General features: G+C 40.3%; 6 protein-coding genes across 10 annotated transcripts; 1 reads left to right on the top strand and 5 right to left on the bottom strand.

The window, feature by feature from the left end:
• Positions 1 to 28,067: 28,067 nt before the first annotated feature.
• micall2a (mical-like 2a) lies at positions 28,068 to 44,523 on the bottom strand. Of its 3 annotated transcripts, XM_086077942.1 has the most exons (18): positions 44,333 to 44,523; positions 42,883 to 42,931; positions 41,707 to 41,848; positions 40,498 to 40,658; positions 40,308 to 40,426; positions 39,820 to 40,209; positions 39,587 to 39,738; positions 38,798 to 38,843; positions 38,370 to 38,530; positions 37,543 to 37,641; positions 37,342 to 37,406; positions 37,049 to 37,172; positions 34,240 to 34,342; positions 31,910 to 31,983; positions 31,729 to 31,843; positions 31,435 to 31,481; positions 31,282 to 31,341; positions 28,068 to 31,026 (listed from the first exon to the last, which is right to left on the bottom strand). In XM_086077942.1, exons 1-18 carry the CDS (start codon positions 44,473 to 44,475, stop codon positions 31,016 to 31,018), a joined length of 2,061 nt encoding a protein of 686 aa, XP_085934068.1. In that variant the 5' UTR covers positions 44,476 to 44,523; the 3' UTR covers positions 28,068 to 31,015. The 3 variants fall into 3 exon arrangements, with proteins under 3 accessions (XP_085934068.1, XP_085934049.1, XP_085934058.1); XM_086077923.1 differs by lacking the exon at positions 28,068 to 31,026 and having other exon boundaries at positions 31,153 to 31,341; XM_086077932.1 differs by lacking the exon at positions 28,068 to 31,026 and having other exon boundaries at positions 31,153 to 31,341; positions 39,587 to 39,735; positions 44,333 to 44,522.
• A 2,099-nt stretch (positions 44,524 to 46,622) lies between these two features.
• On the bottom strand, positions 46,623 to 53,048 carry LOC147181396 (uncharacterized). The gene is made up of 3 exons (XM_086080670.1): positions 52,414 to 53,048; positions 50,413 to 50,570; positions 46,623 to 48,557 (listed from the first exon to the last, which is right to left on the bottom strand). Exons 1-3 carry the CDS (start codon positions 52,634 to 52,636, stop codon positions 48,183 to 48,185), a joined length of 756 nt encoding a protein of 251 aa, XP_085936796.1. The 5' UTR covers positions 52,637 to 53,048; the 3' UTR covers positions 46,623 to 48,182.
• Positions 53,049 to 61,873: 8,825 nt separating this feature from the next.
• ints1 (integrator complex subunit 1) lies at positions 61,874 to 82,481 on the bottom strand. Of its 2 annotated transcripts, none has more exons than XM_086087176.1 (48): positions 82,303 to 82,481; positions 81,986 to 82,105; positions 81,446 to 81,736; positions 80,937 to 81,133; positions 80,691 to 80,828; positions 80,348 to 80,507; positions 80,169 to 80,274; positions 79,896 to 80,082; positions 78,861 to 79,006; positions 78,299 to 78,440; positions 78,044 to 78,220; positions 77,855 to 77,963; positions 77,287 to 77,407; positions 77,136 to 77,213; positions 76,912 to 77,069; positions 76,130 to 76,226; positions 75,964 to 76,055; positions 75,657 to 75,717; positions 75,384 to 75,581; positions 75,171 to 75,300; positions 74,778 to 74,957; positions 74,547 to 74,696; positions 74,288 to 74,467; positions 74,093 to 74,197; positions 73,814 to 73,981; positions 73,601 to 73,712; positions 73,097 to 73,255; positions 72,855 to 73,001; positions 72,677 to 72,775; positions 72,437 to 72,561; positions 71,736 to 71,990; positions 71,499 to 71,658; positions 71,122 to 71,253; positions 70,867 to 71,038; positions 69,698 to 69,824; positions 69,512 to 69,627; positions 69,349 to 69,436; positions 69,018 to 69,259; positions 66,816 to 66,945; positions 65,605 to 65,738; positions 65,334 to 65,526; positions 65,134 to 65,258; positions 64,877 to 64,986; positions 64,678 to 64,791; positions 64,511 to 64,581; positions 62,460 to 62,551; positions 62,252 to 62,361; positions 61,874 to 62,150 (listed from the first exon to the last, which is right to left on the bottom strand). In XM_086087176.1, exons 2-48 carry the CDS (start codon positions 82,038 to 82,040, stop codon positions 62,038 to 62,040), a joined length of 6,552 nt encoding a protein of 2,183 aa, XP_085943302.1. In that variant the 5' UTR covers positions 82,041 to 82,105; positions 82,303 to 82,481; the 3' UTR covers positions 61,874 to 62,037. The 2 variants fall into 2 exon arrangements, with proteins under 2 accessions (XP_085943302.1, XP_085943310.1); XM_086087184.1 differs by having other exon boundaries at positions 69,698 to 69,821.
• Positions 82,482 to 86,274: 3,793 nt separating this feature from the next.
• Positions 86,275 to 99,136, top strand: mafk (MAF bZIP transcription factor K). Its single transcript, XM_086087163.1, has 3 exons — positions 86,275 to 86,497; positions 96,515 to 96,593; positions 96,666 to 99,136. Exons 2-3 carry the CDS (start codon positions 96,549 to 96,551, stop codon positions 97,104 to 97,106), a joined length of 486 nt encoding a protein of 161 aa, XP_085943289.1. The 5' UTR covers positions 86,275 to 86,497; positions 96,515 to 96,548; the 3' UTR covers positions 97,107 to 99,136.
• Positions 99,137 to 101,402: 2,266 nt separating this feature from the next.
• tmem184a (transmembrane protein 184a) lies at positions 101,403 to 113,978 on the bottom strand. Of its 2 annotated transcripts, XM_086087150.1 has the most exons (10): positions 113,533 to 113,978; positions 112,904 to 113,125; positions 109,591 to 109,756; positions 107,344 to 107,434; positions 107,014 to 107,089; positions 105,423 to 105,514; positions 104,591 to 104,760; positions 104,325 to 104,522; positions 102,516 to 102,762; positions 101,403 to 102,305 (listed from the first exon to the last, which is right to left on the bottom strand). In XM_086087150.1, exons 2-9 carry the CDS (start codon positions 113,123 to 113,125, stop codon positions 102,530 to 102,532), a joined length of 1,248 nt encoding a protein of 415 aa, XP_085943276.1. In that variant the 5' UTR covers positions 113,533 to 113,978; the 3' UTR covers positions 101,403 to 102,305; positions 102,516 to 102,529. The 2 variants fall into 2 exon arrangements, with proteins under 2 accessions (XP_085943276.1, XP_085943266.1); XM_086087140.1 differs by having other exon boundaries at positions 101,403 to 102,762; positions 113,533 to 113,977.
• Positions 113,979 to 114,439: 461 nt separating this feature from the next.
• On the bottom strand, positions 114,440 to 116,465 carry psmg3 (proteasome (prosome, macropain) assembly chaperone 3). Its single transcript, XM_086082253.1, has 3 exons — positions 116,323 to 116,465; positions 115,363 to 115,590; positions 114,440 to 115,284 (listed from the first exon to the last, which is right to left on the bottom strand). Exons 2-3 carry the CDS (start codon positions 115,579 to 115,581, stop codon positions 115,132 to 115,134), a joined length of 372 nt encoding a protein of 123 aa, XP_085938379.1. The 5' UTR covers positions 115,582 to 115,590; positions 116,323 to 116,465; the 3' UTR covers positions 114,440 to 115,131.
• Between the last annotated feature and the right edge of the window lie 27,714 nt (positions 116,466 to 144,179).

Below are 144,179 nucleotides of genomic sequence, written 5' to 3'. Positions count from 1 at the left end.
AATTGTAATGTAAATCTTTGGGCATGACTCGATGTATAATGTGAGTTGGTGAGTTTGTTAGTTTCGAAAAATGGATATATTGCGGATTTCATGTATGATAGAGGCGGGATTGCTGTAGAGTTTTAGGAATAAAATCCCTTTTTGTTATTTTGGCCTTTTTTGGATTCTGCTGATCAATAAAATACATTTTTGTTCAGTCTGTTTGCGCGGGTCGGTAAACAATGTCCCACAGACTGGTACTAGCTCACATCCCGGTGGTTGGGCACTGCACATTGAAAAGTCATCAGTGTACAGCAGCCAGGTAATTAGGGGCCTCTCACACTCCGGCAAAAAGGGGGTGTTTCCCTTGATTAGGTTCATAACGGAGGGTCTCAGCTGCCGCCGACAGGCCATGAATTGCGACTTGCGAGAAGGTGTTGACAGCAGCAGCTGGACATCACCAAGTGATGAAAAAGGAAAGGAAGAGGAGAATACTCTACTGGGGAAGAGATGGGCGGGGGTGGTGAGTGGTGGGGGGTCATCTACTGGCTGGGAGCAGAATTGCAGCCTATCTGCCTTGACCTCCACAAGCATGTGTTTAAATGAGTCCATTCACAGTAAATAAGTCACCGTCACTCAATCCTGACAAAATGCAACAACAACAAAGAGTACATTATAAACAGTCAGAGAGGTTTTCATTTTTTTCTTGTCAATTGTCATAAAAATTATGACTTTTTCCTCATTATATTACAACTTTATTTTCCAGTATTATATATACTATTCCGGTATTCCACTATTTTCTAATATTTTTTTAATCTTGTAAAACATTTGTTTTTCTTATAATAGTTCTACTTTTATCTTGTAAAGTTGCTCCATATAAACATGTTTTAAAATGTATATTTTTGTACTTACACTAAAAACCTTGCTTGCTTTTGTGGTTGTAGTTTGCAGTGGTTCAAGTCAAGGCAACTCGCACGTTTCCTACACAATGTAACTCAATGTGCTTCACATAATTAAAAATAGGACATTTGAAGGTACTTACAAACAACAGAATTTAAGTGAAGAAATAAAAAATAGTTTACAAAAATGAAATGAAAGAATGTACAGTGAAAAAAAAAACAAGATTTTGGAAAACAATTTAAATCTGGTTTTGAATGCACTTACATTTGGGGCTGACTATAGTTCTGTTGGCAGCGTATTCCATTTTTGATGCATCATAACAGCTAAATGTCGCTTCACCATGTTTGCTTTGAACACTGGGCTCCACTAATTGAGTTGAGTCTGCTGACCTCAGAACCCTACTGGCCTTATATTTGGTTAGCATTTCTTTAATGTATTATGTTTTTTTTTGTAAAACTGTACTCTGTTACACTGAGCTTTTTTTTCTTAAAACCTCTAGTAAAAAAGTATGAATTATTTCCTCACAATATGACAAATTGATTATAGCAATGGCATGATTTTGCTTCTTTTTTTCTTTTTCTTTTTTACACAATATCACAGACTCGAAAAGGTGAATATTTTTGTAAAATGATGACTAATTATGGTCAATTCTAATATTACTGTAATAAATGACAACTTTTTCTAAAATGAAGAAACTTTTTTTTCAACTAGCATTTTTCCCACACAAAACATATTCTGCAAATGTACTGTCATACAATGACACATTTACTTTCACTATATTCAAAATTAATTTACATAATGTTCTGACTTTATTCTTGAAAAAGTACAACTTTTTCACACATTACAGATTTATTTGAGATTTTTTTTTTTTGACGCGACTGTTTTTGTACGAAAATCTTCCTCTTGTTAAAAGAAAAAGTGACAGCTGCATTTTCTTTTCAACGCCAATGCTGCGGACTCTCAGAATGAGCTTGGAGCAAAACATCTGTTCCACGTAACACGACATGAGCAGTATGTTGACGCGACATGACGTTTATTGTTGCCGTGTCCTCATATTTCAAATGTGAGTGTGTGCTGGCTGCAATTTATGGTGACCACTTGACTGGCGAGGACACGGCTAACCTTGTTTAGCATCCAAATGATGAAGAATGACTCGGGCGCAGGCCTTTTACGCCGCCACTCTGACCCCCAACACAAACACGCACACGTCCATTGTCCCTTCAGCTGCACGATGGTGACTGATGTGATTGGAAATGAGAGGTGCGTGCGAGTGTGTGCGAGCATGTTTGATGAATAGAGATGGTGCCCTAAGGTGAGGACAGACTATATTGGTGTGATTCTTCTATTCACTATTAATGAACTGCCTAAAGGTGCAAATTAGCTTTTAATGGGTGTTACTTTACTAGCCGTGCTTCTACCACACACAAAGACATTTCGCCTTTTTTTTTTCCTTTTTTGAAGAGAAGGAAGATGTGAAAGGGGGTGGGCAAAGCAATTACAATGTGTATTGTCTGCAGTTATGGTGAAATAAAACACAAATATTAGCAATCAGATGATTCTGGGGGGGAGAGGAAGGCGGTCGGCGTTGTCGCTTGCTGTGGACTGAGGTGAACTACTGCATTGTGTGTGTTAGCTGCACACATTTGTACTCTTTTTATTTGGGAGAATGACAATGTGGAGTTAGGCGCTATAAAATGATTTTAAGAAGGTATTAAAAGCAAGACCAAAAAAAAAAAGAATTAAAAAGATACATCAAAGTATTTCAGGCTTTGTTTTAGCAGCCTAGTAATCATTTTAAAAAGGTAAGCAACCACCGGCTAATGAGCAAACTGAACATCGCATGTCATCGCAACAGAGGCAGTCCAAACATTCATGATGGGAGAGGAAAACAAACACACAACAGGGTAACATTGTAGGTTCTCTAACTCGAGGAAATAAATAAATGCGAGAGCAGAGCGTTTTTGTTGTACGATTGATATTTCATTCTAGTTGTATATTTAATTTTGTATTTATTTCAACATAAATTTTTTTAATCTCATTTTTTTATTTTTACTTTTATTTTTTTATTCAAGGATATATTTATATTTTGTTGTTTTTATTTCCATGTATATTTATTTTTTGTACTTAATTTTCCAATTATATTTTTTATATCCGTTTTTATTTTCACTTTTTACTTTTCATTTATTTATTGTTAATTTTGGTCCTCCATAGAGAACTGACCCCCTGATCCTGCTCCGGATTATATACTCAAAAATTGTGTCGTGGTTCGTGGTTGTTTGGTGCTCATTTTTTGCTGACCTCATGGAAGAACTTCAAGACTTTGGGCACATCTGGCAAAGGCCTGTTGACATGTTTTTTTGTGTGTGTGAATGCTAATTAAATTGTGATTTATAATATGTGTAGATATGTCCATTTAATGTAACTGAATACACTTTTTTTTTTAGTTTGTTAGTTTTGATTTCTTAATTACAACAACCTATGCCAGGGCTACACAGTTTCCTAAAAAAAAGAGATCTGAACACCTTGCACCTTGCGAAAACTTGCTTGCCCACCCCTGACTTGCAGTATGGAACCCTTTGATCAGCTAGCTTACTTAGCCGGCGTGCTATTTTCGTGCTCTAACAGCACGCGTCCGAGGGCAGGCCGCAAAATCAATTGGCTTATTGATTGCCAACTAATTAGGCAAAGATAAATGGTTGAACTAAATAAATACAGCCGACAGTAACGAGCCGATAGAGAGCACGACATCCTAATTGACTTGTGCATGATACGGGGGCCACCTTTCTATTGGAGGTCGCTTCGGGTTTAACTGACCATCCGTCAACATTTTATTTACTTTGTAATTTCCCCAACATGTCTCAGAGTGAGTTTTTACGTCACGGGACCCCGAGTGTGTGTGCGTGCATGTGTGATCAAAAGCTAATTAGTGCGAGTTGATACAAGGGCTGGCCCATGGGTCAAAGATCAGGACTGATGAGAGGGCAGGAGGTTGCTCATTAAAAAGGATCACATCTGAACAGAGCATTTTCTTCTTTTAATCACTTTTTTTAAACGCAAAATCAGATATTCAAGCTGGAAGTTGACAACCAGGGATATGTCAAGTCACTTTTTACAAACAAGGCTTAGAAAAAATGCTCGCTTTGGCAAAGTGGGGGCCACATCCATTTGATGGAATATATGGCCCTGTTATCAGCCCCTACATGAGTGGAGTGGAACTGCATCTTCCGGTACTGAATTGCCAATCAATGGTGTCACATGTGATTGCTTCACCTTGGGGGAGGTAGGCACTCCATTGAGTGACATTTTATGTTTTTGTGTGTCTTCATTGTTTAGCGCGCTCATAACACCACTGTCAGGCAGGATCCTTGTATGTCCAAATATTGGCAATTTCATATTTCTCACTAATTGATAGTATTGTTACGACATCATCTGTTTTTACACATTATTAACACATTTTCTAGTGTTGAAATAGCTTGAGAACAAATCTGTTAACTCTAATGAGCACTTGAATTGTAGTGTTATAAATCTCCGCCTATGCTGTGCACCATTATGTCGCTCAAAAATAGAAAGTCTGGATGTTGTTTTTTTTAGACAATACAGAATGTGTTTTTTTTTTTTTTTTAGGTCAGAAACATTTGAGTAAGCCTGTTTTGCATCCAGATTCAGTTCATACATTTTCGCTTATTCAACTGCTCAGTTAGGTCATCGTTGTATTTACTTTGGAAAAGAGTTTGGCATGATGATGTTGCCCCAGTCATTTGCTTATTCTCTTTTACTGCCAAAAACGTCAATTGACGTTAAGGACACGCCCGCCGAGTACCGCCAATAACGTCAATTGGCGTCAACTACGTGTTTTTTTTCCCCCTCAATGGGCAGTGCAACATCTTGTGCAGTAAATGGCTTGTGAATGGGGTGGAAAAACAAGCAAACCACTTACTATGGCCAGCAGATGGCAGCATTGTATCTCTTTTTAATATGATCCCCTGTATCAAATTACATGAAAACATGGCGGATCTTAGGAAATAAGTTTTGATCAAAGCGTTTGTCACATTAAATCTAATTCAAAGAGCGTCACTAAACAAAAAATATTAGTGTCAAAGTCACTGTTGTGTAGAAAAATTTTCTTTTTACGAAAAAAAATGTCCTTATTTTTTCAATTTTTGCTTAGTGTTACTCAAATTATCTATTTGCAAATGGTGGTTACTAAAGAACGGAATAAGGTAGAAACATACTTTTTTTTCTAATGAAAGAATTAACGTATAGAGATGCAGACTCTGCCAGACAGCGATGATATGTAAGATGTCCGTTTTTGTGAAGTCTTTGTTTTTGTGCCTTGCTCTGAATTGAATCTCTTCATGCTTCTGAGTGGCTAAAATGGCATGTCTTTTTTTTTCTTTTCTTTTTTATATACCCTCATTTTCACAAGCTATAAAGTGGATTACACCCGAATTAAGCACATTTCCCTCCATTAATCACTTTAAAAAATATTTACATTGGCATAGCTGAAATCCAGGTAGCGCCCTCTACGGGCCCAACAATGACAAGCCTCATTCGTCATGCAACATTTTTCCCTAGAAAGCTTAGAAAAAAAGAAGTTGCGCTGAAGTAAATGAATATGTTCTCCCCTCCTATTTAGCGTCCCCCACACTCAGTAGTAGTTCGTCTCCCGCATCAAGTGCCCTTGTTGACTCAATTGGATTAGTGCTAATATGTAAACACAGGAGGTAATCCTCTAATGAGAGCAACTAAATAAGTTAAAATAGCCTAAATGTCAGCAGGTGTCTGCCAGGTGATCTGTACACAGCCGAAAAGCAGCATTAGGACGGCGAGGATGTTTGGCGGTGTTGTGACCCGCCAGGTGACAGCGTAATTACTCGCTTGTAACGTAGCGGGATAATAGCAAGAGCGCCTCCGGGGGATAAGACAAAGACCTGTTAATTATTAAAGCTCGCATCAGGCCCACACCAGAGAGTTGCAATTATTAACGTTGCTGTTCTTGTTTGTGCTTAAACGCCAAGCACCGCCGTTAATATGCTCATTAGGCAAAATGAGTGATTTTATTACTCTTGATTTGGTTTGGGGTTTGTCGAACATATCGGCTCAGCTGTCGCCACTCGGTGAGGGAGAACAAACACGTTATGTGCTAGCACCTTCACTTCCTCAAAAGTAGACTTCTTTCATTTGTCAGAAAAGAAAATACTGGAACAAGGCATAAAACCATTAGGGTGGCAGGAAATGCTTAGATATAGAGGAGTTATCGGGCCACAGGGAAGAGAAAATACATGCTTCAAGAGGTATGTTGAAATTTTCCACAAATAAAATCCGATTTTTGTGAAGAAAATAAAGTTTCATTTCTCGCAGTCTTACGAGAATAAAATTGTGGTTACTTCTAGGGAAAATTTCATAATTTAATGATACTTATGTCAGACATTTTGAGGAGCAAAAAAATATATATATATATTCCCAAAAAATTTGCACAATATTTTAAGTTGTCATTTTGATAAGTGGACGTCAAAATACCTATCCAAAAATACTACCTAAAATGAATGAAATTAAGACTTTTCCTCACAAAAATACTTTGTTCTTAAACACACACACACATACACACACACATAAAAAAAAAAGAAGAAGCTTTTTCCTCAAAATAATTAACCTAGCAATAGCCATATTGATAATTGCGATTTCACATTTTCAATCTGGAACTTCACTCGGCAGATCCGTTCGGGAAAGGCGGGACTTGCTGTACTGTACAATACTTCGAGCTGATTGTACGATGCGGCATCTCGTGTACGTTTCTTTTGACCAATCACGACAACAGATGAAAATGTCGTCTTTGGTCTTAGGGAAAAAAATAACAAAAAAATCTTTACCAGATAAAAATGCACGAAGCGCCTCTCACTGTTCAACATTCAACAAGGAAACGGTGAGTAATCCTGCGAGAACAGAATTTATTGCAGTGTCCATTCGTCTATGTTTGTTTGTTTCCTACAGTGTCTGTGCTTCCTAGTTTTGTCATAGCTGCATGTCCCGCCCTAAACAACGCCTGATTGGTATGACCTAAAAAAGGTCAGTTGCGATTGTATCAGCGGGAGCAGTACAAGATGGATTCTTGTAGTATTTGTAAACAAATACCGCGAGAATTCAGCTTTCTGGCAAAGTTACAAAATAAAAACATTTTCCCCAATTAAATGTAAACTTTTATCAGGAAAATACGACTCGTGTGAATGCACAACTTTTTTGAAAAATAAATCATATTTGTAAAAAAAATAATAATAATACACACATATATATATATTTTTTTTTCTTGTAAAAATACAACATTCTCTTTAAAAACTAAATATCCCCACTAAAAAATGCTCCTATTTCTGGTAGGATTGGAATTTTTTGTTGAAAATAAAAAATTTTTTACAGCTTGTACAAAAAATTTAAAATCAAAATCAAAAAATCCTCATAAAAAATTTACTCAATCTCGAAAATAAGAAGCAAGTGTAAAAAAAAAAAAAAAAACACGTTTATAATAGTCTGCAGTGCTTATTTCAAAACAAAAGTGTTTACGGTGTGGTAGCATTTGTTTTCTACACAGTCAGCCATAATTTAAAGATAATATGGGAGAGAATTCCAATTGAGTAAATGTGGTCTAATTGCACAGTGTTGCTTTAAAAGCGAATGTGTGAAGCGCTTTAATGAAACGTCGCTGAATCAATAGCAGACAATATTACAGCTGACAATGGAATTGTTAGCAGCCACAAAAGTCATTCAGCGGCACCACAATTACGTCCTACTTGTACGCCTTTATTGGCTCAAACAGACTTTTAAACACAGATTGCCGATTTAGATGTCGCCAGATGATCTCGTCGGACTTGTTTGTTCATCTCCAAGCAGTCGAAAGGGAATTAAATATCACGGGCGGCGACTCGCAGAGTTGTGATTAAAGTTTGATCTGGCGTTAAATCCCTCATTTCTCCTTATTTCCTTTGGAAGTGCTGCTCCGAGGCTTTTACATCCAATTTGGCGTTTGACGAACAAAAACAACAAACAGGCAATTAGATGGCTTCTATTGTGACGCCGCCATGTGCAGCTTTCGGAGAAGGCACTTCCTTCGTCTTTCTCCTCCCTAATGGGCCCCGTGGGGACGAAGGGGTTAATTGATGCAGATGTTGATGGCTTTTACACATGACGCAGGGAGCATCTCCCCAGTGGCTCCTATTAGAGGCACTTTTAATGAAGTGCTAAACACGAGGCTTTCCATGCACTGCGCTCCGTCCTCAGGAAAACTCTGCAAGGGAAGAGGAAAAACACCCACACGCACACACACAGATACAGGAAGCCCCCCTTTAAGCGCCCACCCGCTCTCCAATCAATGCTCCTTTCTCAGGCAGCGCAAGAGGAAGTCAATCAGGGAAGTGTTAACGTTGTCATAGTAAGGGGGAGAAGAGATTTAAAAAAAAAAATGTACAGCGAGACCTTAGATTTGTCAGGAAACACCCTGCTTTCAAGGTCGCTCCAACATTCAGGACTGGACTGGCCATCTGGTATCCAGGGCAGATGCCTGGTAGGCCGGCGTCTGTGATTTTTAAGTTATTACTCTCCTCCTCCAAGAGACTGGCCCACGATTTAGAGGGACTAGCCCATTCATCTATTTTGAATATAGACAGCAAAGTGAACCAACATCAACATGAACAACGTGTTAAACGGGTATGGTCAGGAGACGGGCCAGGCCGGGCCGGTGGGCATAAGTCAAAATGCCAGGGTTGATTTCTTTGTGCCAGCATTTATTTCAGGAATCTGCGCAGCCAAAAAAGTGTGCCTTTTCTGATTAAACACATGAGAAAATATGCCTCTAATTCCATGAAAATAACTGTGTATAAATAAACTATTTGTTTACCCTCCTAAATTCCTCTATTCACTATAATGAACCAATTGAGAGAGTCTGCCATTTTCATAAGACAGTAATTGTGCTACAAACTGTGCAAATATAGACAAAATTAGGGGGGAAAATAACAGCAAGACTCATTTCCCTCCCACTAATTTTGCACATGGGGAAAAAAAAAATCCCCAAAACAAATAAACTAGCAAGCGGCTAAAAGTATTCATCGGCGTTGGGCCCGAGTGATGCTAATGCTAATGGCGCTTCTCACGCAGCGTTAGCAGCCCGCACTCACTAAATTGTGCTCATTAAAATGACAAACCCAAACATACACACGCGCATTCGCACGCGCACACAGTCAGTCAGGCGTGGTCTTCAGCTGTGTATGGCATCTGGCCCTGACACCCCACCACCCGCCCTCATCACCCAGCTCCCCCGAGGCCGTCACGTGAACGCACCAATGCGAGCGCACCCAATCACATTTGAAAACAATCAGCATCCCTTTCATATCCAATTTAGCCACCTGCCACAGCAGCCCATTAGTGTCGGCCATGATGTACTATTAAAGCTTTATATACGTGAATCTATGGATATAAATATATAATGCAAAGAGTGTGAGTGTCGTCTTCCTGCTCCTTCTCCGTCCTGATCCATCAGGAGACGGCAATTTCAAAGCGACGTCTTAATGGCGGTGTCAGCGTATTAATTAGAAGTGTTAATGAGCTAAAAAAAAGCAAGCCAAATTAAATTAATGCAGACGAGCGAGAGAGACGGAGAGAGCGAAATTAGCTCCAATTTCTGTAAATGACTCTGAAGTGTGTGCAACATATCAGGCGGCCGCGTACGCTCCCATCCCCCCTAAGCTAATCAAGAGCTACATTGCAATTAGCTGCTTAATTAAGGCAACACTCAGGCCTCGCGCAATCCGCCACAATTAAGTAATGGCTGTTACAGCATCCAGGCAGGCCTGTATTTCTTCTCGTGGAGAGCAAGGTATTCGAGCGCTTTACAGGCCTGCGGGGGATTTGCGGGGCGGCCCCGAGTTGTTGCCAAGATGGAGAGCCTTCTATCTCACGCTTCGCTGGGGATCTCTTGCTCCAGCTGGAAGCGATTGGGGGGGACGAGATGTGGCAATTGGCACCAAACGGCGGCGGCGGCGGCAGCGGCGGCAGCGGCGGCCGCCTAATCACTGGTTTTGTCGCTGTGGCTCAAAGGCTTCCACTTGGATGCTGGAGCGGCACACTATTGACACTCGGCACATATTTTGGCCCGTGGACGTGTTAGCGGTGGCGAGACTGTGCACTCTGTTGTCCCACAGTGCCTGCTGGTGTGTAAACAGTGACACAGTCAGAGCAAAGGTCCAGTCGACTCAGTGTTCATCCATTTTCAATAGAGCTTGTCCTCATTAGGGTCACAGGTCAGCTGGGTTAGGGTCCTGTCCAGTCAATCACTGGACACATATGGACAAACAACCATTCATAACTGTGGACTATTCAGAGCAGGGGTGTCAAACATACAGCCCGTGGAGATACAACATATTAACAGCAACTTTTCAATATAAGTAGTTGCCAATTGTGTCCACCGGAGGGCGCACTGACAACCTGATATCAATGCACTTGTGAGGGCTAAAAGATTGCGGGTCCAGAAAGGTGGACCTAAGGCCCCGTCCAGACGGAAGCAAAGCCGGCTTCGTTCCTTAAACATATCTCGTACACACAGAAGCATTTCAAGACTTGCCGTGTGTCCAAAAGAAGACGCTGAGGACGTTTAACGGCTGTAATGTATATGCCAAGTCTGGAGTGGCGCTGTAGCGCAGCCACAGGGAGTTAACGGAAAGCGTAGAAGAAGAATCAGCAAAGAAGACGAACACTTTTAAAAAAAACTTTATTGCAATTTACAGAACAAACATGTGCTAAAGGGAGGAAACTGGAGAATGTCAGTGTCAGTTGCGTAGGACGATGTTTTGAGGGGGAGAAAAAAAAACTTTACTTCTGGATGAGGTCGGCTCTTTTCCTCGTCTTTTTCAGCCATCGAACACTCAAGCCATCTCTTCAATTGAACATTAGTATGTTCTTCGACGTCTATACCAGTAAATTTGGCACCAGGGATATCATTCTCGGACAGAATTAGTAGATTTAGCGCAGTAGACATCTCGCTAGTAGACTGTTGACATACATGACTGGCCGGCCGAATTTGACCTCGCTCGACTCATGAATATTAATTAAGTGAGGTGACGCATATCTTGCGGTACCCCATTGCCGCTTATCAAAAGGTAACTAATCTGCATATCCCACGAAACTAAGTGCAGCTCTTTTGACCTTTTAGCTTCGATGCATTTTTTCACCCATCCATGCCGACGGCCACACTGCAATTGAATGGTGCTTGAGCAAAACCACCACTGGCTAATTAAACCATACACATTCAGGAATAGGCAAACAAAACATTGACTTGGCTGGGTAATTTTACACCGGATGGGTGGTCTGGCTCTCCGGAGACCCAACTATTTGTGTACAACATATCAAAAGTCTATTTTCCACAATATGTCCCCTTTAAAGGCCGAGACTAAGCCCCCCTCTATGGGGCTGCTTTTCATGACATAGCGAGGGTAAATATTCAATATGCGTCTTACAAATCAATTTGCAATGTCACGACATCCGCTGCGGAATATGCAGAGCGCAGATAAGTAGCAGCTTGTCACCCAGCCAGCGTTGCTCCTCTTTCAAAAATAAAACCGCCACCTGGCTGCCGCGTGAAACTATCTCGTTGAAATCCTCTCAAAGGTTAGCGCAGTTATCTGTCACTTAGCGCACACGCAACATGCCTTTGCCTTCGTTCTTCCATTCTTGTTTTGTGTTTTACGCCCTTTCCCGCGTTAGGGTTTTCTGTGGCTGCCGGGCAAGATTCTATAATTAGAAGGCATTTGAGTTGGTTAGCAGGTAATTTACCTGCAGGCGACGCAAGTCTAATTATTGCCTTTGAAAAGCTCATTTGGCTTCAAACACTTCAGGTGTCTTTTCTCCTCTCTCGCCTCGTCGTCGTCGTCGGCAAAGGTAAAAGTGTCCCGGAGCTCTGCGGATTCCCCATCCATGTCACGTTCACCTCACTTCTTGTGCCGTGGGTACGATATTACCCTTCCAAACACATACAATGAAAGAATGGCAAACAAAAACGTTTTTTTTTTTCTGTAGGTCTCCTCACACAACGTTTTTCGGCAAAAAAAAAAAAAGGGAGGCAGAAGGGAACTCGGTTCAATATTATAATTGTGAAGAAAAGGCACAAAAACTTTCTAGAAGATTCTGATTGGCTAATAATTAGAGACTACTGTGTGAATGCTGGAACTCAAGTTATTCTATGCCATTACTTTATTTTAGTTTATTCTCCTCATTTATCTCAGTGTTTTTCCCCCTCCACATTTCTTGACTGATTTTCCTTTTCCACCAATACATAAATAAATAAATAAAATTAAAACATCCATGGCCGTTATTTTTCACATCCCAACAATTCACTCTTTTCAGAATTACACATTAATTTTCACAAAAAATCTAATAAAAAATCCCATTCATTCCCAATAAAATATTCAACAGCAGATTCACAAATTTCCCATTCTAAATTCTGAAGGTTCAGCCCATTCAATTCACCTTCAGAATGATTTTCAACACAAAGCACACAATTCACCAACATTTTGCATTTTTCACCAAAATCATTCCACATTATTCCATAACTTTCAGTATCATTCAAGATATATCAAGAGTTCACGACATAATGCATTTTTCACCACTTTCAATATTGTTTCGTATCTTACAATATTTATTTATTTTTCAATCATTTCATTCCATATACTGTATTCCACGAACATATTGCATTTTTTCACCAAAATAATTGCACATCATTTCATAACTATAGCACTTTAATCCTGCAGCACTTTTGCACAAGTCACTTCGGAGAATGCTAATTTGCACAAGAAAGAGTCATTGCATATAGCTGTTAAATATTTATTGTACTGGTTGCCCACGGGTCCGGTCGTGATGGCATCCGGGGAGGGCACCAGCCTGTGGAATAGATTTAATTGAGCAATGCGCAATATTTGTTCTACTGTGTTTTAAATTGCTTATTCTTTTGAATGTCGAGTGTATTGCATGTTTTACTTACATGCTCTTCTTGTGTCCAGGGTGGTGTCACTCAAAAGAGTTCTGAGTCGATCAGTCACTTCTAAAAGTTTGTGGGCCGGACCAAGTGGAGGAGTGTGTAGGGGGTGGTCACATGGTTTTACTAAACTTTTGGTATTCAGTTGGGGAAATATGTGTTAGTATTTCTTTAGTTTTGGGTTATAGTTTTGCATTGAAGGATTTGAAGTTGGGCTAACGAGCTGACATTTTAATACCTGTGGAGTTTATTGGTTTGTTCCAATTGTATTGTCCCCTATTTAAGGCGCCTGTTACATTATTGTAAGAGAGAGTGCTGCTGGAGAAGCCATGCTCCTGTTCAAATCTGCAAATGCACTTTTTGTATTTTTGCACCTTTGAATAACAAAAAGAACAAAAAGAAGTGCCACCTGAAGCCAACTGCCTCTGCTCGTGCCCGGTCTTGATCACAATAACTTTCAATATCATTCCACATCATTAAATATCTTTCTATATCACAGACATAGTGCATTTCTCACCAAAATAATTCCATATCATTCTTTCACTATCATTCCACTTTATATCTTCCAATATCATTCCACATATTTCACCAACATAATGCATTTTTCACCAGATCATTCCATGTTTTCCCCATGTTTTTCAGTATCCTTCCTCAATATTCGATATTTCACGTCATTACATAGCTTTCAATATTGTTCCATATCATTCAACGCCCATCTTTTAACTTTCAATATCATTTCATATAATTCCACATATTTCACCAACATATGGCATTTTTCACCAAAATCATTCCACATTTTTCCATAACTTTCAATATTATTCCTCAACATTCCATATCATTACATACTGTATCGTTCAATTTAATTCCATATCATTCATTAAAATCATTCCTTAACTTTCAATCTCATTCCATGTCATTCCACATATTTCACCAAAATATTGCATTTTTCATCAAAATATTCCACATCCTTCCATAACTTTCAATATCATTTCATACAATTCCATGTTTGTAATTCAGCATTCACACAGAATTCCTCCTGAAATTTCAGTTTCAAGTTTTATTTTTGCTAAAATATGTTAGACACTAAAACACCATTAACGGTATGATATAACATACTGTATAGCCTGGAAAGGGCAGCGCCCCCCCCCCCCCCCCCCCCATGGTGACTTTGAGTTTAAACAGGCCGAGCTGGTCTGCTGCCAGTTGGTGGTTTGTGTTTGACGGCAAAATGTCAAATGTAAACGTTCACATTGTTTGTTTTTGTGGATGACGTGAGGAAATTCCGTGCCGATTGACGCTTTGCTGACGTGCACCCCCCGACCGGGCTGTAATGTAATATTTCATTTCAAAGCACATGAGAGACAGTCATGTGATAATTTATTAAGGCACACTAATTGAGAATCCCATCAAAATATGTAATTAAACACTTAAGCGTAATTACCCAGAGCAGCAGGAACCCAGTGAATTAATTAAGGAGAAAAAAATACATTCATTTATTTAAATTCATTTGTCCCCTTTCCACTTGTAATAATTAACATTTTAATTGCCTTAATCTGAGCGAAACAAAGTCACACTTTACTTGTCAGGAAAGCAAGGAATCCACACTCATTAGGAAAAAACATAACAGCTACTTTTGAGTGTGTATACATTCTCGTTTGTGTGTGTTGTTTTGCACATTTACACTGCGGCGAGTCGTATCTCCATGGAAACATAATTGAGATTTTTTTTTGACCTGTTTTAAAAGTAAAGGATTGGCCTCAGACTAATCTCTGGAACGTGAATGCCACACAAGGAACACAATTGTCGTCTGATGAGAAACAAACACCACCGTGTGCGTGCGTGTGCGTGCGTGTGTGTGTGTGTGTGTGTGTGTGTGTGTGTGTGTGTGTGTGTTTGTGTGTGCGTGCGCGCGCGCGCGTGTTATCAGCAACCTGGCTGCGTTTGATGTATACCTGGAGATCAATTTAATATCCTCAGGCCACGACTGCATGTCAGGACCATGAGAATGACACGCGCGCACGCGCGCACACACAGAAAAGGGGAATATATGTGGCCCCGCCGGAGCCATTTACCTTTCTCTGAGTAGGTTCAAGATATTAATTAAGATAAATCTACCTCAATTCTCACATTCTACCATCTGCTTATTTATCAGAATTATGTTAATCGTTTCTGTAGGGGCCCTGAGAATTATTGCCCATTTTGAGTGCGTAATTCCTTTTAACGTTGCTGCACCGTCTGGCTTTGCATACGGACGGCGTGACATCTCCCCGGCATGCGGGGAGCAGGAAAAGTATACACAAAATCAGACCACGCGACCGTCCGTGCCTTTGGTCCTCCCACAAACAATAGGGACTTGCATATGAATGGTTCTAATCATGCGCAGCCTGGGTTTTGAGGGGCAGGGCTTGTTTAGGGAGTATGATCATAGGCAAAGAGGGCGTAGGTTACAGGTTACCTTTGGGAGCATCCCCTATGCCTGTAAAAAAAAATATATATATATATATATATATATATATTGGAGAAGGGTTGGGTTTTCAGGTAAATAGTTTGGTGTTATTGGTTTTAGTTTGGCGGAAAGTTGGTTTAAATTATGGAGCGAGCGATTCAGAAGAGCTACATTTTAACTCATTCACTGCCATTGACGGCTATAAATGTCAAAAATTTATTTGATTAGTTTAACTTTTTTTTCACTTTTGTTAACAAGAGAAAATGAAAATGTACATCTAGAACAGACTTAAAATTTGTGATTAATCGTGAGTTAACTAGTGAAGTCATGTGATTAATTACAATTTAAAAAATTTATCGCCTGACGAGATGATCATTAAAAATTAGGGGCGCCAGGCGATACATTTTTTTACTCGTAATTAATCGCATGACTTTAATAGTCACGATTAATCACAAATTTTATATCTGTTCTAAATGTACAATAAAATTTTGTTTAGGTTTTCATACTTTTGTTAACAAAAGTAGGGGGTGGTCAACACACCCAACGAGGCATAAATAGAGGGACTCAACAGCTAAATTTTAACTCATTCACTGCCATTGACGACTATAAACGTCAAAAATTAATTTGAACTATTTCAGTTTAAAAAAAATTTGCACTTTTGTGAAGAGTATGAAAATGTACATTTAGAACAGATATAAAATTTGTGATTAATTGTGAGTTAACTAGTGAAGTCATGTGATTAATTACAATTAACAATTTTCATTGCCTGACGAGATGATTATTAAAAATTAGGGACGCCAGGCGATTAAAATTCTTACTCATAATTAATCGCATGACTTTAATAGTCACGATTTATCACACATTTTATATCTGTTCTAAATGTACAATAAAAAAATCTAGGTTTTCATACTCTTGTTAACAAAAGTAGAAAAAAAATGTTTAGCTAATAAAAATAGTTTAAATGATTTTTTGACGTCTATAACCGTCAATGGCAGTGAATGAGTTAAGAACTGATGAAGCCTTTTGGACCAGATCTAGTTGGAATAGGGTTTGGCAATGGACTATATGGTTTACAATATGTTAAGCTCTAAAAGGTCACAGGCTTATTTTTCTCTGGAGTTGTGCGGTTAGGAGGTAAAAGCGGCAAAAGCGGGACAGATCGGACTCCCGCTCAAGTCGGGGAGGACTAATGAGGGCGAGGAGATGCGGCGTGATTAAATTTAGATCTGGAGGGAGATCTTGACCCGCTCTGGCCCGCGTCTAAGTGACATTTGCTCAAGAGAAACACACTGCAGCTGAGGCTTATTAACCTTTTATAGATCCCAGCACTGCCGCCCCACTTAATTGGCCACTGGATTATTCAATAGAGCCAAATCACAGGGATTTCCCCCAACACGGCGCAGGCGAGGTCCGGTCTGTGACAACGTGCTGCAGTTAAACTGAAATCGACCTTTTGAACACAAAAACAACAAATGATTCCATGCAAGCCAAAATCGCACACATTCAATTCAAAGTCGGATACAACAACTGGGCAAATCAGTCAAAGAGTAAGAAATGCATATACGGACAAAATAGTTGGTTAATGATTTGAAAAAAATAATAAATCATAAAAGAAAGAAAACATGGCAATACATTTAAAAAGAAGTACAATTAACCAAAACAGGCCTGAACAAAAATGACGTTACCCTAAATATTTTTGTTGCGCCACCTTTTGAGGCTGTTACTACAATCAAATGATTTTTGTTGTTGTAACTTTCAATAATCCCTGCACACCTCTCAGCAGGTATTTTGTCCCACTCTTAATGAGCAAACCGCTCCAGTTGTCTCCGATTTGAAGGGTGCTTTCTCCAGACAGCATGTTTCAGTTCCGCCCACAGATATCTATTAGGATTTCGACCACTTGAGAATAGCCCAAACGTTTTTGCTCTGGCCACTCTTGGGTTTTTCTAGCTGTGTTTTGTCCTGTGGGAAGACCCGTGACCTGCGATGGAGGCCAAGCTTTTTGATAGTCTTGACATTTCATTGAACCATGCACAGATTTAAGAGCAAAGCAGCCCCAGAACCCAACATAGCCTTCTCTATATTTTTTGTGCATTTGTGGACCTACATTTCCTCAAATTGCCATTTTGGAGTCAACGTTTGTATAATATTGCGTTTGGGCTCAAACCAACACTGATGCTTAACTGTAAAAATAAATGCATGTACTTGAAGTCTGATGCAAACAATACAATGTGTCCCCTGTGACACGCAGGATATTGTTAGATGGCGGATTATTCAATCTCCGGTTTGTAATGGTGATAAATGCCACGTGCGGCAAAGGCTGAGGGAAGTAATCCTAAAGTGCAAGCAGAAGGATCCTGACACAACTTGAAAAGTGATCTGAAATCTCGATGCAGAGATCATCATCAGGCTGTGCGAGTGTTGATGCAAATATGAATTGGGGCCCACTTTGATGGTCTGCACAGATGACCGACAAGGAGCGGGAACATTGCTTGTCAAGTGTCTGGTGGCGAGCAAAAGGAGAAAAAGGGAAGGGGATCAACATATTCCAAATGAGCAGACATAATCCCAGTGAATGTGAAGTTAAGCCATTTCATAATTAGCAGATTTTCTAATGTATGCCAGGCTTTAATGACCTTTGCAAATGAGAATGCTTGTTTGAATTCTCGCCGTCACTCACATGCTTTTTATCCCTGCCATATCGGCCCGATGATATGCGTAAGCTTAATGAGCAAGTTGAATGGGAAGCGACGAACGGGCTCGGGATGAGGCAGATTGCAAATATGCATTTCCACACCTCGCATATCATCAGCGTGCCTGTAAAGTGGCGTCCTCCTGACCCGCTAACAATGCATTTGAAGCCTTTACCTTCAATTACGTATTCTTCGTCTGGCTCGCATCGCTCTCATTAAAGCGCTATTAGCATATTATAGCACACCTCCATCACATTTCAACACGGGAAACATATTACCATTCCCTGGCGTGGATGGCAGATGATTGCATCAACTGAGTCCAGCTTGGTCACATACAACTGGGTTGGCACTTCAAGTTGTACTTTGGTGACTTTGATGGTTTTTCTTGTTCATTTTTTATGCATTATTAAATTGGTTGTAATTAAAAATGAATGAATGAATAAATAAATCCATAAATAAATACATAAAAATAAAAGGGGGAAATGGTTGAAAGTACATATGAAAATCAGATTTTTTTAATCCAACAAATATTCAGTTAGTAATCAGAAATGTTTCCCAAATTTGTGATTTTAATATTTTCTAATGATTGCAAGAGAAGTTTTTAAATCTGAAAAATGTTTTTGAAATGACTTAATTTTTTACCTGAAACAAAATGGAAAAAAAAGTTTTTAAATCTGAAAAAAGGCACAGCAAAATCATGACTTAATTTTATTTAAAATTTTGTGACACAACAAATTGTTTTATTTTCAATAAAAAATGAAACAAATATATAAGTTTTATGCAGTACGTTATAATGCTTTACATGTGACACAGAAAGAAAAAATTATTTTTGTTTTTAATCCAAACTAATTGCATGTTGTGACTTTTATACTTATATTGTACAGTATTTTAAAAACAATATATACACATACACACATATATATATATATATATATATATATATATATATATATATATATATATATATATATATACACACACATATACACACACATATATACAGGAGTGACTACAGCGCCACCCTTAACATGCTACCAAATGCTTGTTGAAATTTTCTTTGGTCTTCATGAGCAAAATGTTGACAAAATGATTCTAATTGCTGAATTATAGCATACTTTACATATTAGCATACATCAAACACACAACATGTCACATAATGTGGACAACAGAACAAATTAACAGTCACCAATCAGCCAAGGAAAGTATTTAGCGAAGTGGCGCTGACGGCGAGGAAAACACGCGTCACTTACGTGTGTCGGCTTTGACGCTCGCTCATAATCTGTCTGGGATTTCATGTGTGTTAACACAGCTCCTGACGCAGAGTGCAAAACACTTGAGCGGCGCTACATAAATGTCTCCGTGTAGCAAGTTGACAATAAACAAGCGATTCACTGGCGGGGATTTGCATGGGAAATGGGCGCATTAGGCGTGCGGATGGGGAAAGATGGCTTCTGAAGAGACGCGGCGCTTTGTCAGGGCGGCAGAGGAAACTCTCGGCAGATTAGCGGCGGCCCTGACCACGGAGCCGGAATAAGCTAATTGCTTAATTAGCTGACCCAATTCCGTAAGCTTCTTTGGGCATATTAACAACAGCTAGGCCGTAAATACTTCACAGAGGCTTGTGTTTGTTTTTATGGAATTACAGTAATGAGGATCAAACACAAGTCAGCGGTGACGATGAGGTGCACTCGTATTTACTGTATTCATCCTCATGAAGGCAGATTTACACGGGAAAAGGAAGTTAATTTGTCGTCGCTGTTTACGCGCCGCCGTCCCTCGGTGTTTGTCGAAACAATTACGCCGCTCTGGGGAGTTTTCCCGCCCCCTTTTTAGGCATCGTTTTTGAGCGATGAGGAAATAACGAGGGGGAAAGTATTCGCATTAGACGGCTTGATGACTGAAATTGATTAATGTACATTTTTTGGGGTGGCCTACGCACACTTTACAGACGTGATCTCAGCTGAGCACACGGGAGGCAAAAGAACGCTATTTGTGTGAGAGGAACTCATCTATATGCTAATTCATCGGCTTCATTTCGTCCATACAGGACTGTTTACCTATTAGCTCACGTGCATGTAAAGGGAATTGGAACATTACAAGCACACAAAAAAAGAAAAGCTGAAGAATTGTGAGCATTAGCATTAGCTTATGTTCCTGTTCTTTGTCTAAACTGGAAACAGGAATCAACTTCTGCATTTGTTTCCATTTATTCATGAGGGCAGAGCCAAGACCAGAGTGTCTTTATAAAGCGATAACTTAAACGACACATTACATTTATAAAACTTACCCAAATGAAAATGTCCTTGATTTTCATCTTTGTCAATTTATTTCATACATGAACTTTTGAGGTTGATTTTAAAAGTATTTATTTCAGTATTATTGTTTGGCCATCTGGTAGAAGGACCGTCGGACAGTCATTTGGGAATTGTAGTTTACTTTGTTTTACAATACTAATTGTGGCCTTGCACTCAATAAAATACTCCTATAATTTAAAAACAAACAAACACTAAAACGAATAAAAACGCTAAAATGAAGCTTCTAAAAAAATATAAAAAATATATTTAAAAAACTAGGAAATGTGCTCTAAAAAAAGTATTAGAATTAATTGAATAAAAATAAATAAATAATAAACTAACTATTGTGAAAAATACAGAACTATTATAAGCAGGATGGCGCTGACGCTGGCAATTTAGTTTTCACTTTCATGCAAATTAGTAATTATTTACACGTTCACAAAAAGTACAATTATTGCTTTATTGATCAATGAACATTCCATTGTAGAGGTGGTATTGTAATAGGTCGATGCATACAAAATGTCATGACGCCAACCCGAGAGCCACGATCGAGGAAGGACGTTGATCAAGTGGCGATGACGCCCGACAATTGTATGAACGTGCATCCGGATTTTCACAACTCAAGAAACAACACAGCAAATTTCATAAAGTACATTTTACTCTAAAAATAATATATTTGGTCACTTCTTTTTACATTACTATTTGACTCACTTCCAAGTGTAAACGTGACTCCATTTCAATGGTTGATTGCCATTCTTGTTGTACATGAGCTGAGATGTCATTTGTGAAAATAAACAATGCGTTAAGTAAACATGTTGATTTCCTCTTTCCCACAGCTAAGCTAACATATCCTGCGTGTTGGAAGAAATCCACGCCCGAGCTGAGATCCATTACGCAACTGCACTGCCCAATAAGATCGATCCATCCATGCATTTTCTTACTTGTCCTTTTAAGATTCACGGACATTCCCAATTGGAAATGAATCATCATTTCATGACGGACATTCTTATATGGACCAGCAGCACCACTGATTGTGAAGGCCCTGGCTAGACTACATTGACATGGCAACACATTGATGCTGAAACCTCACTGGACAAAATCAATCAATTAATAAAAGCTAACATCCACATACAGTACATGTACTGGAATGGAAGCAGTGCAGCCAAGAGAAATGCTACAAAATGAAGAGAATAGACTGTTGTGACTAAATCAGCATCGGTCAGTGCTGCTGATACAGAAGGCCTGGCTGACCCTGACCGCTCGCCACTGTGAAAAAGCCTGTGCGGCTTTCCCCAAATCTTTGCAAGGACTTCCACTCTTAGCTGCTTTACATCAGTCGACTTCTTGTTTAAGTCGTGGCATCATAATGTTCTTTATTTTTTTGCTTATGATCCTCGGCGCGAACACAATCGGGAACACGTCAGAGCACAAAAACGGGATTAAATGCGTGACGGGAAACAGTCTTATGAGGACTTGCTTGACAGCTCAATTTACAATGTTAATGTCATCCCTCATGAGGCGCGCTGAAAGAGATGCAATCAACCCGTCCGTGTTGAGACGTCTGTTGTGTTTAAGAGGATGACGCCCCCCCCCCCAACTGCCCCCCACTTCCCAGCCAAGACCCCCTTTTGCCTTTCTTATTGTGAGTGGCGAAGACAGCAGAATTGCCACTTACAGCCGCTAAGGGCCGGACGTTTCATCTCCAAGCTTCCTCTGGTCTTTTCGCGACTCATCCCATTTCCACTTCCTCCAAAAGTGCCAGCACTTCATTAACCTTGCCGTCCGTGAGATAAAGAGGCAGTGCATCAAAGCGCGCACACACATGGAACACAAACGCTGCATGTCGCGCACGCACATGCGCGAAGGGGCCTTTGTGTAAAAAAAACTGTCACCCATGTGCAGCGACCAGTACAAATCTACATGGAAGGGAAAACAAGAGTTACTTGACTGCTTTAAAGAAGCAGAAATTAATAATTGTTTTGTTTTTTTGGCTCAAGGGCAAGGGCTCCCCCTGGAGATTTCGGGAAAATCACACTGCATTGTACGCGTCAACAAATACTAGCAACAACAATGGAGTGACAAACAAGATCCTGTTATTTGTGTCTCTTCATGTGGCATGTTAAAGTTTTCTGAACGGAGAGCTGCAGCAAAGTGGAGACTCTGGAGTATAACGCCGCAGCATTCAGGCCGACTTTACGAATGATGAATAGGCCACACGCAGTAATTCATACCGAATCCATAGCTTTTCCGAATGTGAAAACAAAATGTGAATTTAAAACCAAGGTGCGTTCCAAACCCTCATTTTCTGCATATTGTTACACCCTATTCAAGTCTAAAAACTATTGGTTTTTCAGTGTCCTAAAAATGAAATATTTGAGCCGTTTTATTATGAAATTCTGTATAACAGGGGTCACCAACCTTTTTGAAGCTGAGAGCTACTTCTTGGCTACTGATTAGAGCACAGGCCTACCAGTTTGATACACACTTCTGCATTTATACATTTGTTCAAATGACATTCAATCATGTTGTTTTTTTATATATATTGTTAGGGCAGGGAAAGATAGAATTGGCGACCTTGGCTAAAACAAAAATTTTACCGACACAAAAAATGTATTTCAAATTCAAAATAAAGTGGGGGAATATTCGACAGGATAATCGATTCTGAGAAGATAACTTAGTGAGGGCAGTAGTTATTAATATTAATAAATGGCATTCATTAATGTGAAGGTACTGCTCAATGATTTGTCACAACAATTATGAAATATATAAATACCAATATGCAAAACTTGAAATGATCCCAATTCCTAGAAAATCACAATCTCCCATCACCGATGATGCCACGACACCACATTGGTGATCCCCATCAGTGTAGTATCATAATTGTGTTTATTTGAAAATCTCAAATGGATCGCTAGAAAAATGTGAAATAACCTGGCTGGTCCGCTACCGCTACTATTATAGACAGCTACAATAGGTAGGCGATTACAATAAGTCATTGGTTACCATGGCAACAACAGACAAGCTATACTTCTTATTAGAAGCCAGCGTGCCATCCAAGTGATTCCGGAGCTGTTATTTGGAGCTAAAATTACGACATATTGTAGCTTTAAGGAAGATTGATTGGGAGGTGATGCAAGTAATTGGTGCTGTCACGAGTGTGACCCGCACATTTCAGACTCACAGGCTCCAAAGCCAGCCTCAGACCGATGAGTAACGACTCCCATTTAAAAAAAGAAAAAAGAAAAAAAACATGAAAGTGGATGAGAGCAAATGTATTAACTGAGTCACAACATTGTTTTACTTGCACCACATACAAATCTCTGTGCTGCATTTAATCCCTCTACCCACAGTTTCTGCGAAATGGAGGATATAAATTATTTTCCTTTGGTGGAAACGGCAAATCCCCGTCTGGATTCTGTTAAAAGGCTTAAAATGTCACTAAATGCCAAGGCTGAGACTCCCGCTTGTGCGCCCGGGTCTTTAAGACAAGATGTTCAAGCGTTGAAAGTTACCTGAAACCGATGAGGTTAATATTCTTATCGGCGTGCGGGAGGGCGGGAGGCTTGTGTGAAAGTGGATATTGAAAAATAGCCAGGTAACCCCGCGCATTAGCAGCTATCACGCGGATTAGCCTCGTAAATATAAATTACGCATTTAATTGTTTATTGTCGGGAGTATTTGCTTAACGCGATATGGCGGGTGAATGGGAATGAGGGGGATGAAGGTGGGAGAAGCCCGCAACAATGGTGAAAAAAATAAAAAAAGTCACACTCCTCCAAAACTCCAATTCCCTTATTTCGCTGTAACCTAAAAATATTTGGTCTTGACATTGGAATAAAACATTTTCAGCTGTTATTCGCAAATATTTTCATCTGGATCAGATACAGAACTTGGAAAATCACACCCTTTGTTTTAAACCACACATTTTTGATGTGAGCAAAAATAGTGACAGACAAGTGATTCTTCAAACAATACATAATAAAGCATGTCTGGTTTGGATTTAACAGTGATATAACTAACTTCGAAACCAGAAGAATGAGCAAATGAGTAAAAACAGCCGTAGGCATAAAATGCTGGATTGAAGAGGACCTGACATTCAACAAGCTTCAGCAGAAACTACACTGATCTGAATATATATATGACTGGATAGCCGATTGGCCAAGACTTTTGAAGCCGCGAGGCCGCCATATTATTCCTCCCAAGATATGTTTCTCGGCATACGATCCTATACATTTACTGTATCGAAATTTTAGAACATTTGAGACAGTACTTAGTAGAAACAGCATGATTTATTATGTTTTAAATTTGGTAAACATAAACAAGAGGACTTTCAACATTTTACAACTTGCCTTATTTACATGTATAAATGATGTGCTTAATGATGTTTACAGGAGGAAACTTGTATATATTTTTTATTAAAGAATTATAACGGTAAATCAACAAAAGATGCCTCTGCCAAATCTAATATAAGGGTCTAAGGAACTGGGCAATAAAAGAAAAAGGGGTCTTCAAAGAAGCACATACGGTCGGTCCTCTTGTTAAAAATTTTTTTTTTTTACTTTAAAAATAGTGACCACACCGCCACAAATCCTCCACCCCGCCCCCGGCCCTATGCTAACTGCCTACGAGCTGTATATGTCTAATCTGTACGTATACCGTATTAATACAGTAGTCTTCTCGCGAGATGGGAGGAGCAAGATGGCCGCCCAGGTCCTTCAACAGCTTGCACGGGCGTGTATCGGCTATCCAGTCATACAGTATATTGTAATTTCATAAATAAAAAAAGTATATTCAGGTCAGAGAGAAACTAGCGTGAGCTTGAAACACTTCCTGTTTTTACTCTTCTTCTTTTAAATTTACAGTATCAAAAAAATAGTGTTTTACCATCTAGTGGCCGGAAGTGGAACTACACACTTGGCTCACTTAGCTCAGCTTGCAAAATAGAGAGCTCTGATTTAGCTGGCAGTGAACGAGTTCATACAACACGGTGGCCCGAAAGGGTAAAAAAAAAGGCTTTCAATTGGACTAGTAAAAGTTATCCTAGCCTAGCCACACTAGGCCGTTGCTTAACGTTACAGCCAGTGAGCACATTAGCGTAGCATATTAGCAGAGTTGAACCCTGAAATAGAGGACAAAGAGTTACGGGGGCGAAAAAGAAGTCTAACCCCGCATCCCCGTGAACAAGCTGCCAGGGTGAATCGCGGGTAAAACGTGACCATTTAGGAAGACGCGGCTCTATCTATTCGCGCCCGGCATCACATGCGCATATTGTGTTGCGAGGGAATTTCACTGATCCCAGCACGCAGCGGGAGAGGATAAAAAGTGAGTGGCTCAGACCACGAGTGTGGCTCGCGTGAATCTGCGGCGTCGAGTCGAAAGTTGCGGCGCCGTTCCGCCGGGGAAAAAAAAAAAAGTCTGTCAGAATCCTGTGCGCCCGCTGATAACATGCTTGGATTAGGGATGTTTAAGGCAAGTGAAAATTATTCATTTGAGATGGATGAAAGCTGCACTTGTCAAGTCTACCAGTCATGCACTTTAGATATTTCATTTCCCACTCGCCCGCCATGCATAATTTCCCGTCAATGCAAATTTTGATGCGCCCCGCTTTCACCGCTAGTGCCGCGTGACACAGAAAATGGATCTTTGCCAGTCAATAGGTAACAAAACAATGCAATTTTTTGTTTGCTGGAGGTGTGAGAATCTCATTTCGGGTGGCAGAATGTAAACAAACAAGCTTTTTAAAGCATGTGAGGCCGCAAGAGAGAGAGAGAAAGAAAATGATCGAAGTGAGAAGCAGCAGCGGAGCCGATCTGTCGGGCGTAGATCTAAGGCACTAAGCTCGCTATTCAAATATTATGACGGCGCTGATGAGAAGCCTCGTCTCAGGCGCGGACGGGCCCGATAAATTAGAGGCGCCCTTCTCGTTTACTCATCAGAGCTAATGAGCCTGATCAAATTACCTGGAGGATCGTAATTACAGGCCAGTGGCAGCCATTCGCCAGGGGGGCGGAGCTTAAAGATGATGCAATTGGGCTTGTGTGTGCCATGGGTCATAACATTGGGTACCATCTATGGCAGGGATGGGCATTATTTATTTATTCATTTATTTTAAACAGAAAAATGGGCCAAGTCATTCAAACATAAAATTGTGAATGTAAAATATGTTAAATACCTCATTTTAATAACCAAATTATTATGAAATATTTCAAATAAATAAATTAAAAATTCTGATTTTTTTTTGTTGATTATTTGCAATAAGCTTAATGAGATACGTGGTATAGCTGGTTAAAAAGTTATTTCACAGGAAGGGTACAATACGTTAAAATGGGTCAGTATACATCAGAAGAACTTGACATTGTTTGTGGTGTACCCCAGGGCCCTGTGTTAGGTCCAAAGCATTTCAATGTATATATATAAATGATATTTTTAATGTATTACAATCACTAAAGCTTATACTATTTGCAGATGATGCAAACATATTTTATATAAATATATAAATATTTATATATTTTATTGGTAATGTTAAGTGTAATTATGAATTGCATATAACTATTGATGGTGTTCAGATTGAGAATGTAAATGAGATAAAAATTTTAGGAGTTATAATCAACGAGAAGTTGACATGGAAGACCCACGTCAGACAAATAAAAACAAAAATCTCCAAAAGCTTCCAAAAGTAAAACATTCATTGGAAGGAAATGTACTTCGTTATACTTTATTGCACCTTGATACAACCATATTACTACGTGTTGTCTTAGAATTATTGATATGTGCTGTTTGTGCTTTTTGCTTTTGTTTTGTTTCTGGTTTGTCTCTTACCCAAGCTGGTATTGTTGTTTTTCATTTTCATTGCTGGTATGAGCTTTTGGTGTCATCTTAGTTAATTAACACATTGTTTTAGTTCTGTTTGTAAACACACTTGTTTTTCAGTGTTCATGGAAACCCCTGTTGGTTACTGCAAGCTTGCAGGAAAATAGCTAAATTAGTTTTCTAAATTTGCTATTCATTAGATTGGGGGTGGGACTTAATACGTTTTTCTTCCTCCCACTCACTTTTGTTTGGAGAAATTGATATATTGTTAATGTTGATTGCTGCTTGAAATAAATGAACATTGAAATGAAATGAATAGAAACAAAATCAATGCATTCGAATCAATTTTAGCCAATCAATAAACAGCTAATTAACATGTGCCTTATTGCATCACCAAAAGCTGTTTCTAATATTTCAGTTAAAGCTTGTTTCGCCACATGCAGGGTTCAAACAAATATTTTGGGTCTTTCTTTTGTTTTTTTATACTGGATTTAATTATATTAGGCACATTGAAAAAGATGCGATCAAGCTATAAATCAGAAGAGTGGACATGTGAGACATGTTGAAGCATTTAGTTGGAAAATGACAAAAGAGTATGAAGTTGTGTCAAGTTGTTTTTTTATTTATTTTTATTTTTACAATGGTTCATTTAGATTTAAACAAAAAGCAGCCTTTTCCCATTAAATACATAATTTGATCAACTGTAAATGTAGAGCATCAACAGAATGTTGTGGACCAATGCAAAAACTAAACAAAAACTAAACTAGTAATAATAATAGTATTTTGCCACAAAAAAGAAGAAAATAACTATTTTGGTCAAAATAGCAAGTCTAAATTTACTTAAATTAGCAAGTTCAGATTAACTTAAATTTACGTGCAGTTAACAAAATATATTCCCCCCCCCCAATGACTATGGTCTAGGTCTTTTTAAAATCCAATTAATTTATTTTTTTCTAGCACTGTGTTTTTTTATTACCGTAATTTTCGCAAGCTGTAATATATTTCTGTACTGTGTTTTAAACGGTTTTGCTTTTTAAATGCTTTTAAATGTACTTTTAGTTCTGCAAAGCACATTAAGTTAGCCTGTGTGTGAAACGTGTAAATAAATAAAGCAGTCTTGCCTTGCCCTCATCTGAAAATCGGAACCATTTTAGGCTTAACTACGTTTAATTTGTGGCATACACAAATGAACCAACATTTTACAAACACCTTTCAGTGTAATCCAGTGCACTTGTAAACCAACCCGTCAGTAAATTAATTACAAATAGCTTTACTATGCATGCGAAAGCATCATTTTTGGATACAGTTAGCGTGGGTGTACCTATTGTTGCGTCCGGGTGAGTGTATTTCCATGCCAAAGTTTCCCCCAACAAGATTACAAATTCAGCTCAAAAGAGACTTTTCATACAGATGAAGCACTTGACGGCTAATGGCAAATTCTAATGAGCAGCCTGGACACAAGGGCTCACCTCAGAGGATTCCATTTCATCACACGCACGCACACACAAATTGTTTTACTTATGAATATTAATATCCCTCTAATTTGAGGCTGTTGTTAATGCTTGTCGCTCGGCGCTAGCTGGGCGAATCGGGTCCCATTCCTGTTTGCAACCATGTATTCCACACCCCAGACACCCGCTGACACTAAGCCCTCGCCTTTGAGTCTTAATTGCACCAGTGCAAGCATTTGCAGGAGACGGGGCACAAAGCTTTAATTAACTCTAATATCACACATTCAAGTCTCGACTGTCAGACGCATCACACGCGTGCCACCTTCCTTTTTTTTTCTTTTTACACACCAAACATCATCTCAGAACTCAGTTTCGACTTTGTGATCACCATTTCATGCATCGCAGAGTGAGCTGCGTGTCATATCTGCTGCAGTTCATCTACATTTCACATTTGAGTTGCTTGTTGCAAAAACAAAAAAAGAGGGGGTGGGGGGGCTTAAAAACAAAAATGGGAATTTATTCCAATTGAATCAGAGTGAATGTCTTACATTTTGAAAGGTTTAGATTGAGGATTGGGGAAGCAGTGGAATCGCAGCAAAAGTGGGCAGAATGATACAAACTGGGCACAGAATAACTTCTCCCCATGTATGTGCTTTATGTACGAATACTCTTCAGCTTTCGCACAATAATTCCACCTCATGCACACGCACACACGCGCTAATCTTCAAAGGATTTGTTGGACGGCAGAGTTGAAAGTTGCTACAAGCGCGCCTTCCTTTCCAAGCTAAAATGCTAAAAGCGAGCAGGCCGCACATTCAGGTGCGGCACATTCGCCGTGCAGATATTAGTAAAGAGTAATGTTTAATTAAAGCACGTCAGACGTGTGATAAGGCCGCACTATAGTTTATAAGCCTTGGCCGCCATAAGCTAGCGCCAGAGCTAATCCTCTTTCACGTAGCATAACTGCGTCGGCACGGCTCAAACTTTCTCTTTTTTTTTTTAGACAGCATTTATAAAATTAGCAAAGAAATTAACTGTCTGCAAGTGTGGCAAATTGGATTTTGCAAGTGGTGGCTGTGTGTGCGTGTAAGAGAGTGTGTGTGATAGAGCATAGCCAGGCTGCCACCTACAGTACAAAATGGAGGCTGCTCAACACGTGTGGCTTAATTAACAAGCCCGCCGCGTCCTCCTCCGCCCCTCTGTCTTCTTCTCCTGCTAATGTCGTTACAGGAAATTTGTTAAAATCCATTATTGTAATTATTAATGAAATAATTTCAATTTGGCTGGGAGACTGTGGAAGGATTACACGTGTGTCTAATATGCACATAATGTAGCAGAAATTATTTCAACCGCCAACGACCTACTTTTGACCTCGCGCCATCTGATTGGATGATTTTTTTTTGGGGGGGGGGTGAAATATTAATGACTAATTAAAGTAACACACAGGGACAAGTTATTATTACAAAGTAAAAAAGGAATAAATACAGGATGGTAGGTAGGTGACATGGTATGTGTGTGACAGTGGGAAATGCGATATGCAGGTAATACTGAATAATAAATACGACAATTGGGCCTCCAAAATTGGATGTCTTTTACATTGCTATCAAAAAGAATACAAACAAACGCACCAAGGGAGACCAGACCTCATACAAGGCCAAAGTTTTTATAAAATTGTTTATGCTGCATTCTGGCAGTAATCCTGCCAAAGTGGCATACACACATGCCGATAATCAGGGATCATTTTAGAATTTTTTCAACGCTTACAATCAAAGCCAGAAAAGGCCCGATTACGGAATGTCTGAATAATTACCCTGAGCAATTATCCTGTGCAGTGTTAGAGACAGTGTGTAGAATTTAGTGTCATCTAGTGGTGAACTAATAGGATGCAATGACCTCGGTTCGAAGCACGTGCATTTGCACTACAGTGCCTCAGAGTGACCACACTTTGCAAGCCTACCACAAATTACTATTCACTATGTTCATCTCTTTCGGGCATCCGTAGCAGAAAGATGGCGGCAAAACATGTCAGCCTCCTGTAATGTGCGGCGTGTTCTATGTAATATAATTAGCTATTATTGGACCTACACCTATAAATAGATATATTAAAAAAATATGTTGATATAATTTTATTTTTCTATTTTGCATATTATTGAAATGAATAGCGTGTTTTTAAAATGTAATGCATATTGAAAAATCTAAAAATTTGCCACACTGTCCCTTTAAGGGTGACTTAAATGCTAAAGTGGAACTAAATAGCAACATTTTGCAAGAATACTTGGCATGATCATTTTTGACATGAAAGCATCGACCCATAGTTGCTACTTGCTAGCATAACTATCTGTGATAACTAGCGTAACTATGGGTTGAAGACATGATAGTTTTGTGTCATCACCCCGTAGATATTATGGCAGCAACTTGTTTTCTGGGTTTGGTCACATGACACCTGCGAGCACAAATGTTGTGACGTTAATTCCGGTCAACATCCTGGGCAGGGGATATATGTATTGCTGCAAAAATTTGGTTCCTCTTTTAACATATTTAATATCTACGATCACACATCTTAACCAAATTCAGGGTTGACTAGTTTTATTAAGATGTTGAAATCGGTACTTTATTCACACGATGACCTCAAAATGTCTCAAAGTTGTAAGGCAATGATTTAGCAAATAATTGGAAAATTATTCCACTCGCCGCTTACTTCTTCGACCAAACAGTTTTGAGATGGCGGATTTCCTTTTAGGTTTGCCTTTCTTTAATCCTAATGATAACAAAAGGAAACAAAAAACACAAACAAATTGTCCATCAAACTTAACATAAAAACTAAGGATTAAAGATTATACACTGTCCTTACCCAAATTTTTCATCATTGCATTCAGCTGCTCATCCTCTGCTAATTCCCTGAAAATGAGTTTAAAAAAAGCTGCATTAGTGATTGGAATAAAAGTGACTCTGCATGCAAGGAACTAAGCCAGCAGAGGGTACTGTTTTCCCCCTTTTTTTCAATCAATGACATCATTGATGATGCCAAGCCTTGACTGCAAAAAGTCTAAAGTCGCTAAATCCCTTCCTAAGGAATTATTTGATAGAAAAAAAAGAAAAAATGATTGACTTGTTGTTCCTTCATAATAACATTATTTCCGCTCACCTGAGGCGGTCGTCATCCAGGACTTCCACGATAGCGTTCCTGCCATCCACGATCTCCATTAAATTGTGCATCAGCATTTTCTCGCGCCTTCGCTCCTCAGGAGACTTGATGCCATCTGTTGCACCCAATGGGAAAGTCAGCTCCAGAAGCAGAAGCATTGCAGCGTGATGTCAACTTTTACCCGGCTTGTCCAGCAGCCTGCGGAGTTCGTGCTCGACACGCGGCTGCTGCCGCTCCAGCTCCTGAGTCCTCGCTCTGAAACATCACAAATAATCTCTGTCACAACATCTGGATGTTGTTTGGAAGTCCGTGCAAAGCATCATCTAGAATTTTTTGTATCTATCTATCTATATAATTAGGGGTGTCAAAATTAGTGAGTTAATTTTGAGTTAATTTAAAGTTCCTTTAACGCCACCATTTTTTTTAATGCGCGAGTAATGACCACCCCTTTACTTGGACACTTATTTAATGATAATCATGCATATATTTGTGGAGACAAAATGAAGGAAAATATGCAGAGTTTCACAAGTCACTTAATGTTAAAGATTAGATAGCTCTTACAGTTTTTCTCCATAAGTTTGGCACATTAACAGAGATGACATTTTTTAAACTGCAGGTTTATTTGGTCAAACAGACCTACATTTATGCACAACCTATTAGTTAATTAGCAAAAGCACATATCTATCCCAAAACTGCTCACACATGCTTCAAGTTATTTTCCCAAACAAAGAGTCGGTTCAGTCACAACTGCAAAGATCCTTCTCAATTGCGTTGACTCATCTGCATTCACTTAGTGTTTTTGCCAAAAGTAACTTGGACGATTTTGCACAACACCACGGATCATCTGCAAAAGCTCATATCTCTCCTAAAACAGCTTACCTACGTATCAAAGTCCCCCAAAAAAAATTTTATGGGATTTTTAATAGGTTTTATGTGAATTAATGAGTACACGCTCACACAAAATATTTTTTTTTTAAATAAAATAAATAAATAAAAAAGAGAGAGCAATGATGATGACATGTCGAATCGGTAAAATTACCGAATGAACAATACTGAGCTCTCTCTCAGAAAAATGTATTGTCCCTTTGGCATTCTGTAAGCACTGCAAGTCAAAATCATCAGATGTATACAATTAAATATAAAATAGATTTTACAAGAGCAGTTTTCAAAGTTTGCGGTTTGACATACTCCACTCACAGTCAAGGAAACTGCAACACTTTTTATTCACACAGTTACTTACACATTAGAGTACAATAAAGTGTAAGCCGAATTCTGTATATTTATGAAAAACTAATAACTAAAATTATATCTAGCGCACAGCGTAAATGAAGAACCAACTACTGTAACACTTTCACTACACAGTAAATTCTGTCGAGTAAATTTGACTCTACTTAGCGTGGGACCAAATAGACTCAGTTTTAGAGTTACACTTAGAAGAGTTTAAGATAAAAAAGTGAAAATAAATAAAAATCACTCAAGGGTTGAGGAACGAACTCACGACTTTCGGCTTGGGAGACAGCCGATCGACGCCCTGAGCTAAAGAGCTCCTGCTGTGTGATAGTATATCGCTCGTGTCAGCTGGAATCTTCATAACTCTGAGACCAAGAACATCTTGGAGCTAAGCAAACAGTAGAAGTGACGTAGCTCAGGTGGTACTGCGGCCGTTTCCCAACCTAAAGGTTCCTCAACCCTTGAGTGACTTGTATTGTATTTTTTTCAATTTTTTTATTATACTCTTGTCCACGTGTAAATATTACTCTAAAACTGAGTCTATTTGGTCCCACTCAAAATAGAGTCAAATTTACTCTAAATAGAGTCAAACTTACTCTACAGAATTTCTTGTGCCGTCACTATCGTCACCTTCCCTCTCTTAGCCATCCTTACGCTGCTCTCTGTATGGCCAAAGGTTTTCATCCACGTCACAGCGGAAAAAAACGGCGTGAATGTCTCAACCATCCTCTACATTGATCTCCTGTGTTTTACTGGACTAATTTTGACAATTGAACAGATGATTTTGCATTTTATGACTTGCACACTGAAATCCTGCCGACAAGTTTTGGAGAAGACATCCATTAAAATGAAAAACAACTAATCCAGTTTGATCAGCAAAATCTGTTTGTTTGGAAAATGTGCTAAATGTGGCCACGTTGTGCACAGATCCACTGAGGCAATTGAGACATTGGCAATTTGATGAAAGCAATAAAAAATGCTATTTAGTTGAGACCAATTGTAGGGTGGTTTAGGGATTTGTCCATGGTATTTTAAAAATGTCAAATCGTTTCAAGAAATGTGCCAAACCCTGTGGAGAAAAACTGTCATATAAAAAAAAAATGCACTGAGCTGTCACTGTCTTACATATGCAATTATGCCCTCCAGTGGCAGAAAAATGACACACAAATCAATATCTCACTCATTTTTTACAGTACAGTACATATTTTTCATTGTAACTGAAATTTTTTTTAACACAAAGGAAAAAATGAAAAATTAACTGAGCAAGTGCCAGCTACTCACGTGTAGACAAGTTCGGACTCCTTCCTGATGAACATTTGCTTCTTTCGAATGAGATTGAACCAGTCGACCATAAGCGGGTCCATCAGCAGGTCGCCCTTGCCCTCTGGAAAGCACCAAAACAACATGTTGCTACACAACCCTCTGCGTGATTACTATTAGTGATGGAAAACATTGAGATTTGTTTGAGACTTTGAACAACGCACAGGTTTTATTTACTCGTGAATTTTTTTCACATCACGTAGCCATTGTTGACCTTGAGCAATGCAATCAGGCCACCGACTGGCGACACGATCAGGAAGCATCCCCGAAGACCGTCTGCGCCACTCACCTCATTCGGCCACAGACATGTCGAGTAAACCTCCCGCTCACACGTGCACACTCCAGCTTAATGTGTGTATTCACATGATGATGTCATCACACATCAACTTATTGATTGATCTAATGTGGCTACAACTTAACAGTGTATCAGACCGCGTGGAACCACACTGCCCCTAAGTGGCCAAATCGGTTACAACATGAACAGCGCTCCAAATAAAGGCACACACAAACAAAGGGAAGACGGTATAAAATAATTTAAATAAAATCGATTTTGGGACATTTTAAATTGATTCTGAATCGTACTAAATGAGAATCGCAATTCTTATGAGAATCAATTTTTTGGCACACCCCTAATATCTATCTCACCAAATACGTCTCCTTGGAGACAAAACACAGGACGCGGTTACAATGCACGTATATTGTGTACAACGTGTAGCAATGCAACACAATACAACAATAAGTGTGTCCAAATTCACAAGGCTGGGTCCTCTGAGAGCCGAATTTGATGGCTGCATGACGGCACGGACTTACAAATGAAGGCAGCATTGACAATCCATTCATATATAAGCCGACAAATTCCACATTCGGATGGATGACATGACAAACTACGTGAACGGGGAGATGGCTTGGAGGAAATAAGCGTGGAGGTTGGCTTATCTGGTGAGTTTTTTTTCGTTTTTTGTTTGATTGTTGAAGTGTGAAGCAAGCTAGCAATGACACAATACAATTAGCATGTGGCGATTGTTTAGATAGAGGATGCAGAAGCCTCTTTTTTTTTCTTCCGTTGTGGTGCGGCGCGACGGGAAACAAATCAGAATCAAAAAATTTCCGCGGCATTGAGTAGCAGCGAGCCGGACTCGAGGGAAAAGAAAAGATCTCGTAATAAGATGTCAAAAGCATGGAAGTAGCACAACCGCGATGAACCAGCACTTAAGAGCAAGCTCCCGGGAGGGAGCTGCTTGTGTGGAGGAGAAGACACCGTAAGTTTTCAACTTTTTTCCCTTCCTTGTTTGCAATGATTAACCCGGTCATTCAACTTGTGCATTTATTCATTCAAACTGCAACATGGAACTTGTGCTTCAACCTCGCACAAACAGAACTTGTGCCCACTGCCCACTTAAACACACACACACCCCTCACACACTCGCCTCTTGCTGACACAGACACACACTTCTCAAATACATGCAAACGTTTATTGTTCTTAATTTCTTAATGTCTTTATATAAAGACACACACACACACACACACACACACACACATATATATATATACATACACTTTTGGAGGACTACTATCAGACAAATCCCCCCCATGTTGATAACATTTTGGTTCAGATTGTGGTTTTTGCGGTTTTATTTATTGAAAGAAAGTTTTTATTTTATTATTTTTGTATTATAAGATTCCATTGCACTACAACTATGTGCACTTTATCGTTGTATTGTTCAATACAAATAATTTTTTAACTTGAATTAAAATATATCGGAAGCAAGAATTTTTTTGTTTTATTCATGGAGATAAATTAGCATTAATTGCTATATAGGTCAAATTATGGAGAGAAAATCAATAATCGAATTGAAATCGAATCAAATCGGATTTAAAAATGAATCGTTAGATTCCTCTATGCATCAAAAAACTATTTTCTAGATTAATCGATTAAAAAAATAATCATTTAACCCAGCCCTAATTCACATACGTGTTGTGCAGTTTTCATGACATGCTGGAGATCCTGCGTTTTCTGTAAGGGACAGTTCTCATGCTAGATTGTGATATAGTCCTCTACTTTAGGTAATGAAAAGGTCACTCATTTGCTTTCAAAAATGTATAAATATGTTCTATTTTAAATATTACCATGCTCCCAATGACTCATTTATACGTGTTTTTTTGTGTGTTTTTTATGCCAGGGCATAATGCAGCCTCTGAACTGAAGAGAATGGTTGAAGCAATGGTAGTTATTACAAAAACGGCCAGCAGGTGGCAGCAGAGTATAAGCGATCAACCAGGGCCATGTTGTTATCTTCCCCACTGTTTTAAACAAATTTGTGAATAATGATGAAACTTAGCTATATATATATATATATATATATATATATATATATATATATATATATATATACTATGCTGCAAAACAGAAACTGAAAGAAATAATTTTTTTTTTAATGAAAGAAGAGACTAATCTTTCTTTTGATAGGTTCTATTAAAGCAATAGAACACAATATTCTGTGGGCCTTGCAAAATCAGTCAAAATCCAGTAAATCAGCTGGGAGCAAAGGGGGTTGCTTCAGTGAAAATGGCTGGCAGTGAATGGGTTAAAGGTTGTTTTTCTAAACACCCAATGCTGCATTAAACAAACAGCAATGATAAGTACCAGTTACTTAACTCATATTTTAAATGCCAAAATGTAATTACTATTCTTATCCATGACATGTATCCCTTTTTTGGAGCGTCGCCATCCAAACAGGAGGAAGGGGGAGGGAGGAAGACGAGGGCATACCTTCCTCACAGCAGCGGAGCTTCCTCTCCAGCTCGACACCTTCCCTCTCCATCAGCGCCAGGTTCGTCTCGATGTCGTCCAACTCGCGCTCTATCCGCTCCGCCGGGATGTGATAAGACATGCGCTGATATAAAACAAAAGCGCTTTAAAGGGGTCCATTCAAGTCCTTTCATAATTTAGAAAAAAAATAAAGTCGGACTTGATAAGTTAAATGAAAAATTTTCCATTTTTTGGACAGCGTACATGTCACGCTGTTAATTAGTCTCTTAAGAGATTTAATGGAGGGAACTTACGGAGGGTGAGCTCATTTCAGCGCTGGAGGCGTTGGTGGGTGACAAATACTTTCCCTTTTTAGCGTCTAAGAGGTAGATGAAATAGGATTAGATGGCAGCTTTTGTCACATCTGACTCTACCTTATGTGTTTTCTGTCAAAAGCCATATTTCATCAGCAATGATGGCCGTTAAAGCATGTGTGTGTTGAGGTGACGGCGTGCCTGATGGGACGTCTCCCTTGGAGGTCGGCGAGCTAATGGACTCCACAGCTGGCCATCTTGCGGGGGCTTTGACAGGCGAGCGCCTCCTGGGAGGATCGGCTGGAATAAGGACAGCAAGCTTTAATGTCTCACTTCAATTTGCATGAGATTTTCAGCACAAACAAATAAAGGCCTGAAATGTGCGAAAAATTCTAATGTCATCTTTTTTTTTTTTATTGTCAGTAACAATTCTAGCCATCAAGAACTTTATTGATTTTCAATGATTTTTATTTTAAAGCCATGTTTAATACAAAGCTACTACTTTGGCATCATCTGGTGGCATCTTGATAGTAATTACAACATTTATTGTAGAGGTGTTGGTTACTTGCGGCAGGCGGCGTTCGCTTTAATTCCAAGTCATAACAAGAAGACTATTAATTTTTCAATTACAGTCCTCTAATGCTAAAGAAAGCACCCTGTTGGTTTTGACATGTATTTTCAATTTACCATAGCGCTTGTCCTCCTGAGCTGGAGCCCTGGATTGGTCAGCTGCCAATCACAGAGCATTCACACTCGCGTTCACGATCAACAATTTAGAATCTTGAATGGCGTGCACCTATCAAATATTTTTTAGAACATTATATTCTAATTATTATTTTTTAAATGGTATTTTGCATTATTTAATAATAACAAAGGGTTTGTATGGTTTCAGGTTTTAATTTTGTCCAATTGGAGTTGCAATCCTCACGTTCTACTGGAGTATCTGTGATTTTTGAGTGTGTGTGGCTACAGGTGGCTGTGTCTTTCTTTTTTTGCAACGTCATTATTTTTTATTAGAATCAACTCACCCCGATGCACGTAGACAGCTGGTGAAAGAGTGACAGGATGAGGAGGCGGTACAGTCACTGGAGTCGGGGGAGGCGTCTTTGCGGTGCTGCTGGAGACGCTGGAGAGAGCTGTAGATGTCAAGTCATTCTGATGTTCTTTTCCAGCACTTTCTACACCTCTCCTGCACAACACAAAGAAACGCATGGCGGGACATTACAAGAGCAAAAAAGAGAGGCATCGTCTTCTAATTTGAAAGTGCTGAGAAGCAACAGTAGAGATGAAAGACACACCGGAGTCATTAGTGGAGGATAGGAATGGGAAGAGTTGCTGTTAAGAGGACGATAAGGTTGGGGGAAAGCGCTAGTGTAGTTTAGAGATGCGAGCGAGATTAGACAAGATCAGGACTGACGGGTCTAATAAGCCAGTTAGTGATACTGATAGGCTTTACCTTGGCGCCTCGGCTATGGTTTCCGCAGGGTTAGGCTTTGGAGGATCTGTCGGCAAAATAGAATAGTGGCTGAGGGGATGCCTTTATTTGGGCATTTTAAAATATCATTTATAAGCGATAAAATTATGAATGGTTTTTTACATAGTACTACTGTAATACTATTATTTTTTTCTACAAATATATCAGTAGAATGATTTATGCATTTTAAAATATGATTCTGCTTTATTAAATTATATACCATTTTATATTGAGCAAAGCATTTACATTATGTATTACTGTATATAATTCACACAAATGTACTATAAAGTTAAGAGTCAAAATGTGTTTTAAATCTGTACTATTAAATAAAAATATATATTTTATCTACTTTTTACCAGTATTTATATACAAAAAAATTATTAGCTAACCAAAATTATATGATATGTAATTAAAATAAACAACTTCAGCTTTACAGATGCCACGTTCACTGCAACACGTCATAATAAAGGTAATTACAGCCCCCTAGTGGCACCACCAGATATTTCCGTTCTTGACAAAGTGGGGAAGGGTCTTTTTGTGCGGTGTTTATTTGTTCGAGTGGACCAGTAAGTGATTAAGGCCCGATATCTATTAATGCGGAGCCCACCATTTGAGGAAGTAGAATATTTTGTCATGTAGTTTTGATTTTGGGAATGCATATTGGTAAGTAACTCAAAAAAAAGCACAGGCATTTGTCCCACATGACAAAGGGCTTTGTTTTGTATGAATAAGGGGCAGGCAAGGGGTCAGGGTGGAGTCTGTTGGGTGCACCTGTGGCAGTCGTCGACCTTATGGTGCTACATTTGATCGCCTCAGGGTGTGCGGATTCTTCACTGCTGGTGTGAAAATTCCTCGCTATACTTTTGTTGTACTTGGCTTTTGGCAGAGTGGAGTGGAGTGGACTGGACTCTCCCCCAAAGCTGCTGAGTGAAATTCACAAATCATAATCTTAATCATTTGAAAAAATTAGAAATGGGACAAATAGGGTAAGAAATAACTGTTACCGTTTCTCTGCCGAACGAACGGTAAATAGACGTTTGTTGTTATTGTTGCAATTTTCCTGGGCCAGTTTCTTTCCTGCTCTGCCCGCGTCGATGTGCGGCCATTGCGGGAATGCCGGAGGCGGCGCTGCTTGGAAAAAGTTCTGCCGGGCCGCTTGAGTTTTCTGCGCCGAGGTGGTCCAGCACTGAGTCTGGGACACTGGATGGACGTGCTTGGAAGAAGGTGCAGGCTGGATGGCGACGGAGCTTTCTAACCATCCGGATGCTGCCTTAAGCCGAGCCTCGGCCGAAGGTTTGGAAATCTTCTCGGGGTGCACGTGGCAAATAAAAGTGTCCGGATTCTTCCCGGGTTTGTAGCCTCCCGCGTGGAGCGTGCTCGAACACTCGCAGCATCTGGAATAGCATCATGAAAAAACTATCAGAACATCTGTTCGGACAGGGACTCCTTACACTTTCTTTGAACTTAGTACTTAGTTGAAAATGTTTCTTACACGAAACAGCTTCTGTGAAAGAGTTTGCCGTCCACAAAGTGTCGTTGGACCAGATGAACGTGACTGTTGCAAGCCACACATTTGCTGTTGAGTGTTGCACTTTTGTTGGTGGTCGGCTTCTGGAAAACAAGCTTGACAAGTGGATCTCATTGGAGCAGATGTGCGGGCGTGGCCAATGAAGTGACCCCACCTGAACAGCAGCTTTTGCCAATTTAGGAGACGTCCAGCCAGCAACAGGGGAAGGAGCCAGATTCTTGACGGTGGTCTTGGTTGGCGAGGCTTTGGGGGCTACCGGTGGATTTTTCTTCTCTGACGGGGCTTCCTTGGAGCGCTGCACCAGACGTTTTACTTCTACCGAAGAGGAAAACAAAAGTTTTATATATATATTTATATATATATATATATATATATATATATATATATATATATATATATATATATATATATATATATATATATATATATATATATATATATATATATATATATATATATATATATATATATATATATATATATATATATATATATATATATATATATATATATATTACATAAATAGCAATTAGTAAATATTGTAATTTTGTTTGAACAACATTCATACACTTTCAAAAACATTTTAAATATTTTAAATAACAACTTTAAATATTATTACAAATTAACATGATTAATAATTTTATTAATAAAAAAACATTTAAAAAATATATATTTAAATTTTTATTTATTTTGTTAAAACTCAATAAAAAATAAAATAAGCAATAATAATTAACAAATCCTAAAAAATTGTTTTAAAATATTTTAACATATTTAATTTTTTAAAGAGAAAAACCTAACTTTATAAAAAATCATTTGTAAAAAATTGCAAAAATTTTAAAGAATGATTAACAAATATTGTATTCCATTTATTATTTATATAACATTATTATAAATATTTTATTTGCTATTTAATTATTTTAAGCTCTATCGTTAACCAACATTGTAAACCATATATGAAAATATTAAGTCTTTAAATATATATTTTTTGTTATAGATAAAAACAAATTAAATAATAATCCCAATAACAAACATCATAATAACAACAACAAAATTTATACCGCTTTTCAAAAAACAGCTTTCTTGTTTTAGGATTTCATGTCCAGCTAAGAAAAACACAATCATCCAACTGACACACATTTGAAGTAGAAGCCAAAGCAACAATAATGCTGTCATTTCCCCACACATATACTGTATTATATTGAATGAATGTGTACAACGTCAGCTTTACAGATGCCATGTCTGTTGTACCCCCCAAAAAAAAATCATATTGCGCCTACACAGCGCAAGCATGCATCCCCAAACAGCTAAAATAGGTAATTTTGAATAAAAGCCTGAAAATGAGGACGAAATGAAAGGTCCTCACTTTGTGGTCGTGCTTTGAAGTAGTTGTAGTACTGAGAAACGTAGGTGAGAATGCTGAGTCTGTCAGGGATCCTTAAGGCCACCATATCCTCTGCGTCCAACAAAGCCGGAATGCCCAACTCCTCCTCTGCCACCTGAAAAGCCTTCAGAAGCAAAACACTGACATTCGGGAGGCCTGCGTCACAAGTCGGACAATACAATCAGCTTTAAATAGACCTAGATAGCTCACTTCCTGTGCATTCATCGGGATAGAACAGGGAGCAACTTGGACATGATTTTTAAATGTAAACTCTGAATGTGACAAGAGGTGCTTTTGTCCAAATTGTTTCTTATCTAACAACAGTGCAGGAAACGTGACACGTCATGAAATATACAAGAGAGTCTGTTACCAAACTCATGTTTCCTTTACCACGAGCCTCCATGGGAGTCGTGTAAATGCTCTAAGAGGTGCTTCAGCTTTGTAGCAGGAAGTCAACTTCCGCAAAGTCGTCATTCATTGACAAGAGCGCACAGTGACATGCTGTCCTCGCTCGGGAGGAAGCGGCGCAGGAAAAAAATGGGAAAATGACTCATATGACAGAGGACTCCTGGCTGTGGGACTTCAAAGGTTAACATAAGCAAAAAATAAGTGGACAAAAGAAGAACAAGGAAGATGTGTGCTACATAGACAGAAGTATTGAGTAGAGTAGACAAAAATCGGATTCAAGTAAGAGAAAATATAACTCAATTAAAAGTATAAAATAGGAATGTGCAAATTCAAACACTGCCCAACAACATCACGACACTTTAAGAGTGATTTTCCCTCCCCTATTTACATGAATACCAGTTGGGGGCAACAATCCTAAATGTTAAAGCGGAACTAAACAGCAACATTTTACAAGAATAGTTGGCATGATCATTTTTAATAAAAAAACATCAACACATAGTTGCTGGCATAACTAGCTGTGATAACTAGCATAACTGTTAGCATAACGATTTGCGATAACTACCTTAACTATGGGTGGAAAACAACAAACAACAACAAATTCTACACACTGTAAAAAGTACAATAAGCTTTAAAAACGCCCCCTGATAGGAAAGAAGTTCCCTCCAGCTGCCCTTATCTCGCCGGTGCACATTGCTGGAGGTGTGACATCACACGTCAAGTTTTAAAGGGACAAACAAGACGACGTCTCACCAGCTTGTTGTTGTCAAACACGTCCTCCATGCGCAGTGAGTCGTAATTTCTAAACACACACACACAGACAGAAGTATTTTTCCCCCCCTAGTGCAACTTTTTTTAATTGTCATAATCAGAGCCAAGGCAACAAACTAAGCACCAGCATAGTGACTACAATTAAATGCTCTTTGGCAGAATGTCTATAATAACCTAGGAACACATCAATAGAATACCAGTATAGCCTGGTATCAGTGTTGATGCTCATTCGAGTAAAATGCCCCAATACCACTTTGCCGACCTGGCATTTAGCCTGCCCGTCCTAAGTGCCATCTGGCAAATGTGCCATTGATAAGCTAACGAGCTAGCATTACTGTACTGTTGGTGTTTAGATATCTGCCACACACATGCTAATTGTTAGCTCATGCGCCTATTGTGTTTCCATTGTATGCTAGGGGAAGCTAAGTGATTGATTCAAATGCACGTGTAATTCTCTTTGTTTTATGTTTAGTTTGACAGCAACCTTCAGCTGAGAGTGGCAATAACCACTATGTACATGAAGCACTTTTTTTCTTTCTTTTTTTAAGATTATTGACAATTCCAAAATGACGTCACAAGTCAAAATGGTGGTCTTATGCTGAAGTCGGATTTATCCCACTCGGAGTGTCCAAGTCATTCCAAATCATGTTGTGTCACGTGAACACGTGTCTTTTATTATTATTATTATTATTATTATTATTATTATTATTATTATTATTATTATTATTATGTCTTGTGTTTACATTTGCCTTGAACGCTTTGAGGGCGAAACTGACACAATCCAAGTGGGATAACTCTGATTTCCCACTTTCAACCAATGCAACATTTTTTTTTTTCAGCTATGCTCTCCACTCATTAAAAAGCATTGGACTTTGGATCGTTGTAATTTGATTTGTGAGTATTATTTTTGATTTGAAAATGTGATGAAAAAATAATGTGATAAAATGTTGTTTGACTATATAACAACATGCCTGATTTGTATGCTAGTCAGTAGTCACAGGCAAGTAACACCATTGAAATGAAGCGTTGCATTGTGGAAATAGCAGAAATGCCCGGATGTTCTGAATTGTCATCAGGCCCATCTACTACATGGGATTTCATTATTTTTTTTAATTTTTTTTTAAACACCAGGTGGTACTTCTGCATTGAATGCATAGTATTTATGCATAGGCCTACGTTTGTTTATGTTGCTTTTAGTAGGCCTATATTATTATTTCGTACTACATATTCAATGTAGTTCTACTTAATGCTTTATTACTTTGGAAAGCATGTTGTGTCAATCAATCAGAGTCCTCTAGCATATGAACACTGCTTCAGCAAGTTAAGTAGGTTGATATGTTACTGTAAGAACCAGAGGTCCCCAATAAGTAATTTTGTTCAGTGTTCCATGAAGGAGTGGGCCACGTCTGGTAATAAAGTGTCCAGTACTTACATGAGGTCGGGTCTGTGTTTGTGGATGAGCGCGCAGAAGGCCAGTCCGCTGCGGAACGACGTGGTCATGTTGGTGATGTTCACATCTCGGTAACCGTCACACTGACACCGGCACCACTGCTCCAGAGCCTGGATAGCATACATGCTGCCAAAGTGCTCGCGCGAATGTTAGTGGGCGAAGGAGGAGGAAGGTGTTGAAGTAAGGTGGCGGGGGTGGGGGTGGGGGTGGGGGGCTGGGTCAGCCGCGTCCTGTTTGTTGGCGAGTGAGCGATTGGCTTGGGTGTCTGCGCCAAATGGTGCGCAACCGCCGAAGTTGACACTGACGATGACTACACGAACGAACGTAGAAAAAATAGAAGGTCCTCATAGAAGTCCTCACACATTTGTTCAACTCACTGTGAGTATCAAAATCAAAAATATACAATGAATATAGGCGAATCTAAAGTTTATAGAGAGCGCATAAATAAATAACTTTAAAATATTTGAGTGGAGGCTGGGGTTTTTGCACAAATGATGCGCAACCGCTCATTTGTCGCAACATTCGTCATTTAAATTAGCATGGTGACAGATTTAACACAAATACAGTCAAGAACAAATAAATACCGTAGTTTGATGGAAACGTTTATTATTTACAGTTGGTTTTTAAGAGGCACAAAGGCTCGGCTATGTTAATTAATGTAGCTACTATCTGTCTGCACAAGATGGCCGCTCTTTTTTATCATCTTAGTTGTGCACATGCAGTTCTTAATCGTGTGTACAACTGTTTTTATCGCGTATGCTCATGATTACACTGTGGATTAGGATTGAGGCATTAAAAAAAAAAAGAAGACAATTATCTCATGCATGTTTGTTTTTTTGTTTTTTTTTCAATCCATCACACTTTGTGAAATGACTAACTAACATTTTCAAATAATTCATATTTGTTCCACTTGGTTTGGAGAATTTGACCTACAAACCTTGATGCTGTGTAACATAAGGGGAAGTGTAGTGTGACCTGAACTTGAACCTTGCGAAGCCCTCAAACTGCCGTGAATACTGTCAGGTGAACTAAGGCGTTCATTTTATGGGCTGCGTACAGTGTTTTAAAGGCTTGCCGACAAGGACCATGTAAACTGACATACACAAAAATACAGTCAAAACTATAGTGGGGTATAAATGACTTGCTCAGTTACCACCATATATTTTTTTTTGTTTAATCCTTTTATGGCCGAGAAGTGTTTTACACACACATATTTACTGTATGTTGTGTTGTGTATAGAGTATGTTTTTGCTTTTACTAACAATACCCGTACATACAAATTCTCTGTGGGAACCGAGGACCCCACTGCATTGGACGGTCTGCCTATGAGGTTGCCCAGTAGGGTGCAGTGTTTTACTACAGTCCATGAGTTCATGACGCTAAGGTGTACTGTAGTCGACATAAGTAATTTACAACATACAAAACATGACTTCCCCCAAGGTATTTCAAATTGACAAGGTATGTCATGAAAGTTTCAGGACTGGTGTCACAAAAGCGATATTTCAAATCCATACTGCACGTTTTCCCCTTTGAAGTAATCCTTCAAAGTTGTTTGCACTTTCCCAGCCGTCTCTGCCAAACATCCATGCACTCTTGAAAGGATTTTTGCGGGATCCTCCAAAACGAAGTCGTCCGGCCGGCCATCTTGGTGGAGTATACTTCTTCAAAACGTGCCCATTTGATGATCACCACAAGTTTGGAAGGAGGGAAACAAAACAAACAAACTAATGACACGGAGCTGAGTGATGTTATTCTATGCCAGGAGGTGTCGGATGCTCCCGGCACGGTGAAGCAGCTATGTGTTCACCAACCCTCGCCTCTTATCTCATTCACTGCCATTGACGACTATAGACGTCAAAAATTCATTTGAACTCTTTCTATTAGTTTAACTTTTTTTTCACTTTTGTAAACAAGAGTATGAAAACCTAGATTTTTTTTACTGTACATTTAGAACAGATATAAAATGTATGATTAATCGTGAGTTAACTAGTGAAATCATGCAAATAATTGCGATGAAAAGTTTTAATCGCCTAACGCCCCTAATTTTTAATAATCTTTTCTCTCTCTTTTTTAGCGCGTCAGTCGATTTTTTTTTTATTGTAATTAATTGTATGACTTCAATAGTTAACTCACGATTAATCACAAATTTTATATCTGTTCTTAATGTACAAAAACAAAAATTCTAGGTTTTCATACTCTTGTTAACAAAAGTGGAGACAACAAATTAAACTAATATAAATAGTTCAAATGAATTTTTGACGTCTATAGCTGTCAATGGCAGTGAATGAGTTAATTGGCGCAGGAAAACAAAAAACACAAAAAAGGGTAATTGAAATCATGAGCATTCTCTTGCATTGAACGAAGCTTGTAGCTGTGCTGGTTGACCATTTGGCACGCATTGAAGGCAAAAATGTGTAGTTTGCTTCCAAAAAATATTCATTGTGACACCAGTGCATATGATGTTCAAACTGTCAATTATAGTGAATCTTGAACCAGCGCTTTAGATTGCTCAAAACAACAGCCCGCACACACTGACGTGATTTCATTCTTCAGCTATTTCCAGTGTATATAATATGCATTTTAACTCATTCAACGCCTATAAACGTCAAAAAATCATTTGAACTATTTCTATCAGTTTAACATTTTTTTCCCACTTTTGTTAACAAGGGTATGAAAACCTAGCAAAAATATTTTAACAGAAAAAAAAGAAAAGTGTTAAAAATTAGGGGCAGCAGGCGATTACAATTTTTAATTGTAATTAATCGCATGACTTTAATAGTTAACTCATGATTAATCACAAATTTAATATCTGTTCTAAATGTACAATATTTTTTAATAGGTTTTCATACTCTTGTTAAAAAAAGTAGAAAAAAAAGTTAAACTAATATAAATAGTTCAAATGAATTTTTGACGCCTATAGCCGTTAATGGCAGCGAATGAGTTAATTGGCGCAGGAAAACAAAAAACACAAAAAAGGGTAATTGAAATCATGAGCATTCTCTTGCATTGAACGAAGCTTGTAGCTGTGCTGGTTGACCATTTGGCACGCATTGAAGGCAAAAATGTGTAGTTTGCTTCCAAAAAATATTCATTGTGACACCAGTGCATATGATGTTCAAACTGTCAATTATAGTGAATCTTGAACCAGCGCTTTAGATTGCTCAAAACAACAGCCCGCACACACTGACGTGATTTCATTCTTCAGCTATTTCCAGTGTATATAATATGCATTTTAACTCATTCAACGCCTATAAACGTCAAAAAATCATTTGAACTATTTCTATCAGTTTAACATTTTTTTCCCACTTTTGTTAACAAGGGTATGAAAACCTAGCAAAAATATTTTAACAGAAAAAAAAGAAAAGTGTTAAAAATTAGGGGCAGCAGGCGATTACAATTTTTAATTGTAATTAATCGCATGACTTTAATAGTTAACTCATGATTAATCACAAATTTAATATCTGTTCTAAATGTACAATATTTTTTAATAGGTTTTCATACTCTTGTTAAAAAAAGTAGAAAAAAAAGTTAAACTAATATAAATAGTTCAAATGAATTTTTGACGCCTATAGCCGTTAATGGCAGCGAATGAGTTAATTGGCGCAGGAAAACAAAAAACACAAAAAAGGGTAATTGAAATCATGAGCATTCTCTTCTTAAAGGCAAAAAGGTTTTGACACAGCTCTTGTTTGCAGGCCCACCTAAAAAAATGCAAATGTCCAAAAAGTGAGACAAGTTCCTGCAGTAGTCTTTTTTTTTTTTTTTTCGCACCTTGACAGCTGACGTTTATCTCCGTAATGGTGATATAGAAAAACAGGAAGCAGGAAAGCGATCAATCACCATACACGGCATCCACTTCCTGTGTTTGGGACGTGGCGAGGCTCGCCGCCACGTTGACGGCGCCGTTGATCTCGGCCTCGTGTTCTCTGGCTTTGGCCCTCAGCTTGGCTATGCTGCTGGAACGCAGCTCCTCTGACCTCTGACCGCTCGCCGCAGCGCCGGCGGCTTTTGTCCACGGGTAGTTGTCGTCGTGGTCTTCCTGAGCTGGAGGCCAGGGGTCGCCGTCTGAAGCGTCTATGTGACCTTTTAAACGATGAATTGCTTTATCCGGGACGTTTGCGCATTCTGCTTTGGGGTGAGGTCTGGCACGCTGGCCTTGAAGCTTCAGCTGACGCCTCATCTTGGCACGCCGGTTTTGGAACCAAACCTGGAGTCACATTCGCAACATAAAAATGTATCTCAATAAGTTAGAATGCAGAGTAATAGAAACATCGGCAAGTAAGTAAAGATATATTTCAGTAGTTTCATTCGCATGACTTCAATAGTAAACTCACAATTAATCGCACATTTTATAGCTGTATAATAAAATATTTTTCAGTTTTCATACTCTTGCTAGCATAAAAGTGGGGGGGGGATGTTAAATTAAGAAATGGCTGCCATTGATACAGCAATTTCATATTAATTCATAAAATGGAGTTCAAATTGTAAAAATGTTCTATACTGTATTAATTTGTGTTGAGGTCATTTTTTCTGCCACTAGATGGCATAATTGCATTTGTAAGATGTTGGTGACAGCTCAGTGCATTTTTATTTTTCATATTAAGATTGATCTAATCTAAACGCAAATTGGAGTGTTAAAAGAGCTATATTTCACCCACACATGTTTTAAGAATTGTATAATGGACAGGAGGCACTCGTGTGGCACAATGGCCTATTTTCCTGTAGATCAAAATATTGATCAGGGTTTCGGGACCGAAACTTGAAGCGCTGGGAAGGCGGAAGTGTTTGGGAGTGTGTGGACGAGTCCGTGGCAAAAGGCAAGCGTGTGCCACAGAGGATATAAAAGTGCGTCAAAATAATAATAAACCAATACTGTAGGGCGATCCTCCGTCTCCCGGTGGCTCCTTTTGTTCGACCATCGGGCCAGAGGGGTCGCAAATCTGAAAAAACTCGGTAACTTGCGTACGGCACCTTTAACATGAAGTAACTTCTGCGCATTTTTAAAATGTTAAAATACCAGCCTCCACAAATATATGCATTATTATTACATTTAATTATTGCAAAATGTTGACGTTTGCGACTGGAATTTCCCCATTGCAGGCTTTCCAAGTAAGGGGCGGTCATTAATCGTGCGTTAAAAAAAATGGTGGCGTTAAAGGAACTTTAAATAAACTCAAAATGAACGCACACATTTTTCCACCCCTATTAAAAAACATTTTGTTAGTTTCTTATGTATGTATCTCTTGAGATGGAGAATTATATATTTTTTAGACATTTTGTTAGCTGAAAGCTACAGCAAATCCTTATTCATCACGCTATTAAAGTTGACCATAATAATCTAATTGGGAGTGGCAGGAAAAAAATAAAAGTACTTTGAACCCTTATGTTCCATTCTCAGGAACAGAAATAATATTCCTCAGTCAATTTGCGCCGCAGCATGTTCAATGATTCAAAAAGTGTCCAAAAGCACACAAATACCATTGTTCATATCATCATATTGTTTACCATGACTTTTACGCTCTGTTTTTCATTGCATTCCATTACCTTTGAGAAAGACATGTCGTGAAGATGTATAGTAGCTATCAATCCAAGCACACTAAACAAACAAAAAGCTCAGCATAGCTTTAAATGAATCATACTGCAGCTGCTTCAGCCACATATTAGTCTTGGCCAGCGCGAGTTAGCAGGTGTGTAATCTTACACATCCATCTTGACGAGCGTCACACTGTCAATATGTCAACACAAACGTTGGGGAAAATCTGGATAAAAACACAATTATTGGTACGTCCTGTTTTTTGCCGCTTGCGCTTGGTAATATAAAACCGATTAAATCAGCCCCAGAACAAAGATGGCAGTCGCGTACAATTTTCCGCCATTTTTATCCAGTTTTGTTACAGACATAGTTGTTTGAGTCACGATGGCAGCTTTACTACTACTTTAAAAGAGAAGAGGACCGGAAAAAAATCATCGCGTATTATATCGTAATCGTGATATTCCGAGAAAAATCAAATTGCGATTAATCAGTTGCCATGTCACACATCAAAGAGCCAACGTCGTCTCACCTGCACTCTGGCTTCAATCAGGTCCAGTCTGAGGGCCAAGGCCTCCCTCATGAACACGTCGGGGTAGTGGGTGCTCTCGAAGGCCTTTTCCAGCTGCTCCAGCTGCCAGCTGCTGTAGTTGGCGCGGGCGCGACGCTGCTTCACCGGCCTCTGCTCGTCTGGGGAGGGGGGGGAAAAATGGCACAGTGGCAAATTAACGGAATCGCCAAAGGGTGACAGGGAGCTAATGGTTCTAGACTGGCTAATTAGCATAGCGATCATTAGGCCTGCTTCAGCACGCCTTGATAATTGATTGTTCGTCACGAGCTGTTAGTCGGTCTTTTGTAAACATTTACACTCGAAGCTCACGTCTTACTGACACTTGAGCACAATTTGACATTCACTGGAGCACGGGTTCTCAAACTTTTTGGGTCGCGGGACCCCTACGCAAAAGTCACCTCAGGACCGCCTCATGGTTCTCACATCAGGTAAACATAACTACCGTGTGTAGGAATTAAAAAGTAGGACCCAACAGGTATGGATTTGATGATAATGGATTTGGCAGAATAAAATTCCGATAACTGATTCATTGTCCGATTAATCTTTTGTTCCTTTAATTCATACAATAAATATATGAACATTTGACAGTTTTACAGGACAATAGCTTGTCCTACAGTAATTGTTGAAATTTGCAACATAGGAGTATAGCCAAAAATAGGACTTTTTCTTGGGGGGGGGCTTAAATGTTTAATATTTTTGTCTTATTTTTTATGTACTGCTAATGTGTATTTAAAGAAATGGGGACAAAATCACCCAAAATCAGCTAACAGAGAGCTAATACCGGACGATTAAATCAATGTATCTGTCAGGGCCAATTATAATGTTGCATATTTTTGCAAAAAAAAAGAAAAAACAATTCTTGATTTTATTATAAAATCATGCAGTTTTTTTTTTAAGAGAAAAAATAGGAATGTTATCATAAGAAAAGGAAGTCATAATCGTTACAAGAACTAATTCGTATTTTGTCAGGATAAAAAGATGTAATGTTATGAACGAAGCTGTATTTTCCCACGATCAAGACAGAATAGGATATTAAAGTCACACGTATACTAAGAGCTGAAAGTCCTATTTAATTATTTTTTTTGGAAGTATAAAATTACTGTCTTAGTATTCCGCCTTTTCTTCGTTGATCGTTCTTGAATAAAATGTGACTTTATTCCTGTTATAAACTGCATTAACTTTATACAGGCAAGGATGTCAGATTTATGTGAAATGTCACAATCATATCAGAACTTTTAATAGGCCCAAAGCAAAGTGAGTAATTTATTTTTGTTGTCGTTGTTGTTTTTTGGGCACACCAGTCCTTATATCACTTTTTTAAATGGTATGACATAATTTTGTGGGCCCCAGGTGGAGAACCAGTGCACAAGAGCATTCTAGGAATACACCAACATGGAGCATTTTGACGGATATCGGTATCAGCCTGTTTTTCAAAATTTGACGGCCGACATAAAGTAAATCTAAAACCATTTTAATCTCGGGGAACTATTTATTTAAAATGTTGTAATTTATACGAGATGCTGCTGACCCTGGGAACCTTCGGAACATTTTGTTTTGGTTCGACATTAAAACAAAGAAATGCTTAAAATTTCAGGTATTTTTAAATTTTGGAAAAATAAATATTCACTGTAGAAAACTATAAAGAGATGTGGTATTTACTTGTTTAAGTTTCCATTTCACTTTTTAAGACTTACTGATAACCTTGGGAGCTCGCTGAACATAAAAGCATGTCTATTGTGTTAAGGTTAAAAATAAATAAATAACAAACTTCTACATTTTGAAAAGTTTGAAAACCTGTTCAATAAACATGCTTTAAGACATTACAACAAAGAATAGTAAAAAAGGAATATCAGTTATCGGCCTCCTTGACTACTAATAATCGGCATCGGTATCGGAACATATCGAGAGCATTGCGCTCGATTCCATGAAGCATATACGTGGTTTAGGTTGAACTCGACTCACCCACTGCGTCCACCAGCGGACCCATGCCAATGGCCTGCGTGGCCAGCAGCAGCGCCTCCTTGCATGGCTCGGGTCGCAGGTAACTCCTCAGGGACTCGTAGCGGATGTAGGGCACCGCCGGGATGAGGATCTGCCGGGCCGGGAAGGCGGGGAAAAACGGGGCTGCGGGTGAATGGAAAACCGCAGGCAGGAGAGCGGAGACCAGTTGCCCGGGCCCGAACATAGCCGAGGGGATCCAGTCCTGGGTGCGAGTCCTACACGGAACGCATCTGGTTCTTTTGTGTTAAAGGCTCAGAGACGAGATGAGGTAAAAGGTAAGAGTGGTTCAGGTGGTCCCGCCCTCTCTCATCCAATACCCTTCCTGGTCACATGACCTCCTCTCACATCTAACCCGTCTCTCATCAGATCGTCAGGGTGGGAAGAGACGCTCTTCTTTAGCCAACGTGTCGCAACATCTTCTGCCGTCTGAGGTTTCAATCGGCCCCGTGGACAGAAACCCAATCGAGAGGCCGTCTGTTCAGGCACGCACGCACGCACGCACGCACGCACGCGGCTCGTCTCGAGAAACACTCGCGGTTCTTATCTCAGTCAGAAGAGTCGTCAAACGAGATCCGAAAGGCGGCGGCTTCCAGAATAAACACGCGCCGGCTCTCCGACAGCTCGGGAGTGACGACGCTTTATGAAGAACACCTTTGGTGTTGATGTGGAACCGCTCGTCACATTGAAGACTGATGTCGTCATCTTTTTTTAGGACAAGTGAGTTCACAGCAGTTCATATTCTGAAGCGATACAACGCGATTCACGTAAACATGGACACCAGCTATCATGTTCATCATTCGATTCCTCTCACGCACGCGTGACGACAGCGACGACGACATGCTGTCATTATCCCCGAGTGTCACCCAACACCATTCAAGCCCCTCAACACATTTCATACTGATTATTAACACTGTGCTTGCGCGAGCGCGCCAGCTGTAGGGTCGGCGTTGACGGTTCGCTGACGACTCGATAGTCGTCGCCAATTAAAACGCAGGTGCGCGTCGATTAATCTCATCGTCTGGAAACAACGAAAACACTGGCCTGTCAGCGTCGTCGACAGCGACGCTCGGGCGACTTTGATCAGCCCGCCGAGCCGGCGAGCGGGGCGACCAGTCAGAGCGCGGGGATGAGTCACAAGGTGGTCATTCCTTCGCTCTCACCTGTGGCCCTTTCATCTGCACCTGTTCAAACACTGATTTAACGCCTTGGCAGCGGCGGATTAGGCTTTCCGCCAACATCTCATTCCACTTTCAAGGATTACTGGACCGTATCTATGGAAGAAGTCGTTTTATTTTGAATGGTAACTTGACACAAGATGGGCAAGTTAGCGAGTTTTAAGTTACTAGCCACAGATTCCGCATTCAGGAATTGTTAGATTTAGAAATCCTATTCCTGCTGATCAAGGCAATTCAATGTAAAGTTAACTCATTCACTCGCAGCCATTTTCACTGAAGCAACCCCCTTCGCTCACAGCAGTTTTACTGGATTTTGACTGATTTTGCAAGGCCCACAGAATATTGTGTTCTATTGCTATAAAAACATGAAATCTACCAAAGAAACATTAGAGTCTCTTCTTTCATCAGGAAAAAAGTTGATATGTATCAGTTTGCAGCAATTAGCATTAGAATATAGCTAAGTTTCATATATTCACATTCCTGTTGAAAACACAGGGAAAAAGAGCTTGTTGCAACATGACCCTGGCTGATCTCTTATACTCTGCTGCTATATTATGGCCATTTTTTGTAATACCTACCATTGCTTTAAGCGACCTCTTCATGTCAGAAGCCACATCAAAGCCTACTGTATGCTCAAGCATAAAAAAAACATATACAAAAAAACATGTAAATACGTTTTTGGGCGTGAAGGACAAAATATTCAAAAACGTGTTTATCCATTTTTGGGTTTGAATGAGTTAAAAACACAGTTGACACTTCAAAGAGCTCCATTCTAGTGCATTTTTTTCCCTGATGAACATCATTTGCAATTGGTTTCAAACAGATAAACTAAACAAACAATTCATTTAGGATGTTTTTTTCAGACCAATACTGATACCAATTACTGATACAAATAGGACATAAAATTCCCACAAAAAATTGGGCTGTTGCCGTGGTGATGCAATATTTGCAAAGAAAAAAATAATGCTGTTTTTGAGGGTTGAAACATGGACAAAAATTCATGAAACTTTGTACACACATAAGGCCTGGCTTAGCAGTTATTTTTAAGGGTTTTGCCTTATATGTGTCACAACCCCAATATGTGTCGTTTAATTGGAATCTTATTGATTCAATAACATTTTCATGGCACATACCTATTTAATGACTTGATTACTGAATTGCGTTTTATTTAAATGAAGAAGCAATGTTGAAATTGGGGCATTAAAAAAAAACGTCTTTAAATCCAAGATAAATGACTGTCAAAGAGGCGGAGGGTGATCACGATGTGATTGGTTCAACTGCAATGCGCATATTATATATATACATATTACAAAGATGCCAGATTAAAAAAACAAAAAAACAGTTGAACAGCAACAATTCATAAACAAATCATTACATGAACATGAAGAGGGTTTTTAGTATCTATAGTACAGATGTCGTCGTTTCTTTTTGTGATTAAAATGTATGCAAACAGCAGTGAGTATGTAGCGTGTGACGTGTGGTGTTTGCACAGTGCTGCAGTGATTGAACGTTTGTCTGATGAACTCCAGGCAAAATGATGCCAGTCAGCTTCAGTCCGATGAGTATGAAAACGTGACATGTCATTAACAGCGCAGGCTTCACTTAGGCTCTCATTAGACGTTGATCTTATCCATCCTGCAAATTACATCACATTGGCGAATCATAATTGATGATTACCATCCGCCGACGTACGACATTAAGCAAAACTCTCGCTTTTTTAACGGGCTCAAGTGGTAGATAGAGCGAATCGTAATATTGGCCAAGTCCATTATGTCGGATTGTATCTCGTCACACTGAGGTTGGTGTGTGATTTTTAATCCACGTCACCGCTGCAAAGTGGCAAAAACTTGCTATCATCTTTAGGCATTCATTTTGTGCTACACAATGTCCAAATGTGTGGACGTTTTCACAATATATTAAGTTAACGTAGCTTTACTTTAAAAAAAATCATAGAACTGTTTTTTTTTTTTTTTTTACTGCATTAACGTTCCACCATCTTCTCACTTTTTCAGACACTTCATGCAAATGATACATGATCTGTAAAAGCAAAGCCTGGATAAAAATGAATGCAAAAATGTACTACAATTTCACGTCCTGCATGTCTTGACCGACGCTTAAATGACTACTTATAACTTGCAACCAAAAATGAGCATCAGCTTCATTTTCTAATGCAGAATTGAACATGTTTTCAATATTCAATGAATTTATTATTATTATTTTATATAGTGATAAAAAGAGGGAGAAGGGAATGAATGTTTTTTTTATTGAACAATGAGTTAGAAAAAAATCAAACCACAATAAATGCATTTTGCAATATTGAAACCCCAACAAATAGAAGATAATAACAATTCTATCAATAATGAATATGTAAATTAGTACTACATTTAGCCTTAATAATGGTTGACCTTTTTTTTTTTGTGTATATTTGTTTTAGTATCTATCTTGTCATCATGAGCTCTCACAACACAACTGATCAAGGTCTATAATAGCCAGTGGTGGTCCTAGCTTGAATGGCGTCCTGTGCAAGAGACCACTTTGGCCCCTATCCTTTACTATAAAATAACAAAATGAAGCCAGCTGTCTTTATACCTGAATCACAGGCTCTTTCTCCTCCTCTTACAATTGTTTTCAAAATTTAGCACCTGATGGCTTAGATTTTTTTCCAAATGCCCCCCACACACACACCTCACATCTCTTCAACAGTGGATGACTCCACAAGAAGGCACAAACTCCCCATACATACGCCAATTAATTAAATGTGATGATGCCAGTAGAAAGCCATTTCACGAAAATATTTTTGGGGCGGGGCGAACAGAAATGACATCCCGAGTAGCCGCACATGTTGCACATACCAGAAACCGCCACTGCTGAAAGCCGCCCATTTTGAGAATGATGAATTTAAAAAAAAAAAAAACTGCTGTCAGTTGGCCCTAGCGAATGACCAGTAACCATTGACAGATTGCTAAATGTCTTTCCCAGAGACAAGTTAAGCTCTAGAGTTTGGTTCCCAATAAACGAGCGCAAGCTCCAACAAGTCAATTCCAAGTTTCCCCCGAAGGATGTCCCACCTGTGGCTGTTTAAACCCACAGAAAACACTCATTGTCTCGCTGCTAATAACAAAACAAGATCTGTGCGGTTAGCATGTCATCCGGGCGAGCTTCGAACCACCAGAGAGGCGCGCGAGGCCCGACGCGTGAAGCCTGACGTGAGCCGTCACCATTGTGGCCTTAAGGCCTCCCTCAATTATCCACCAGCGTCTTCTTTAGAAGCGTCTGTCACAATTCTGTCCCTGATTATGTGGATCAATAGGCTTTCAAAGGACAGAGGCAAAGCAAGTTTGACGGGGGTGGGGGGGACTGAGGGTCTACAATTAGACCCTAAATCCCCGTAGCAAACTGTGTGCCCGGGACAAACGCAGGTGTCTATTCAGTCAGTCGACAGCCCCGCCACACACGGTGTTTGTTCAGCCTCGACTCAGAGTAGACACTTGAACTATTTGGCTTTTACGCACACAAATTGAACACTTGAGAAAACATTTGAAGACAGAAAGTTTCACTGCGAAAAATAAATACAATTACTTTTCTCATGTGGATTTAGCACAATATTTTCAACTAATGTGCTTTCAAATTTCTAAAAAATAGAAGAAAAAAAAACAAGGTAACATTTGAAGGCTATGTTATTCAATTGAGCAAGGGGACATCTCCCAAAAGCTTTATATTTGCCTATAGATACCACAAGATGGCGGCAAAGCACAGATTTTGTCAATGTGAATCTCCTCAACATACTTCAACAAAGTTCCTTGGCACCAAGAGGGCAGCAAAGCAATACTTATTTATTGCTTTAACCTTGGCATAAGAACAGCGACAGGTGGATTTTCCTATATATATATATATATATATAAAAAACGTGTTGTCTTTACAGGCACTCACTTTCTCCCCCAACATCGCAAGTGGAAGCCATTTCTCGCTAACCTCTTCCTCCACCCTGTGTCGTCATGGTAACAAAAGCCAGACTCCCGATTGTCACCTAAAAATCAACTATTTTCAGCAGGACAACACAATTGTTGATACTTAGGGTACTTTGACAAAAAAGGGTACGTCAACCTTACATTTCTTGACAATAATATGTTATTTAACCTCACTCGTCTAAACATGACTTTCTGATTGATATTACATTTGTGGAATATGAGTTATGCAGCAAAATCCAACCGTTTTATCCATCTCAGTGGGCGGCCATTTTGCCACTTGCTGTCGACCAAAGATGACATCACAGTTGCTCAGATCTCAGGTAACAGCTCACTTGTTTTCTGAAGCTGAGCTGTGATTGGTTGTTACCTGAGACCTGGGCAACTGTGATGTCATATTAAGTCGACAGCAAACAAAATGGCTGCTCCTGAGATGGATAAAAAGGGCTGGGTTTTGCTGCTTAACTTATATTGCACTAATGCAATATTAACCGGAATACCATATTTAGACTAGTGGGGCTGCACAGAACATATTATTGTCAAATTTTTTGGGGGGTTGACTTCCCCTTTAATTCATTCACTGCCGTTGACGGCTATAGACGTCAAAAACTCATTTGAATTATTTCTATTAGTTTAACTTTTTTTTTTCCAACTTTTGTCAACTAATGTATGAAAACCTATAATTTTTTATTGTAAATTTAGAACACATATAACATTTGTAATTAATCGTGAGTTAACTACTGAAGTCATGCAATTAATTACGATTACAAATTTTAATCGCCTGATGGCCCCAAAAAATATATATACATATTTTGTTTTTTTTAAATTGCGTCAGGCAATTAAAATTTTTAATATTAATTAATTGTTTGACTTCAAGAGCTAACTCACGATTAATCACAAATGTTATATCTGTTCTAAATGTACAATAAAAAAATTCTAGGTTTTCATTCTCTTGTTAACAAAAGTGTGTGTGGGGGGGGGGGGGAACTAATAGAAATAGTTCAAATAAATTTTTAACGTTTATAGTCGTCAATGGCAGTGAATGAGTTAAAGTGTAAAAAAAATAATCATTGTAACTACTGCCTCATTCTTGTCAGTGCACGCTGCTAATTGCACAAACTGCCACTGGCTAGAACGTAGTCGGCCTTTTGTTAACAGCTCAACCTTGGCGGAGGCCTTTTCTTTTTCTAAATGGTTTCAAGGCATAATTCAATCAACGCCCGTTAAAAGTCTTGTGTAAGTTGCAGGAAAAGTGGATGTCACGCCTGAAGAGGCCTCAATGTCTCGTGCCTCCCTCTTCCCGGGTAATCGTATCGCGCAGAGCGTCGGGGCCGACTGTTTTAGTCGTGGATCAGCGGTCGTGGGACGAACCCGAGAAGCCCCCCGCCCACTTTTCATGTCAGCGGCATCAAGGGAAAGCGGACGCGATCCAAGAGCGAATCACACTTGAGACATCAAAGTGGCAGCGTGAAAGGCCGGCGAGAGACTTGTTTTTTGTTTTTTTCCCAGGCAAGCGCAAGTCAAGCGTGGCCGAGGAGGAGATGATCTAAGGCCGCCGTGTCACGGAGAGGAAGAAGGAGAGCAGACAGATGTACGACGAGGCAGGTCACAGCACATTGCGGGGGGGAAGACACTGACGAGTGTTTACATTCCTGCCAAACTGATCACTGAGATCAATACGTGCATCACGCGCTCAAGTGGGCGCGGTTGCGGGCAACCGAGGGCATGCAGCCTGGCAACATCCCGATGATGATGATGATGATGATGATGATGATGATGATGACGACGGCGGCAGTTAACTTCTCAGCCTGCCCTTCTGCTCACCGTCACTCATCGCCGTTCCGCCTGGCTGCTGCCCGGCCGATCGGATGCTGGCGCCGGACCAAGAGCCCAGGCTGTCGGGACTTGTGCAGAAAGGTGATAGATCACCATAAACAGCTCTCAGCGAGTTATAGGACACCATACAGGTGCAATTAAGGCATCGGGGAGAGTCGCATGTCAGCGGGGGCACTGTATTTGTACACACTGTCTACCCACTGCAACATATTTTTTTTAATGAAGAATTTTTTGATGGGTTTTTACAGTAAACTTACTGTAATGCCCTCATATGAGGGGAAAGGAGAGCCATAGTCACATATGTACTTGACTCAGTCTTAACAGTAATGCTTTTTCCACTATAGTACTGTTGTATGAAATTTCCGTACACATGGATGGCCTACAATTGATATATATATATATATATATATATATATTTTTTTTTTTTTATAAAACCTGTATTTTTTATTTATTTTTACATTTAGGCCTACTACAACCTGGTGATACCTAGAGAACCAAGTATTTGAGAACCACTGGGTTAGAAGCCCCACAGTACCACTTTGTTTCAATTGAAGGACACTGAATGTTAGAAACTGAGTTCAAGTAATGGCTTGGGACCTGTGAGCTTTGTTAACTCATTCACTGCCATTGATGGCTATAAACGTCAAAAATTCAGTTTAACATTTTTTTCCACTTTTGTTAACAAAAGTATGAAAATGTACATTAAGAACAGATATAAAATTTTTGATTAATTGTGAATTAACTAGTGAAGTCATGCGATTAATTACAATTAAAAAAAATTATTGCCTGACGAGATGATTATTAAAAAAATTAGGGGCGTCAGGCGATTCAATTTTGTACTCGTAATTAATCGCATGACTTCAATAGTTAACTCACAATTAATCACAAATTTTATAATAAAAAAATCTAGGTTTTCATACTCTAGTTAACAAAAGTAGATTTTTTTTGTTTAAACTAATAGAAAAAGTTACATTATTTTTTTGACGTCTATAACCGTCAATGGCAGTGAATGAGTTAAAAAAAAAATCAAGCAAATGACCCGCAAACTTTGTTCCTGTACTACAGTGTAATACAAAGCGGTAGAGTAGTGCTAAAAGCTGCTCTCATCCATCCAGTCCAAGTATGTTTTTGGACTTCCGATTTGTGAGCGACAGCTTCCACTGACCGACAAGTGTGGGCACGCCTCAGCCTCACTGAGGATCTCCAAGTTCCACGTAACGCAACACCAGCGGCAAAGGGTCCGCATGGTGTCATCAAAGCAGACCCCTAGCTCGAAATGATTGAACAATTAGCTCCACGGTTAATTTGGCACCAATGGGGAAGTCCACTTTCCTCCTTGGGCCCGCATGCCGGCACTGTTTGCCTTGGCTCTTGTGACGCCGCAGAGGGGCTTTCACGTCAAGTCGACAGAGAGGCTAAACAAGATGCACTTTTCATGGCAAAATGGTTTCCATCGCGGCATGCTCATCGCCGCCTTTAATCTGCCTGCCGCGCGCCGGCGAGGAGCGAGCCGCCACGCAGCGTGACAGCCGCTTCCCGCTTTTGTCTGCGACCGATTGAAAGGCGCCCGCTTAGCATCGCTTTTTTTTTCTTCTTTTAAATCTTACATGAAAGTTAATAATTGGCTTTGGTGCCGTGTTTTATTTACAATTGCAGCTCATCATTCTGGACGAAACGAGCGGCTGCAGAAATTTGTTCCACTACTCACTGAAAATACAGGCAAATTTATCTTCTTCTTTTTTTAATTCCCCAGGGGGGCTCTGTAAATGCTTTTTAGGTGACAGGAAAACAGGGAGGCATGGAGACAAAGACTTGAATCCATCATACAGAAGCTTTGTGGTCCCTCGTTTAAAAGTCAAGTAATGGCGTTTCAAATTCAGACATTCAAATGACAAGAGATAATTTTACATACAGGTCTCAATAAAATAAGTCAACTAGTTATAAAATAATTTTCAGTGGTTCAATTAAAAAAAACTGAAATTCATAAATTTACTACATGGTGAGAAATATTTCTTCTTTTTTTTTTTTTTAAGTAATTTTGCTGCCTATTGCTTAAAGCTGACAAAATATTCTAATTGACCATTTAGGGCTATAGTAGCACTATTACGAATAAGTCATGCTACCAACATAGCAGCCATCGCTAACGTTGCCTTGGTTACAAAGCTAATACTAGTTTAGTATTGCAAGCACTACTATTTTGTTGAAGTTGTAACGTGTTCTGTTAATATTTATCACAGCTTTGCACTTTAATACAGTAACTGCATAAGATGAATCATTAAGAATGGCAATTTTTGAGAATTGCGCTTATTCACATGTGTGAGGGGCACGGCCTTGGTCAGACTCAAGGGGATTAGTGAAGTGAGGCTACATTTAAATTTTGCTTAATGGCTCTGTATAATACGAAACGAGTTACACTTTTTGAATCAAACAACTGAAAAAAATGAATCTTTCTACAATATTCAAATTTATTGAGCTACACCTGCACAACCAAAAATGTAGGTGACCCACTAAGAAAGCCTGAATCCCAAAAAATTGCATGACAGAACTAAAAACTGCCTATTAAAATGCTGAGGCATCATTTCAGATGACGAGAGTGCAACGATATTAAGTTAAATGGCTTCCATGTGAAGGACCTTCATGGATTCTGATATCATTGAACTGGTGTCGATTTGTCCGTAGACACCCACTAAGAACGCCTTGTGGAGCAAGATGTCTGCATGTTCTGGAGAGAAGAAGAAAAGAAAAGAAAAGGCACATGGATGGCGTGCTTGGCGCCGTCCCGAGGAGAGGAGCCCCCGCGCTTGCGAGGAGGCGTCGTCTTACCTTGACAGAGCAGCACGTATTCCGGAAGATTCCTCAAAGCCGTCTGCACCACGTCAAAGTCGCTGCTGCCCATGCAGTACATGAACGTCGGCAGGAAATCGGTTGTTAGGCTGCAGGCCAGAAGTGCAGGTGAGGTCAAATGTCACCATTATTTGTACATTTGGATAAAAATTCCTTTCATGTCAAATTTGGTTGAATGTGACATTACCGGGGATTATTCTGAATGCAGCGCAGCGCCAGGCTGAATGCAATGTTCCGACACAGCTCCTCCGAGGACGTCATGAGTCTCTGCAGGTCATTCTGTGAAAAGACCAGTGGTGAGATTCTATATTTTAGACAGCTCCTATTGTTTATTAGGGGTATTTTTATTTTTCATCTACATTATCTACATAAACACTTATGGTCTGTTAAATCATATACTATATAGTTTACAAATTCACGTCAATGTAAAGTATTACTTAGAAGGATTTGTTTTATCTTTTTAAAATATGTTCTTATCTTAATTTTAATGTTTATATTATGTCATTTTAAGGTTACTCGTTTATGTCTTATGTCTGCACTAGTCACCGAGACAAATTCCTAGTAATGTGAAATGTATTCACTTACATGGCAATAAAATCGATTCTGATTCTGATTCTGATTCTAATTCAGATTACAGTCAAGAGGTTCTGGGTTCTGTGGCATTTACAGACATTTTAAAATACATAATATAGAAAAAATTAAATACAGGGTTAAGTGGTAGAGGAACTTTTTCAGAGTTGATGCCTCTTCTAAACCCGCAATTATCCACTATTGGCAGCCCAAAAACAAAAAGGTGGTCGCATCTTCCAGTCAAATGATTTGAAAATGGCAGCACCGGGCAAATATGTTACTCTTCTGGCGTTGATCCGTTATTAAATCATTTACTGCCAATGACGGCTATAAACGTCAAAAATGTATTTCAACTATTTCTATTAGTTGATTTTTTTTCTTCCATTTTTGTAAACAAGAATATGAAAACCTAGAATTTTTTTATTGTACGTTTAGAACAGATGAAATTTGTGATTAATGATTAGTGAAGTCATGTGATTAATTATTTTTTTTTTTTAAATAAGCGCCTCTAATTTTTAACAATCTTTTTTTTAAATGAATTTATGGCAGTGAATGAGTTAAAATAAAAAGATCTGACGTTCAAGTCATTAACTTGTATAATCTTACTTTTCCTACACATTAGCACGTAACTGGTAAGCTTGAATTTTTTTTATACATGTATGTTTTATTTATTAATCGTTGTACATTATAAGTTGAGTGATTAAGAAGTGCAGTCCACATTTACCTATCATGTTTCACCAAAGTAATTGATATGTAGGAATCCACAGATTTGTACACCTGTGTGGCAGAATTATGTTGTCATGGTAAAGGTTTACAAAACTGCACATCAAAGTATTTAGTACATTTATATGTAATAAACTGCCTTCCATATGAATTAATGCTTCATTTCCCTTTACTTTAATATCCTTTAATGCATAATAGATCTGATATTATTTGTTGTAATAAAGAGTGTTTGCTGAAAAGTAAATTAAAAAAGGACCATGAAAAAAAATTATCGCAAATGAAATTGCAATTGTTGTTTTTGTTGGAGGGGGGGGGGGGTGTGAATCACAATTTGTTTATTTTCCAAAATTGTATAACTTTGTACCAAAGTATGAAAATGGTGGATTCCTTATAAAAAACAACAACAACCTGCTCCTTCCTTCTTCACCATCTTTCATTATGCCATCATTAATCTTCAAGAAAGGTACAAGTTTATTTATGCATTTCAATACCTTTTTATGCTTATTTCACACAGTTTTCAGTATGTTATTCATTTATATATGTACTATAGTTATTCCCTGTGAACTGCATTTTTGTTAATATTTTGAGCGTCTGGAATGGATTTATTGCGGCTACATTTCCTATTATTATTATTATTTCCTATTATTGCTATTGCTTTAATCACTTATAGTCTGACTGAAAAGGATTACTCATGAAAACCAAGGTTCCACTGTACTATAAAATGCATTGATACAACGCCTCCCCCCAATTATTCACACTAACTAAGAGAAGCCTGGCTGGTACTGCCTACCACTACTCTACGGATGTAGGTCTTAATGGTTAATGGTAAATGCAATTGCATATTTTAGGTGCATCTATGATTTGTCAGGTGAAAATGTTGAAGCCAGAGGCCTGTTCTCTGTTCTCTTCTCTTCTCTGTCCTGTTATATTTGCTTGGTGACTCACAATGAAGTATTGGATGATCTCCGGGCTCCTCCTTGACTTCTCATCCACCTCCGTCAACACTTCCAACACGTCTGATGAGGAGGAAAAAGCAAAAACAGCCGCATGAGTCACCGCCAACCAGCCTCATGTGGCGCTGTCTCTGGCCAAAGCTGCCGAGTCAGCCTCACCCTCCATGGCCTCGCCTCTCGAAATCTTCCTCAGATACGTCGTCATGTCGGCGCCACTCAGAGGAACCGACGCGGATATGTTGACCAGAGGGAGGGAACCGGCCGCCATCTCATCTGGAGAAGATGAATAATGAAAACTGTCATCTACAGGGTCATGGATTACATTATAAATATGATGAAAGAATCTTTCAAATCTTACCATCTCCATCTTCTGTCGAGACCTCTGTGGAGGAGCTTTTTACAGGAAGAGTGAGTCCGGCTAGTAGAGACTTCAGCTGAACCAAGTCTGGGTTTTCGGCACTCATGCTCCTGGATGAGAAGATTGGAAAAAAAAAAGTAGTAACTACTGTAATACAGAGTAGTACAGACATGTTCAGAAGTCTAAATACTCTGGCAGAAGTTATGAAATGTTGAACATATTTTGTTAATGTGAGAAATCGGTGGAAGATGACTTACTGTAATATATCAGAGTGCCTCTGCAGGTACGGGATGGCGGCTGCTGCATCATGGGTAATGTACTTTTGTGTGAACTGGAGGAACTTGTTGATGAAGACCAGAGGGGAACGACTCCTCTGAAAGTTCTACAGGTCAGAAGGAAGAATCATTGAATAACTGCCTAAAGCCAAAATATTTCACATTAACAGTGTTTTACCAACCTTAAGGACCTTCATGAAGGACAGGAGGCAGTCTTGAAGCGCCCTCTGGTGGTTAACGTGGAACACGAGTGGCTGCAGGAGTTCCAGAATAGCCAGTACGTTGCTAAAGAACATCATGTGATTCTGCTGCCGAAATTCGCGAAAGTTGAGGTGAATGCGGCCGTGAAGTAGGCCTGCGATCATGGACAGGTGCCTGAATGGGAAGAAAGAATAATTGTCAATATACATCATATAAACTAAACAAGTGATGAAAGTTGGTGGGGTTTCTTACCTGAGCAAGAGGACAGGATGTGACACGGCCAGTTTGCGACAAGCGAGGTTGGCGTCAGAAACGCGTCCCTCAGCAGATTTGGATTCCGCCACATCGGCAAGCAGCGTAACCAAACGGTGGACCAGCATGTCAAGCTGACAAAATGATACAATCATATTTTGTTATTAATTTGCTTAAAAGCCCCCCATCCCCCAAAAATTAAATAATTCTTGACAATATGTTCTATGCAGCCCTACTAGTCTAAATACTGTATTTTGGTTAATATTGCGTAAGTGGAATATGAGTTAAGCAGGAAAATGCAGCAGTTATCAGAAGGCGGCCATTTTGCCACTTGCTGCCGAGTGAAAATGACATCACAGTTGCTCAGGTAACAACCAAACACAGCTCAGCTTCAGAAAACAGGTGAGCTGTGATTGGTCGTTGCCTGAGCCCTGACACTATGATGTCATCTTCAGTCGACAGCAAGTGGCGAAATTGCCGCTCTATGAAATGGATAAAAACAGCTGGATTTTACTGCATGACTCATATTCCACAATAGTAATATTATTTAGAAAGTCGTGTTTGGACTAGTGAGGTCACATATAAGATAATATTGTCAAGAAATAACGTTGACTTCCACTTTAAACACAGGTCAGGTATACACCCGATGAAAACATGCTACATTAGAGGTATGTCCACCATTAAATAATAATAAAAATAATAAATTTTATTCATATTGCACCTTTAAAAATATTTAAAAAAATATATATATATAGAATAGTAGAACATAAATCCCAGACAATAAAATGTGAACAAACTAATCAAAAATATCAATAGAACAATAGTAAAAATAACAAATATAATAGAAAAATATATAATATATACATTATACTAAAGCCAGATATTGTAATATGCCAGTCGAGTAATGTGGAGGTTACCCTCATTTAAATCAATGGGGGAAGGAATCAGCTTAGGCCAAATTTCATATTTATGTATCATTTATTTTCCATGTCACTATTGGAGCTTGTGTCTGACTCATGTAAACAGATTCATAACAGATATGAGTCATTTGTACATACACAGTAGCAGTCCCCACAATAGATGAAAATCTGTTAAGTAGTGACTATATATTTACTAGCTATATAGACACATTAAGGAATCATGACCAGCCCCATTCTCTTATTAACCTTTCCCATAATCCCAAAATAGGGCTGTTAACGAAGCCACTTCACCTTACAGCTGCTGCCGTCTGCTGTCCCCCCACTGCTGAGCGTGCCCTCGGGCAAGGCGACGTGCTGGATGACCTCGGGGAAGTGGAGGTAGATCTGCAGTAGCAAGTTCTGGCAACGCTTACTCATGGCACTGAGGCGAAAAAACAACAACTGTTAATCCTTCAAAAAAAGAGATGGGTTGAATATTGGTATTAATGTTGTACACTTGACAACTTTTCCAGCTTCACTGATCACACGGCACGTTCCGTTTTTGTGTCAATCGACAAGTGACAACAATTGGTACGCATTAACACAAAGTGAGTGCATGAAAAGCAACAATAATGTTTGCCTTCATGTCTGCTGCAGTTTCATGGAAATCCTCTTAAGGCCAGCTGCTCACAGGGCGAGAGCTCAACTCCGCTAACGAGACAGTTTATTGCAGCCAGAGCAACCTTGAGAGCCAGCAAAGAAGCGCTTGTTTGGTGGTGTGTAATTGGAATCAACAGCAGCTTATCTAATATAACATACACTCAAAACAAGGCCAAGTGTTTTGTGTGTGTGTGTGTGCGTGTGTGTGTGTGTGAGAGAGAGTCTGCATGTTTATCTTACTGTGTTTTCACCAGCGACATCTCAGCTGCACTTAAGGAAAAATACTGTAATTCGCCAGCTAATTTTATTTGACCTTGGCCAAAGTTTCCTCATTAAAGTGCTTTTAATAAGTAGAAGACACATTTGTGAAAAGGAGGGTTGGGTTCCACAAAGAGTTGCACCCTGATCTCTGACAGCGGCTCACAACACAGGCGAGTTGAGCGCTTGAGCCTTAATCCTCTCGGCTTCATTATAACAGTACTGAGCTTTTAAAGAGATCACCGTGCCGACGACTTCTGCCGGTTTTAATTTCACACCAATAGACCTAATTATCAGGGTTTTTCCTGGTCCGCAGCATTGCGGCTTGACAGAGGAAAGGCTGCAAAGTTCATCGGCAACGGGGAAGGAACATCGGCCACGATTTGGCCCAAGTTAATCAGCAGCAAGATAATAAAAAACACACTCACTGGCTGGGCTAATTGGGGAGAACAACAAAAGACGTCCAACACAATTCAATGCAAGAGCTGTATTATCAGTTTTCAATGACATTGGCTGCTGCTTTCAACCATTTGCTTAATTTATTGTGAATTTGGGGGGCAAACTATTTGAAAGCGCTTTGTAAAACAAGAGCACAATCTTATGCCACCACCACCATGAAAATAAATACAGGTACATCTCAGAAAAGTTCATTTATTTCATTAGTTTAATAAAAATAAATAAAAAAGAAACGCATATCACTAGCATCGGTCGGATGGAATAGAATAAAAATGCTGTTTACATGTAACAGGATTGATTCCGATATGCCTTCCACATGCTCCCCTAAATTAATCAAAAAAGCCATTTTACAGCCGTGTGTCATGCGGAGATCGATGTAAACATAACGTTATTTATCAAGATGGAGTTAATTTGTCTATTTAGCACAATAGTTGTTGATTGTTTTAACACTTTTATTAAAGTAACAAATTTGCTAAGAACAAGCTACAAGTAGTTTAAAACAAGTTACTCTGTTGCAGACGAGCTCTGGAAGGACGCTGTCATTTTCAGGTGCGTAAAGGACGACGTCACCACGCAAAACAGGGCATGCACAGACCGGACACAGTGATCAATTACTTTTGAGGGAGGATACTGTGTAACTAACTGCATTGGGCACTGTTAAGAGATTGAAAAAAACCAAAAGACAATTACCGGTGTTTAAGGTAATCACGTTTTAAAATCCATCTGTGTGATGCCTTTCTTTGCAAATATCCCATTTTATAAAGTGGCCAATATATGTACTGGTGTTTTTTTTTTTTATGGCTTAATTTAGCAGTTTTAAGTCAGGTGCACTTTGTAGTCCTGAAATGACAGTAATTTTTTACATTAAAAATCAGTTTGACTGTTTCTAATTCCTTGAGATAAAGGATTTTGGGAGGTGGGGCGCTGTTTGCTGTAAGATACAGCATAATCGCCAAAATCATGAAAAAAAAAAAATGAAATACTGAAATAAATTATCTTATCCCACAAACTGTAACTTGACGTACACCCATATTATTTTTAAAATTCATTTTTACAAAATAATTTACATTTACAAGGGAATCAATTCACCCAAAGGTTTTAAAAGATGCGACGACTTAATGTATACCAGATGCTACCAACCTGTCCTCCCACTTCTTGGTGCAGCTGATGAGGTATTCGGACACCTTTTTAATGTTGTCCAGGTGGCCGTTGCAGTAGGAGTGGAGCAGCGGCAGCCGGGCCTGGATCAGAGAGCAGGATGCCTCCTCCTCCTCTGCACTATTTTCGCTGCGGCAGTTGAGCTCCAACTCGGCCAGAATCAGATCTACCATGCTGATGAGCTCCTTGGAACTCAGCCGCAACACAAACTTCTCTGTTTTCTTCTGCACAGACATCAAGAAAGAAAGAAAACGTCAGATGTTTTTTTTTTCCCCAGAGTTGGCAAGTGGATTCCTCTGATTTTAGAACAGACTTGAGCGATCTTCTGGTCGCGTCCTTGCCAGATGCGTGGGATGTGGCTGCACGCCCACAAGAAATCCAGAGCTGACGTCGGGTCCAGTCTGAAATGCATTTCACAGCATGTTCAACATACAACATACACTGAACATTATGTCATGTTACTACTTGTACTGTACTTGTATTCTTTTCGCTTGCTGAGCAGAGCGCTGATACACTGCAGCAGCATGGACCAGTTGGACTGATGCGTGAGCAGGGCCAGAAGGTAAGGTCTATAGGCCGGAGTGCCTCGCGCCTGAGACACAGGAAGATGTATCAGGGAATATAACCCCTGTGGTGGGATGCGCAAAAGGTAAGGCTCTCACCTTGTTGAGGGCAAACAAAAGTTTCTGCTGAAGGTCAGGACATACGGATGTGACCTCGGGGTCCAGATACTCTAACCAATCCACCAGAAGACCCGAGCTCAGACCGGACTTTGTCACCTCAGAGCTACTGGCAAAAGAGACAGATACATTAAAGTTGGTGTGGCCTCCAATAAAATATAAATCCACCACAATATTAACAGATTCAAAAGGGAAACACAAAATTAAATTCTTACTTTTCAATTACTTGTATACATATAAATTGGTCTCTAGAGTGCCAGCCCACCCGTGAATTGTGAAATTAAATAAGCAAGCAGTAATTATATCATTAGTTTCTATATTATGCTATATCGGAAAATGTGTTTGTAGACATGCCATGCCACATACACAGTGTACAAGTGCTGCCTCAATGAGTGAAAATATGTTGTCTTTATGAGTGCTAAATTTTGATGAGGGCTGGCTCACATGCAAGAAACAGGGTGTCTAAAAAAATTGTCTGATTTCAGCAAAACAAGAAAAAGATGCTAATAGATAATGCTATTCTTCATCCACGTGGTATTTTGTTATGAAAACACCTGGGAACGATTTTAAACTGTTAAAAATATGCGTAATGTTTCTTTTAATGTCCAGGTGTACCTAATGTTGTTGATAAAACTTGTTCAGCAGAAACAGGACATCTACTGACAAGGGCTCTGGACAGTGCTAAGTGCAACCGGCTCATTAGTAGATGAGTGTCAGCCACCAGCGTTGTTAATCAGTCTCACTGACTAGGAAAGGGTGAGTACCGGTACAATACAATATCAGGCCTTATTTAAAGGTAGCGGTACTCGCGATGGCGGCTGATACAAGTATCTGCCACCCTCTTGTGGCCGCTTTACGATCAGGAACAAGACAGTAGCAATAATAATAAGAATAAGAATAATGCATCAAAATTGCCATTATTTGCATGCAAGTTGAAGGGGAAATGCTATGTTAGGGTATATAGGTCTTTCTTTAAAATGATCTGTCATCGTTTTTATGGGGTGGGGGAAGGGATTTAATGTATCAAAAGTACTAGTGGCATTGGTCTTAGAGTCAGTGAGTACTCAATAGTTGTCTCAGAGTACTGGTATTGGTATTTGGTTATTTAGTCCCCATCGACTACCCGTGTTGTCCTGAATTGCGGCGCTCACTTTGCGTTAGCGTCCGGTTCTTTCTTCACCACCTGCTCCTCACTTTCCTGCAGGAGCAAAGAAATAACCATGGCAACGGGGCCAGCTGTCCCATTCTGGGTGCTAACGGTCATCAACAGAGACAACAGCTCTTCCAAGTATGGAGACTTGGCCTCCATCAGACCTTGTAAAACTGAAAATAGTCAAATACAACAAAAATGTTCAGTAGTAGCACAAAATAAAAGAGGATCACTATTGACAAACTATCATTACAACCTTTTCCAATAAGCTCCGCCTCTGCATTACATCTCTCTCCGGCCTTCAGCATCGCTACGATGGCTCTTAGTGGCACCTCGGTGTCGCTATGATACACCAGTGCCTCAGCCAGGTGGAGGAAGCCTGAGCGTACTGAAATAGGCAGCAAAAAATAAATAATTAATATCCACCCATCCATTATCAACACTGCAGGATACTGTTGAGGAAGTAGCTGGAGCCTATCCTATGTGACTTCGAGCAGATAACATTCTAAACTGGTGCCCATAACTGAAACCAGTGAAGTCAGATGATTGTTACCACTACACCAACAGTGACTCACTTGGTAAAAAAAATCATTCATGTAAAACATTCAGCATCTGAAAAAAACTCTCACTCACCATCGTTATGCCGATGTGTGTGAGAGTTTTGGCCAATAAAAGACTTGAGTAGAGTCTTTAGCGGGCCCACATCCACTGAGGGATTGTCAAGCCAGATGAGCATCTCAACGTTGACTTTGAGGAATAAAGAAGAGAAGGAAACGTCCTGCGGCACAAGGCGCTGAGGGCAGAATAAAATGTCAACACAACAGAGTAGAATACGTAATAATAAAGAGTTAATTAGCACGAAAACAGTACCTGGTAAAGGTGAAGCTGGCGCATGAGCGGGCAGGCGAGTGCGTGGTTGTGGTGCATGGACAGGACGATGGGCCCGGCGTGGGTCGATGTAAGCAAGGCGGCGATGCCCTGAAGGAGATGCAGAGCAAGCCCGGCCTGCTGAACCTGACCCTGCTTAGCCCGCATCAGCTCTTTAGCAAGAGCCTGCTGCAAGGCCAAGGAGAGCTGGCTCGGGGGCGGGCCGGGCCAGCGCTGTTCTGCCTTCAATGGGAATATCTGCAAAAGAACACGTCAGTTGGTGTGGTGGCCACTAAGAAATAGAACATATCAGCAGAATCATGTTCACATTGAAGAGCCCACTGGAAAGAATTCCCGCTTAACATTGCCAAATTTTTGCCCAGTTATGTCGCAAAAGCAGTGATTTGTTGAAACATTTTGACCCAAGGCAAGTGCTTTCAAGCTGCAAATATTTTGCAGAGGTCGCTGTGCCTCACCTTTATAACTCGACAATGGAAAACAACGGCAACAGACATAGTGTATGCACTAGCCGATCCATGTAGTATGACAGCTCATTATATGACGTTCACATATATGTTCGAATTTGCCCTTTACACCACAACACACTAATAAAAGTAAGCACTGGTTCTAAAAATAATGGTTCAGATGTTAAAAATCCTACATATGCTGCTTAACTCATGATATGATAATAAGGTGTTTCCTACCCGCAGCATCAAGCCTGGCAGGTCATCATCAGGCCCGATTGTAGGAAGCTGCGTGGCTGCTCTCATCTTAACGGAACCATGAGGGGCTTCCACTATAACTTGGGCTTTACTTGTTTCGGCAGTATCTGTGGGAAGGAATGTCAGGATTTAGAATATTTTCATTCATTCTTAACAGTAACATGTATTAAAGTTGTACACTAAGATGAAACGGTCTCCAGCGAGAGGATGAAACCACCTAACCTCTTTGAGGTGGAAGAAAGGTACTCAGCAATCTGTGGAAAGCGTGCCCCCCGGTGGCACCTCGCTCGTGTTGCACCTCCACCAAGTGGGCCATGTAGTCTGTTGCAGAGGAAATCCCCAACCCCAGTGTAACCAACGACAATATAAAATAGGGGAAATACCTGCAGCAGACTCCTACCCTTGTCCATAATGTTCTCCTCCAGTGCCCGTGCTTCGACAGTGACAGCTTGGTCCAAGTACTGGAGCAGTTTACTCATGCTCGAGACGGGAATTCCAAACGACTGCACGAACAGTAGCAATTGCTCAGGCTCCAGGTCTTGCAAAGCTGAAGGTAAACGATACATATATATGAGGAGGTGTGTGTTTACAAGAAAAACTCACACTGATAAAAGGAGCTACACATTTTGATCAAAGCATTACCTGCGTCCACCAGTCGAGGCACCTCAGATCGAATCATCCTCAATTTCAACCAATCAGGAAGCAGCAGGGCCTCCTCTGACGTGTCCACCAGGAAGGCAGTTGGCAAAGGTTTCTTGTCAGGGAACCAAATGTCCAAAAGACAGTAGAAGTCACTCTCTCCTGCATTATGGTCACAGAAAATCACAATTTATTCAAGAAAGAAAGAAAAATTGCTTATAAACACAGATGTATGAAACGACTGTATTATATACTGTATTAGTGTGTGAACCTTGTGACTGTGTGAAGACAGAGTAGGACAGTCCTATCCTAACTGCCAGCAGAAAAAGCAGTAGGATTACATTTCTTATGCTTCTTCCTCATCCCTTTTGAATATGAGTTAGTACAAGTATGTTGTTGTTGTTGCTTTGATTGTTTATTGTTTGACAACCTTGTTTTTACAAAATATATCCCTCATTCACTCAAATAAAAAGCACGATTGCCAAGGTCATTTTATTTATGAACTACCTTTAGGTGGGCCCAGAGTAAGAAGGATGACCATCGCGTGGACGACAAGGATGTGCATGGTGGCCGTCTCTCCTGTAGTCCAGCGCAAAAACACCTGATCTTGAGACTCTGACTGTTTTTAAAGAAAAATAGGGAAGGGGAGGGGCACGTCCAGAAAACAGTAAGTCAAGTGAGAAAGACCAAACTTCATGTGTGACGTTGAAAGGTTTATACCCAGCTGTACAGATCCTCGCCATCTTTGGTCTTCCTCATCCTCCTGATGTAGGCGGAGAAAATCGAGAGGAATGCGCTGAGGACAGCCTCTGACTCGGGTCTGCAGGAGTGCTTGGAGAAGAGGTTGTTCATGATGGTGGAGCGCTCCACAATCAGCCGGGCCACATCCTGCAGGAGAACCGCAAGTTTGTGAGAACATATAGACTAAACTCTAACTGCCGTGTGCCCCAATGCTTTTTTTGTGAATTGTGTATATCATGTTGGAACCTGAATGATTACCAAAGCCAGGTCATTGTGAGATGCCTGCTCCTCCACTGGTGCATACTGCGACAGGTAGATGAGATAGGCGCTGATGGTCTGAGGATCAGTCTCCATGTGTATGGCCTTTGTTGGATGTAACACACAAGAACGGCTTTAAAATGAAAACTTTCCACTGATGATGGTGTTAAATGTTGACAAGCTATTGATGTGGACCTGCTGCAGGGCAGTGGATGTCATGCCTCGGACGCTGTCGAACATGGGGAGCTTGGGGAGGTCCTGCAGCAACCATTGGTACCCCGGCAGGAGCTCGGCATCGGCGGAGTCTTCCTCCATGGGCTGGTCCCGTTCCTCTCCGTCCTTCAGGCCTCCTTCAGTCAACACCAGTGACAAGCCCTGCGCGCGAGTGTTAATTCAACGATGAAATTGGATTTGCAGCGCAAAGAGTAGGGGTGAGTGATGATATGAGAACTACCTTCATTGCCAGGACTCTTGAGGCCACCTGAGAGGAGCTGAGACGACGCAGGAAATAATCCAGAACTTCGCAAGTTGTCTGCTCATCGGCTTTGGGACCCAACAAAAGATCCTGAAGCCGTTCGAGGAGCTGCCTTTGTTTTTGCTGCCTCTGTTGGGAACAAATTTAAATTAATATTGGGTGCAAAAATGTCAAACAAGAACAAAGAATGTCCTCATGGAAGTAGAGTACTTGTTTTTTCTTGGCTTTCTGCTCTTTGCTTCCTCCCTCGTCATCATCATCTATAAGCAGGCCGTCGTCCTCAGCGTCGTGCAGCAGGAATTCGCACAGGCACTGCACGGGGAGCACGTCCAAGGACCCCTCGCTTGACTGGACCAGATCAGCCAACCACGGCATGGACTGGGAGGAAGCCTGTGAGAGGAAGTTACAGTATATTAGAGTGGCAACACACACACAAGCCTTGTATAGATGCTTATAATTTTTAAGCAATTTTCCATACTGTTTCATATGAAATATTTTCATAACTTTAATATTATTTGTAATTCAGCATGCCTGCTCTGCCTTGTGTAGTTTTCATTGTGGCGATGTATCCACAGTAGCGACCCACCTAACATCCCTACCCACCTGTCTTTGTATGATGTTGAGCAGGAAGTCCGGGTTGCGGCTACGGCACAGGAGATGGCCGAGGCGTAGGGATTGGTTGAGGGTTTTCACTTGCTCCTGTACCTGAGGTGGAGGTCGACGAGGCGGACCCCTGGCACAAACAAAACACTTCATGTTAACACACTGAACTTACTACTGAGAACTACTACTACTAGTTGGGTTGTGTGATCTTACTGCGGGTCCAGACTAGTGAGCTGGGAGAGTAGCAGGCTGTTGTTCTCCGTGATGGTCTGTTTTGTGGACGCGGCGGCCAAGTGGCTCTCGAAAGCCAAGATCTCCTGCTTCTCCCGCTGCGAGATCTGCAGTTCACGACCGATCATCTCCGTCTTCGTGTCGTCGTCCGCCACCGTGCAAGGTGGGTACGTGTAGTTGCTGTGGAGGCGTGAACGTTTAGGGTGCGGTGCTTTAAAATCAGGAATAATTATAGTTATTAGAAGGGGCGCCTACTTGGTCATAACCATCTCCATGAGCATTTTCAACGTCGGGTAACCATCCCAGGCAGTCAAGCCTGCAGAGGACAATGATAGGTGAATAAAATGAATTTAGTAAGTTAGTTAGGATAAGTGAGCAAGTTAGAGAGTATGTTAGTTAGAAAGTTAGCTACTGTTGTTAGAGAGTGAAAAATCAACAAACATGGTGTGTTTTTTTGTTTCCTGAAAAATGATGCCCAATGGCAGCAATGTGCATATTTGTATCTCAATAATCTTGCCATTACAGAATACAGAAAAGAAAAAAAAAGAGTCAAGCATAGTACCTATTTTCTGTGGATTGAACGCAGCGACCACCAGCAGCAGAAGCCATGCTTTCCAATAAAGGGCTGATATTGCCAAATTTGGCGGCTGGTACCTACAAATATTTGGAGTATTTTGTTATTCTTTACTGCAAACACTGGTGAGTGCTTTAAAAGTCAAGTTAAGTACCCTGCAGGCAGCTGAATGTTTTCTGGATGATGGTATGTGCACAGATTGAGCACGGCGTCAATGAGCTGGATTCGCTCTACAACCAAAACCTCCAGATCTGTTAGACAAGAGGAGAAATAGTCCACAACCACGTGATGTTTTTAAGGGCAGATATTATGAGAAAAATGACATTTTAATGACAAATCGTTAGGTCTCAGGGGTGCCTGCACATTAAGTGTAAAATTAAAGAATCAACTACTACAATTTTAACTTTTGTGCTGCTGGGAAAAATTAAAATAGTGACCTCAAGGAGGCTATTTGTGAAGAAATCTCAAAATAGGCATTTTGGTACAAACTATCTATTTTTGTCACACAAAAAAAAATTCCTAGCGACATGTGGACCCTTTTGCCAGAGCGGGTCACATAATACTTGATGACATCGCTCTGTGAAGTTATCAACACAATGGCGGTGGTCGGGGGTTAGTAATTGTGTCTGTCCATTTCCCACATGCACACAGTGCAGTGTATGAAACGCTGCCACCGCGAGTGAAAATGCTTTTAATGTCTCTACAGGAGCTCTGTTTTTTTCTCCATAATCTCGGCTCTGTTACCACTCTAGTCCAAGATTCAGGCTCCACGCCCGGTCGTCATGATAACGAAAGTTAGACTTGCCATTGGCCCAGCAGTATATGGGGCAGGGTATAATGTCACTAACATGGAAGACACCCTGGAAACTGTTTTAAACAAAAAAAAATGCACATTATGTCTCCTTTTCATGAACAAGTTAGATGGTAATCGCTCACCGTCAGACTGAGCGCCAGCAGCCCTCTTGACCAGGTGGTCAGCGAGCTCCATGGCGTCCGCCGGGCCCAGCGGCAGATCACGAGACAGCCCGATCACCAGAATTCGCATCAGCGTGTCCTCCAGCAGGGGCACCTCGGAGCAGAGGCGCAGGAAAAAGCTGAGGAGCAAAAACGACAACTCAGTCTAGTGCAATCCGATCAACAGACAACCATTTGCAACTCACTTCCTGTCGCTTTCTGGCGGCCAATTGTCCCACTTGTAGTAGGTCTCGGGTTGCTCCGTAAAAAGCACTTTGTGAAGACTGCGGAGTGAAGAAATATTGGAAATTTGACACGCATGTTCTTACAAACATTCTCTGAGACAATAATACGCACCAGTGCACGTAGTCTTTGGCGCCCACTTTGCTGATGGTGGGAACCACCGTGTGAAGCCACCACACGGCATCCCGCTGGATGGAGGCGATCTGATTCTGGAAGGACCTCAGAACCTCCAGGTCTGAAGCAAAACATATACTTCGACTGAAAAATGTGACATTTCCTAGTGTATATAGTATGGCCAAATATTACTCCAATTTTTACGAGATGTGTATAAACTAATACAATTCAATGATAAACATAAATGTAGTATTTCTTTGTTGGTTTACATTTTTTGTATTTCCATCTTGAAGCATGACATTGATTAGTAATGGAAAGGCATTTTATGTATCAAAATATGCCAAAAGAAGTCAATCAAGAGTGTGCCGCATGTATTTAAGAGGAAATTCACAGACTACATAACCTGGAAAGCAGATTTTGGGCATGGAAGAAAGCTAATTTAAAAAAACAACAACGGGGGTGCGCATATTCAACATTTGTGAGATTTTTCTTCATCAGTTTGGATATGTTTTTGAAAATGTAATCAAACAATCATTTTTGTCCCAAAAGGAAGCCCCAAAAAACTCACTCTTCTTCTCTCCTTTGTCCCATGCAATGCCGGCTTCTTTGACCTGAGCGGTGATGCCCAACATCATGGAGACTGTAAGCAAATCTGTCACCTGGATGACAAAGCGCTCCTACAGGTGAGGAGAGAACAAAGTCGAACTTGAGTATAAGAGTAAAACAGCTTAACAGGAATCTGGGACGAGACACTTACTTTGAACTCCATGTCCACGTAGGTGGCCTCCTTCCTCTCCTGCATCAAACCAAAGCAGAAGGACTGGAAATTGATTTCGTGTTTGGTCTGCTTGATGATCTCCCTCAGCAGGGCTCGCGAGGCGCGGAGGTAGTCGTCCTTGTTGGTGAGCAGATCCTGGAAGACCATCGCCAAGAACTACAAAGAAAAACTGTTTATTTTGAGCCTCCTTCCAATATGTCACTGTAGGGGAATTTTTATTTAGAATTGAACCACCTTTGGTGCCTGCTCGGGGCTGTGTTGCAGCAACGTGTGAAGATTCTGCATGTTATTTGGGTTCCTGGCATTGGACAGTTCGTTGAAGATGACCAACTTGACCATCGTGGCCAGGTTGTCTCTGTGCGCATTCAGCAGCTCCCTGCCCATGCAACAATCAGCAGAAAGCCTCAATTAAAGCCATTTTTCAAATTTAAAGCTACCTAATTTAAATGTACTAAGACCCAGATTGTGTGAATCACCAAGCACAGTGGTACCCTGACTTATGAGCTTAATCTGTTCCGCGATCAAGCTCATAAATCTATTTACTTGAAAATTAAACCATTTTCAATTAATTAAAATGCCATGAGTACATTCCAGCCTCTCCAAAAAAAACACATTTTATGTTAAGAAAAATAGTACTATATTGCACATAGCTACAAAAAGCAAAAATAAAAATAAAACTTGAAAATGTTGTAAGATTTGCCACTCATAAATCAGGGTACAGTAACACTGTTTGAATTTGTGAAATTCAATGAAATGACATGAAATGAATGAAATGGTGAAAAGTGGGTGCACAGACCTGACACAGAGCATATAGTGGTTGAGGAGCACTTTGGGCTTGAGTCGGATTTTGATCAGGTTGGAGATAACCTCCATGTCGTCTGCTCCATGCGTGCTGCAGTTCATACATAGCGACATGAGGAGATCCTGCGCCGGCCGAGTCAACTATACCAGAGGACAATTGGCAGAATAAAAGATACAACTTGCCATTTACTACTACTCCACATTTTACAGCAATGGATCGGGAAAAACACACAATCAAAATCACGTGTTTAGCTTTTCTTCCTTGTGGGTAATTTCATTGTAGTCAAGAAATATTATGAATATAGCAATGTCAATTGGATGATTTTTTTTCACCACAATTGCTTTGTAATTGTACTTTCTTGTGAGCACCACACAGTGACATTCAATTCAACCATCCATCTTTTCCGTCCATTTAAACATTAACCATTTATTTAAATATTAGCCATTTATATAATAGAATATCTAATATGCTTCCTGCAAGTATATAAGCTTTTTGTTCAATTAGACAAGCCCAAATGTGAGTAAATTGAGATGAGATCATCAATATAATTTAAGTATTGTTGTTTGGATTGGATTGGTGCCGTCAGATTTTTATGTAAAATGGGTGCCTTGGCTCAATAAAGCTTGGGAAGCACTCATGTGCATAGCTGTCGGCCTGTTCCTCTGAAGTCATAAATGAAGTAACTGCACAAAAAGTGCTTCTGGAAACAAGCTGTCAAAATCTACATTAATATACCTACATAAGGGCATTTTCATTTTTCAAAATTTCAGCCGGTTACAATGTTTCATTGAAAGAGGAATTGGCAAGCTGTCACATGTCAGTCTCGTAACGTGAACAGCAGTAAGTATCACTAATGAATGGTATGGCACCCTAATTTTTCTAGGTAGTCTTTGACGTAGTGTGTTTTATGACAGTTTTGATCACAGTATGAATGGCTGACTTGCCGAGCTACAACAAACATTACTGTTCATAAAGTGATCATGATGCCATATGAATCATAAATATGACAACCGGTGTTGCAGCCCTCACCTTGGGATTCTGGAGCCACATTTCAAGCCTCTGCACAGCCATGAGTCGAGCCTCTTTGTACCCGCATGTGGCAGTGAGCAAGCGCAGTAGATTCCGTGACACGTTGTCCATGGGCTGCCGGCGGTTGAGTTGATCGCGCAGGACATCCAACACGTAGTCCTCAACACTCTCCGCTAGTTCCTCATACCTGCGAAGAGACCGACAGTGAGCCTTGAAAACGCCTCGGAATGAAATCGGATTTAATTTTACTTTTGCACCGATGCATTTTACTACCTTGGCATAACCTGCCCTTCATCCTCGGGGCTAAGTTTCTCCTCCGCTATCAGCAATTCCGCTCGGCTATCGTCCTCATCGGGAGTTGATGGATGAGGGCTGCTACCTAAAAGAGGACAGGAGTTTAGGGTTTTTCCAGCATGAAAAATAAATAAAAAGCCAGAGCGTTTGGTCAGTACCAGCACTGAGATCTCCAGCGGTTCGGCCTGTGTCGGCCTGCAGTAGCATGCTTTTGGGGGGCATCTTGGTGCAGAAAGCCGTTTGAATGTTGTCCACAAAGTTCTTGCAGTGAGAGCTGTCCACCCAGATTCTCTCCCCCAGGGAGTCTTCAATGTACACCTGAAAAATAGCATTTTATACTGAAACCTGCAAGTATGAGGAAATCACTCATTTTCCCTTATATTAGTTGAATATGTATTTTTTGTTGTGTAGTTTAGGGGTTTTAAGTTAAAAAAAAATGCCCTTGCTGTTATTGATAAGTACTTGCTGTAACACATATGCATGCATAAATACATTTCTCACTTTGACAAAAATCTCTGGCCAGTTCTCGTCTTCTTCGTAGGCGGCCATCAGCAGATTGCCGGCCAGAACAGACACCAGGGAGTTTCCCTTTGCTTTAAAATTAATGGAAGCATCTCGGCGCAGGAGGCTGCACAAGGCCTGAAGGAAAATATGATACCACAAAAAGAAAGAAAAAAACCTAAATGTTCAGTAATCAAGCATTCAACTTTAGACAATTTTGTGTACAAGAACAAATAAAGCCAATACCTCTATGATTCCTTCTGTAGCAAACACGTTGGGTTTGATCTTAGCCAGGAACATGAGGCTGAGATACAGCGTGATATCTGGCTTGGCTCGGTTCATCTTGAGCTGCTTCACCGCGCCACACAGCAGCCCCTCGACGCGCTCGTCGTTGCCCTCCGACTCGGCCGCATCGATTTCATCCAGCAACAGCGCCGGTGACACTAGTGCGTGTGCAGAAAGAAAAAAACAACACACATTGACATACATTGCTGGATTTACAGTGTGTGGTTTATTTGGGGCTATTCAGAATATTGGTGGCACAAGCGGGAAAATTGTCACGGCAGCATAACAATAAAAATTTAAAAGACACGGCTATTTTCAAATAGGAATCATTCTTCTTGCAAATGTGAATAAACAACATGAGTGCAGAGTTACCAAATAATATGATGTAGCATTGAGCAATTGGACCAGTAGAATATATCGCATTTGTAAGCATTTAATTGAATCTAAGACAAACTGCAACTGTGAGTTACCTTCTATAGGAATAACTGATGGTTCCTTAATAGAAGGTGATATTGCCCTCTTGTCTGCAGCCGCAACTTCAGCGAGACGTCCCAGGGCACTGATCGGGGGGGTGGTGGAAAGCTTGGGACGCTTGGTGAGGCTGGACAGACCCGATGAGGACGGGAGGGCGGAGGAGGTCTCTCTCTTGCGGTCGGCAGGTAGAATGGCGGTGGCCGGCTTCAAGAGGACAGCGGGGGCTTTGGAGTCGCCACCCTGGTTCTTCGAGCCCAGGGCAATAAAGTCTCCGGGCGGGGCATGGCCTGGGACAAGAAAATGTTTTTATTAAAGATCGTTGGTTTTATAAACGTTTTGACAAAAGGGTAATTTTTACTAAGACGAAGAACTTATTTTCCTATTACCTGAAAATAAAAAACATATACTTTTTTTTTAATAAGTCATACACTGCTACTATTGCTTTATTCTATGCATTGTTGTGCCGTTTGAATTATCATCCGACAGTGTCGCCAAATGCCTGGACATGGCTTTTTGTTTTGATGAGTGTTACCTACCCGATGTTTTTGCAGCACTGGGGCGCCGGAGAGCTGTAGGCTTTGGACGATTCATCACGACCAAGTGTCTCAAATGATCACAACAGATGATCTACGCGTCCCGTCATATGTTAAGATGCTCTACGTGTGACAGAAGGATAGATTAGTAAGGTTAGTTGAATGTCAACCACTGGCCGCGCATTTAGCAAACCAGCAGGGTCCAGAACATCGTAATAACGTCGTCTTATTGGATCAGACCTTAATAACATGAGCATGTTCGTTTCTTAATGACATTATTTGTGCTAAAGCCCGGCTAACAACTAACAAGGCTAACTCACAGTTTCGGGGAACTGGTGGCAACTTTCGAGTAAACGGTGTCGGTGGTGAGAATTGAATCTGAAACTACTTAAAACGTTCCCCAAAAGTGGTTCTGATTAGTAGCTCATTGTGTTTTAAAGTTGTCGCTAAACGACAAAAATGCTACTAATGGGAGAGCCCAGTTTACAAAGGCATCTTCCTCGCTAAAGCAAACATGTCGGTAAAGAGCATGGCATTAACATGCTGCCACCAAGCGTCAGTAGTGTTAACTGCGTAATCCCGCACATCACATATATAGTACTTTCATGAAGCTTCTTTTAATGTATTCGCTGGTTTCTGGATTCGGTGAGCAAATCAATGGCATGCACTAAAAAAGAACTACATACAATGGAAAATACAAAGGAAATACAGTTTTGATGGACGTTGTCTGCATGCGAGGTGTGACGTTTAAAAAGTTGTATACAGCTTTGGAGAAAAAAGGTTAAGAAATAAAAACACTGTTATTTGTTTTGTTTTTGTTTTTGTATTTTGACATCTTTTTCTTTTCTGCAAATTAATGTTCTCTATGACAACGTTTGTATTTGTAATTTGTCAGTATAGAATAAAACAACAATGTTCACTTTACTCAAACATATACAAATAAATATAATAATTTTAGGGGTCTTTTTTTTCCAGAGCCGAAAATGGAATTGTTGGTGTTAAGTTGCATTGGTATAGAACCTTGAAACAATAGAATGTAACTCTTTAGGCACTTACAGTATCAGGTCAGGTGCCAGGTTTTACACTCTAAATTCTTAAAATAACTTTATCTTCCTGTTCATGTAAGGGACAAAATATAATAATAATAATATTATATATATATATATATATATATATATATATATATATATATATATATATATATATGTGTGTGTGTGTGTGGGGGGGGTGTAATATTATTATTATCAAAATAATATTTAATAATAATAATAATAATAATAACAACAACAGCAACAACAACAACAATATTATTATTATTAGCATAAGTATTGTTATTATTATTGTCAACAGTTCTAAACTTGAGCAGAACAAATTAATTTAACATCACCAGGAACAATGTAAATCAGCAGTGTTCCATGGTTTATGACAAACTATTAACCTAAAATAACAAAACAGTAAATTCATACAGTAAAAATTACTATAAAAACAGTTTAATCCATAAATACCAACCAATCAAATGAAAAACAATAGGTAGTATAGTACGGCGATAATTAAGAGTGTGTCTGCTTCTTCCCCGTTTGTAACGTCAAACTGCCGCGTGTCGCAAACCAAGGAGCGCCAATTGACGCATGGAATCCTAATTTGGATTCCGCTGATCAAACACTAGGTGGCAGCAGTTTCCATGCTACTTGAAAGTCAATATTGTTTGCGGTTACTTGTGACTATTAGGTTACACTTACAAAATGCGAAGTAATGGACATAAAGGACTTGACAAAATTAGCTAATTGATTATGTAATGGTTCTTCTAATGTGGCCCCACCCCTTGTGAGAAGCTGAACACTTTCTTGATACGTCATCAACAAACTCAGAATGTTTCAGCACTGTAAATACTAGAAATAGTCTCGCCTCAGCTACTGCCAATGGCTTTCAGTATAAAAGTAAACACTTGAAAAAAGAAGTCAAGTTTCCAGCTGATTACGTAAAGTGTTTTCATCTTTTTGGGTGAAGTCAGTGGAATGTTCAGTGGTGTCATATGGGAAGTGTACTTATGATAGCATGTGTATGGCTTAGCAACAAATCCAGAACAATGCCCAAACATCTGGATGGGGAAAATGTGAGGTAACTGTCATGAATGGTCAGTATCAAGCCTGATTTGATTTGAAGTTGGAAGTGCCGGTGGTAAGGAATGATCTCTTATACACCAGGAGGCCTCTGGGTGCCAGATCACATTTCCAAGCAAATTGAAGAAAATGAGTCAGACCCACAAAAAAAAAAAAAAAGCATGGAGATTAGTGACTCAATGTTACTTCCTGTAATCCAAAACTACTCAGACCGCACAACTCGCCACTCTTATGGTTATCTGAAACACGCTTGACTCCCTTCGCTAAACATGGGCAAATAAATGAAAACTAAAGAGTCATGTGACTTCACCATATATATATATATATATATATATATATATATATATATATATATAAAAGCATACTTACATATCAAAATGAACAATGAACAATTTAGAATAAAACATCCCAAATAATTATAAATTATAATAATGCTGTGCTATGATCATTGAGAGATTTCCTTCTCTGAATAACCATAGGCCCATTTCAAAGTGACCTGTTGTGGGAAAGAACATGCACATTAGGTGAAGTGAGGATTCTGAATTGTCTATATGTGAATACGAGTCGTGAATGGTTGTCTATATGTGCCCTGTGTTGGCTTGCAACCAGACCAGTCCGGGTCAGGCCAAGCCTCATTCCGAATGTCAGCTGGGACTCCAGATCACCAAAACATAAAAAAAAAATTTTTTTGTTATTTTCCCACTTGTTCATGGCAATAATAACACAATAAGACAAACAAAGCTGAAAATAATGATCAAACATGCAGGGATCATCCACATGTGATGTCCAAATGTTGGCTGATAGCAACCACATTAAACAATGAAAGCAAGTTTGCTCATCTGATGATGTTCACAGGAGAAATGCGGACAAGAATCTCCACCGCCACGTACGCCGCAGATCAACAAGCTTATCCATTGACTCACTGGCTATAAACATGACAGCACTTTAAATCACAAGCTAAGTGGCAGCAGGTGAAAGATCTGCGAGAGTGTGTGCCTGTGAGGATTCGATGAGGGAGTGGTTCATGTGTGACTACATTTAGTCACATATGGACCACTGTTGGTAGTTAAATATCCTGTAAAGTTAAGTCTGATATTTGTTTCTAAACACATAATGCATGTTTGAAGACAATTGCTAGAAATAAATGCAAAGACTAAGTACAGTACAGTTAGCCAGTGTGACCATTTTAGAGTGCCCCGTCGTCAGCCATGAGTGCACGCACATCACGCAGAGAAAGGCGGAAAGGCGATGGTGTGGGAGGAGTCACACTTGACAGCCAGCATCTGGATCCTGGAATGGGGTTTCGGCATGGCTGCTTTGGAGCACCTCGTTGTTGTGACGACCCGTTGGAATATATTTCATCCACTATAGGCTTTAAGTCAGTGGTGCCCAAGTCCGGTCCTCGAGAGCACCTATCCAGCCTGTTTTCCATGTCTCCCTCCTTCAGCGCAGCTGAATCTAATGATAAGCTCATCAGCGGAAGCCTGATATAACGATCCTGACCGAACTAGGGCACCTCTGCTTTAAGTGAATATATTTTTGCAGCTCAAAACGTGTAGTTACTGTATGTGCTGGCATAAGTAAGATGTTAAGGAAGTAGCATCAACTTTTTCCAGGTTGTAGTTCTGGTATTTGATTGACAATTAACAGTTGGGCATGGTTTCAGTGCATTCAGCAGACACATCCATAGCTTTTGACAGCCGAGAGAACGGCTGGATTTTTTTCTCACTACTACTGTACATTTTTCTTTAACAATTCAAAATTTTTAACTACACTCTTCTGCCCTCAATTTTCATTTTAGACACATTCACTGTTTAATCGCAAGGCAAAAATAACCTGTGACTGCAGCAGCCCCAATAAGAACAATCCTGTGACTGCTGCTGTCCTGCATACTTCCCTGAGGAATGGAATGCTGCTGCTCCAGGCAAGCTTCACTTTTCCCCACTTGTTGGTGCTCAAGATTTCTTTTTAAGCGCGTATTAACCTCAGAAACTACACACTTTCTTCGACCAGATTAGGACTTTTTTTTTTATTCGCAGGAAAAACACACGCTTCTATTTCTGGCTTCCCCCACCCGGCGCTTACGTCAGCACTAAGTTATTTTCATGAATGGAGGGGGCGGTCATGAGGACGCGGTGACGTCAGTGCTTGCGGAAGCGGGAGCGTGGAATGTTAGTAACATTGTTGTTGTTTTGGGGTGAATTGAGTTAGCAGGACGCTCCGCTCGCAGGCTGGCTGGCTCGCCGTCTGCCGGACTCAGCAAAGCGACTTTGACGGCCTCGTTTTCCCGAGGGGGGGTTAGGTTCTCACCTAACCGGACATATATATCCTTTTTTAAATACAGTTGATTTTTCCGCGCATTCCAGCTCACGGGGATTCACGCGCGTCCAAAGAGGTGAGTTTGTTTATTATGTAGTTAGAAATAAGTTTGGATACGTTGCAGGGGGGGAAAAAAGTCGACACGTGTAAAACAAACAAGTTGTCCAAAAAGGCTTACTCGGGATTTTGTGGTTACGTTTAAATAAACAGAATTGATGCCCTTTAACCACTAAAGCGCAACACTTTTAAAAGTGGTTGAACTGTGCTTATGAGCAGTGAAAACATTGAAAGTATTTTACTTCACTCAAATTAGTATAATAATACATGAATGATTGGGTTGGGCTATTTCTTTCTGTTACTAAATTGGGCTCAAGTTTGAGTCTTTCAAATTGTTTTCAGTGTGAGTGTAGGATAAAAAAAAAACGGGTATTCCACAGCCCGAATCCCAGGCTGCCTTTGACATTGGAATACAACACGTGGTGTGCATTTTCGACATGTAGGACAAAGGGCACCCTGAGAAGTCAGACCACCAGGGCAGAAGGGTCTGTTGGGGGAGCCCATATCTTCATCAACAATACATCACTGCCCAGGGGGGAAACAAGTCTTATCCCATTGTATACACCCTGTGGATAATGTTGTTGAGCTGTAAAATCATGCACTTGTATTAAATTGTATGCACAATTTATTATTCGATGAACATGTGAGCTCAGTTGAACTTGTGACGCAACTCCGCTTATGTATGATAACCGTTTGAGTCACTTCTTCTTGCACTTTAAATGTCACCAACTTGCACTTTCAATATTGTTCCGGGTGGGTGCACAGAATGTGGGAGTGGGCGCTCCAGTCTGTCATGAGGCGAACATGTGGCTCCATTGACCCCCTCCGACCCACAATTTTTCTATTAGGACCCGGGCTGAGTCATTTCTTTTCCACTGGCGCGCTTGTGGCGTGAGCGTGATGAAGCACATGAGAGTTAGGAGATCCAGACAAGGGATATGTATTTAAATTGTCACCAGTCATTTACTACTTTGCCTGGATGAAACGAGGCAGCAGAATGCAGAGCGCTGATGTGGTGGCGGAGTGTTGTGAAAGTGACATAGCTGCGGTGAGCAATACGATGACTCACAGGGATGTTTGCTCTGATGTGTTTTTGCCTCACTCGCTCTGAGGGAGGGAGGGAGGGAGGCGGGTGATCGGCTATGCAAACCTGCGATTTTACTCTCGGGTAAACATCATTTACACAGCTAATAATACATTAGGCTTACACCGTCGCAAACGAATGACATCCAAATACTACGTTTTCTTGACAAAGACATTGCTAGCTTTGTCTGCCTAATAGTTACCAAAGTCACATTTGACCCTTTTAAATGTAATAGAGAGAAAGATTTTTCGATTTTTCATTGAAATGGTAACCATAAGTTAAAAAGGACTTGGGCAATTAGGTTGTTAGGCAAATGATTTAGGAAAGACACTTTCAGAGCTGCATTCATTTAAACATGTTTATTGTTGTGGTTATAGAGAGCCAAGCATTCATACCAATGTGTCATTTGAGTGAAATACATTCTAAAGGCGAGCAAACTTTTAATTTCCAACAGGTCTCGCGCATGATATCATGCAAAGGCATCAGTGCACATCTATAGACCTCAGTTCAGTCACATTTGTCGACACTTTTTTTGTGCCAAAGTCAAACCCCTGTCTCATATGAGTCGCACGTTTAGAATTCCAGTTTTTATTTCAAGTTATTTACATCTACATGTGTTAAACAACTCAAGAGGACAGAGCACCTTTCGCCTTCAAGTGAGCAAAAGCATTGGAACAGACATTAAATTAATATAACGTGAATAACATTAAATATTTGCAATAACTGCATCAAGCCTGCGACCCATCCACTTCACCTGACAGTTGCATTCTTCATTGAAAATGCTTTTCCAGGCCTTTAGTGCAGCCACTTTCAGTTCTATGTTTGTTCAATCTCCTCTTCAGGAGGTAAAATGGAGGCTGTATGGGGTTAAGGTCCGGTGATTGACTTGGCCAGTTTGAGACCTTCCACTTATGTTTATGTATATATATTTTTTTGTATATATTTTTAATGAATTTTCTTGAAAACGTCTTGGGTGGTGGTCAGTTTACTTGGGTGGCCCGCCCAAGAATTAACATGGTGTGGGAAACACTGTACATCATCAATAAAGACTAGTTCCAGAAGCAGCCATGCAAGCCCAAGTCATGACTTGACCTCCACTATGTCTCAACAGATGAGCTTGTGTGTTCTGGATGATAAGTACATCTTTTCTTTCTCCATATGTTGGCCTTGCCATCTTTTGTGAGGTCAACCTGATGGTATAGTGAAAATGATGCTAACTGAATTTTGCTGAAAAGGTGGGGCCACATAGACTAAACAAGCATTCACAGTCCCATTAACGCTTATGTACAGTTTAGTCAAGTCAAGTAGGCAATATTGTATTTGTAGAATATTAATTAGGCAAAAAAATAAATAATCTAAATGCGTCATGGCTCACCTGTTTGTTGGGCAATTTCATTTGATGTCATTTTCAGTCAACAGCAAGTGGCAAAATGGCCGCTCCCCGAGATGGATACAACCGAATACCTTGTTCAGACCAGTGGAGGCACATAGAACATATTGTAATGAACATTTTTGACTTCCTCACAAAAGCGAGGAGAAAACATCAAACTCCTCAAGGTCAAGATTTGAACTTGAACCTCAGACTTGTGAGACAAACACGCCGGCCTCTCTCAACATTTGTATGCAGGAATTGTTGACCTTGTTTTTAGCAACATGAGTAGGCAAAATAAAAAACGAAACTTCCTCTCAGTATGACGCAGTGCAGTTTGACAGCAAAATGTCAATCCAAAGCGAGCATGATGATTTCTGAAGCAATCACATTCAGCTGTGCAGGGTACATGACCACACACCATGACCTGCAACCTGCTTTCACCCCGCCGGCACGCCTGCCTCATTGTGCACATGGGCGTGGCTCGGGCCAAGTTGATTTATTTAGTGGGACGTTATTGGGAATTCCTGGCCGGCTTGCTGATGCACATCTTGCAACTTTCTGATTGCGCGCAGGGTGAGAACGCAAGCTGGCAGCATACATGCAGAATGCCTGAGCTTGTTGTTTTGGAGCGTATATGGCAACTGCGGCCGTTAGAAATGAGCGATATGAGCGAACGTGTGCTTTTGTCTCCTGTTATTCGCACACGGCTTTCCACGTCGACTCATTTCCCCAGCCCTCTTCTGCATTCTTGAAATTGTCTTTGGAATACAGCGAGTTCTCCTCCCTTTCCGCACCAAAGATCTCCGGTGGTCATGCCAACCGTTACCCGGGCTACTTTTCCTTCCTTTCTCGTGAAACAACGGGATTTTCCAGGAAACGTCAGATCGGGAGGGTGCGATTCCCTGCCTGCCGTCTGTGGCTTTCACCAGTAAACAGCGTGACTCACCGCTCTGTTATGCGCTGTGTTTCCTTCACATCGGATCCCGCCGAATGTGCTGTGCTGGGGGAAAGAGAGCGCAATCTGCACATGTACAGGGTCTGTTGGATGTATGTCAACAGCCGCCTGGGGAGAGAGAAAAGTGCCAAAAGATTAGCTGCCTGCCAGAGGGCGGCTGCGAGTCTGCCCTCTGAACTAGCAAACAGAAAGAAGGAAAACAAGGCGTCCGAACCGGGCCAGTGTGTTGTTTATTTTCGGAGCGGGCTGGGCCCGGCAGTTACAGTACCTGTTGCAACCTTGAACTTGAGCAGATGCCTGAAAAAAAACAAGCATCATCATCAATGAACACAAGTGTTTTTCAAATAGTGCTCCCATTGACAATAATGAAAACATGCAAAGTGGATTCTGGGCTGGAAATGTCACCAATATAAAACTTTACTAAATGTTCAAATGACTTTCATACAAGCACAAACACAACTTTAAACCATTATGCAAAGGGAGTCAAATAACACATAAATAAAAACACCAACTTAAAAGCTAATCTAATGAATGCACAGACAATTAAATTATGGGTGTCCATCATCAAATAAGCAAATAAATTGTAGATGGCAGCCAGAGGATTAATGTGGCTTTTACCCGCATTGAAATCAACGGTGGCAAGAATAAGCCACTGTGGAACATTAAATATTTCTATTACTTATTTATGTTGTTTATTTCTATGCGGTCACTGCTTGATGTTGAAAGTGGTGGAGTTATTTGCGTGTCATTTGGGTTTCTGCCCATGTGGGCTGTTTAATTGGTTCATGAATGTACGTAAACACAGCCATGTGTCATGGAAAATACAGTTGGAAAACAGCATTCAGCAATCAGCATTGGGAATTTGGACCTGTCGTGTCGATCCAGGATAAGCATCAAGGAAAAGTGCCCTTTTGTCAACAACATTTCACATTTTTACTCAAAGCTTGTATAGAGGGTTGTAATGATTAAGCGAATAATTCAATTATCTACAAAAGTCAAAGCAAAATCTCGGCCTCGATTTTGACTTGCTGATTTAAGTTGATGCTACATTTATTTGGTACAATTTTGTGACGCTGCCGTGGTGAACGCTTCAAGGACTGAAGTCAAGGTGTTTAGTAGGTGAACAATTCAAATTGAGGTAACTAAGCTGTTTCACTTGCCTTTATTTTAACGTACCAAAATATTTCTGTAAAATAAATTGAATATTGTCAATTGTAATCCAGATTCATTTATTGCTTAGAAAATACATAGAAAGAAAACTTATACTAGCACATAATTTGAAACGCAATATTGAGGTGGAAAAAAACAAAACACGATTATTTTTCAAACTCATTCAGCCCCATTTCATGAAGTATTTTTTTCTAGAATACTAACAGTCAATCAAACAGCTGCAATCACTAAAAGGGTCTTTCGATGTTTTTCTTGTTGAACGTGCGGGATTCAGTGTCGAGACTGTTTTTGAAAAACAAGAGAAAAATAGTCCTGAGGTGGCCAAAAATACTCTTGAAAGCGTACATTTCAAAGTGACGTGTCCACCCAAAACAACACAGAACATGCTTTGCTCTCCACATCAGTCGGGGCCCGCGTGTTTATTTCACGTCGTGACTCGCCTCACTGCCTTTTAGCTCAAACCTTGTGGCGGTGGACCACTCCAAACTTTTGTCGTGGACGCGCCATTACATCATTGGAATTGTGTTATTGCCGGGTTGCAAAGTGGGGATTTCTGAGTTATTACAATTAGGTGAGGTTTGAAAAGAAAAAAGTAACTTTTCTGAGGCGCTGTTTAAACAGTTCAGATTTGGAAGATTTTCCATCTGGTTCAGAGTCAAAGTGTAGCCATTACATGGCATTTGAAATACTTTTCCATTTGTTTTCAGACCAGTATGAGTACTCAACTCTTGAGCAGTCATGATACCACTAGTACTTTTGATACATAAAATGTAATAAAAGATAATAAAACAAACAAAAAAAAAAGGGCCTATATATCCCAATATAGCATTTCCCCTTAAAATTGCATGAAATGAAGGTCATTTTCTTCTAATTTCTATTTCCTGATTGTAAAATGACCACGCCGCCGAGTACCAATACCTTGAAATAAGGCTAGGTATCAGTCCAATACCGATACCAGGTATCGGTACTCGCCCATCCTTAACATATATTGAAAAATCAATCTGCAAATAGGTGAATGCACGGTTGGTACTGTACTTTGAAATGTGTTTGTAGCAGACTTCCTGGCATGTGCACACAGGCTACGTTTGATTTGTTTGGGCACGTGAACTACGCCAGACGTTTCGGAATTCCAGACATTTTGTACACTTTGCAACAGTTGCTTTACAAGTGAGGAAAAGTCTTAGCTCCGCCTGATAAACCCCCCCCCCCCCCATCCCATCCCTGTTCCCTTGTAGTAGAGTGCATGGCGGGACATATTGGGTCTGCTCCGGTGAACATTTGCATGAGAGGCTCCAGCACATGTGTGTTTACTCAGGAATGTGGTTTTTGTTCTCGAAGCGAGCCATCTGTGGCTCTTTTTTTTTTCTTTGAGGTATTTTCCCAGACTGCCTTTTCAGAATGGCCTCGCACGAGTTGTTTTCTTGATTGCGTCTGTTGTAGAAAAAAGAAAGAAAGAAACATCGTTCGCGTTTGTACACGAGCGCCTGGGTTCTATCACGTGAGCTCAAGTGGAGGAAACGTTGGCATCTTGATGAGGGGAACCTTTGAAAAAGACAAGCACATGCCTGAAGAGTTTCAGGAAAACAAGCCGGCCTCATGCTGGAGGCGCCCTTGCATGAAGAAAAGGGGGCCTCCCCTACTGCCATCATGCACCACTTTTCCATAATCTTCACACGTAATATTCCCAGGGACCCCCTACTGACGTAGCGCCTCCGAAATGAGACATGTTCAACCGACTTGCACATGAGGAATTCCATATATTAATACATTGACTTTGGTGATGCAGCTGTTGGGGAACAGCAGATGTTCGCTTAAATCCCGAAACGGGATTTAGTGGTTCGCTTTAATCATGCATTTCGGAAGGCTGGGACACTTTGATGCTCGTCTAATTCCTGTCAACTGGGATGTCATGATTCAGTTTCGGCCAGCATCTTCAAAATAGTCTGGAAAAAAATTAAATAAAAATAAATCCCCTCAAGCACTGAGTCTCAAAGTGTGCCATGCCAAAGAATCCCTGAATTACATGTTCAAACTCTATATCAGATGTCACCTTTCCTTTTTTTTTTTTTTAACAGTTACAACTTGGCTACTGATTACCGCAAAGGGCTACCAGTTTGATATACATTTCTAAAATAAAAAAAATACTCAAATTACAATAATGTTTCATACCCATCTTATCCTATGGGTCTCGGGGGTGCTATTATACCTTATTATTAATGAATGATATACATTAATGTGAAGACACTAATCATGTTTATGATTTCGCTCAATAATTAGTTAACAGATAAATATCAAAATGTAACTCTGTATTTCTATAAATCTTTGCCAGGTTTTACGCTTTTCAAATAATCACTTCTACAACATTCCGAGGAAAACACAATGTCCCATCACTGGGGCTACCTGGTGCCCGCAGGCACAACGTTTGGGACCCCTTTTGTATGCAGTATAATATTAGAGTGGCAGCGGTGCCTTGAGAACTGAGTTTAATTAATTGGAAGTCAAAACACTTGTATCAAATAATTTTTCCCTATTGAAATGAATAGAAATGCCATTTCACACATTTCGGTAGATTTTTAGGTAGAGTTTGTTTTTCGCCTATATTTAAGCACAGTGTTAATGTTCAAATTGTAAATAATGCTGTGCCTCATTTTGAGTCACACTTCCTATATTTGAATGTTGGTCAGTGGTCATGATGGTGCTACTTGGAGAGCCAAGTCATTTTTTGAGGAGCTAGCCTACGTGGTGTAACAAGTTTGAAGGCATCTGCCGCCCCACCCAGGAGAATATTCAGAGATCGGTCTTCCCAGGATATCACTTCTTGTTAAACTGTCGACTTGGCAGAAATCGCTTTGAGCGCGGCGCGGCAGGCTAAATTTACCCCGCAGAGATAAATAAGGGCATGCTGCGGCTCAGGAAAGCCCGGCGTAAGAGGATCCGAGCAGCGGGATGCTGATAGATCACATTGTCTGTCGGTAAAAATAAATCCGTGACTACGAGGGAAAGTATTCCGCCGTGACACGGGGAATTTTCCACAAGTCGGCCCGGTAAAGGTCAGCATGACTGTACTGTAAATGTTATGCTGACGTGACAGTAATTTACGCTCTGTCATGTGGCGGTGGGTACTACAGAGAGACCCACTCCTCGCCCTCTTGTTGGGGAGAGAGAGAGAGAAGAAAAGAAATGTTTGTACGCTGCGTGAGCTCGGCTGCTGTGGTTATGAATGGGCCTTGTTTACCCGCTCGCTGACCATGTGACTCACACTCCCACGCCCATTCGTAGGGGCGTTGCCATGGCAGCCACTAAGCATGGAACATGGCACTTGAAGTCCTGAAATGATGCGTTTGCTTTGGGGCGGGGGTAGTTTTTTGGGGGGGTTTGGACACACTGCTGTGTGACAAGACAGCCGTTTCAGAAAGAGTCAAGCTTTTTTAAGGGATGCTGACTTGTTGGAGCGAACGGCATTGTTTAGACAATCGGCTTAAATGTGGCCCTGCTGGCCTCTGCTGGCACACATGGCAAGATGCTAGAAGTTGCTGCGTGGGCATTAACGTGCTGCCAATTAATTGTCACTCGTGCTCTACACATGACACACAAGACTCTAAATGAAACATTTTCATCTCAGAAAATGATTAGTGCTATGCTAATTATTGAGCATTGTGCTTAATGCAATACCCTACTATATACGAATAATACAGTGGCGGGCTGCTTATTCGAATTTACCTGGATTCATCCTCCTCTTAAAGTGAGAACGGATTTTAATTTTTTTTTATTATAATGATATGTTCAATGCAGCTCCACTAGCCTAAACATGGTATTCTGATTAATATTTTGTTTGTGGAATATGAGTAAAGCAGCAAAATCCAGCCAGTGACCTGAGCCCTGAGCAACTGTGATGACATTTTTAGTCAACAGCAAATAGCAAAAATGGCCACCCCCTGAGATGGTTTAAAAAAAAAAAAAAACAGGTGGATTTTGCTGCATAACTCATATTACACAGATGCGATATTAATCAGAATGCCATATTTAGACTCGTGGGGGGCACATACAATATATTATTGTAAAGTTTTGCTTCCCCTTTAACTCATTTGCTCTCAAAAACATATACAAATGTTCTATTTTAAATATTGCCACGGTCCCAAAAACGTATTTGTATATTTTATTTATTTTTATTTTTAATGTTATAGCATACAGAAGGCATTTGATGCAGCCTCTGACCTGAAAAGGTCACTTAAAGCAATGGTAGTTATTACAAAAAACAGCCATTGATTGGCAGCAGAGTATAAGAGATTAACCAGGGCCATGTTGCAATAAGCTCTTTTTGCCACCGTTTTAAACAGATTTGTGAATACCGATGAAACTTAGCTATATTCTAATGCTAATTGCTGCAAAACGATGGATACAAATACCCTTTTTTTTAACTGATGAAAGAAGAGACTTTAATCTTTCTTTTGGTTTTTATAGCAATAGAACACAATATTCTGTGGGCCGGGAGCGAAGGGGGTTGCTTTAGTGAAAATGGCTGGGAGTGAATTAGTTAATACTACCACTGTCAAGTCATAATTACAGTAACATTCAGTACGGTACCAAAAAACAGTATAACATCACACAACTGTGCCACTTACATCATCCGGAGTGGTTCAGAATAAACAAAAACATGAATCATTTAAATAACATGCAGATCGCAATAGACGTGTAAAAGGTTTTGCTCTGACTAACCAAATAACGGAAAAATGCTGACGTCATCGAGGCCAGCACTCTGGCCTTGAAATCTGATTGGTCAGAGAAACGGTTCCATTGTTAACTCATTCAACTCCAAGCCATTTTCACTGAAGCAACCCCCTTCGCTCCAGACTGTTTTACTAGATTTTGACTGATTTTTGAATATGGTCTTCTATTGCTCTAAAAAACAAAAGAAAGATTAGAATCTCTTCTTTCCCCAGGAAAAATAGTATATTTGTATCCGTTTCCGTTTTGTAGCAATTAGCTTTCACAAACCAGTTTAAAACACTGGGTAAAAGAGTTTGATGCAACATGGCCCTGGTTGATCTCTTATACTCTGCTGCCACTTGCTAGCCGTTTTTTGAATAACTACTATTGCTTTAAGCGACCTCTTCAGGTCAGAGGCTCATCAAAGCCTTCTGTATACTCTAGCATAAAAAAACCCCAAATAAATACGTTTTTGGGACCATGGCAATATTTAAAATATAATGTTTATATAAGTTTTTCGGAGCAAATGAGTTAATATAGCTGATTGTGAAGGCCCTGGGCAGATTAGATTGGCATGGCAACACAGGCTAAAATCTGATTGGATGAAATAGAGCAGTCAAGAGAAACATTAAAAACAAAGAAGAGGCTGTTGGGAAGGCCTTGCTGCCCCTAAATGTCGATTTACTGGAATAATAAGACCCATGTGAGTTTCCTGAGTGACTAACGCTGTTCATTCCTACTGTCTCAGTGTGTCTCCTGTGAGAGTGTGGCAAGTTGTCTGCATGCAGGGAATGACGACTCCTTTCAAGACGAGCAAAGCTTTAAAGGTAAGCTCTGGATCATGGGACGGCTTCTTGAACTAGATATCGAGTCCTCACGCTGCGTTTTCTCGGCCACAGTTCAAGAAGGAGGCGGGCGAGAATGCCCCGGCCCTCAGCGACGACGAGCTGGTGGCCATGTCCGTGCGGGAGCTCAACCAGCACCTCCGCGGGCTGACCAAGGAGGACGTGGTGCGGCTGAAGCAGCGGCGGCGCACGCTCAAGAACCGAGGCTACGCCGCCAGTTGTCGCATCAAGCGCGTCACCCAAAAGGAGGAGCTGGAGCGCCAGAAGACGGAGCTGCAGCACGAGGTGGACAAGCTGGCCCGTGAGAACGCCAGCATGCGGCTGGAGCTGGAGGCCCTGCGCGCCAAGTACGAGGCGCTGCAGTGCTTCGCCAGGACTGTGACCCGTGGCGGGCCCCTGTCGTCGGGCAAAGTGGCAACCACCAGCGTCATTACCATCGTCAAGTCGGCCAAACACAACAGCTCCGTTCCGACACCCTTTTCGGCACCGTCCTAGTGTCCGTTGGACCGGGCGCTTTTATTCCCACCTGACCCGACCTCATCACGCACTGAGAGGAATTTCAGTAGTAAGACTAAAGGATGGTCGGCGGGATGACAAGTTCCATGCGATCTTATGCTGAATTCACAACTTTCCCTTCTGTCCTTTATCTTCACACACTTTCAACCCTTGGGTTGGCTAGGGGCTTTTTCCCAATCCATTCAGTTTACACTTTGGAACAACATTCCCAAACTTTTAAAACGAGGTTTACATTGCAAAAAGGTGTCCCAAAAGTCACTATAAACTTCCTTGTTTCTATTTTATTTCAGGCGTCAATTATACAGACATGAGGCCGACAACATGAAACAGCTTAGGCTTTGCGGATTTTCGAAGAATATCACTCCCATGCCTTTGACTCACTGATTGATATTGAAGCAATTTAGCACTAATCTGAGAAACTTTTAGGGCATCACAATGTCCAGTACACTATATGGCAGGTTTCTCTACTCTTGACAAACCACACAGCAGAAGACCTGCTACTACCGCCCTTGATGTAAATGCAGAACTCCTAGAGCAGGCGTTCATGCAAATCCAGGTAATTTCTATCCAGAGGGCCGCAATAGAACTTAGCATCAATCAAAGCTCAATTCAGCGGGTGCTTCAGTGTGATAAAGCTTTATCTGTAGCCGTCAAGCAGAAGGTAACAATGCTCGTGTGGGAAAGCGTGAATTACGCCTTCGCCAGGGTTTCCCTCAGTGTTTTATATAGGCCTAGTGGGCCGCTCGGCTTTCTTGCCCCCTCCATCGACGAAAGCCGAGGCTATAAATGGCCCCAATTCTGTCTGAATGGTACCTGAAATAAAAAAGAAAGGAAATGATTTAGTGACTTTTGTACAGCTCGTATTTGCACTGTGCAAACTCCTCCCCCTCCCCCCTGATACCGTCCTAACAGCACTGGCAGGGTAAAGTTCCTCTTCTTGACTGAGGGCAGAGATTCAGAATGAAAAAGTGTCTGACATGCCTTCAGGTGGCAGCACCAGTCCAAAGTCTTCTTTTGAAACCACACCGAATCATTTCCAAGCACATAAAGTGTTGCCTTAAAGAAGGGCTGAGAGATCCTTTTCAAAGAGATACGAGTATTTGCGTGGCTAGCAGTCCACTCTGTTTATGGAGTCAAGTTTTACTTGTACAAAAGGAAATGACGTAGACTGTATTCTAATTTCATGAGGCAACTCCAAGTGTGGATTTGTTGGTTTTATGATGATTTCACACCTCCCCCACAATCTTCCCCGTAGAGCACTTCTGAGGATATTTTTGTTGCAGTATAGAAGGACTACACCAATCAAAAAGATGCGTGTATACATTCAGGAAGCTCACCTAGCCTTATAACAAGTGTAGTGACAATCACTTTGCTGCGATAGCCTGATACAAGCTAACAGCTGTACTGTTTTCTGGACAACAGCACTTATTGTGTGAATGCTGAGAGACAAGCATTTGGGGGAAAAATACTCGTGTTTTTGTAATGTTACAGATTCATCAAATTACAACTTTATATTCTTACTTTTTTTGAGGGGGGGGGGGGGTAAAATTAGGACAATTTTTTTCCTGACAAATTATGTTTTCTTAAAATTGCACTTTTTTGTGTGTGACCCTATTCTTTCTTGGCAACTTTGTTCCATAACATTAGGGCTTCATCTAAATATTTGTTTTGCATAAAATACATTATTGTCTTATTACACCATTTGTTTTTGTAAAATTTGGAATTTTTCCATTATCCAATACTTATTCCAGCTTTTTCTTATGACTTTTCACATAAATTACTGAAATTTATGATTATTTTTCTTATTATTATTTGTAAAAATGTGAATAGTTTTTTTTGTGGCAAAATTGGAAATGTATCCCCTTATTAAACTTGTACACATGCTCTCATAGGAAATCTGATCATATTACTATAATATTACAACTTTTTGTGTCAAATTACAATTTTATTGTCTCGTTTGAATTTGTAAAATTAAAACTTTATTCTCTCCTTATTTTTTTGGGGGGGGGGATAAAAACTTTTTGGGTGGTGGTGGTGGAGTGTGATATAATTTCATATTTAATTTTTTCCAGAACTATGAGTTTAATGTTTTTTTAAAACTGTTCTGAACAAGGTGCGCTTAATTATTATTATTTTTGTCAGTCTTAGCACTTATTGGAGATGAAGCTGAATAACAAGCAACAACATAATGGCCTCTTCCCAAATCACTTACAAATCATCCCAATTGGATATATATCCATCGATTTCTTTTTTGATTAATATTTTGACTTCCTGATGGTATCTCTCAGCATTCACACACAATATCTGAGGAGACTGCAATTTCTAGTTAGGTTATTTTTGCCTCTTAAATGTCACTCTCTGGAAGGTAATCCATATTGGATAAAGTTAAAATAACTTAATGACAGGTCTTTACAAGTGAAATACTTCCTGTACATTAAGCTTTGGTCTTCAGGCTGGCTTTCAGCTGCGGTCACTTGACTCCGTCCAGAAAGTAAAAGCGTCATTCCTACTGCAGGGTCAGGCCAAGTGCTTTTGCTGGTGACTCAGACACAGTGACTAGTTGTTTTTCTATTTTATCTTTTTTTTCACATTTCTTCTCACACACACAGAGAACTCCTGATGCTGCCTAAGCAGGTAGACAATAGAGGAACCATTTGTTGCCATGGCAACCAAAATGCAGTAAACACCCATGTTTTTAAGGACACGATGTTCGAAAATACAATTGCTTATGTCGGGATCTTCTCGGCCAAGAGAACATGATTATTGTCCCCCCCGCGCCATAAGGAAGTAGACAGATGGGGGGCTTTGCTGCTGTACAACCTGCTGTGACCTAACAGCTGTGTTTTTACTCTCATTTTGTACACCTTATGTCCTCTTCCTGACAAGTTTTATATGTATAAGTTCATGATATAAATATATATGACATATTTTTCTATATTTATGTTACTATCCTGGGAGTGGGGTGATTTATGTAACCATTCATTTGAAGTCCACTTAGTATTAGTAATTGAAGCTGAACATGTGTCTATACATTACATTTCACAATGAGACAAATATTTTTGTCCTGACTTTATAGTATTTATAGGCCACGGATAATTGCTCTCGGCAGTTTTTGTTGTTGTGTCTCTATGAATGAGGTTAAATACAGGATGCGTTATTTTTGTTTTACTTCACTTGAATAAGATGACATTTTGACGGTTCACTTTTTCCGTAAAAAGTGCAAAATCCAGACGCCCGATGTGGGTTAAAACATGTTTGACTCCCATGTGTTATGTAAGCATGCATGTACAGCACAGGTCATATGTAACTGTTGACACTTATTGTTCTGATTTCACTTTTAACGATGATGGTAATGCTTTTATAACAGCTGATAAACCTTACCTGAAAATAATTCCCAGTGCTGCTAAATACTGTCCCTCCACAATGAAGCCTGAGGCAGACATAAAAACAAAACATATTTACATGAGGAACGTTTGAGTCGACAGTGGCCTCATGTGGCGAAACGAGGTATTGTTCAATGACAGTGCTTCCTGTTGATAAGTACAGAAGTACAATACACAGGTTTTACAGTGCCAAAATAAGAGACAAACCTTTTTTTCCAGGTTAATCGAGTGTGTTGCTGCTTCCCACATTCATGCCATCTGCACAATATCATACAAAAAAAATTAGCCACTAGCTTTATGCACCATGCATACAAAAATGAAGACATTACCTTTTAGGCCGTTTTATCAGTCCACTTCTTCCTCATGTGCGTTCTCTGGATCTTTCACATACATTTTCCTATGAACCATGATGATGACATAGTCTAGATATGTGCTTGCATTGATTAACTGAGTCGTCCAAACAAGTTCAACCAGCCCAACAAGCTACACAACAAGTTAGAAGAATATATAGCACTTGGGAGGATTTCCTATAGAAAACGTGGATTCAATGTATTGCAAATTTGTGTAGATTTTGTGCAGGTTCAAATAGCTGCAAGAAGGCAGCACGTTTGTTATTACTCTTGTATATTTATTTCATTCATCTGTTTAATTTTGATTAATAAGAGGCCTAAATTATTTTTTGTCATCTTTCACTTTCCTCCTTCAATGAGCTAGACTGGTGTACAAATCCAATCTGTGTTTGTCTCTGGATGCGTTATTTCAACCATGCTAAATTATTCCACGACAATGTGTCTGCTGTGTCTTGTTTTTTTGTACTCGCAAATAAACATTTCTCCTCCTTAAAAAATTGGCACTACCTGACTCTCTTTTATAAGTCACACACACAAACACGCACACAAAGGTGTCTTTATTTGGTAGTATTTCAATTTCCACTTTGGATCCGTATGCAAGTTCATTTTGCTCTCATCTCAAGACAGCAATGACTGGTACAAATGGGTATTAAAATGACGACAAATGTACAAAAATTGCCGGTCTACAATGTTTTTTTAATTTTTTAATATATTGTTATAAATCAGTCTCTTGATAACTCAGATCCTCGTACACTCAAAACGTTTACAGATGCATCTCAATAAATTAAAAGAAGTGAAACTAATATATAGATGAATTAAAAACAGGAAAATACTTTAAAAAAAAGAAGCAAATTCTGACCTTCGATATTAAAGACCATTTTGATAGTTTCTTATGCAATATAAAACTTTCTTGTATTGTATTTTTGTTAGCTGTGACCTACGCATCAAAATGACAAAATCAAATAAATCGGACTCATGAATGAATCTGATGATTATCTATGCGTTTGAATTTTTGAATTAAATAGATTTCCACTAAATAATAATTCACTGAGATGCACCTGTATAGGAGAATTACAATCAAATCTGTAAATATTTTAAAAGAGAATTCACGGAATTATAAATAGTCACCCTGATACTAAGAGGCTTTACCAAATATATTCACAATACTGCAGACGCTACAAAATCTGCCTTCTAGTTCCACTATTTCAAATGAATACGACTCCCACTTTGGAAGTGGCGCACAGTGACATGAAAATGCATGCAATACATACAAAATATCCTGCAGTGAGATATTGTGCAATTTGAAGTACCTGCTCCAAAATGTATGTCCAGGAACTTCCATCTTTCTTGACTCAAGAAAACACCCCAAAAACAAATGGCAAATGCAGTCCATTAAGTGGCGTTCCCGGCCATTGCCACACTCCTGGAGTCAAATTGTTGCTGGTCTGGTATCACAAAAGGTGATTGATGTGTGTTTGTTATAAGGCCAAGAAGGCAAAATCTCATGCTGCTGAGCTATATTAGTTCAAAACTGCTTTATCCTTTTAATGTTCATATGAAGTAAACGGTCATTGCTCAACACTGTTGATGAAAATGAATACAATCCAGTTTTGGGCCCTGCGAAATATAGCAAGTGGTGATGAGGACACACCCACCTAGATCTGGCAGCTTAGAACTCGTCATCAGACATGATCAGCATGATTTTGTCCGACTTGCGGGCGCCCTTGCTGGCGGTGGAGGTGACTTTCCCGTTGGGGCACGGCGGCACCACCTCCTGCGTGGACTGCTGCGTGTACTGCTGGTAGGCCGGGGAGAAGTTGTGGATGGCATCTTGCACCATGTCGCCCGGGTTGATGGTCTCCTTCAGACCACTGGAGATGCTCTGCATTGACTGGATGCTCTCTGTGGGAGATAATTAGGAATGTCAGTGCATGCATGTTGTAGTGAAGAAAGTTTTTAGGGAAAGGAAAGAAACTGCCTTGTACTTTGGCAACATGCGATGTGAACAATTACAGTGCTGCTCAACCACTGGCCTGTAGATGTAAATGTCACTGTGCCTCTACCAAGCTCTTCTGATGGAGGCTGGAGCCCAACAATATCAAACGTCACAGCTTGTGTTTTTGTTTTGTTTTGTTTTTTAACAATAATGCAATATTTGCCAACTGATCAAGCTAGTTATGTTGCAACTGTTTGCATTGCTCATTTGATAAAAAGTGATAAGCCATAAGTATATAAAAAGTAATGATTTTTTGTTTTATCTTTTCATATATTTACTATTTATTTTTAATAGTTTTATTTATTTTTTTGCTGAATCCTTGTTTTGTTATTCCCTTCCAACCATGACCTGAAAACCAAGGTACGTATTGAACTTTTTTTTTTTTTAAACAAGAAAGCGATATTGTGTAAGCATACAATATCATACAGCATACCTGGCTGTATTAAACTTTGCTACTTTATTAAAGGGGAAGTCAACCCTATTTTTTTCTCTTTTTTTACAACAATATGTTCTATGCAGCCCCACTATTCTAAATATAGTATTCTGGTTAATATTGCATTAGTGGAATATGAGTTAAGCAGCAAAACCCAGCTTTTTTTTTTAACCATCAGAAGGTGGTCTTTTTGCCACTTGCTGTTGAATGGAAATGACATCACAGTTGCTCAGGTCTCAGGTAATAACCAAACAACCACAGCTCAGCTTCAGAAAAGAGATGAGCTGTGATTGGTCGTTGCCTGAACCTTGAGCAACTGTGACGCTATCTTCAGTTGACAGCAAGTGGCAAAATGGCCGCCCCCTGAGACAGATAAAAACGGTTGGATTTTGATACATAACTAATATTCCATAAATGTAATATTAATCAGAATGCCATGTTTAGACTAGTGAGGTCACATACGACATATAATTGTGAAAAAATGTTTAAGGTTGACCTCTCCTTTGCAACTGTCACCAGAGATAGCAGCAACAATGGTCATACACTCAGCCAAGTCAAATACTTTCTTTGCAATAAAAATATTCTCTCTGCTCCCTAGTCTAACCCCGTTATGATTATTGCCAGATCACGTGGCATTCGCAAGCCCAAAGGCAATCTGTGCCAATTTCAGTCGACAGCAGGGGGTGGTGCTGCATAAAATGTCCGTCTCCTCGATGGCTGTTTCTGCCTGCTTAAATCTTATTCTACCAACTAATTAACCAGAATACTGTGTTTAGACTAGTGAAGGCTCAGACAGAGAACATAATATTGCAAAGAACATTTTGCACTTGACTTCCACTTTAAGCATAAAAAACAAACAATTTTAAATATCAAATGGATGTATTTCTAAGAATTTCAAGCAGCTGTTCTAATCTTGGCTGTGTGCCCAGCTGATGCTCATGACTCAACGTGTAAGACGAGCATGCACCTCCCAGCTTGTTTATTTCAGAATATGGCGACGCAATTAGGATTTACTTGGGAACCAATTTCACTCACGTGGCACATCATTCTTCTTCTCCTGGTAGACAGTGCAGGTGAAGGCGTATCGCAGGGCGATGGCGGCGAAAAACATCTCCATGCAGATGATGAAGTTCTGCCACCCGGCCGCCACCGTGCCGGCGCCGACTTCTTGTCCGTCGATATAGAGCGCGTTGGGAATGACGCCGCAGCGTTCCAAGATGGCGAGAACCATGCCTTAAACGCACACAACTTCATTAGTGCTCTTTTCAGTTCTGAATATAAATCTTCCACGAAGGCCTTACCTTGCCAGAAGGACAAGAAGATGACAGACTTGATAGTGAGGAACTTGAGCACGGGCTCGTATGGCCTGAGCAGGTCGCTGGTGGCAAAGAAGAAGAGGAAGAGGGCGTAGAGCGACAGACTGACGGAGAAGTTGTAGATGATGGTGATGTACAAGTATCCCCCATTCACGCTGCGTACAAGATGACAGGAGAAAAACAACAACATGATGACAACTGGCTTCATTATGTATTCATCTTTGTACAATTCAACATTTGAGAAACTTTTTTTTTTTAGTACAAGCGGAAACAGGTAATTTCTATCTTCATTATTGTGTTTGTCCTAAGAGATTTGTATTTTGGACTGGCGAATCAAAAACATCCATGAATAATTAGCCATACAACACAGGTGGCCTCCTGGAGTCTTGCTTCAACTTTGTACCCACGTATGCATCTGATCAACGAGTTGTGCTCATTTAACTGTCAGCCTGCCTTTACTCCTCCTGAAGGAATGAATAGTCTAATTACTGTGGCGCAGGGAGGAACACAAAGCAGGCTGAACAACAAGCAGCAGCAAATCCACGTCTACAGACAATAGACACACTTGTAGCCCGACGTTAAGAAACTAGTCATACAAAGCGGAAAGTAGTTTGAGTGGTTTTAGGGATAAAACCAATGGTAAGAAACACGGACGTAAAATGGGATGTAAAAATAAAAGCTTTTGATGAGATACTTTGTGATGCCACACAAAGTGTCTCCATCACTCACACATATCCAAGACCATTAGAGCAAGCCAAGCGGATGGAAAAGACAGCAGCGAATACAAAACAAAAAAAGAGAGAGAGGTGCAGCTCACTTAAAATCCCCATCGTGGTATCTGCCGTAGGCCTGCAGGATGATGGTGATGACTGCCATGATGGGTTTGACGATGCAGAACTGAAGAGTTGCCTGGTAAACACACACACACACACACACACACAAAATATACAATAGGCTCCACCGGATACACATCCATTGAGCTTGAATACAAAAGCTGCATCATAAATTTGGACTTTAAAAAAAAACCTTATTATTAAATAAGTATATAATACACTTTATTATTGAGCTTGTTGTTGCTTGGAACTGCACTGTGCTGTTTGTAATATTTTAGTTACTTTGAAGGACGCAAAATAAAACTAAATAACTCTTAACGACATACATTGAGTGTTGTCAAAATCCAAAGAGGATTTGAATAGAAAGCAGAGACCAACTGGTGCTGACGTCTGCTGGGTGAGGTTAACAGAGGTTGTTGACCCTCATGTGACTCTCTAAACGCCAACTGCTGCTGTGGCACTCCAAGGCGACGGTCTGAGGGCGCGGGGCTTGATAAGGTGGGTCAAGGTGGGCTTTGAGTAAATAGCATGAATAATCATCCGTACAGTCTAAGCTTGTCCTTTGCGGCAGCTTTGGTGCCATTTTGTCTCTCAGCGTGTGTAAAGAAAAACAAGGCGGCATGATAGCCTCTGACAAGCGTGACATTCAAAAGGACACTCAGCTCATCCAAACGCCAACTGTATTTCCTGCCTCAAATTAATTAAGAGCGAGAAAAAGAGAGGCAGCACCAACGCAGCGCGGCTTTATTTACCGGGAAAACCTTTAACATAGAATGATTCACAATGTGTCCACAGCTTTCAGAGTGACTTGAGAAGAAAGTGCATTAGAGTCAGTCAACATTTTTATTTTGCTAAGTGTGTTGGCAACCTGCTGACAATTTCCATTAAAAACGACAAAAATTAATTATTAATTCCCAGCTCCCCGAGGCTTCGTTTTTTCATACAATTTGCACTGCGATAGTTCACTGGTGGAAACGATCGACAGGGCAGAAGTGTTGTGTCCTCCTGAGTATTAATTAAAAGCAAAGCTACTCCGCTCTGACTTACAGTACAAGCACCCCAAAGCTCAGCTTCTAAAATTAATCAGGTCTGACTTATGCAAGCAGTAAGGGCATCTTTTTTTGATATTTTGTTCAATAATGTACATGCTAGTCACAGCACCAGGACATGAAATAATTCTCTTTCCTTCTTTTTTTTAGAACTGCTTGCACATTCTAATTTCTATTCTCTATCACCTTGAAATTCACCTAGAAGCGAATCAAGTCAGTCACCTTGTGTTCAGGCGTAATTTACATCATCATTAACTCCATCATAGGCTCAACAAGGATGCACATTTCCTTATTTTAAAAGAAAAATACTATGGGCATTTGACATTTGAATGTCTTGTATACAAACGGTTAGGTCTCTGGAGTGCATGCCCACCCATCAAGTGTGAAATTAAACATGTCACACATACATAAAGACACCTACAAATTGTTTTAAATTGTTAAATAGTTTTTTTTGTCGCTCAGGTCGTACGATTTGGAAATTTGACCGTAGTTTGTGAAGTCAAAGTAACAACAAAGTGATGCTTACCTGTTTGCAAAATCTTAAAAATCCAATGGAGTAGCTCATCCCACCCAGACAGCAGGTGCCATACAAGCAGCTTGACCTGCACAGGAAAGAGGAAAGCAATAGCTTCATTGCAGAGGTCTGTGCAAATGCAGTACAAGTCAAAACATTGTTATACGCCTACAGAGCTAATCAGTGTCAAGTAGAAGTGTTAAGAGTCTGTCGGTCTGACAGTGTCAATCAAAATAGAGCAGTTATTTTTAAAAAGGCACAATGAGTGGCATGTCATTACAATTGCAGCAAACATATTAATTAATCTTCCATTCCAAGAACATGTAAAGGAAGAGAACTCACTGAATAGGCTTTCCTCGAATCTCGGACATGATTGCACTTTCTCCTCCCAGGTATTCGAAGGACAGGCTCAGGAAATTATAAATGACAAAAGCTGGAACAAAAAGAAGAGTTACTTGAGGGAAGAAAAAGGTTTAACACATTGTACAGTACAAGACAGCTTTTTCAAAACTCTCAAATAGGTTCCAATCACCTTCAAAAATAACTTAATTTAAAGGAGGCCAAGCCAACTTGGTCGTGATAAAGAATAATTAGTGCTACATTATGGAACAATAAATGTTTCACTTCTTACATTAAGAGGCTTGCAAGAGTTGTGTGTCTTGGAAATCCCTTTCTAATCCTTTGTTGCTATTTAAAGGAGGGATTAAATGAAGCTAATGCAGATGGTGTCCAGTAAAGAGTGGGGGGTTGTGTGTGTGCTGCGATTTACTCGCGGTCGCTGATGGGATTGGTGTCTTCCTGCCTTCTGACGTGCTGCCGCCATCAGTCAGCCACAAAATTGCCCCACAAACTTGAAACTAATCTGCTCAATAAAATTTAGCCCCCTAGCCACTCTCATATTGGCTTGTGATTCATTTTGCATGGAATTCTCATTCCCACGGGTGAAATATTTGTCTCTTTAGCATCGATATATACAGTAATTATTTACAACCCACACCCCATAAGATTTGATGCAAGAGCTGAGGAAGCTAAAGAAAGAATTCTGCCTTTACAAAGAACACAACGCTGGGTTTTGATTGACACCGTCAATGTGTGATAATTAACTATAATCTTTATTATGGTGTAGTGTGGTTATTAATTGATTAAAATTAATATTAGAATTGTTCGTTATTAAAGCTTAACATATTCAGATAGAGGTGTTCCGGCATGTCCCCCCGGCGGGAGGCCCCGGGGGCGAAGCTGGAGAGACTGTCTCTTGGCTGGCCTGGGAACGCCTTAGGATCCCGCCGGAGGAGCTGGTTGAAGTGTATGGGGAGAGGGAAGTCTGGGCTTCCCTGCTAAAGCAACTGTCGTACCTTTTAAAACTACCAGTCAAAAGGTTTTGAACACTTTCCCATGTTATTCAATACAGCACGTCTTCAAATATTTGATGGTAGTGCGCACGTTTTTTGGGGGGACATGAACATTTAGGCCTACGACACTACAGTATTTAAATGTTACTCAGAATGGTGATATAGTATTTTTTCATAGGTGGTACACTGGTACTCTAAAAGGTTTGGGAACCACTGTCAGACAATGGATACAGTATCTGCATCTGCGTCCAAGTTAAAGATGGGCAACCTCCTGGACTCAATATTATTATTAGGCTAATATCTATATAATGTTAATTTATATTTTATTATTTGTAATGAATTAACACTTTAAATGAGTGAACTGGAAAACGATTATATTTTTTAATCAGCTTAAACACATCTTACAATTTTGATTAATCAATCACTTAATTAAAAAAAACTTTATATCAACATTTTTAGCCCACCAAATTTAAAGAGCACCTGTTATGTGCTAATTCTTTCTATATTTAATGTTATGAGGACATCGTCAAATTTTTTTTGATTCACTGCACACTCATCATCATCATCATCCTCTTTTTCTATTCAGTTAATTACTTGCACCATTTAAAATGGAAAAAAATGACCCCAATATTTTGATATGAACAAATATTCTGAATGTCATTTGCAAACATTTATTAAATGCTTTACTTTAATGCATGTAGTTATGTTTATTGCTCAAACACAACCTGTGCTACCTTTACGGTAACCGTCCGCGATCAAGATAAAGGATCATCGGCAGTCAAAATCAATAGAGTGATTAATTATTAAAACATGATTAATGCGATAATTTTTTTTGTGATTAACTAATTAGCTAATGCTTTAACTTTCACAGCACTAATTTTAAGTAACCAATTTTAGGGGGGGAAGCATTTCAAAAACCTTCCAATCCTTTCTGAAAAAGCAGAATTTCTTGATAGACCTCTTAGATTGGTTCTTGCATTGTGCTGGTGTTCCTAATGTTGCGGCTGTTGTGTATATGACGGTAATTGAAAAAGGTGTGTTGTTTCAAATACAAAAAGAGCATTACTGTAACACCTTGTAGGAGTATCAGCTTTCCACTAAAGAACTCCAACTGGTGAGGAAAAACTTGTTTGGTCAGTTCCTCGTTTTCACTGGCAAATGGTGACGAATGTCGGGAATGTCGGAAAGGTTGCGGGATCCCGCACGCACGCACGCACGCACGCACGCACGCACGTACCTTCGTAGCAATCTCGAACTGAGTCAAAGTAGACGTAGTACTGGTTGTTGCTGATGAACAGCAGGCTGAGCCAGGAGTCGAAGGCGTAGATTGGCACTATGAGGAGGATGCGGATGATGTAGCGTTGCTCGTTTGGCACAGTGTAGGAGCGCAGGTGTGCGTAGATCTGCGAGGATGACACAAAGCATGTGCAAAAACATTAGAAGAGAGCAGCACATGCAAATGTAAACAACATACAACATTCCACATTTATACAATAAGTATTCAGAGCATCTGCTTGGACATTATGATGCACTTTGCGTGTTCAGCGGGGATATGATTAATTGCTGAATTTCAAATGTTTTTTGTGAAGATATGCCAGAAGAATGCAGCAGCAGAGATTCAAGCTGAGAAGGAATCATTCATTTTCGGAATACAACTTGCTCCTATGCGCTGATAAGTTTAGAAGATTTATTAGAAACAGAGACAGGGCTGTTTGTGAAATGATGAAAACATTAACATTACTTACAATCAAGGCCGCAAATGTCATTTTGTCATTTTCCTATCAGGCTGATTCATTGTTTGGCCTGCATAATGTGACGCAAGCCCCAACTACCAGTATGTTTTGTACAAAACAACATTTGCAAAAGTATCTCTTACTTCCCTGTTACTAATGTAGCTTTCATTGAAGTTCTCCCTTCCGTTTGGCTGGCTCAAATGTGGTTACGATAACACCTGTTGCTCTAACATGCCTTTGATTGATGTCGATGGAGATTGTTTTTACTCCTGCACTGCGGATAGAACACTTTTCTTTTCCCAAAAATGATGTAAATGTGGAGATAGCCTGAGCCAAGGCTTGCAATGAGACCATAAAAGGCAACGCCTGGCAGAAGAGTAACCTCTGATGATGCTTTACAACTGTGTGAACAAAGGGCAACTCTAGTAAAAAGCACAGAAAAGGGATACGCCAAACATCTGTCACCGTATAAATCAGTAACTCATATAGAAGAACTGCAACCAGGAGCTTGCTTGTTCCTTATTATTGCCTAATGTGCAGGTAGATACAAAATAGCCTATATTGTCTTGTCATTAGTATGCCAAAGAGCAACTCATCCCACCCAGCCCCCGTCCCACCCCAAAAAATAAAAATAAATCTTCGCCAGTCACCCAAGATGATGATTATTATGACCCATTAGCGGATTAATTGAGCGTGAGAAATGCTTTCCAGAAGAACACACTGACACGTAACATCGTGTTCGCGCTTGCCAGAAATCTGCAAATAATTGGAATTGATTCATCCAATGCATTCATTGTTTTATTTGTTGAACTTTGCTTGGTGCACTGTCTCTACATATTTCACTGCTGGTGGTGCAGCATTCCGAGTAAATGATAAAACCATGATAAGCTATCATCACCAGTGGAACCCATGTGCAGGCACATGTTCAAAATCGGAATCTTCCGTTTAACCGCAATGTCGTCGTGCCGTAAAACCATAAAAGAGAGGTGGCATGAAGCTGGAGAGAAAGCCGTCGCTGTGTGTGACAGCCGAGTGTGGCCTCAAAAAGTGAGCTTGGAAAAGGTGAAGTGTGAGGTAATAAACCTTTATGGATGTAACAAATGGTTTTGGTCCTCGAGCGAGGGAGTTGCGCGCGCGTGTCATTTCCCAGCCATCTCTGATTACACATATTGTGAGGTGCACACCCCTGATGCATTCAATAATGTGTACATTAAACCAGCATGCTCTTGAAAACATATCCAGTAGAGTGGTATACAGGGAGTCCCAGTTTATGACAGAATTTCATTCCTACAGCGGCGACGCAAACCAAAGTTGTTCGGTAGTCCCAACACACTGTAGTCTATAATTAACTTACGCCAGGAATGGGCATCTTAAATGATGGAGGGGGCCATAATTTTTCATCAGTGCAATTTCCTAACCTTCCAGTATGATAAAAATTGATTCCTTGTCCATTTGTTTAATTTTTCATAATCAAAACAACAATCAACAACAACAAAAAATTACATACTGGTATTTTTTTTTGCCAGCGAAAAGGACTCGTGCATAAAGATTACTATTAAACAACGGTATAACATTACTGAAACCGACATTCGGTGCAGTGTGCAAGAATTTATTTTTTCTACAAAATCAGCTCACTCAAAATTGTAATATTATTGAGGAACTGTATCCTGCATGCCATTCCAAATCCGCCCAAAAAATGATTAAGCCTACTCACGTTGTAAAACCCAGTGCAAGCTCAACCAAGCCGTGACTGCCATCTTGTGGTGAAGGGTGATATTACAATGTAAAACTATATTGTGTAACGCTGCTATTCAGGGGGGAAAGGGACAAGGCCGGTGAATAGCGAAAATCTGCATGTAATGGATTCCCACGGAATGCATCGGGAAAACAAATGTAACCCCAAACACCCCCCTCCTTCCCCCAAAAAATATACAAAAACACTGATAAACCTTCGATAAACACAAAATAAATTAAGTAAAATGCAATAAGTACAGCAGTAACTATTATTTTTAATCCAATACAGTACATTTGCTAAGTACCGTTTAGTTGTATTTTACTTTTATATACAATACAGTTTCATTTAATCTTTTATAGCTTAGCTTATGTTTTAACTCATGTGCAATAGATTTTAATTAAATCAGTGAGTAATTTTTTTTTTTTTAACTTTCCTACAGTCAACTGCAAAGTTAATGTTCAAACTACGCATTGTGTTTGATTATCAATACGAAGGCCTACTGCGCTATTGGACTTTAAAGTTGGTCATGATGGTTGTACAAAAAAAAAACGTTTGAGAACAACTGCTCTTGACATATCCGAAAATACAGTGGACTCCTGGCGTTGTCAGGCCCGCTAGCTACTCTATCCCCCACAAATAGTGAAATTGTGTGAATAATTCACTGATTTCAACAACCCCCCCGCCCCCCAAATAGGTGAATTTGCAAATGACAAACAGCAAATATGTGGGGATCCACTGCACCACAAAATGTAGCTAGGTTTGTTGTGCGTCGCTTCTTAAAACAGCGATCATCTAAGGTGGTCAACGTTGAGTATGCACACTTCATTGCATGACCCTTCAAAAGTCAAACTCAACATTTGAATGTGCTCTCCCAAAATCGAGAGTGTGTGGCAGTGTGTCAAGTAGATTTTAGTTGTGCTGTAATTGTTGATCTTTTGTGTACAAAGTAGTTTGACCATATGAAAAAAATGCATAATATTGTCCCTTAAGTATACGTAACAGTGGTTAACTTGTTTTAAACACTTGTATGTTTGTTACAAATGTAATGTTAACTGTAAAGGTTCTAAATAAATCCCGCTTACCTGGTGGCACGTGATGAGCAAGGCGGACCACACAAAGATACCGGAGAGGGCGCGAGCGGTCATGGTGTTCAGAAAAATCCAGTCCTGCAGGATGGTACCATTGGCCGTGCGAATGATGGTCATGTTGGAGAGGTCTGCCCTGTCTGGGAGGATTGGGGCGCTCAGGTGGACGATGGAAGTGTTCTCCAGTAACTCATCCATGTCTGTCACGGAGATGCTCATCTGAGAAACACACATCGTCATAATGAGAGCTAACTTTATTTGTCACAGAAAATAACTTGGAGTTTGCATTGTTTGTCAAATCATTTGGTATACTTTCATAATGTACAGTAAGGCAATGCAAGGCAAGTTTATTTCTATAGCACATTTCATACACATGGCAACTCAATGTGTTTTACACAAAGAAAGACATCACATTACGCATCAACAAACAGTAGATATAAGCTGAATCACAGATTCTACCAGTAAAATCTCAAACTTCGGTTAATTTATACATAATAAGTATAGATACATATGTTGACTGATCAAATCCTTATGAAGTTTTATGGTAGCCAAACTATTAGAAAGATTTTTGGACATACTATGTCGTAAAGCCAGGTGTACCTAATGTTGTATCTAAGAAAGCTCACCTTGTCCCGATCGGCGGCGTATGCGACTTTATCCTGTTTACCGTCCACAAAACGGCGAAGGAGCGTCCCGGGGCAAGTACCAGCAGATCAACATCAGAATTTAATCGCCTTTCAGGGTCAACGGCAACGCGCGCGAGGTGTCATTTATTAGCGGGCCGTCGAATACACTTCGACGGGGAGGTCTGACCGTCTGAACTTCCTTGTATGTCTCAGGTAGGCCACAAGCTTACACCCTGAGGTCGAAGTCCGGATGGTGGGGGGGTAAACAACACATACACTTCAACGACAAAAACTTTAAAGGTTCTGTTTCTACCGTCGCCTGTTGAATAAAATTTGCCAAACACTGTTTGAAAAAGCGAAAGTATCGAGGTAAAACACCAAGGTTTGGGAAGCGAGCGTATAAACAGGTTGGGGGAAACAGGTGAATGCGTCACGTGACCACATCTCTGCGTGTGTCGTCACTGTGATGCCTTCATAGCCCCACAAGACGCCTCGGACTTGGCAGAGTTTTGAGTAGACTTCACTCGGTACAGATGATTTGTATCATATCGGAATACTTACGCACTGCTCATTTGTCATGCACACGAGTAAGAGTATAATCATAATATTTGCCTATATAATTATATACAGTAACAGTGTACACTATACCGCTTAATTTTTTTTTATGTATGAGTACTTTGGGTCACTGTAGGAAAAGTGATCACATTTCTGGGTAAAACAATGACATTCAGGATATGTTTAACATTGTTACACACACAGTATGTAAGGGATGTTAATTAGTATCTAAAGGAATGAGTCTCTATAATCAAATAAAGCTCTGTTAAAAAATAAAATAAAAATCTCTATCCCTCTGTGGCTCGGTACCTTTGTGGCCCACTGATCAAAAATAATGAATGATGGACAAATCTTATCTGTGGCCAGTTTTATTGAAATAGTCTAAACATAAACATAATAGTATAATAAAGCATGTTCACATGGAAAATGGCGAAACAATTGAAGGTTATTTATGGAAAGTCGTATTTTACGAGTTTCCATTTGTTACAGATTGCTATTGAAGCCCCGCTAATTAACTTTTCAACCTTCAATTCATATTTTCATAATTCTGCTGATGAAACATTGACTTACAGCTAGAAAAAATGAAACCTTTGTCATGGCCTGAGGGTGTCTGTATCATTTTTACTAGCACTAAACAACTTTGAGGTGGATGGTGGGAAAACTGCCACACACACACAAAACACAGCCGTTTTGTGTGTTTACAATAAAGAAAGTAAGATCACAACCAACGTCTGCTGTTAACATACTTGAGAAACGTTACACTGCTGTGTAAAGAAAAAAATAGAAAATAGCTACTGGAAACAATGTAATGCAGTCCAACTGCGGGCCCCTGGGACATCCGGATTTCACAATGATATGCCCTGGTCCTCATGAGAAATGTGATCTTCATTCAGAAAAACAGTACCACTTTTGTCCATATGGTGCCGCCATAATCAATGAAAACCGAATCTTTCTTTATACTGCTTTAAAAACAAACAACTGAACTAAAAAAAAAAACAATCCAAAAAAGATTATAGGGCATCATTCTGTCCACTTTGAACCTTCCTACCAAACTTGACAGCTTTTGATGAGTTCTTTCATTTGCTTAATTGCGTCTACTGAGGAGTCCTTGAGCGCCAGTCCCAGTAAGACGGGCCTGTTGCCGGCTTCTTGCGATACAAACATTCCCAGGTGTTTGCCACACACATGTGTCATTGGCTGAAAACAAACAGAAAAATATATGCAATACAGAACAGTAGCACAAGTAACGTTTTCCAACAAATTCATCCCGCATACCTCGTCCTTTCCCAGCAGCACTTTGGTGGAGAATATCGAAGTGCTGAAGTCATCGCACCTGGACTCGGGCGAGACTGACACCAGCGTTCCGATCTTACCGTATTGCGTTATGACAATAAATATGTAATTACTGAACTCTGTGCAAACAACTTGCGTGGTGATGCCATTGATTTCTTTCTGCGTCTGTCTGGACGAGATGATGGGCTCAGCCGTAGACATGGTGTGAACCTTGGGAGGAGAGCACCAGAGTTCAGGAATATTTTATTAATGAATAATAAAAAGCAGGACAGTTTGCAAGAATATGTATTGTGCATGCCATGTCACACCCAAAAATAATACGATAGCTTTGTAGATCGGGTAGAACATTAATTCAAGACAATAACAATCACATTATTCTATTCTTATTGACGTCCTCAAATACAATTGATTTATGCATTCAAAAAGGTGAAGAAACAACAGTGACTATAATTTGCAGCTTCCCTGTCAAATGCTTAATAGCCAACTACATCAGGGGTGCCCAAGTCCAATCCTTGAGAGCCCCTATCAAGCCTGTTTTCGATGGCTCCCTCCTCCAACACACCTGAATCAAACAATCAGTCATCAAGTCATGTTTGCAGAAACCTGATAACGATCCTGATCATTTTAATCGGATGTGTTGGAGGAGGGAAACATCTACCGTAAAACAGGCGAGATAGGGGCTGTAGAGGATCGTTCTTGGACACCCCTACATTATTTCACCACAGGACTGGCCGGGAATACTCTCGAAGAATCAGGACAACATTGCCTTCAAAATAATTCATTCTAAAATCCGCTCTATGTTTGGCGACAGAGGCTTTTGTTTGACGTTCGTTACCCCGATGCTAAGACTAGCTACGCACTTGCTACACGGCTTCACGATACAAAATGAGACAAAAATGACAAGTGCAGCTTTACTATTTCGAGGTTGAAGAGATTCCTTACCTTTCGTTAACCACTGGGAAGCTTCACTTACAGAAATAACGCATGAATGTGTTGCATGGAAAGCTAGCCAAACACGCTTCCTGTTTTGTTATCAATTTGAACAAGCGCAGCAAAACGGCGTCTGCGTCTGCGTCATGACGTCATGATGCTGTTCTTCCGTTCTGCGTTCGACTGCTCAACCCTCGTCTCGCCGCAAATGTATTAGTTAAATTAATTTAAAATAATATATATTTAAAAACAACAACAACAAGCATACAAGACGAAGAAAACAAATAAAACATAATAGCGCTGTAAATAAATAAACTACAAAAAATTGTATCCTGGTAACTTGATTTGGTGGATGTTTATTTTTTTCCAATGCTTTTTCATTAGATTACATTTGTCAATACAGCTGCTGCTGCTGCTACTACTATTACTACTACTATAGTAGTAGTGGTAATAATAATAATAATAATAATAATAATAATAATAATAATAATAATAATAATAATGTGAAGGAAGTGAAGAAGCAAATAGAAATAATGATATAAAATACAGAGGAAACAAACAAATACAGTAGATAAATTAATGATGAATGGATAAATAAATTAGTTATTTATATACAATTTTCAGTAGCACACACCATTATGTAATTGAAGTGTCAGGGCAAGGTTAAAGTCCTAAACTGTTTCATTTTCCTGGTACTGCAGGGATAATTTAATGGAGAACCTTTATAACTTTGTTTGGCGCTGGTTAAATGTGGAACAAGACATTCTGGCAATAAATCACAGGAATGCTTGAATTTACTATGAACGGAGCAAATTTTAGATGTCATGTGTAATCAAAAAAATTTGGGGGTTTAAATTTAAACATTTCAACCTCCAACTAAAGGCATTAAGCTTGTTGTTCAGTGGCACAGATGTTTGAAGCCCCCACATCCTCACAGCAGGGGTAAAGGGGCAGGAAAATTTCTAATCTGCATGACTTCTCTCATCTGTTTTTCTTTTGTAATGGGCCCCACTAATAACCGCTTTAAACCAACATGACATTTGAACAGAACAAGGCCACAGATAAGCAGACGCAGCTTCATGCGAGACGAGCGCCCAAGGAAATTTCACAGTCATCAAAAGTGCTTACGAGACTTTTTTTTTTTTATGTTCCAGGTGGATGTGAAGCCCCAGTGAAGTCTGCAAGTGCTGCATCAGGCTGATCCGAAAGGCAGCGTCCCTGTGACACATTTGCAATGTCAAACGGAGCGCCAGACTCAGCAGAATTGCTATGCATTGTGGGTAGGCAGGAGCGTGGTCAAAATTGGTAGGACAAAACTGAGCATGTTGTCATCTTGCCGCTCCCCAAATATCAATAAAGAACATGTCAGAATTAATGCATGGAAACTTTAAGAATACAAGGTGTTCAGAAGTTATATCCCTGCCTTAGTATTATTAAAACAGTTATTCATAAACCTAATAAAGATGCCAACATACAGTGGAACCTCAAATGCCCCTGTGTTTTTACACGTTTGAAAATGATCAAAGTATTCCAGAAATGGAATGCCCCAAAGGTTGCACAAGACTCAAAGTTTGAACCACCATCATGCATGACGTCATCGGCATTAACACACATTTCTGCACGGCTGACATGGCGCATATACTCCACTTGCCTGTAAATTCTGTCAGGCTGGTGAAATGTTATCTACGTGCTAGTATCATAGCATTATATATATATATATATATATATATATATATATATATATATATATATAATGCTGTCAAAGTTAAAGCTTTAACTCTGCATAGATGTTTGACATTAAATATCACCAAATTCCTAAAATAATGGGCAAAATCATATTTTCAGTTGTTTTTTTCCTACAGAAAACACAAAAAACTGAACCAAACAAAGATTATATTTATTAATAATTTCATTTTAGGGGTTAACTAAGGATGTAGCAGATTTTTGCAAGGTGGCCAGTATCCCCGGGAGATATTAAATTAAAGAGAAAATCAAGTTTAAAAAAAAGTTCTATGCTCCCACACTAGTCTAAACTTTCATCATCAAGTGGCAAAATGGCTGCCCCGAGATGGATGAAAAGGGTGAAATTTGCTGCTTAATTTATATTCCAGAAACACAATATTAATCAGAATGCTGTGTTTGGACTAGTGGGGCCACATAGAACGTATTATTCTAAAGAAATATTTTTACTTGACTTCCGTTTCTTTCTTTTTTTTTTTTTTCAAAATATGACTTAAGCTATTATTTTAAGAGGATGAAGATATAAAAGTACTGTACACAAGTGTACATTAATGTATGTATGTATGTTATGTTTGCAGCTCATAGCTTTTCTGATTGCGTGGTTGAATGCGTTCAAACACACATACACACGTATACACCACCACCACTTGGCTGTTTTTTCCCTTCACTGAAAAGTTGAAAACCAAAGTTGCACCGTGACGGTCAATCAATGATTTTGGAAGGCTCTCCAAGGAAGCTCGCTTACATTGTTTGCCAGACACTCGGTGTCAAAATGTCACCTCAGTCGTAAATGGATTTTTGGAGACAATTCTACCAATCACCTGGCTGCCCGGAATCTCACACCTGCTCGCAACGGTGAATCAAAATCATGGAGATGGACGCTTGGCAAGAAGAAACACTTTACACAACACATACCAACACACTCTATCATTACCCTGGTGGCCACTAGAGTGCTGTGCTGTATTGCAGATGGACCATTTGCTGTGACATTTGAAAGTTGCACTTCAGCCACATGGGATTTTACCACAGAGAGGCTACTTTCCATCGAGTGTTTTTGAAAATACAAGACAAGGATAAACCGAAAGAGGGATGGCAACATGCTCAGTGCATTTGTATGAAAGCCTTGACAACTTTCTTTCTTCCCCCTGCCCCCCCCCAAAAAAACACAAAACATATCTTTTCAACACTATTTATTTAGATGTATTGGATTTAGAAGAGCTCAGTGAAAGTTTCTAGCCTGACACATTATATTGAGAAACTCATCAGAAGGGAAACTTGTCATTTAATAGAGAGCAGTGATCAAATTACACACACACACACACACACACACACACACACACACACACACACACACACACACACACACACACACACACACACACACACACACACACACACACACACACACACACACACACACACACAAACAGTTGATAAAAACCTCATAGTTGCTCACAATCCTTGTATAGTTTTTTTCTCCAGCTTCCTTTCACATTCCATAAACCCTCATTTTAGGTTAATTGAAGACTGCAATTTGTGCACAAGATGAAAATGAGAGTGTGAATGGTTTGTTTGTCCCCATTTGCCGTGGGATTGGCTTGCGACCAGTTCAGGGTGTTCTAATGAGGACAAGCACACAATAAAAATGCATGTATGGTAGTCTTTCAATGAGGTGGGCTCATGGTCCATTTTGTTAGCCCGTCTGGCTCACAGTTCAGAGGTTCTGGGTTTGAATCTTGACTCAGACCATTCCCGTGTGGAGTTTGGATGTTTTCCTGGTACTATTTGAAAAACATGGTTTTAATTAGGTTGATTGAAGACTCGAAATTGTTTATAGGTGAGAATGTGAATGCTTGCTTGTCAATGTGTGCTCCGCGATTGGCTGGCGACCAGTCAGTGTACTCCGCCTCTGGCCCACAAGACAGCTGGGATGGGCTCCAGCTCACCTGTGACCCTGGACAGGATAAGCGGTCGAAAATGAATGACTGAATGAACACCACTGGACCTGCACCAACACACATCAAATCGTGGCAGACAACCAGCACTGAAAATGCCATTTTTGGCAACAAAACACAATAATGCATTTTGTTGTCATTTCAAAGTCAGTCTGCTTAAAATACAATTATTTGCATGACATTCAAAAGAAAGCACATTGAACTGAACAATGTCCGTTCTCTACTAATTAGTGAGCACAGTCATGTTATATTTAACTAAGGCTGGCAAAAAATCAGTCTGTGGGCCAAATATGGTCCATGGAAGCATTTCAGCAAAATAAAACTCAATGGAACTGTTGTTATAAAAAGCTTCAAAACATTAACTCAGCAAATGTACATACTACATAACAAAGATATCATATTCTTATTTTTATTTTTTTATGGCTTTAGAAGACTACAAAAATATTGACATGGATCTTGCACTTCCTTACATAATTTCCAAGTTTACACAACTTATGACCACAGTTAAGATAATGAATGATTGTTAAACATGAGTGGAAGAGGGAGTCGTACACTTCATATTTCCGTTACAAGCCAGTAGTCATCATTTTGGGTGCAAGGTGTTACGCACTGATAAGCCCCTTGAAAGTCCTCCGTATTCAGGTCAACTGCGGATGTACTGTGTACTTTGCTCTAACTTCAAATTAAATCGACATTTATGTGAGCGAGAACGGGATAATAGATGTCCAACTGGCGGGCGGGTAGTCACATCAAGTGCCTCACATATTGCACAGTAAGCAGACATTTTTATTTTTAATCCTTTATTTTGGGGCCATTTATCATCAGCAAAATCATAATTCTTTAGTTTAAAGAATGTTATCTATTTTTTCCACAATTTATAACAGTTCCTTGGTGTCTTTCATTAAAATCCAAAATAATAAATAAATAAATAATACAGCACACTTTGAAAACCCTTTTTCTTATCTTGTTGAAATCAGCTTGTTTTTATGGGCTAGGCCTGACAAAAATAAACTCAGATTTTACATGTCAAATCACTGTAACTGTAAACACACAATATGTATGTTCTTTTACAAAAACAAAAAAAACCTCTTAGAATTACATATATTGATTGTTAAAATACGTTCCCAAAAGTATCGTAATTTCACAAATATTTGTCTGTTATTTAATGGAATAAAATGTCAAATTAAACATTAAAACCATTTCAACGAAAAAACACTTTTATATTTACTGAGAAATTAACAGTAAATAAGCCCCAGCTGCCGGAAAACTACCGTTTTTTTGTGTTTTTTACAGTGTAGATAGTGTTTGGCCTTCGTTTGGAAGCAAAGCCCAGAGTGTGTAAATATACTACACTGTGTGCTTGTTGACGCCTGTATCACCAAACATATAATACTCTCCACCCATTTTTAAAAATCAATCAAGTATCTGCTGTTAATGCGGGTCTTACATGAAAGTAAAAAAAAATAAAATAAAATTTGTCTAAACAAAAGTGTTTCAGACAGTGTAGTTGGGTTCCCAGACCCCAGCCGACACTTGAAAGTGACCGTGGATCTTCAACAAGCCTAGCTGATCACATCATATGCAAAGAAAAAAAAAATCAGCGCCGGAGGGGTGGTGTTATGTAAATTAGCCACACTCCAGAGATCAAACTATTTTATACAATTAAAACGTCTACTTGCATGCGATGTCACCTTCAACACGTCCATATGTGTTTGATATGCAGGCTGAGAAGCAGCCTGAGTCAAATGTGAGAATTGTGGCGTTTATACGAGACGAAGTGAATGTCATGGATGTCAGTTGAAATGAACGAGCGCCACTGTCTAAATTGTGGCACAGACTTGCTTGATAAGTTCATTAGCCGTAATCAGACTGAGATGCTTTTTGGGCACGTGTGTGCAATACAGTGCCAGCTGCCCTTTAACTGTTGTTTCACTTCTTAAAGCAAATGCTCCACCTGATTAATTCCAATAACTCTGTTCATTTGCAACACTGATTGTTCGCCCGTGCCGTGATGCAGCACCTCATTACCTCACAAGGGGCTAGGAGCCATTCACTGCCATCTCATTGAGAAATGAAATATTCCAAACAATTAATGTTGATATTCGGCAGCCCTCGACATGCAACTGCAATTGCTAATTGCATAATTAAATACAGTATGTATATCAAAAAATCTTGTGCTAATCCAGCAAAAATGTGTTTGTTTTCCTATTGGGGGAACGAAGTGGAAGAGTGAGTCTAAAGAGTACATCCATTATATTTTCACAGAGTTGTATTTTCTTGATGCCGCAGGAAGTCGACTCAAATGGCATCCATTAGTTTCCCAAAATGTCTCCAAGCGATCTTATGGAAAATTCACTCCACTCTTTAAAATTTCATTCATACCAGAAGCACACTTAAGGAGTCCCGGTCCAGAAGGGGGGGGGGGGGGGGGGGGGGGTTGATACAAAGAATATATTGGCATGCAAATGATTGCACACCTTTCATTAAGCACCGGCAAAATCTGCTATTGTATGACCGAGGGGATACAGGCCATTTCAAAGACGTAATTGCTGTTTATTTTTGCGATTGTTATGACACAAATGGTTGCAACTATATGAAAAATAAATGAGTGTTTGGTCACCCGCCAAGAATCTTTCCTTTGAGGGAAACAGCAACCTGCACACATGAGGTCAATCAGGGCTTGTGGAGTCTGATTGGTTTTTACACCAAACTTCAGCCTCTCCTATGACAAAGCCATCTTATTTCCACACTTCTTTCACATAAGAGCCTAAAGCTACTGCGTGATATGAATTTTTTTTATAATGTTATGCAAAGTCATAGCCTATGTTCTAATAGTAACCACTTTAAGGGGAAGTCAACCCTAAACTTTTCTTGACAATAATATGTTCTGTGCTGCCCCACTAGTCTAAACAGCATTCTGATTAATATTGCATTTGTGGAATATGAATTAAGCAGCAAAATCCACCTCTTTTTATCTATCTCAGGGGTCGGCCATTTTGCCACTTGCTGTTGACTCAGAATGACATCACGGTTGCTCAGGGCTCAGGTAATGACCAATTAGTGTATATCACACAAATAGTGCTGCAACACATGTAAACAGACCCTACAACAACAGACATATATTTTTTATCTTCAGCGAAGAACAACTAGTATTATTGCTGTACGGAGAATCTGACAGAGGAGCTGAGCCTCCAGCATAGTATACCCATATGCATCTGTGCTGCTCTCAGGTGGCCAAGGCATGCTCACCAGAATTAGGAGGATAATTAAAACAATAAGTGCAACAAAAACAGCAATTATTTTTAATCATATTTAATTACATCATTACTGTATGTTTTTATAAAGTATGAAGTGAAAGAGTACCGTATACATCTCAAGTGCTTGTAGTCCTCTGTGGTGCAACGTCTGCTGCGTCCTGCTGTTCTCACCCCCTCCCTCTCCCCCATCCACTGTTCATTCTGCTTATGCCTGCTGTCCAAATCCCAACAATGATGCTGCCAATGTCACCAATCTTGGCCCGTGTCCCCCCCGAGCCAATCAGCGTTGTTGTTCTTTAAATATCATTACAATGCTGTCAAGGCCATCTCTCAGAACGTGCTCCATCAACTTCTCCATCACCATCACCACCTTGACATCCATGTGGGGGGGGGGGGGCACATTCACATAATACATACAAGTGACTGTTGCCATCCAGCAACACTTCAGCCAACAGCAGGGTGGACTCAAGGGATGCTCTTTGCCAACATTTATGCTTGGGCTGAACAATCGATCCAATTCCATAAATAAATAAATATATATATATATATATATATATATATATATATATATATATATATATATATATATTGAGATTGTTTTTCAAAATAGTTCCACCCTATTACGTTACAGTACAAACAAGCATTCGCATTACCTGCGAATGCTTGTTTGTACTGTAACGCATATAGTCGTGCTATGATTGACACCATGCCTTCTGTCTTTTTCCTTTGGCCCAGTGGATTCTTAAAACCAATGAAGAGATACAAGACGGAGGGCTGATTGTTTGTTTTTGTCTTTTGTACTACTGTCAAGTCATATTGACAGTAACAACAACAGTAACGATGAGCCCCATTCACAAAACCGATTTGAAATCTGGCCTTTCTGTGTGGAGTTTGCATGTCCTCCCTGTGTTTGTGTGGGCTTTCTCTCACATTCAGAAGTTCAATGACTACTCTAATTTAGGGATGTTCAATACCACTAGACGTATACCAGTATGAGTACTCTCTGGAGTAGTCACAGATACCGGTACCACGCTCGAAAAACACAAAAAATAACCCAAATTGGGTCAAAAATTATTCAGTAAACTAAAAAAGTTGAGTCAAATGAATAACCCAAAAAAGGTAATAATAATAATAATAATAATAATAATAATAATAATAATAATAATAATAATTTTTAGGTTAAATAATTAAAAAAGTTGGGTCGGTTAATTTTTCACCCAGGTCAATTGGGTTATTCAATTTGCGCAAAAAGATGGTCAAACCAATAACCCACAAAACAAGCTAAAAAACAAACAAACAAAAAACAGGTTGCTTTTTGGGTTATTATTTTAATCGGTTTAATTACTCAAACAGTTGGGTCTGTCCATTTGTTACCCAATTTGGGTTATTTTTACAATTACAAAGTACAATTACTCTTGATACATCAAATTTTCCCCCAAAAAGCAATGACAGATTGCTTAAAATAAAAAAAAAAGGCTTATATATCTCCGCCTACTGCCTGATTCCAGCTGGGATAGGCTCCAGCACCCCGCGACCCTTGTGAGGATTAGATAAGAAAATGAATGGCTGGATGGGCTTGTAAGATTTTCCTTAACATTGCATGAAATGAATGCCATTTTCTATTCATCTCATTTTTAATTTCTAGCCTTTGATCATAAAAGAGCCACAAAAGAGAGAATATTAATACCTTGAAAAAAGAACTGGTATCGGCCTGAGACGAGACCTGGTTATGGTGCTCGCCCCTTCTGATTTGTCCTCAGGTGTGACAATGTGTGAAGTCTGGCAATCAGCGTACAACCCTAATATACTGTATAATTAAAGAGATAAGAAGAATGGAAAATGAATGGAAGGCCAAGTAAAGAGATGCAATAGCAGCAGTGTGGTAAACATACACTGATGGGGAAACGTTTCAACACAAAAAGCAACAATTAAAAGCCTTGGGGGTTGGTTTTATTTGAAAACAAAACCTTTTATTTGGGTATTTTTTATTCACAAGCTTGCATGTTAGCATCGTTCCAATGCTGCATTTCTCTTCATCATCATCATTCCAACCTGCCTTAGCTTAGCTTGTATCTATTTGCGTTAACGGCCAACTGTCCCGCCGCAGGGCATACCCTCGCAAGGTTATCGTTAAATGCATCTTTTAATATTCGCGTGGGTCCAGTGCAATCAGACAGCGTGCGCATCGATTTGTTCACCAGCGAGCAAATCCGCAGCAGCGCCGCTGTCTGAGTAGTGTGAAGTTGGCTGTGTGCTAAATGACTCAGTCAATAGGTGAGAGATTTCCAAATCCTGAACAAGAAAGAAGGGATGAATAAGGAGCTTTGAAATGTGGGTCACAGTGAAAATTCTCTGCATTTGCGGCACTGGCGGGGATAATTCACCGTGTTTAATTCACTTACCGTGCCCCAAACATACAAACAAACAAACAGACAAAACAGCAGATCTACTCAGGTAATGTAATACATAAAACACCATCGTGTTGCTTGTAAGAGGTGTCACGGCGAGGCGGTGGGAAAAGGGAGGCGTTTCATGTCGGATCAAGGCAAACATGGCGTGCGCGTTCCGGTGAGCTCGCCCGTACATTAGCGCTAAGAGGCAAGTCACATGTGAATACTTCATGCGGGCCAAGGGATGTGCTTAATGCAACCGACAAGAAGCTCAAAACAATCCATGAATAAAACAGGAGCCTGGGCCTCTGCGAAAACGCCTGCTTTTAATTTGCCCTGCACAGATTATAGGCAATTCTGCAAAGTTCTGTGGTGTCGGTTCTTGTCTGCCAATGGGGGGAATCTTAATAATCTTAATAATCATCATAATCTTCATTACAAAAATGTAGCAGCAAGTTGTACATGATTCTCTCATCTAAAACCTTGGTCTTTACAGTACTGCTGCCAGTGGCTAACATTTTCTTGGATGGATTTTAAAGCCATTTTACAGAGCCTGACCAATATGGATTTTTTTAGGCAGATGCTAATATTTGGCAAAATAAAGTTTTGATAACCAAAAAATCGGAATAAAAAAACAACAATTTCGTTTTTGGTCTGCTCGCACTTACAGCAATAAATTTATGACTTAACAGCAGGAAGTTTGACTGTTTTGCAATGTACTTTTTCCTTTAGTAGGGATAGGCGAGTACTGATACCAGGTATCGTATCGGGCCGAGATCAGGCTTTATTGCCACCATCTTTTTAGAGGTAAATGTTTGAATGTCATCCATCCATCCATTTTCTTAACCGCTTGTCCTCACAAGGGTCAAGGGGGGCGCATCGCAGTGTTTGAATGTCATTTGTGTAAAAAAAAAAACATCGGTCGATTGTTTGCCAATTTTTGCATTTTTCAAAATAGCTTTTTTGGCTGATCAAATAAGCCGGGCAAAGGTCAACCGTTTGAAAACGCTATTGTCTTATGAAATATCAGATTGTTTTTGTGCAACGTGTTGAGGGGTTAAGAAAAATGGTCTGTTTTAGCAACCGTTCAACCACACAAGCTTTTTGCCTTCTTTCAGAGGTGGGTAGTAACTAGGGATGGGAATTTATACTATTTTTACGATTCCGATTCCATTTTGGATTCTGCTTAACGATTCGATTCTTTATCGATTCTCTCGTCGATTCTTTTTTGGAAAAAAGATAAACAAACATAGATTAGCATCCACTTTTTTATGTCTTAGTTGCATCTGGAAACAAGAAATATGTTTAAAAGTAACATGGCCTGACAAACCCAACAGTGAAGTTTTAAGGTCCACATTTGAGGACTCCTCAATGGGGTGCCGTGGGGTCCCCAGAAGAAAAAGAAAAAATATTTGAAAATAAACACATTTACATTTAAAAAATAAAATAAAAATCATCTTCTGTAGAAATTTACCAAATACAACCTAGATTATTTTGTGACAATAATGTCCAACTCCAGTAACATTCAACACTGAGATGAACTCTGAGCACTCAATAACTCAGTCATAACAGAGACAGCCAGTAGACTGGTGTTTGACTCCCATGAGCAGAGTCAGTGTGGTCGTGTGGAAGTAGAGCGTGTTGCTTTTAAGTCATGATTCGTTCTGTACATCTTTGCACGATTTGCAACCTTGAATGAACTCTGATGGGAAAAAAAAACACTCTCGGGCCGCGGCATTTACCCTCGCAAGCCGGCGCCGTTTAGTGAGATACGGGATTTAACATTAACAGTTACTAACGGCACGTTTCGCATAGAGGCAAACTGGCGCTGTGTTGATCCCACCGGGACACCAGAGCGCTCTCAAACACGCTCTCAAACACGCTCTCAAACACGACAGACAGTCATCGCATGCTGCGTATGCAAATGTGTTTGCATCGTGGTAGTGTTTCCTCCCTTAGACGAAATTACCAACTTGCAAACATTGCAAGTTTTCCTGTTGTTAGCTTTTCTTGAAAGATGTCAACAAACTTTCTAGCTCGACGCGCACAGAAATGTCGCGCGACCCGCGCGCGTGGTGACGTCATCGTCCCACACAGAACTAAAAAGGGAATCATTAGCAAAAAAACGTCAAACGATGCCAAGGAATTGAAACACTGGGAGCCGGTTCTCAACAAGAACCGGTTTTCGATTCCCATCCCTAGTAGTAACAATTTATATTTACTCCGAGTAACTTTTTGGAAAAAATGCCAGGGCCCCGGCTTCCTCCCCATGAGCCCTGCCCATTTTGTGTGTATGTGTGAGGGAGAAAACCACACTGCTGGGCGAGGTGGAGGAGACACAGCTGGAACAGGAGCCAGGTGCATGTAATCACAATCAGCAGCCTACAAAAGCCAGCCTTGGACTTCACTTCAGCGCCAGATCAACTCTAACCGTCACACAGTCATTTGCAAGCAGCTTATTGCCTGCTTTTGAGTAGAACTTTATCCTAATTACCACTCTTTGTCTAGATTTCCTGCACCTGCCGAAGCTGTACCTTTGCCAGCCTGCCGAAGTTAACTCGCCTGTGGATTGCCTGCTCCCTACCCGGACCCGGACTTTATTTTAGACATTGACATATAAACAAGGAACAAGACACACCTTTCATTCATTTGTATTAAGGAAAACTAGCATTTCCAAAGTTTTTGGATTTAAACGGTTTATTATTCTAGATAGGATTTCTCCTGCTTTTGAAAATAGTCTTTCGCAAGGGACGGATGAGGCCGGGGTACAGAGAAAGGTTATTGCTAGTTTGTAGAGGTTTGGGTAGACATGCTTGTGCAGCTCCCAGTAGTCCAGGGGGTTTGACATCCTGCTTATGTTGGGTTCCCCCAGGTAAGTGTGGACCTCCACAGTCGCATCTGCGGTCTCACTCTGGGTCCTCCTCTGCATGACTGTGTGGTCCAATCGCCGCCACAGTTTGTCACCTAAGACACAACAAACAGACTAACAGCCAACAGGCAGTTCTGGCTGCCCATCGTAGAAATGGGAGCAAAATAATGCCTTATCCCACAATAATGCACTGCCGCTCATTTCCTATTGCTTAATTAACACCATTAGAATGTATCGAATATTACCTTGCTCCACAGGCTGGGAAGCTTCTGATGTGTCGTGTTGATGAAGATGATGGGTTGGAGGAGGAGGAGGAGGAGGAGGAGGAGGAAGATGCCCTGTGCCGGATCACTGTCGCACATTCAGCTGTGAGCCTCCTCTCAGCCTCTTGTGCTTTATTGGGGCTTGGTACCCAAGTTCTTCAGAACAAAGTTTACACTTCACCTTTTGAAATATCAGCAAGTAGAAGAAATACATTAAAACGAGGGATACACTGTGTTGTCACAATAATTTACAATATATATTCACACTGGTTATTATAATTTGTACCTTTTTTAGGATAGATCTGCTCAAAATGATCCCAGACAGGGGATGTTCTCTTCTTTTTCGTTGCGGGTGCGTCCATTGCAAAACGAATCCGATTGAATTAAGGTTTGAAGATGCGAGTTGGGTGTGTCAGTGTCACCTGTGAGCTCATTGTCGTCTCGGTGCGCCATTTTATTTCGAATCACCCGCAAAACTATGTGTTGGCGATGACGTAGGAAGCCCGTCTGGCGAGGCTTCGGACGTAGCAACGCGCGTTCCGAGGCTTCGGGCGTGGCCACAAGCGTAATCAACACATGCCTTGATGCGCGCTTTGCAGATTTGTTTCCGGTTTACTCGGCACACGCATCGGCGCCTCGGCACAGTAGGGCACATCACTACTCGCAAGTGACTCTGTTTGCCTCCCGTGTCTGCACTCGGGCTCTCATCCCACGCCTTCGAACCCTAACACAAAAAAGTACTTCTAAGAGTAATTTTACCACACAATACTTTTTACATTTACTTGAGTAGAAGTGAGAGGAAGTAACGCTACTCTTACTCCGCTATATTGGGCTACACTAGAGTCGCTACCCGCCGCCCTGTTCATACATTAGATTTAGCGTATTTTCACGTAAGCTTGACTAACTGTGTGTGAGCGTTTCCGTGGACACGAGTGATGTGACGTTCACGAACGAACCGCTCTTCAATGTGACGATGGGAACCGAGTCTTTATAGAAAACCGTTCAACCCCCTAACCTCCCGTGCACCATGGCAGAAGTTTGAACATAACGATCTCCCAAATTATTATTATTTTTTTAATAATTTGAAGATGCCAGCATTTGCACATAATTTTATATTTTTGTCTATCTCATGACATTGTTTAAAATAAATAAATAATCAGACCTCATGTTCAAGCAGTTACTCATTATTTGAGTATTCTTTTCAGCGAATACTTTTTTTACTTTTACTTGAGTGATTTTTTTGATGACTACTTTTTACTTTTACTTGAGTAGTATTATTTTGAAGTAACACTACTCTACAATTTTTGGCTACTCTACCCACCTCTGCCTTCTTATTTTGCAGACATCATTGTCACCAGATGCAGCATAATAGCACGTTCGGCTGCTATTTAGTTTGATAGACAGACGGGAAAATTTGGGTATTGTTATGCATGAGACGTAATAGGCACAATACTTTACTCTGACATGACTATGTATTTGTAGGCGGATCAGCAGAAAGTCATCCATCAGTCTGAGTGCTCGTGTGTGATGGCTGGCTGGCATTTTGGCGCCAGCGAGTGCAGCTTGTGTGGCAGCTCTGTGATCCGGCGCGGGCGTTATTTAGAACAACAGCAGGCTACGGCAAATACATTGCACACACCTGGGAAAAGGTCAGTGAGGAAAAATGGCGAGGCGCGGAAAATTACCTCTCCCCCACCTCATCACTTAGCTCTGTTACCACAATATGTTCTGTGGCTGAGGGTGTGTGTGTGTGTGTGTGTGTGTGTGTAATATGCATTCTGACTGAGCTGCAGAATTTTGGTTGTCATCGATCTGGGGTCCTCTACTTATCAACTTGAGACTGCAGTTGGGATACTTCTAGTGTCATTTATAAATACAAGTTGAAGTCCTGGGAGTTTAGATTATTGAATTTCAACCTCACAAAAAGCATTCAAAAAAAGGTTAAAAGTGACATTTGACTTTTTAAATGTTAGTATACAAATAGTGCGGTCTTGGTTCAATAGAGGTTGTGAAACGTTGCTTGAGAGAGATTTCGAAAAAATTTGAATAAAAATACACCTACAGACACATTTTTAGAATATATATATATATATGTAGGTGGGTTTCCATCCACCTATTTTTATTCAAATTTTCAAGAATTGCGAAAAATAAACTGAATGGAAATTGCAGAAATTCGAAAAAAAAAGGCCCAAAATTCGAAAAAAAGTTTATACGCCTGGAGGGGGTGGTTTTTGAAGCATATCGAAAAGAGGAAAATGCGCATTTGGAAACAGGTTTTGCGAATAAGCGACTACAAGACCGGATACACGTTACACAATTTGATCGATACTACGTCGCACGCACGTTTGTAGTCACAATAAATGGCGGATGATAAAGTAAGATATGTTTGGGGAGACCAAGAAACACGATTCTTTTTATAATCAATTAAAGAAAAAAAACATGAATGCAATATCAGATGGCTTTATTAACATCAGCTCTCAACGTAACGACACACTTCACTTACATGCGGGAGGGAAGCCAACAAGACAAACTACTTCCGCTCAGTCCGTCAAAACTAACATTCCCACCTGGAACTCCCCATTGTCCCAAAGTTCCGTCACTACAACGTCATCTCGTGGCGCATATTCGCAAAAGAAGAGCGGATGGAAATGGGCATAAGTGGCATGTCCGTTTTGCGCATTTTCACAAAATTTGCATAAAAATTTCAAAACATTTGGATGGAAACCTGACTATTGAGTGAGCCGTTCAGAATTTCAATGAATTGTGTAGCTCGGCTAATTTACATAACATCTGCCCTCACATTGAGTTTCTCTGCCCATTACATGACCAGATAGGTTGTCCAAAGAGCTGCTGAAGTACAAGGGAGCATTATCATGTCAAAGCCAACAGGTAAGAAGAGCTGCAGTGTGACCAATGATACTAAACATAAAAAAACGCAGCTCAAAGACAATTACGCATTGTGTATTTAAAACCACCTTAAAAAAAGCTTAACTTTTAGTCTACTTGCTTACTCATGCATATATCAATGTGGCTGGGTTGTAACCTTTTAAGCATGTAAACATTCTTCCTTCCTTTCCTCAGTCTCTCCTTTGGTCTCTTGAGGTCTCCCTAATTTGTTGGAATTTAGATGTTTCTGGGGGTTGGTGAAAGAAGTGGGTAGTAGGTAATGTCTGGTCGGTGCTGGATTTCACTTTCCTTTCTTTTCTTTGATCCTTCCTCGGGTCTCCTGACAACCTCACGACTCGAGCTGGATTCTGAAGTATTTGGTTTAGGTGAACGGTATGTGATTTTTAATAGGTTTTAGGTGAACTAATGAGTACACACTTACACGCACGCGCACACGCACATACTCACGCACATACAAATTAAAAAAAAAGAAAAAAAAAAGAGCGCAATGATGATGACATGTCGAATCGGTAAAATTCCCGAATGAACAATACTGAACTCTCCAAGAAGAGAAAAAAGAAGAAAAAAAAAAGCTTGTAAACAAACAAACACAAAACAACAACCAACAAAACTTTTGCATGTCACTCTAGGTCAGTTTTCTAGTCATTGCGCGCCATTACATTTTGTAATAAGTCCTACAAAATTGAGAGATGTTAACACCAGGTGGTGGTATTCCTCACAGGGTGTTCAGTCACAGCTGCTGTGGCATTCAGGGTGTGATGTAAAGAGTGTCAGTCTTGTTGCTGATACATTAAGGAAGTTGTGTGGCGTGCTGTGTGACCCCACCGGCTTGTTATTTTGCTTTACAGAGAGCCCAAAAGACAAAAAGGCTGTGTGTACCCAGTGCACCGCCTTTGTGTGCGTGCTTGCCGAAGCAGAACATTACATTTGACTCGGGCCCCATCTTATCTGCCCCGTGGATGTATCCTTCCCACATATTAATTTGCTTCTCACTGAAAGGTCTTTTTGTTATTAAATTATTCAAATGAAGGCTGCTACAGTATAGGAAATAAACCTAAAGGAGAATGAGTTTGGTTTAAAAATAAATTGGGAAAGAAAGAATGAGAAAACACCCTGCCGCAAATGCTTCCTGATAACAAAACATTGTATCATTATGCTTAATAGAAGCAACATTCGTTCAAGTTCAAGTGACAGTCATAGCAAAACTGTGCCAAACAAAACAACATCTACACACCTCAATATATTCATTATACATTGATGTTCAAAGTGTTTCTTGTCAGATTCACAAGGTGTACTGCACAGGTGACATTTTCAGTATTCAAATCGTATATGATTTGGATCTGTTAGACTAGATTGTGTAATCACAACTAATATTTCGATTTTTCGGTCATTACTATAACTACCAATCCACTTTTTACGGCAAGACAGAAATGCCCACCACATTCCCTATCAATCGGTGAAACTGGTGCCATGGCCTCAGTTTTTTTCCTTCTTGAAGCAAACACACCATAGTGCCTCAAAGAGACCACACTTCGGAAGTCTACCACCAATTACTACCAATTATTATTTGGAGTGAGCAGGCAAGCAGGAAGAGAGGCTAGCAACAACAAGCTGGAGCGGCTAACAAGACTGGCTAACAAGAACTAGCTGGAGCGGCTAACAAGAGTGGCTAGTAAGAACTAGTTGGAGCGGCTAACAAGAGTGGCTAGCGGCAGCGCGAATCATGGGACTCAGCAATGGCACTGGCTGCGTTTGTGAAATTCTTCTCCTTAGAGTATCCGTAGCAGAAAGATGGCGGCCTCCAATGTATTATAATTAACGATTACTAGAACTACGATCATATAAAAAAAAAAAGTATGTTGATGTGAGAGAACACATTTTTTTTGCATATAATAAAAACATTTTGTTAAAAAAACAAAAACAAATTATTATTAATTCACTACTAGATGGCACAAGATCCTACACACTATCTCTTAAAAAAAAGAAGAAGAAAAAAAGTCAAATATCGTTTAAACTCAGCGTGAGATTAGACTTCAATATGCACTCTGCCCTGGCCTCTGCTAAACAACATGTTTTACATAAAAAAGAGAAATGAAGGACTCAAAAGGTTGCTCGGGGCGACAGACTTTTTAAGTCTGACATCTAACATACACTTGGAATCCTTTCAAGCTGAACGCCATAGCAACGCTGGCTGCTTACCTGCCTGCCCACACATGACTCAGCAGCTGTAATCCTTCCTGTGATGTGATGCTACAATGAAGGCGTCTCATCACGGTGTGAAATGAAAGATTTGGCAATGAAAACAAACATCTATTAAACATTTATGAAGAAATAAACAACGCAACACTGAGTCTTATCATTGAGTTGCCAGTTAACAGTGAATTAAATAAAGCCTTTGAGTGAGTCCAGGGAAAGAGGTGGCAGATAGCAGATGTCAACGAGTCTCCTGTTGGGTCAAATTGACACAAAATCTATAGAAAAAAAAATAGAACTGCAGTAAACTAATTCTGGTGGCCTACATCGTTTCTTCTCTGTTTAAATTTTAATTTGAATGGTTTTCTTATCTTTTTGGTGATTGAATGTGCAGCGGGGTTACATGACCCGTAAACATTGTTGGTGAGAAACAAACATAACATTTGCGTTGATCATCACCAAAATGAAAAAGTTACAATTATTACTATTAACAATTATTTTCTGTGCAAAAAAAAGTTTAATTATCTACATTCTCTTTAGTTACGTATATGTCATTGTTGTACACTTTCATAAATATTAAAATGTGTATTTTTCTTATTAAAAACACATTTTTTTGGGTTATGGGGCTGCTGGAACGGATTAATCTTTCCTCTATTCATTTCAAATGGGAAATTGGGTCACGAGCTGGGTCACGGAACAAATTCAACTTGGCTCTCAAGGCACCGCTGTACAACAAGAGGCTAATATTGCCTGTGAAATAATTAAACAAATGCACATATGAAAAAAATCGCAATAAGCCTGCTTGTTGATCTCCCATGAGGCCATGCCGGCTGGATTTTTCGCTTATTGGACACTTCCATCGTTACGAATCTTAAAAAATAATTGCTTGAGGTCTTTCAGCTGGATAAAATTTAACATTCACATAAATAAGAATAAGATGTTACATAAAATGCTGACATTGACGAATGTCCCATTTGGTTAAGAGCTGCATTAAATACGGATTCTGCTGCTGTTCTTACAGTAGTTAGAGATTCTCTAGTGTTTTAATTAGGGCCTGACCGATTAATTGGCGGATATTAGCTCATTTAAAATCTGCAATTTTTTTCTCCCAGTTTCAATTTTTTTCCTTTGTCTTTTTTCTTATACATTAATACATTGCAATATAAGACAAAGACATTGAAATTCAAACATTAACAAAAAAAAAAGAAAGAAAGTTGGCCAAATTTAGCTGATTTTTCTTTCTGTTGTAAAGCTGAACAAAAATGAAAAGGCCCAAAATTTTGGAAAACAGTCAAATGTTCTTCCTGTAATTCATATCTTTATTGTAAGTAATGTTGTTCCGATACCGATACTGGTATCGGCAGAGGCCCCGATACAGCATTAAAACAGTGTTATCGGTGTCGGTGAGTACTAACAAGTAACATGCCGATACCATTAACGCTAATATAGGACTTTGGACGCAGTGTGTGTCTTGCTCGTGCACGACATTCATTGATGTTCATTGCATGCCGAGCTAAGATATCCTGGCCCTTAAATGCTCTGAACCAATGGCAAGATAAAAAAATAACTTAGGTATCTGTAACGTGGGTACCAAATCCAGCCTGTTGTGAGGGTGCATACTCCTGACTCTCTATAATCTTTGGGTTACCAGTGGTTCCATCCCTGTCTCTTCAGGAACTTATGACGAAACAAAGATCTGATCCATCCATCCAATCAGTCATTCACCAGTTGGAAACCGGGGAGCGAGTGCCTCCCACAGCAAGACAAGAACTCCATGAACTTGCTCTTCTACTTCGGGAGTTGAACCGCCTAAAACTGCTAGATGGTGTCTTGTACAGGAAGAGGCAGGAGGGCGATCAAACCATACTTCAACTTGTCCTCCCTGAAGATCTACGACCCTTGGTCCTGAAAAGTCTACATAACGACATGGGACATCTAGGTGTGGAACATACTTTGGATCTCACACTTTCCAGATTCCTATGGCAGCGCATGTCAGCTGACGTTGAGACCAGAATCAGAACCTGTGATCGGTGTGTCAGAAGGCAGTCCCTGCCATAGAAAGCCGCGCCTTTGGTCAACATCATCACCACCGCCCGGCCACTTAAAATGATTTATGATATGGATTTCTTGCCTTAAGAACCGGACCAAAGCAACACCAAAGACATACTCGTCCTCACAGACCACTTTACGAAGTTTGCTCTGGCACTACTTACACCAAATCAAAAAGCGCGGACTGTAGCACGTTGTTCATGGGAAAACTCCATAGTTTATTACTGCTCCATTCTGATCAAGGACCTGATTTTGTATCTAAAGCTTATAAAAGAACTCTGTGAAATTACTGGCATTGTGAAGACAAGGACTACTCTATACCACCCAAGGGGGAACCCTGTAGAGCGGTTCAACCGAACTCTTTTAAGTATGCTCAGAACCTTGGAACCCAAGAAGAAGCGGTGGAAATAATACGTGAAACCCCTCTATCACGCATACAACTGTACGAGTGATGTTACCGGATTTACATCGTACAAACTAATGTTTGGTCGCTCACAGTGGATCTTGCATTTGGTCTTCCAGTTCGAGAGAGACAGTCCAAGTCACATTCACAATATGTCGAGCAATTGCGGTCCAGGCTTGAACAAAGTTTTCAGTTTGCCACCAACAATGCAGAGAAATCAGCAAAGCGAAATAAAACCAGATTTGACCAACGCATAACTCCATCTAGACTGGAATTGGGTGATCGTGGGTGATCGTGTTCTCGTCCACAATGTCAGACTGTGTGGAAAACACAAACTAGATTATAAGTGGGAGCGTGACATGTATATCATCCTCATCCGTGCTGGTGATCTCCCAGTATACACTGAGAAGCCAGAAAAAGATGAAGATGCTCCAACTCGGACACTTCACCGTGACCTTCTACTCCCTTGCGGATTTCTACCGTCTGATCCTCGTCAGGAACCTTCTGAAGTCACACCCCCTCAGAGACCACTGACTACGAGTCAACACCATGCTGTTCCCCTTACCAAAACCTTGAGTGATGAGGATGATTGTGGACTTGCCTTTACTTGCAAACCCCTTCCCAGAGACTTTTGAAATCACAAAGACAATCGATGAACCCCCTTCACCTCCAAGTTCTACCAGTGCCTTGGCCTTACCAACACTCAGGGATGTGCCGGTGCCTTCACTTGCTGAACCTGGGGATGACCACTTAACTGATTCTGGGGAATCCTCTGCCGATGTCACATTGCAGCCTCCATCTGTGGGAAATAATAAAGAACACTTACCTGAAGCTGATGGATCCATCACAACCCAACCTGATGTCACGGACAAGATGGATGGAGAAACGGAGAACTGTGGCCTTGCAGAGACATCCCTCGGGTCGGCCGACATTGTCCTTACTCAATTAGATGCACTTGATGACTCGAAGAATCCTATTCAATCGGTGGTCGGGCCTGAGACTGTCCTTCGCGCTTTAAGAAATACCCGACTGGCCTATTCTACTCTGATTTTGGTCGTTCAGATGCTTTTTCATAGTCTGTCTGACGCCTACGGCGTGGCATTTAATACTACCCCTGTAGCAAACTCGAAGTTTGCATTTCCTATTCGCGTTGTGTAACAGCAAATATCGGCTACATATCGGTATGATATTGGCATCGGTCGATACAGGAAAGCTGGGTATCGGTACCGGGGGTAAAAAAACGGTATAGGAACAACACTAATTGTAAGTGTTAGAAGAAGAAGAAGAATGTATCAGATTTATATAGCATTTTTCTGGACACTCAAAGACGCTTTACAACGGAATTGATACACTATTCATGCACTCACACGTTCACACTGTGGTGGTGGTAAGCTACTTAAGTAGTCACAGCTGCGCTGGGGCAGTCTGACCGAAGCGTGGCTGTCAGTGTGCGCCTACAGCCCCTCCGACCACCACCAAACATTCGCACCTTCCATACACCAGTGTGAGTAGCATGGGAGGCAATGTGTGTGAAGTGCCTTGCCCAAGGACAGAACGACACATGACTTGACATGAAGAGCGGGGATCAAAGAAGAAGAAAAAGGAACAATCGTATGAAAAAGTTTGGGCACCCCTGATATTTTTTAAGATTTTTCTTTATAAATAATTGATTATTTGGATCAGCAATTGTAATTAAATACACCATATGGGAGATGAACACAACACGGTGATGCCTCAGAAGTTCCGTTCCGTTCCGTCTTCAATTCCGCTTATCCGGGGTCGGGTCGCGGGGGCAGCAGCTTCAGCAGGGAAGCCCAGACTTCCCTCTCCCTAGCCACTTCAGCCAGCTCCTCCGATGGGATCCCAAGGCGTTCCCAGGCCAGCCGTGAGACGTAGTCTCTCCAGCGTGTCCTGGGTCGTCCCCGGGGCCTCCTGCCGGTAGGACATGCCCGGAACACCTCCCCAGGGAGGCGCCCAGGAGGCATCCGAACCAGATGCCCCAGCCACCTCAACTGGTTCCTCTCAACGTGGAGGAGTAGCGGCTCGACGCTGAGTCCCTCCCGAATGACCGAGCTTCTCACCCTATCTCTAAGGGAGAGCCCGGCTACCCTGCGGAGGAAACTCATTTCGGCCGCTTGTATCCGGGATCTCGTTCTTTCGGTCACGACCCACAGCTCGTGACCATAGGTGAGGACAGGAACGTAGATCGACCGGTAAATCGAGAGCTTTGCCTTTCGGCTCAGCTCCTTCTTCACCACAACGGACCGATACAGCGTCCGCATCACTGCAGACGCTGCACCGATCCGTCTGTCGATCTCCCGCTCTAACCTACCCTCACTCGTGAACAAGACCCCAAGGTACTTGAACTCCTCCACTTGGGGCAGGACCTCATCCCCGACCCGCAGAGAGCACTCCACCCTTTTCCGACTGAGGACCATGGTCTCGGATTTGGAGGTGCTGATCCTCATCCCAACCGCTTCACACTCGGCTGCGAACCGCTCCAGCGAGAGCTGGAGATCACGGCTTGAAGAAGCCAGCAGCACCACATCATCTGCAAAAAGCAGAGATGCAATGTTGAGGCCACCAAACCGGACCCCCTCGACACTCCGGCTGCGCCTAGAAATTCTGTCCATAAAAATTACGAACAGAATCGGTGACAAAGGGCAACCTTGGCGGAGTCCGACCCTCACAGGAAACAAATTCGACTTACTGCCGGCAATGCGGACCAAACTCTGACATCGGTCGTACAGGGACCGAATAGCCCGTATCAGGGGGCCCGGTACCCCATACTCCCGAAGCACCCCCCACAGGACTCCCCGAGGGACACGGTCAAACGCCTTCTCCAAGTCCACAAAACACATGTGGACTGGTTGGGCGAACTCCCACGCACCCTCAAGGATCCTGCTGAGGGTGTAGAGCTGGTACACTGTTCCACGGCCGGGACGAAAACCACACTGCTCCTCCTGAATCCGAGATTCAACTTCCCGACGGATCCTCCTCTGCAGCACCCCCGAATAGACCTTACCTGGGAGGCTGAGGAGTGTGATCCCTCTAAAGTTGGAACACACCCTCCGGTCCCCCTTCTTAAAAAGAGGAACCACCACCCCGGTCTGCCAATCCAGAGGCACTGTCCCTGATGTCCACGCGATGTTGTAGAGACGTGTCAACCACGACAGCCCCACTACATCCAGAGCCTTTAGGAACTCCGGCCGAACCTCATCCACCCCCGAGGCCCTGCCACCGAGAAGCTTTCCAACCCGCACAGCCTCAGAAGTGAAATGAAATTTATTGAATTTACCCAAAGTCTTGCAATAACTATTTAAACAAAGGTGCAAACAGGTGCATACATTTGGGCACCCCAAAAGAAAAAGTATATCAATATTTAGTAGATTTTCCTTTTCAGAAAAAAAAGCAGCCTCTCAAGGCTTCCTATAGTTTCTAATGAGGGTTTGGATTCAGGTTGAAGACATTCTGCACCATTCTTCTTTACAAAACATCTCCAGTTCAGTTAGGTTTGATGGTTTCTGAGCATGGACACCCTGCTTTAAATCACATCACGTATTTTTTTAATAATATTCAGGTCTGGGGACTGAGATGGCCATTCCAGAAGGTTGTACTGCATGAATGCCTTAGATGAATTTGAGCAGTGTTTAGAGTTATGGTTGTATTGAAGTATCCAGCCCGGGCACAACTTGAGCTATGTTGCCAGTACGTGCACGGGCCACTCAGCCCCAAATCATGATGGAACCACCACAAAATGAAACTGTGGGTGTTTCTTTTGGAATGGCGTGTTCTTCATCCACCATGTATATTGCCCCATGTTATGTCAAAATACTCCATTTTAGTTTTATCAGTTGACTTCGCAGCACGTTATTCCAAAATGAAGCTGGCTTGTCCAAATGAGCTTTAGCATAACTCAAGCGAATCTGTTTGTCGCATGTGGGCAGGAAAGGCTTCTTCTGCATTACCCTCCCACACAGCTTCTCCTTGTGAGAAGAGAAGATAGCTGAATAGTTAAATGATATACTGTGACACCATCTGCAGCGATAACATTCTGTAGGTCTTTAGAACTGGTCTGTGGGTTGAGTTTGACTGTTGTCGCCATCCTTTGCTCCTACTTAAGCGATATTTTTCTTGGCCTGCCATTCTGGGCCTTAACTAGAACTGTGCCTGTGGTCTTCTATTTCTTCACTGAAATATCTGATCCAGCTATTTATATTCTTCCCCCAAACCATGATGTTGAACAATCTTTGTTCTCAGGTCATTTGAGAGTTGGTTTAAGGCTCCCGTGTTGTCAATCTTCAGAAAAGATGCAAAGGAAAGGAGAAAAACTTGAAATTTGCCTCTTTAAATACACGTTCTCAAATTAGGCTTCTCTTGCGTATGTATGTCAAGGGTCGATGAGATTACCAAACAAATTGTGTGTTCAAATAATTCATTTCAAAGGTATTCAAATCAATAAGGCAACAGGGTGCCCAAATTTATGCCTTGCCTACTTTTATTTAAATAATTATTGCACACTTTCGGTAAATCCAATAAATTTCATTTCCCTTCTCAAATATCACTGTGTTCATCTGCTATAGCCTATGATATATTTAACTGAAATTGCTGATCCAAACAACAAATTACTTATAAAGGAAAATCTTCAAAATTGTCACTGGTGCCCAAACTTTTTCATATGACTGTATTTTATTTATTATACATGTTTTTAAATAATCGGCCTATTAGGCCTATATTTTCTTCTGCCAAAAATCATAATCGACAACGGCAAGCCCCTCCACACCCCCAAAAAAACAAATCCATATTCAAGGTTCTTACATCTTACAGCAAATTATTTCATACCTTTTAAAGACATTTAAATTCCATTTGAAATGGAATTTAAGAGCAAGTTCCCAATGTCCCATGTGGACTTAAGTTGCTGCACTACAATGTGCATCTGCTCAAAAGAGTAAAACCACAACACTGTTTTGTTGGTTTTGCTATCATGATTGCGTAATGTTAGCACAAGAGTCATTTTGTAAATTGCCTTTAATAGAATGTTAGTTTATTTTGTGATTTGGGATTTATAATCATGAAGTACTACTTAATCATATGTCAACAAGATTGATTGAATATATTTTTATTTTACATTTATTTTTTATATAATTTTTTTAGATTCTTGGATTTAATGCCTTTTAAGACTTTTTCAGAATCCTCGGGAACTCTGATATCGGTCGGGCCAGAAAATGCTCCAGAGCAATGGCCGCTGTCCAGCGACATGACGCAGGTTCTCGCCCACTTTAATTGATTTGCTGCCGCCTACAGGAGTAATTGGATGTGTAATTTCCGTCCCTTGCAAAGCGTGATGGGCTCTCGGAATGATCCGAATGGAAATAATTTAAAACTCTCAGCTCATTCATTACTTGTTCCTACTTTGGACTTTTTCTCCAATGTCTGAACAAAATAGCTACACAATGGTGCAATTGGGCAGGCGGTCGGGCAGTAGAGAAAAAGGCCGCCGTGCTGATTGTGGTGCGGAGTAGTCATGCCACTCGAAGTGTATAGACATCCTAATAAACTCCTCTGCACTCCCGGTGATTAGCTATTGCGTAAGCTGACGAGCTGCCAAAGGGTTAAAGCTGCACTTTGAATGTACTTGAGCCATTACTGCAGCCACATTCTTGGGCTCATTTCCAAAAGGACCATTTAAGAGAATGACTAAAGGCACATCAAGGTGTCAGAGGTGGCCATTTTATAAGCCGACGCCCAAAAACACATTGTGCTGCTGCTGCTGCTGCTGCTGATGATGATCAAGCATGTACAGTACGATTTGCTCGTCTCTCACATGTCTTATAGATCACCTCAAGGGCTGCAGAAATAGAATATTTTGGTATTCGGATATCCTACTGAACATTCTATCACATAATTGGGTATTTGGATGAAAATTCAAAATTTTTGTTTTGTTAAAAAACAATTATAAATATAGAAGACAAAAACACATTTCCACTTAATAATTATTAACTCATTCACTGCCATTGAAGGCTATAGACATCAAAAAATCATTTGAACTATTTCTATTAGTTACATTTTTTTCCCCACTTCTGTTAACAAGAGTATGAAAAAAAAGATTTTTTTATTGTACATTTAGAACAGATATAAAAATTTTGATTAATCGTGAGTTAACTAGTCATGTGATTAATTAACGATTTCAAATTTTGATCGCCTGACGGCCCTAATTTTTAATAATCTTTTCTCTTTTTTTTTAATCGCGTCATGCGATTACATTTTTATATTGGAATTAGTTGCATGACTTCAATAGTTAACTCACGATTAATCACAAATTTTACATCTGTTCTAAATGTACAATAAATTTTTTTCTAGGTTTTCATACTCTTGTTAACAAAAGTGGAATTTTTTTTTTAACTAATAGAAATATAGCCGTCAATGGCAGTGAATGAGTTAATAGTTATATATAATAATAATTAATCTTGCTCTCTTGAAACATTAGTAAGAGAAATTTTAGACAAATCTCTCCCCATAGATGTTAGTCTAATAGATATAGGCTAAGTGATGTCAGAACCACAGGAGTGATTTTGCCAGAGGACTAAAACAGCACATAGGATTAAGCGTTTGTTAAAAAGTGATCCGCAGGAAGTTGGAACAGTAACTGTGTTGGGCTGTCAGTATCAAAGTGTCATTTTTGTCTACTAAACTGCCTTTGAAAAGTGATACAACAGCTCTCGTCAGCCTATATGGGGCGCTTGTGGCTAGCTGCTAGCCACTCATGCGCTAGCGGCTAACGCTGGAGCCGCTGCTAAATGCTGGCGACAGAATCGTATAATATGTCAGTGTAATTTAATTGTTTTTTTCTTCCTTAATTAGCGATTGAGCTTAAGTTCAGAATGACGTTTGTGTTGTTGACATTGGTGACAAGTCAAGTCAGCCGTTAAGCTATGACATGCTGCCAGGAACAACTTCAAAATAAAACTGTACTAAGGCATTGATTTCAATATATTATTTAGTAAGGTAAGGTTTATTTTGAACAATTGAGCAATTGCTGCTGCAGTTGGCTTGACTTATTCCTGACATTGATGTCAGATCAACATGGAATGCCCCCTCCACCGGTGGAAACTCAAGCCAGTGCTTCTCAACCCTGCTCCTCTGGGCACACTATTCAGCCTATTTTACATGTCTGCCTATGCCCAACGCAGGTGAGGAATGTTATCAGACTTCTCCAGAGCTTGCTGATGAGCTGCCATTGGAACCACCTGCGGCCACGCCAACCCCAGGGGGTCTGGAAGTCTCTTCGGCCCCGTCCACAAGAAAGCAAGTTTCAATGTGTCCTCACAAGTTTCTTACCGTTTAGGCCTTTCGTTCACACGATGGCGCAGTTTCGGAGCTTGTAACCGATCACTTTTGAAACTCGGGCTCCAGAGTAGAACGATTTCAAATGGCGCCCCGTATGCGTCCGTCTGGACACCATATGCAGGATACTCCTCCAATGAATGATGTAATGGTCGCACCTCGCTGACGACGCATTGTCGCAGATTTATGACGTATGCGCCAATTCTCGCGTGACTGCTCGCAAACCGTCAATCTGTCAACAACAATGGCGGATAGCCGTGTCGCAGTCGTTTTGCGCAGCCTCCTTAGCTTGCTTTAGCCTTTGCAGCAAAATATTTTGCTTCTTTATTCCCACGTTCAACAAGCGGTGTTGTACTTGAATCACCCGCCATTGTCACTTCTGTTGAATCACAAATTATCTTAATGCATTTTCTGCACTGTTAATCTGTTTATGTGTAATAAAGGATAGAAATTGGGATATGTTGCCGCTGGACTCTCAGCTCAAACTTTCGCTCCTTCA

This window comes from Leptonotus elevatus, chromosome 1 (assembly GCF_054856555.1).
Source record: "Leptonotus elevatus isolate MCC_2025b chromosome 1, RoL_Lele_1.0, whole genome shotgun sequence".
Classification (NCBI taxonomy): domain Eukaryota; kingdom Metazoa; phylum Chordata; class Actinopteri; order Syngnathiformes; family Syngnathidae; genus Leptonotus; species Leptonotus elevatus.
This window is presented reverse-complemented; position numbering and strand designations above follow the sequence as displayed.

What these genes read in the sequence shown, in the direction of transcription:
- micall2a (XM_086077923.1), bottom strand. Translation starts at nt 44,475, where the DNA reads ATGTATGCTATCCAGGCTCTGGAGCAGTGGTGCCGGTGTCAGTGTGAC. An exon ending in ACCATAGCCGAGGCGCCAAG is followed by an intron (nt 38,531 to 38,797) that starts GTAAAGCCTATC and finishes TGTGTTGTGCAG; the next exon opens with GAGAGGTGTAGAAAGTGCTG. An exon ending in AGCTGTCTACGTGCATCGGG is followed by an intron (nt 37,642 to 38,369) that starts GTGAGTTGATTC and finishes TCCTTATTCCAG; the next exon opens with CCGATCCTCCCAGGAGGCGC.
- LOC147181396 (XM_086080670.1), bottom strand. Translation starts at nt 52,636, where the DNA reads ATGTTCGGGCCCGGGCAACTGGTCTCCGCTCTCCTGCCTGCGGTTTTC. An exon ending in TCCGCTGGTGGACGCAGTGG is followed by an intron (nt 50,571 to 52,413) that starts GTGAGTCGAGTT and finishes CCCCCTCCCCAG; the next exon opens with ACGAGCAGAGGCCGGTGAAG. An exon ending in TGATTGAAGCCAGAGTGCAG is followed by an intron (nt 48,558 to 50,412) that starts GTGAGACGACGT and finishes ATGTGACTCCAG; the next exon opens with GTTTGGTTCCAAAACCGGCG.
- ints1 (XM_086087176.1), bottom strand. Translation starts at nt 82,040, where the DNA reads ATGAATCGTCCAAAGCCTACAGCTCTCCGGCGCCCCAGTGCTGCAAAA. An exon ending in TCAACATCATACAAAGACAG is followed by an intron (nt 74,958 to 75,170) that starts GTGGGTAGGGAT and finishes TTCCTCTCACAG; the next exon opens with GCTTCCTCCCAGTCCATGCC. An exon ending in TGCCAGGCTTGATGCTGCGG is followed by an intron (nt 71,991 to 72,436) that starts GTAGGAAACACC and finishes GTTCTTTTGCAG; the next exon opens with ATATTCCCATTGAAGGCAGA.
- mafk (XM_086087163.1), top strand. Translation starts at nt 96,549, where the DNA reads ATGCAGGGAATGACGACTCCTTTCAAGACGAGCAAAGCTTTAAAG. An exon ending in AGACGAGCAAAGCTTTAAAG is followed by an intron (nt 96,594 to 96,665) that starts GTAAGCTCTGGA and finishes TCTCGGCCACAG; the next exon opens with TTCAAGAAGGAGGCGGGCGA.
- tmem184a (XM_086087150.1), bottom strand. Translation starts at nt 113,125, where the DNA reads ATGAGCATCTCCGTGACAGACATGGATGAGTTACTGGAGAACACTTCC. An exon ending in ATTCGAGGAAAGCCTATTCA is followed by an intron (nt 107,090 to 107,343) that starts GTGAGTTCTCTT and finishes TTTCCTGTGCAG; the next exon opens with GTCAAGCTGCTTGTATGGCA. An exon ending in GAAGAAGAATGATGTGCCAC is followed by an intron (nt 102,763 to 104,324) that starts GTGAGTGAAATT and finishes TATCTCCCACAG; the next exon opens with AGAGCATCCAGTCAATGCAG.
- psmg3 (XM_086082253.1), bottom strand. Translation starts at nt 115,581, where the DNA reads ATGTCTACGGCTGAGCCCATCATCTCGTCCAGACAGACGCAGAAAGAA. An exon ending in TGCTGCTGGGAAAGGACGAG is followed by an intron (nt 115,285 to 115,362) that starts GTATGCGGGATG and finishes GTTTGTTTTCAG; the next exon opens with CCAATGACACATGTGTGTGG.